Source organism: Pituophis catenifer, unplaced genomic scaffold (assembly GCF_029215685.1).
Source record: "Pituophis catenifer annectens isolate HBS135680 unplaced genomic scaffold, rPitCat1.0.hap2 SCAF_6, whole genome shotgun sequence".
In the NCBI taxonomy this organism is placed as follows: domain Eukaryota; kingdom Metazoa; phylum Chordata; class Lepidosauria; order Squamata; family Colubridae; genus Pituophis; species Pituophis catenifer.
This window is the reverse complement of record NW_027256886.1, coordinates 78,424,370-78,544,973: the sequence shown is the minus strand read 5'-3', so window position 1 is coordinate 78,544,973 and position 120,604 is coordinate 78,424,370. Positions and strand designations below refer to the sequence as shown.

At 40.5% G+C, this 120,604-nt stretch overlaps 2 protein-coding genes across 4 annotated transcripts; one reads left to right on the top strand and one right to left on the bottom strand.

Moving 5' to 3' along the window:
• The first annotated feature begins 7,251 nt into the window (after positions 1-7,251).
• Positions 7,252-108,497, top strand: MYPN (myopalladin). 3 transcript variants are annotated; one of them, XM_070946342.1, is made up of 22 exons: positions 7,252-7,326; positions 9,531-9,588; positions 42,993-43,856; positions 49,960-50,135; positions 51,931-51,982; positions 55,682-55,832; positions 58,620-58,691; positions 59,368-59,509; positions 61,314-61,337; positions 65,849-65,965; positions 70,192-70,561; positions 71,971-72,582; positions 74,670-74,814; positions 82,215-82,307; positions 86,881-87,102; positions 89,430-89,579; positions 89,879-89,961; positions 90,202-90,328; positions 90,896-91,103; positions 92,205-92,370; positions 92,891-93,024; positions 102,601-108,497. In XM_070946342.1, the coding sequence occupies exons 3-22, from the start codon at positions 42,994-42,996 to the stop codon at positions 102,768-102,770; spliced, it is 4,077 nt and encodes a 1,358-aa protein (XP_070802443.1). In that variant the 5' UTR covers positions 7,252-7,326; positions 9,531-9,588; position 42,993; the 3' UTR covers positions 102,771-108,497. The 3 variants fall into 3 exon arrangements, with proteins under 3 accessions (XP_070802443.1, XP_070802442.1, XP_070802444.1); XM_070946341.1 differs by lacking the exons at positions 7,252-7,326; positions 9,531-9,588 and adding an exon at positions 25,603-25,703; XM_070946343.1 differs by lacking the exons at positions 7,252-7,326; positions 9,531-9,588; positions 82,215-82,307 and adding an exon at positions 25,603-25,703.
• Positions 108,498-113,547: 5,050 nt separating this feature from the next.
• On the bottom strand, positions 113,548-113,979 carry ATOH7 (atonal bHLH transcription factor 7). Its single transcript, XM_070946106.1, has one exon. It carries the CDS (start codon positions 113,977-113,979, stop codon positions 113,548-113,550), a length of 432 nt encoding a protein of 143 aa, XP_070802207.1.
• Positions 113,980-120,604: the final 6,625 nt, after the last annotated feature.

Below are 120,604 nucleotides of genomic sequence, written 5' to 3'. Positions count from 1 at the left end.
CAAATCCCTAGATATTTTACCTTCTTAGTAAATTTAAGTCCCATGACTTCCTGCACCTTATTTTTTTGATCCTCTGTTAAGTTTTTGGATATCATTTTAATTTTACCTTCGATAATTTTTAATCCTGCTATTTCTCCATATTCTTCAATTCTCCTTAGCAATATCGGACCTGAGGTTAGGAGGTCTTCCAAGATAAATACAAGATCATCAGCGAAAGCTTGAAGCTTGTATTCTTCTCCCCTAATCCTCAGGCCTCTAATATCCTTGTCTTGCCTGATTATGCTGAGAAGTGGTTCCAAAGTTAAAACGAATAATAACGGTGAGAGAGGGCAATCCTGTCTTAATATCTTTGGATATTTATCTTTGGATATTTTAATCTCATCAGAGATTGTACCATTGAGTAGCAACCTGGCCGACTGTTTAGTATATGTAGCCTGAATTGCATTTATAAATTTAGAGCCAAATTCCATAAATTTTAATTGCTGTATAATGAAATTCCAATTGACCCTATCGAAGGCTTTTGGGGCGTCTACGAATACCGTTGCCATACCTTTGTCTGAATACCTTTCATAGTACTCCATTACATTTAAAATTACTCTTACATTATCTCGAAGTTGTCTATGCGGTAGACAGCCATTTTGATCCTGGTGGATGAAGTGGGAAAGAAATATTTTAAGTCTTTCTGCTAGGACTGTCGTAAAGATCTTGTAATCGACATTTAAGAGTGAAATTGGCCTGTAGTTCTGAATTAGTGATCGGTCAGAGTCGGGCTTTGGAATCAACGAAATATAAACTTCCCTCCAAGATTGGGTATCTTGGCATCTGTTAAGGCCTCGTTAAATACATCCTTTAGTTGCGAACTCAGCAGGTCAATCATACCTTTGTATAATTCACTTGGGAGCCCATCAGGCCCAGGGGTCTTTCCCCCCCCCCCCGCTTGCTTCTTAATAGCTCTTTCAATTTCACCCATGGTAATCTCTTTATTTAAAATGTGGTTAAATGAGTCGGGGATCAGTTCCAATTGAAGTCTCTGGAGATATTCCCCAAGTTATTTTCTTGATATCTTTCTTCTCCGTATAAGGAGCCGTAAAATTCCTGGGCTATTTTTACTTTTTGATCCCTATTAACTGCCAAATTTCCATTTTTATCCTGTAAGTATTCTATTTTTCTTGCTTCTGCCTCTTTCTTTAATCTATAATTTAACTAGCTTTATTCGCATGTTCAAACTGTCTTTGTCTGCTTTTCCTAATTTTGTCTGCCAACTCCTTTTGGTCTATTAATGAAATCTTGTGCCTAATTAAATCTATTTTCTCTTTGGATTTAAGATTCCGTGGATCTAATCGCAACATCCCTTCCATTTTTCCTAACTCTGATAGGAGCTCTACCCTCTTTGATCTTTCTTCTTTCCACTTGCGGGCTAAGTATTTTATTGCCAATCCTCGCACTACGGCCTTAGCAGTGTCCCAAGTATTTTGTAAAGAAGTGTCCTCTCTTTTATTTTCCATAAAAAAGAATTGTAATTCCATTTTTATCATGTTAGCAAAGTCCTCGTCCTTCATTAATTCAGCTCTCATGGACCATCTCGCTCATTTTTTTTTTTTACCTCTGCCCATTTGATTATTATAGGATGGTGGTCCGCCCATACATTCGTACTTATCTCCAATTCTTTAATCATTTCTTTAATCTCTGATGTTGACCAAAACATGTCAATCCGTGACTACGACCGATGCATGGGGGAGAAGTAAGAGTATTGTTTTTCTTTAGGATGTAAATCTCGCCATACATCTGACAGTCCTACTTCAGTTGTCAATTTGTCCCAAGTTTTTGGTAGTGTTTTTCTCTGTCCTTTTGCATATTTTTGGGATCCCTTCTCTGGTTCATAATCCTTACCTACGTCGGAGATTGCATTAAAATCTCCCAAAATGCATACATTTTCATAATCGAGATTAGCTATCTGCTTATACAATTTTTTTTTAAAAAAAATTGATCAGTATTGGCGTAGATAATTACTAGTAGAGCCAGTTTTAGACCTATTTTAATCTCCAAACACAATATTCTTCCCTCTTCATCTGCGTATAATTGTTGAGTCACTAATACTTTACGGTCATACACCGCAATACCTCGTTTTTTCTGGTCGGCCAGGGATACATACAATTTCCCAAGTTTGGGACAAAAGAGCAGGAGTGCAAAAATAATTTTTTAAAAAATTTTCTTTCAACCTATAAAAGACAAAAAAGAATCAATTCACTAATGGGAAAAGATGGCAAAGAGGTGACAGGCAGCAGGGAGAAAGCAGAGCTGCTTAATTCTTTCTTTGCATCTGTCTTCACACATACATACGCACACACAAAAATAGCTCAACCTACCAAAAACAGAACTATAGAAGACTAGGAATTCAAATTAAAATAGGCAAGAATATGGTAACAACACCTGTCCACTCTAGACTTCAGATCACCAGGAGTTGATGGATTACATCAGTGTTGAAATTCAATTTTTTTTACTACCGGTTCTTTGGGTGTGGCTTGGTGGGCATGGCAGAGGAAGGATGCTGCAAAATCTCCATTCCTACCCCACTCCAGGGGAAGGATACTGGAAAATCCCCATTCCCTTCCCACTCCTGGGGGGAGGATATTGCAAAATCTCCATTCCCACCCCACTCTGAGGCCAGCCAGAGGTGGCATTTGCCTGTTCTCCGAACTCAAAATTTCTGCTATCAGTTTTCCAGAACCTGTCAGAACCTGCTGAATTTCACACCTGGATTACATCCCAGGGTTCTGAAGGAGGCAGCAGACATGATCGCAGAACTATTGACTCATCTTTCAAAAATCCTGGAGCACTGGGGAACTACCGTACCAGAGGACTTGAAAAGAGCTGACATGGTTCCCATCTTCAAAAAAAAGGGGGGCGGGGGAGGAAACTGATCCAGGCAACTACTTACCAATCAGTCTGACATCAATACCTAAGAAGATCCTGGAAAAGAATTAAGCAACAGATCTGCAAATACCTAGAAGCAAGCAAAGTTATAACCAGAAGCTAAATAGATAAAAAAAAATAGATGATGCCAGACAAATCTTATTTTATTCTTTGACAATGTGACTAAATTAGTGGACCAGCAAAATGCAGGAAACATAGTATACTTGGATTTCAGTAAAGCATTTGACAAAGTAGATCACAACCTACTTCTTATTAAGCTAGAAAAATGTGGGATAGACAGCATCACAACTAGACGGATTTGTAACTGGCTGACAAATCAGCATTCAACGTGTAGTCCTTAATGTACTATCTACATGGAGGGAAGTAAACAGTGAGGTACCCCAAGGTTCTGTTTTAGGCCCAGTACTCTTCAATATCTTCCTAAACAATTTAGATGAGGGAATAGAATGAGAACTCATCAAATTTGCAGATAACACTAAGTTGGCAGAATTAGTCAATACCCCAGAATATAGGCTCAAGATTCAGATGGATTTTGCCACACTTGAACACTGGGCCCTATCTAATGAGAAAAAAACCCTAAAGTTTTACACATATGCAAGAAAATATACAGGTACAGATTAGGTGAAACTTGACTCAATAGTAGTAACTGCGGGAGGGATCTTGGAGTCCTAGTGGACAACCACTTAAATATGAGCCAGCAATATGCTGCAGCTGTCAAAAAAGCCAATGCAATCCTAGGCTGCATTAACAGAGGGATAGAATCAAAATTACGTGAAGTGTTAATATTGCTTTATGAGGCATTAGTAAGACCACACTTGGAATACAGCATCCAATTTTGGTCACCACAATATAAAAAAGATATTGAGAGTCTGGAAACTGCAGAGAAGAGTACCAAAAAAAAAAAAAATGATTAGGGAAGTAGAAGCTAAAAACATATAAAGAACAGTTGCAGGAATTGGATATGGCTACTCTAGTGAAAAGAAGGATTAGGGATGACAGGAGAGCAGTGTTTCAATATTTGAGAGGCTATCACAAAGACAAGGGTGTCAACTTATTTTCCAAAGCACCAGAAGACAAGACAAGAAGCAATGGATGGAAACTAATCAAGGAGAGAAGCAGCCTAGAACTAAGGAGAAATTTCTTGATCATGGGAACAATAAACCAGTGGAACAGCTTATCTTCAGAAGTTGTGGGTGCTTCATTACTGGAGACTTATAAGAAGAGATGGCAGCCACTTGTCCAGAATTGTAAAGGATCTCCTGCTTGAGCAGGGATTGGACTAGATCTCCAAGGTCCCTTCCAACTCTGTTTTTCTGATAGCAGATTCCTCTCCTTTTTATATTGTGGTTCTAATATGAGCAATAGATACATGCAGCAAGTGTTCTGTTAGAAGAATGTTGTAACCTACTTTCCACCTATGTTTTTGTAAGTTTGTTTTAATACTCACTTGCTATTGTTTTTAATTCTGTAACTGATGAAACATATTTAAGGGTTGATTTTATTGCAGCAGTAGCCTAATCTGTAAACAGATAGATAGTTAACTTCCGCTATCACCTCAAGAACCTTTTTCGTAGCCATGCCATACCTTTTTTTGGCAATTTCTGTGACCCTTGCTGAAAATATTCCTTAATAAAGGGTTGCAGTCTATTCACAGAAGGAAGTATCTACAGTATTATTCTTTTATCATAGTTTCTCATACTATGAAGCCAAAGTTTTAGCCCCAGCCTTATTTTTTAGGCATTATAATGTGACATACTGTATTTCAATTATTTAATTACTTAATATAAGTCAAAATATAATACGTGTACATTTCTGTCCACAGATTCATGGCAGTGAACATAGCTTTCCTTCCTCTATTTTTAGCAATAGCAACACTGTGAAATAGGTAGGGCTGCAAAGAAGCAACTTACTACGCAGTAAGTCACCCAGTGAGATTCCTAAGGGTAGATGTGAATACAATTTATTTTTCATTTTTAAGGACCAATACATTGTGATAACATTCTTTGTAACCGACAAAATTGCTTACCATTTCCTTTCATTTTCAGATTTAATGCTCAAAATCATATTTCAGAAATATTATAAACTTGAGTTAGAGATATAGATATAGTGGTAATCCTCGACTTACAATAATTCATTTAGTGATTGTTTGAAGTTATAACCGTACTGAAAAAAGTAACTTATGACTGTTTTTCACACTTACGACCATTGAACTTTTTCTGACACATTTTCTGACATGGAGGAAGTAGATAAATGTTTATGAATAAATGTTTATGACTGAGAATCTCCATAGACATTTATTTATTTCCTCCATGTCAGAAAATGTGCCAGAAAAAACTCAACTTGAGTTTGGTTCCTGGGAACTACAGGGACACAAGCAGCAATACACAAAAGCGATTTATTCCTGATTTCTTCAGAAATATTTTTCACCTTCCCAATATGGTCCACAGTCATGGAATTCCCTAGAGCAGGGCTGTCAAACTCGTGGCCCGCGAGCCAGATACATCATGCACTGGCCACGCTCACATCCAGTTTAGCGAAGGGGGGAGTCGCAATATGTCACATGATGACGCTGAGTTTGACACCCCTGCCCTAGAGCAGTGTCCATCAACCTTGTCAACTATAAGATATGTGAACTTCAACTCCCAGAATTCCATGGCTGACTGGGGAAATCTGGGAGTTGAAGTTAAAAGTTGCTAATGTTGACAAACACTGCCCTAGAGGTCTGTCATCCAAATACTAATCAAGCCCAATTCTGCTTAACTTTGAAAGCCAGGTGAGGTTGCCTAGTGCTGCTACCTGCTGAAAAAACTATAATTATAAAAATAATTATATTTTTGAATGCAAGATGCTAAACATGATTTTATAAGCAAATGTATATGCAATGCATGTATTTCTAAATAAATCATTTGAAGTTGTAAAGATTTTATATGGATTTTCCCCCATGCCTGATGTATATGCATATTTTGCTGTTGTTTGCTTATTTTGGTCATAGAGGTGCTACTTTTAGTGCACTGGTCCCTGGATCCAGATTCTTCCTCTGCCCTCTTGCCTACCTTCAAAACTTGGTTCTCTCTCCAAGATTTAGCTGAGGTTGTTTGGGCATGTCCCTTTTAGATGGAGTGATGCAATGATAGCTTCTGTGTTGTTTTTTTTTTGTTGTTGTTGTTGTTGTTCCCTTCCTATCCTTGTACTTTTATATAATATTTGTTTTATTCATAATGTTGTCTTTTAATCTTGTGAAACCACCCAAATTGATTTGGACAGTTTGGAAATTTGATGAATAAGTACACTTTCTTAAACACACATAAATATAAACACAGAGATATACAGAGTGCAGGCATGGCTTATACAGGTGGTCCTCGATTTACCACCACAATTGAGCCCAAAATTTATGTTGCTAAACAAGGCGGTTGATAAGTGAGTTTTGCCCCATTTTATGGACTTGCCACGGTCATTAAGTGAATCACAGTAGTTGTTAAGTTAGTAACACGGTTGTTAAGTGAATCTGGCTTCCCTATTCACATTGCTTATCAGAAGGTCACAAAAGGAGACCTTGGGATACTGCAACTGTCATAAATTGACGCAGTTGTCAAATGTCCAAATTTTGATCAAGTGACCACAGGGATGCTGCAAGTGTGAAAAACAACAAAATCACTTTTTTCAATGCTGTTGTAATTTTGAACGGTCAGTAAACAAATAGTTGTAAGTTGAGGACTTCCTGTAATGCATAAGATCATATCAGGACCATCTGGGAGTTTGATCAAATGTTCAACAATACAGTGGCCACAATCCCAACATTGTGGTCCCCATCTTGAATTTTTGACCATACTGTGAGGACACCCCTGAAGGAGGATCAAACTACCCTGTTTCTCCCAAAATAAGACATCCCCTGATAATAAACCTAATCAGGCTTTTAAGCGCATGGCAATAAGGCCAAGCACTTATTTCAGGGTTCAAAAAAATATAAGTCAGGGTCTTATTTTCAGGGGAACACAGTATGGCTGTCTAGTTAGTATGAAAGTAAAAATATTGAAACTGGGCATGAAGTCTCTACAAAGACCAAAGAAGTCCCCTTATTTCCTGACCTCTAGGGCAGATGACAAGTATTGTATGCTTAGGTGTATTTCTACAAACTATCAAGCGCCGCCCAATGGCAGAGCAAGGTGGGGCCCCAGGTCTTCTGAAAAACAGCAGTGACAAAGCTACCGGTTTGGAAAGGACACCTTATCTTTTCACGGCCCTGTGATGAAGTAACCTAAAATTAGCCTCCTTACTAGTTTGTCAAGACTGCATGCCGGGAAGCATGCTGTTTGCCGAGAGGAATTGCAAAGAGGTAGCGTGGAGGAAAGATCTGGAACAGGCTCACGCGCAGGCAGATCCCGCCACTTCATGGTGAGCTCAGATGACTTCTGTTCAGATTTCCAGAATTTATCATTTAGGTGTAAGGTGGTGTGATCTGGGACGGAGGAAAGGGAAGCTCTTCTAGTGAAAGCAGAAACTGAGGAGAGGGTCTTTTGAGGTGGGAAAGGCAACTAGGCATCCCAGAAAAAGGGGAAATGGAAGTATCAGATTTGCTGTAATGGGCAGACAAGCAAGAGAATGGTCCAAACCCAATGGTGTTGTGCCCATAGTGGGCAAGAACAGGTGATATAAAAAGAAGGAAATAATTTCATCTAAAAACAAAGGCAGAAAAATTAAGTTGGTTTAGATCAATTAAGGCTACACTTATTTGATAGACAACTTAATTATTAATTGAGTATCCTCAACTCTAACCTCACATTTCTTTTCTTAGTTTTAATCTTACTTCCCTCAACCTGGTTCCCTTCAAATGAATTGGGTTGGGCAGCAATATGAGTCAATTATTCCCAGGCAATGCTGTCCTTGTTTGGAGATGATCCACATAGTAATTCTGCATATCTAGTGGGCATCAGGTTGGGAATCTAAATCTGTGATCTTTTAACAGCGGCGATAGAAAGATGAAATGGATCTTTGTTCTAATGGGCACTGCTTTCATTTGATAGATTTAGATGTAGGTCATGCTTGTTCCCTCTCTCGAGTAGGGCGTCTATGCAGAATTTCAGATAATTTAGAAAACTCTTTGTATGTAATTAGTTTCTTTAAAGACCAGCAACTTCTCAAATGTCACTGTTTGAACAGATGCTCAGTTATGTAAAACCTAGAACTTGCCCTTTCTTTCTACAGATAATTTTTTATATGCCTCACCCCCAATCTTCTTTTTTGAAAATTTCTTGAGAGTCAAAGTAGGATGGGGGGACTGTTTGGATGACAGTGAAGGTAGATTGTAGAATAATAGGGTTGGAAGCAGGGGTGGGTTCTAATTTTTTTTACTACCGGTTCTGTGGGCGTGGCTTATTTTGTGGGTGTGGCTTGGAGGTCATGTGACTAGGTGGGCATGGCTAGCTGGTCAGTGTCATTTCTGGAAGGTCCTCGCACTTACGACCAAGTCCTTGCACTTACGACCCGACTCATTTGTTTGCTTTTAACACTGAGCAGCTGTAGGACGGCCCTTTGAAGCCCCGCGGCAAGAGTTTAAACAGTTTTTTTCCCTCTAGTCATCAGCTGGGACTCAGGAGGCAGCAATAGATTGGGGGCGGGACCAAATAAAAGGTAAGAATAACGTGGATGGGTGGGGGGGGAGAACCGGTTCAGTGACGTCATATCGTCACCGCTACCGGCTCGGCCGAACCGGACTGAACCGGGAGGAACCCACCACTGGTTGGAAGAGACCTTGGAAATCTTGCAGTCCAACCCCGTACTCAAGCAGGAGACTCTATATTATTCTGGACAAATGGCTTTCTAGTAGATGGTTAGGTTAGGAAATCCCTGATGGAAGGAAGAAATGCTTTTATATGGAGGTGGAGGGAAAAATCAGATGATTTATTAAAAGATGAGAGGATAGTGTAGGGCTACCATACCTAATTTTACACCTCCAGGCAGGGGTGAAATCCAGCAGATTCAAACAGGTTCTGGAGAACCGGTAGCAGAAATTTTGAATAGTTCAGAGAACCGGCAAATACCACCTCTGGCTGGCCCCAGAATGGGGTGGGAATGGAGATTTTGCAATATCCTTCCCCTGCCACGCCCACCGAACCGGTAGGAAAAAATTTTGAATTTCACCCCTGCCTCCAGGGTTATTAGACTACAATTCCCATCATCAGTGTGCTGTTGTAGGAGACACCAGTGTCAGGAAAGTTGGACAACAGTTGAACAGCTAGATAATGAAGCAAAGAGTCTAGCCACCTAAATTATTTACTTTTTAAAGCTTTAAAGCTATAATGGAAGAAAGGATATCCTTTAACTCAGTCATCAACCAAAGTAATACATCGTGAGTTCTTCCTACATACATTATATTATTTGAGTTCTGTATCATACTATTCTGATGTTCACCGAGAAACCAGCATGTTCCTGTGCAGTTTCTAAATGCTGATTGTATAGAAAATTGTGTTTTTTCATCATGTGACTATAACTAACAGTCTGGGAAGCTCACTTATATATTTGAAGTAATAAAGTTATAATCATTATCAAAATAAAGAGGATTCACTTTTTTTGTATGTATTTTGTGTCCTCAAATCCAGGACGGAGTGTTAACCAACCCAACATCTTATTTCTCGGTTGACCAACAGTGGAAAACCGGTGAGTGCTTATAAATTATTTTACCTCTATGGAAGGAAATAGCAGAATAGCAAGCGTCCTTTGAATGTGCAAAAGTACAAAATACCACATTTTCTCAGGGGTTGGGTTAATGTTATCTGAATTGCACAAGATATTAATTTTCTTTGAATATACCTTGCCTAAAAACAAAATCTCAGATCTTTGACTGGCAGTTGTTTTGAAACAAATGAACAGAAGACAAGAAAGCACATGTACAGTAGGTCCATTCTCTGCTTCTATGTTTTCAGAATTCCATTTGCCCAAATCTTCCAATTATATTGGAAGCATCATTGTTTTGGTGGGCTTTTGAGAGCCCAATTATGTTGGGGAACAGATTGTTATGCATCCTTTGTTGACTCAACCACACTTCAAATAGCCTATCAAATAAAGATGTGGTAGCCCGTCAAGTTGTTGTTAGTCGCAAAGTCATATCCAACCCATCGCGACCCTATGGACAATGTTCCTCCAGGTTTTCCTGTCTTCTACATACCCCAGAGTCCATTTAAGCCTATCAAGAGTGTGAGTCTATTAGTGAAGAAAGATGCAGGATCGGGACAATTTGGAAGGGGAGGGTAATAGCATTATAAGAAAAAAGATGCGTTACAATTCACTTGTATTGGACCTCATGAGTAGTCCACACCATTAGTTTCTCACCAATATCCATAACCTGAAATCTTGAAATCTCCAGGACACTGAATCACCCATTAGAAAAACATTCATGCATTTTTGATCTGCATACTTTGGAAAACATGGAAGGGATATCTAATCTGAATTTGTTTCCTGAAATGAGTTTGGATCTTTTCTCATATTTTAAAGCACAGGTCTGTCTTCATGTAATACAAAAATGTGTCAGATGATCTGGCCTAGACACTTCATAGGTATTTATATTCTATGCACAAAGAAATATGTCTTTTGACATTATCAATAAAAAGGTATCATATATGCTCAAACGTGGCAGGCATCCAAATAGAAGATGTTCCTAAACTAGAGTGTATCCTATAATGTTCTGAATAACATAAACATTTCTGTATCACAAACAGCACTATCAAATGGAGAGCCCGAATTGATCATGAAAAAAAAGATACTTTTGGCAACTATCAAAACACTATCAGTTATAGCATCTACATCTTAAAATGCATTGACATTTCAGAACAGAACAGAATAACAGAGTTGGAAGGGACCATGTAGGTCATCTAGTCCAACCCCCAGCCCAAGCAGGAGACGTACACCATTTCTGACAGATGGCAGTCCAATCTCTTCTTAAAACCCTCCAGTGATGAAGCTCCCACAACTTCTGAAGGCAAACTGTTCCATTGGTTGATTATTCTCACTGTCAGTAAATTTCTCCTTATTTCTAGGTTGAATCTCTCCTTGGTCAGTTTCCATCCATTATTCTTTGTCTGGCCTTTAGGTGCTTTGGAAAATAGCTTGACCCCTTCCTCTCTGTGACAGCCCCTCAAGTATTGGAACACTGCTATCATGTCTCCCCTGGTCCTTCTCTTCACTAGACTTAGTCATGCACAGTTCCTGTAACCATTCTTCATATGTTTTAGCCTCCAGTCCCCTAATCATCCTGGTTGCTCTTCTCTGCACTTTTTCTAGAGTCTCAACATCTTTTTTATAGTGTGGTGACCAAAACTGGATGCAGTATTCTAGGTGTGGTCTTACTAAGACTTTTTAGAGTGGTATTAGTGTCTCACGTGATCTTGATTGAATCCTTCTGTTAATGCAATTTAGGATTGCATTGGCTTTTTTGGCTGCCATTGCACACTGTTGGCTCATATTTAACTGGTTGTCCACTAAGACTCCAAGATCCCTCTCACACCTATTAAGCCTGGTTTCACCCAAACTATATGTGTATTTTTGGTTTTTCTTGACTAAGTGTAAGACTTTACTTTTCTCTACATTTAATTTCATTTTGTTAGTTAAGGCCCAGTGTTCAAGTCTGTCAAGATCCATCTGGATCTTGAGCTTAACATCTGGGGTGTTGGCTATTCCTGCCAGCTTAGTATCATCTGCAAATTTGATATGTTCCCCTTCTAATCCCTCATCTAAATCATTTATGAAGATATTGAACAGTACTGGGCCTAAGACGAAACCTTGTGGTACCCCACTGCTTCCTTCCTTCCATGTAGATGTAGTATCGTTAAGGACTACTCATTGAGTATGGTTTCTCAGCCGTACTGTCACTGCTTACTTCCCTCCATATCAATGTAGTACTGTAAGGGACTACTTATTGAGTACAGTTTGTCAGCTGTATATTAATAAGGAAGACTATTTCACAATAGCCTTCCTTATTAATATATGTGGTGGCAGGGCAATTTCATGCTTTCTTCTCGAAAGCATATTATTTCACAAGAAATTAAACTAGGAGTGGAATGGGGTCCTAAGGCAAAGATCCATGCACAAGAAGAATATGTTTAATTGGGTATCAGTGTTGGAAAAGATGCTAGGCTGTTTCTTAGGCCATAATGTTCAGCAGAAAGCTCACACTGAAAGAATTACGAAAGGGCATATGGCAAAATTATTGACCAACGCTGTGAGTCTTGCAGAAGCAAACGACAGAGATTTAAGAGTACTCCTAAAAATTCTAAATGAATTATAAACAATTTCACAACTTTTCCTAGAATTGAGTCTTTATTTTGGTGGTCTTTTAGGAAAATATGGATTAGAGATGGGGAAGTGGAAATGGAATCTTTTCCCACGATCCTTTGGATTCCTTCAATAACTAACCACACAGGTTCAGTGCTTTTATTTCCATTATAGTTTTAGATGCAAATTGACCTTTTTTTGTATTCTTGTGGGCATCAATATCTATCCCATTAAGCTTAGATGATCATCTGCTGGTGGTCTATTCTTGAAATGAATAAAAAGCTCCTCTTTAAGGTAACTATTTAGCACCATATATTCCAATTGGTCCCAAATTATTATTCTCCAGTATCCTGGGATTTATAGTCCCCATGACTGGAGAGCCCAAGATTGGAGAAGGCATATCCTTTGTAAGGATGCATCCCTGTTGAGATAGCTAACAATAATCTCAGGTTCTAGTAATGCACAATAACAGAAGACAATAGCAATGAAGAAAAATTGGAGATTATTAAGTTCATTACTGCGGCATTTGTACCAACAAAGCATACAAACGGAAACTTCTGCTGTATCTTTCACATGCAGTGCTTTTTCTCTGTAAACTCCTCCCAACAGATTTTAGTGTAAGAAGAAGTAATCTGAACAAAAGAACTATTGGCCACCACCTGGTGCTTTTATAAAAAGAAATCAAAAGAAGTATTCAGCCACATGAAAGATGTGAATGCATGCAACTGTCACCATGGGTAGCTAACAATAGAAAGACATCGTATGAGCTCAAAACCAGCAGTCTAACAAACTAAAATGCTTCCTATTTTTTTTCTTGTAATACAAATACTACAATTGAAATAGTTGAACGTCTTCCACTTTAAAATAACAAACTCAACAATTCCCCCCCTAAAGAGGAGTGTATAAATGGTACGCTAAATATTTAAAAATAATTTCTCCGAATAGCTTACATTCATAGAATAATGCCCATAATCAACATAGAATAATGATGAATCGGAACCTAATAGTGAGAGGTTTACTGCATATACATTTGTTCAACTAAAAATGATAATAAAAGTTATCTATCTATCTATCTATCTATCTATCTATCTATCTATCTATCTATCTATCGTCTGTCTATCTATCTTATTCTTCCAACCCCTTTCACTTTCCTTCACACAATCTTAGTAGCTTCTGTTCTCTTTTGCAGTATTCCCAAATTATTACTACTTTTCATACACACAAAAGAACCCTTGATCAAACAGTGGAATTACATTTTCAAAGCAATATTGTTTCTATTAATGGGAAGTGGTAAATAATATTAAATATGGTAATCTGTATTTACAAAAAAAAAAAAGAATTCTGACAGCATCATAAAAATTGCAAAGACTTACCCAAACATCTATTTGTTTGTTTTCTTGATTCATTCTAAGATTCTGGAGTCCAGTTTGCTCTAATGTTCTTCCTTGTTGGACAAAAGAAATTAGGCACGCCTTAGTGGGAGGAAAGGAACTTTCATAGCTTTACACTTACTCTTTTTTTCCTGCTAACTACCAGTAGTCTTAAAATGTTTGCATTAACACACACTTTATCACAGGAGACTATATTTTAAATGCTGTGACTTACCTTGTTTTGCCCAATGACTGTGAGTCAGCCGATACTTTAGACATTAGGAAATCAATTTGACTCATGAAGCTAATTAAAAGGCACAAACAGGAGTCTTTCTTAACTTTACAAGCTTGTACATATACTTTCCAGTCTTAGTCCATGAAAGAAGTATGCATCTTTTAAAGGGTTAATATAGCGATGGAGCAAGATTCTGTCGCAACATGATCATTTCTTCAAAGAACTTCGGGGAAGAGAAGAGGAAGAAAGGAAAAACAAGGAAATGAAAGATACATGAAGGTCTGATTTGGGAGACCACTTTCAGGCTGAGGAACCTTGGACCACCATTGGTGGTCAACCCTAGCAGAATCATCAGTTCAAGCTTGAAGATACTGCTGTGCTGAAAGAGCTTTTCTTCCTTCTGAATTAGTTTTGCTTGCCCTCAGTAACACCAACCAGGAGGTTCTATGGTGTGTGTGTGTGTCAAAAAAGCTGAGTCCACAACCATGCCTCTTTTTAACATGCATGCTGCACATAATTAATAAATTATTACTTTAGTAATTTGAGCACACAATTATAGATCCAATCTGGACATGTAGACTCAACCAAGGAATATATCTAGCAATCTTAGTACAGTATGAAGAAAGAGTAGAAGCAACAGCAACAACCAGAACCAGAACAATAGATTCCGGGGGAGGAGGATGGCGTCAACACAAGAATTGATATAGGTTGTGGTATTCATTACAAAGCAAAATGTTGGTAGACTTTTGGGAAATATATTAGGATTCTCAAGAATACAACTTGCAGGCAATGATTTTGCCCTGGATACTCTATAGAAATAAAAATTGGACTTTGAAGAAGCAAGATAAAAAGAATACTGGTGGGTTTGAATGTTGATGTTGGAGAAGATCAGTAAGCGTACCACGGATAGCCAAGGAAACAAAGAAATGGATCGACAAACAAATCAATCCAAAGTTTCCATGTGAGGCACAAATGACAGAAATTACGTTTTGCTTACTTAGATCTAAGCTCTCATCTAAGATGAAAGGAAAACAAAGAAGAAAACCAATAGTAAGATGGATGGACTTGATTACAGCAGCAATGGGTGAACTATTCAGGAAGAGCTGAAGGGTCAGGTTGTGGACATATCTCTTGAAGAAAGTCTATTCATGTGGTTACTAACAGTCAGCACCAATTTGATGGCACGTAATCACTTACTCAGTCCTAGAAACCCTACTTTTAAGTCACCAATATTTCAATTCTCAGTCTTTTTCTAATATATATCATATCATATTAATATGTTATGTTCTATATACTCTGTGTGTGTGTGTAATTTCCCTTTGGCATCCCTTTTTGAAACTTGTCTTTTTTATTTTCATTTCAACACACTCTTTATTTTAGCCTTGTTTTATTATAACAATACTATGAAATGCAAGTCTGAGAAGCTGATGCTTTTCAAGGACAGCTTTGGTAAGTCTAGGCATTGAAAAGAAATGTATGCATAAGGTAACAATTCTGCTTAACAATTTTAATATATGAACTATATTAACCCATGTTGAGGTCTAAAGAACAAAATAGGATTTGAGACATGTTCATAGAACCCATTGGAAACATCTTCTTCTAGGTTTGTCTGGCCTTGCAGCCCCTTTAAGATGTTCTCGTTAGATGCTATACACCTGCCTGCATTTCCCTGAATTTCATTTTGCCCTTCAAATCTCTGCACAGGTCTAATTTTAACTGGCTTTAGGTTGTTTCAAGCATTTCATAGATCTGCCTTGAATTTCCTGGGACTGCTATCTGATTTTTATCATGACACTGTTATGTACATATCAGTGATGAGAAAGGTGTAATTTAGATATCAGTGCAGGAAAAAACAAGGCAGGCATTTGGAGCAGTACCTCCCTCTAGCAATAACTTTGTCTGGTCTCTGTCTGAGTTGGTACTGATGGCCATAAACCACATTTATTATTCATTTACCAAGCGTGATGAAACCAACAATTCATGTAGACTTGAGGAAAGTAGAATTCAAAAACTATTTCTGCACAGAAGGGCTCCTCAGCTAACAGTTACAGTAAACTTCAGCAAAAAAGGCATAGGCACACTAAATCGGGTTTACCTCAAGCTTTTTATACTTTTTTTACAAAGAAGCCCCACATTACAATCTCACTCATTGGTTATTTACCACTTCCTCAGTGTGGGATACACACACACACTCACATATTCTCCAGAACATTCTTAGCACGATCAGCATGAACTGTGAATTGCTTATTTTAATATTAGGGTTTGAGTTTTTAGTATGCTAATGACCTCCAGACCTGCCTGGATTTATGCCCATAGCTGTAAACTATATGTCACCTTAGTCTTAGTAATGGGCCCCTTGCAACACTTAAAAAATTGTTTTCAGACCACATCTTTCCATTAAAGCAATGCCTCCTCTATGTGGTTTCTGCCTTCACTAGTTTCTAGCAAGCATCAAAGGTGATTCTTAACTGTGGTTTAGCTTCTGCTGGCAAGCTTCCATTTATCTAATCTAAGTTATTGCCTTACTGAATCTTTACAAAAAGCTTCTGTTTAAGCCAGGATTGCCCAAGCTTGGCAACTTTAAGACTTGCAGACATCAACTCCCAGAATTCCCCATCCATCCAGCCATTGTCCACAAGTCTTAAAGCTGCCGAAGTTGAATACTCCAGTTTAAGCTTTTATGAAGCATTTTAAAGCATAGTTCAACCTGAGAGTCTTTATTAAATAAATAAATATTAAATATTAAAATAACTGGCCCTCACTAACCAGGCCTTCACCGGACCAAGGTTAACGCACCTGGCCTTCAGTACTAGTTTAACCAGGAAGTCAATAGCATAACTAATAAGCTCTCCTACCTCCAAAACTGGTTAAATTGCTTCTAACCCAACATGAGCTTATGTATGCATATATTGCATGCATGTACTGTATATTGGAAAAATGGCTTAATTTAGCTGCTGAGATTACAGAGGTTAGTCAGTCAGAAATCTCCAACATTTGCAATAAACCTGCACCAGGAATGTGTCCAACCGTACCTGGCTGCATTTGGCTGCTGCCGGCTGTTCTCAAAATATTAATCAAAGTAGTTGGGAAACCTCAAGAAATCTGAGGCATGTTGATAAAATGGCAGACACAGTAGGTAGGTAGACCAGACCAGGAAATCAACTCCACAAGGATGTTTAAACTACTTTTATTAAAATAGGCTATAATAACAAAAATTTTGCAAGTCTGATGAGTTATATTTCCTCCGCCTCCTTATAATTATGGCGTTAGGGAGTCATCTTCAGGTGCTTCCTAAAGTTATCTTATTATTCTGGGCATAAATAATGCTTTAGCCCCCTCTTCTTAATGTATTTCTGTCAAGGTCACCTATCTTACTCTTGACAATGGCAATCCTCTTCTATTTTACTGCCAAGAAAACCTCATGGTCAAATCCATGACGTCACCAGGAGTCAGGGGAGACCTCACTGCTTTTCCTTATCAACAGAAGGAAAGATGCAGCTCACACTCTTGGCAAGGGACCAGTAAAGCAGGAGAATGTAACATTTTCCAGTATGACAACTATGCTTGGCTTTGGGGTAATATGCCAGGGGACATTCTTTAGAAAGTAGAGAAGGCCAGGACAAAGTGGGAGCTGAACAAAAGGAAATGCTCTGCTTGTATTCAACAATTGTATTCTTATATCACATTAGAAGTTACAATTTGGTTGTGACTTCTGGAGGGAGTTGAGAGAGGGAATTAAGATTTTTCAGTGGCCCTGAGACTCAGATTGTGCAGATCAGTTACAGAGTGCTAGATCAGGAGGGATCACCTTGGATTCAAGGTTTTAGCAGGCTATGGTGCTAAGTGACCTGGGCCAGCACTAGGTTTTAGCCTATTCTTCACAAGTCAATCTTAACTAGGGGTGTCAACCTCAACTTCATTGAGGGCCGCATCAGGGTTGTGTTTGACCTGAGGGGGGCTGGGGGTGTGGCCAGGGCTAGGTCAATGTCACTCATCGAGGTTCCATTTTCAGCAACAACGGCCTCCTGCAGCCCTCTGCCAGTGAAAAAGGAGCTCGGGGAGCCCATGTGTGGCCCGACTAGGTTCTGTTTTTGGCCACAACGGCCTCCTGCAGCCCTCTGCCAGCAAAAACAGAGCTCATGGCCTCCCCGGGCTCCGTTTTCGCTGGCAGAAGACTACAGGAGGCTGTTGCAGCTGAAAACGGAACCCGGACTGGCCCCGCGCAGCTCTCCCAAGTTCTGTTTTCGCTGGCAGAGGTGCCGTAGGCATTAGCTGTTTCCAGGGCGGGCCCATGGGCCATATCTAAGCAATCTGCGGGCCAGATCTGGTTCCCGGGCCTTGAGTTTGACACCCCTGCTCTAAAGGAAAAAAGAGAATGGATAAATATTTATCTCTATCCAAGTATCCATTTTCTTTTTTCCTGCCTTCTGGTACTCTGGATTACAACAACTTTATAAATTGGGTGTTTTAATCTGTGTTTCGGCCAAAATATTTAATAATTTTAAGGGATTTTTAATATTTGTATTATCTGTATTTTATCTTGGCTGTTCACCGCCCTGAGTCCTTCGGGAGTAGGGCGGTATAGAAATTTGATTATAAATAAATAAATAAATATAAACAATAACATGATACCTACAAATACCGGTGCCTGCCTTGATAAGACTACGAATTGGATACAAATGAGAAGCAACATGTCTCAGGAGATAGATGAAATTTTGTTTGACTCCTTATTAGCTGATCTTGGGCAGCTCCTCGAAGAACAACCTGCAACCACCAACTAGCAAAGGAGCTTTTGTTTAGTAAGCGGATTAAATATTTCTATAGCATGCTTTTTCAAAGAGGTCACTTTGCATATAAATGACTGCAATGTAAGCTCAGAGCAAAGAAATGATTCACTAACTTGGCAGAAGAATATGAGAATTCCAGATGGATGAGAGGAGAAAGTTGAACTGCTGAGATCATAGAACTTTGAATCAATGAGTTTGAGAAATTCTTAGCAAGATTTCTGGAAGCAGCACCTAAGATGGTCAAAGTTATTTAAATGAAAATACTGTATATGTAATATATCACAGGCTATATTAACTACACATATTATGGATGTTTTGAATTAGGTTATATATTATACAAATATTTCTATATTTTCCTACCTTTTTTCTTAAACACCCCCCCCCCCCCCCAATATCTGCTAAGGAAGAAGACAGAAAAAAACTGCCCCATACAGGCACATCAGTAAGGAGAGAGGCTAAAAAAGTCATGATGGTGACTATTGCCAATGTCCCAGCATGGTGACCTTTTAAGTAATAGCTCTATGAGTATTGTATCTAGAAGCATCTTGAAGAATGAATTATATGAGATTTGTGATAGGTAGAGGAGAAAGCTAAATTTTATCATGTCTCCTCTGGTCCTTCTCTTCACTAGACTAGCCATGCCCAGTTCCTGTAATCATTCTTCATATGTTTTAGTCTCTTTTAAATCTTTTAAACTTTTCTGTCATATACAATACATAATTGAGAAAGCTCTACACTGAAACGGGGAAACAAATTTTAGTGAGCATTAAAATCACAAAAGGCAAAATAGCAATGCTTTTTCTATGAGCTTTGCATTATGGAACTTAAAAGAACTAGGCTTCATCTGTTTGGGATTTTAAATGTCTATGTTCATTGCTTATTAATAAAATTTAATATTTTTTCTATTAAGATGTGAAAGAGTAATGTTTGTGATATTTACAAGTATGCCTAAAATTGTTTCAATGATTTCATCATCGATTCAAGTTTTGAATAGACCAGCAGAAAGGTAACATTTAAAGCATCAGACAAGTAATTATCAGTGGTTCAGCTGTCTACAAGGCCTGACAATGATTTACTAACATATGGGTAGATGAAATATATATTCCAAAAAAGGGTTGTAGACATGGTCATTTTGTAAGTTTCTTTGTCCTGTTGAGATGATGAGTTTATAAATTGGAGGTAAAATTTATCTTTGCAACCCTTCTTCTATCTATCAAACTGAAATAAATATCTGGAAAGTAAAAAGAATTAGTCTGAAGTTATTTTCTGTGGTAAGATAATTATAATAGGATTTTTTTTTTGCATGTTGCAATACATGATTGGGAACAATAGAGGGAGCATAACAAGCAATCAGAATTTTTTTCAAATGTGTTACACTAACAAAAGAGCCATTGCATTTTAATTTCAAAGAAAATAGCAGTAATTAATTACGTAACTACTAGTTTCTTCATCCAAAAGTTATCAGTCTCATAAAGCCAGAAGGATTTCATTCAAAGCAACAGCAAAGAAATATAAATAATGTATAATAAGGCAACTATCTGTGTGGCTATTCCTCCCACCCTTCTCTCTTTTTATCCTAAAGCTAACATCCTGTTGGCTGGGGAATTCTGGGAGTTGAAATCCACATATCTCAAAGCAACTAAGGCTGAGAAACGATCTAGAGCAGGAGTGTCAAACTCATGTGGTGACGGCGTCGTCACATGACGTATCGGGACTTTTTTCCCCTTCGCTAAACGGCATGGGCGTGGCCAGCGTGTGACGCATCCGGCCCATGGGCTGAGAATTTGACAGCCCTGATCTAGAGCATTACATGTTGCCAGAGAAATGAATCAGAATGTTTCTGGGAGAAAAATGGGACATTCAGGGAACCTAAAATATTTCGTGGGGAATTTTCAACGTTCTTAATAAATATGCTAGAGCTTTTTCTCCAAAATATGGGAATCCAGACTTTTACTTTTAGAGACCATTTGGCTCATTTGGCTGAGTAGTGTCCCAAATTCCTGCCATTATGGCCCCACTAAATACATGTTCTTTTTCATGCATATGGAGACACCAAATAAAATTCACAGGTACTGTCTAAAGATGTTGAAAATAGAAGTGACTTCATTTAACATTACTGGAAAGAATGTTCCACCTAGTTCCAGGAATGGCATATGAGTCAAATGGTATAATTAATAAAATAGAAATTGAAGGTCTCTCCTCTTCCTAAGAAGAGTGCAAGCATGAAGCCTATTTTTTTCCTTTTCAGAGAAATGCAAATCATAGGTTATCGTGTTAGCCAGTTACATAAAATACAATGCATTTCACAGCATCATAATTTTATTATGCCATCAGCTTTCATGTAACATGTGACTGCTTCATTAGATAAGGAGGTGTCAGTTACATTTCTCAAGAGCCTAAAGACAGATCTGTATTTGCATACAGCTCAAAATATTCATCAGCTTTGTTTTAGCAACCTAGAATCTCAGCCTTTAATATAAAGATAAGTATAAATATTGTTGATGAAGGGAAACAAGCTTAAAAGAGACCATGTTACCCAAAACAAAAAACTTGCATGGACTTAAGATACATTTGTATGATCAGATCCTCTAAAAATACCTAGCTGCTGAAAATTGCGTTTGGATTTCAGGCAAAGTTTGATTAGTGGGCATGTTGACAATCAGAATGTTAAGATATTTAATTTAGAAGCCGGAGCAGTAAAGTGTACAATGGGCCAGAACACACAGTTGTAGTTGATTGGTTGGAGAGTGCTGGCTCATGCATGAGGCAATCTATGCTATGATTGGTTGCTATGGGTATAAAGGGGGAGTTTCTCCCTTTCCCCCTTTTTTCTTCTGTGTGCCGTTAGATTTACTTCATGATGTTCTTGTGTTCCTAACTATCTTGTATGCTGTAAATCTAAATGTTAGTCGTGAATGCGACTGCTTGAGGGCTTCTGGATTGGAGCTGAAAGGCGAACGGGAGCAGAATGCCCCCTCCCACATGTTGGGGTAATAGATGAGAGCACAGCCATGCTTTTCCAACTAAATTGTAGACATAGGCTTGGCAGGGTCATTTGAAAGAGGGTAGGGGTTTTTCAGAAGTCAAAATGGTAAGCGTACCACACAACAGAATGCTCCAAGAAGAAAGAAGGTTAAAAACTGGCAAATGTCATATGTGTTGTTTTGAATCCATTTTTGTCTCCTGGGGACTACCTGGACTAGTCCCTGCAGTTTTCTGGGCAAGCTTTTTTTGGAAATGGTTTGCCATTGCCTCCATCCTAGGGCTGAGAGAGAGTGACTGGCCAACCACTCAGCTAACTTTGTGCCTAAACAGTCTCCCATCTGATGCCTTAACCTGTTTGTTTGTTTGTTTGTTTGTTTGTTTGTTTGTTTGTTTGTTTGTTTGTTTGTTTGTTTGTTGTTTGATTGATTGGATTTGTATGCCGCCCTTCTCCCGAAGGACTCAGGGTGGCTCACAACAATAAGAAACAGAAAATACAAAAGTTAAAAGACAAATTAAAGCAGAATATCCAATAAATAAGGTTAAACGTGGGAATACAAATTCAAATTTAAGATTTAAGAATTTTAAAAGCTACAAAATCAGTTTAGAGTCAACCCAGGCCCGCCCGTTGGAAAGCCAGGTCTTCAAGGCCCGGCGGAAGGTTTGGAGGTCGGGGATTATCCAGAGCTCCAGAGGTAACGTATTCCAGGGGTTAGGGGCTCCCACAGAGAAGGCTCTCCCCCTAGGGGTCACCAGTCGACATTGTCTAGCCGAAGGCATTCTGAGGAGGCCAACTCTGTGGGAGCTAACCGGGTGATGGAAGGCTACCGGTGGCAGGAGGTGGTCTCGCAAGTACTCTGGTCCTAGGCCATGTAGGGCTTTAAATGATCACCAGCACCTTGAATTGCACTCAGAAGACAACCGGGAGCCAATGCAGACTGCAAAGGAGTGGTGTGACATGGGAGTACCGAGGAACCACTATACCAAATTGGCTGTCCACATCACAATAACTTTGAATTCAATGTCAATCCCTCTCTAACAAAACATTCACTCCAAGTGTTCTAAGAAGCAACAAGTAAAAAGATCTGCTGTGGATTTTTGATAAAAGGTATTTTTGGATTGTGTCAGTAGAAAATTATCTTCCTGCAATATATGAAGGTGAGGTGCTTCTGTCTGTTCACCAAGACACGTCTGGCAATGCAGTGCTATGTTAAATCCATAATCCCCCAAATGGTAGGACATAGCCCAAGCATATGTCCTGACTTGTCTTCCTCTCTTGACATTGTTTTGATCTGGCCAAATTGATCCAGAAGAGATGTGGTGCCTATCCTATTAAATGATGTAGCTTTATTACATTTCTTACATACAGGATAAACAAAATCACTCTCTGAGCCTTTGAAGTAAATGGTTCAGTATCAAATGTACATTCATAAAGGATAAGTGCTAAACAGTCCATGGTGTTTATAGGGCCATTGATTAATAGGGCAATCAGAAACTTCCTCTTTAAGGTCAGCATGGTTAACATGCAAATTGAGAAGAAGCAAGGAATGAGATTGAAAAATGGCTGCTCAATGTTGAATCACACCCTGAGATGTCCTGAATAGGAAAGAAAAATAATAAAGGCTGTAATGAGAGCAGTGGTGAAATCTGAACCGGTTTGCTATCGGTTCGCTGGCCGCGCATGAGCGTTGTGTGCCAACGCGCGCTGCGTCCATGCTCATGAGTGCTGCGTGCCAAACGCACGCTGTGCATGCATCAAACATGTGCTGCGTGCGCGTGCATGCACAGTACACGCCAAAAGGAGGCTTGGGAAGGCAAGAACAGCAGTGAGAGCGGATCAGCTGTACCACGCGATTTAGATTCACTAGAAAGCAAGATTTCCTGTTTCAGCACAGCTGATCGTCAGAAATATTGGTTCGAAGGAACCAGTAGCTTTTTATTACTACCAGATCGCCCGAACCGGTAGTTTTATCACTACTGGTTTGCTCGAACCGGTGCAAACCGGTAGCAATTCACCACTGAATGAGAGGTATAACTTTGAGGTCAAAGTAGGTATTGTTTTTCTGCCTTGGAAACAGAAGACAAGCAGATTGTCAGATGAATTTTCAAAGGATATATAAGCAACCAAGCCTTCTTCTGAAGATGTGCATCCTTTGGAACACACAAGAAAGAAACTTGGAAGCTTTTCTTACTTGTATATAACCAATACGCCATGGATTTATGTTGGTGTATTTTCCCCTCCTCTTGAGACAAGTTGTGCCACATATTCAATTTGTCACAATTCACTAATCATTCTGGGGCTAGAACCAGCCAGCACCTACTGGCCATGTTAGTTTGGTGTTGACATACCTTTTTTCTAGTACAGTCTGCTTTGACCAGTGAGAGGGTCCGGGCCTTTCAGATCAGGGTCTCCCTCTTGTAGCAATAGCAATAGCATTTATATACCACTTCATAGTGCTTTATGGCACTCTCTAAGCGGTTTTACAGAGTCACCATATTGCCCCCAACGATCTGGGTCCTCATTTTATCAACCTCAGAAGGATGAAAGGCTGAGTCAACCTTGAGCTGGTGAGGATCAAACTCCTGGCAGTGAGCTGAATTAGCCTGCCATACTGCATTCTAATCACTGCGCCACCACAGCTCCTATATTTCTGAGTTGCTCTCCAGCTTAGAGACTAAATGGGCCTAAAGTGCCAAAGGCATCAGGGATAGGAACAGTACACTGAAACAGGAGAAAAAATGCCAGTTCTTTATATACTACTTCCAGTTCTTTATGTACCCAGTGCAACCCACACCATGCTTGCTGGCTGTTGCTTGGGCTGATTATGGACACAGCTTTAACGTTCTTGGAGGTTAGTGCTTAATCAGCTTTTAAAACCTTTTCAGTATGAACTCATACCTAAGTGCATAGTTGACCCATCCTCCATTCCATGTTGGGGAGAGCGATTGGTGGATGTTTTCCTAATGACTTGTGATATTCAGTAGGAAGTGAGAAAGGGAAGGCTAAGGGAATCCACAAATCCCAGCCCTACATGTTGTAAAGAAGGACAGTATCTATGGTCAATATTATTCTGGTGGCAGGTTTGGGATATTTGTTGAGGGCAGTATATATTATGGCAATAGAGTTTTCCGCCACTGGTCAATGTGGATGAAGCGTTAATATTTCAAAATGTTGTGAGCAGCCCAATGCTGTGTAATTTAGGGTTATGAAGCTTAAAAGTCCTAAATTCCTCCAAACTCCACTGGTTGTCTTCCAGATGTTTCAGCATACAAAATGCCAGGATTCCAACCAATATGGTGTTTGTGCTAAAGAGAAGCACTGGGTTGGAAAAGGCTAATTGAAACCATCTGAGCTTTGAAAATACTCTTAGAAAGTAATCTGATAGTAAAGTTAGGTTTCACATATAATTTGAGTGCACTAGAGAGGAGGAGGAGGAGGAGAAAAGAAAGAAGAAGAAGAAGGAGGAAGAGGAAGAGGAGGAGGAGGAGGAGGAAGAAGAAGAAGAGGAGGAGGAGGAAGAAGAAGAAGAAGAAGAAGAAGAAGAAGAAGAAGAAGAAGAAGAAGAAGAAGAAGAAGAAGAAGAAGAAGAAGAGCTAAATAAAGGTATTGTCTACTTTTCAAATAAAACCACTTGATTTGACATGACTCTTCATTAAACCATACCAAACTCAGTTTGCATTTTCTCATGAATGAGTCTTGCTAAGAATGCTGAAGCATCAAGGGAAAATATTCCAGGTTGGGGGGCAGGGAGGGGAAGAGAGAGAAAATGTTCAAATCTCCCACCGCCACAGCAGTGAAATCCTTTTGCTCGATATTACCCTGTCCAATGAAGAGAAATGTTTCACAGGCACATGGTTTGTACGTCTCAAAATAACTTGGGACCTGCAAAGTGACAAATGCTATTGCTTCAGTCGTGACAGGTTGTCCAGCTTCTTACAGCTATCTTCCCTCAAAACATAAAGTTAACTTTTATTTTCTGACTGATGGAGTTAATTATTTGAAGTTATTTCAGTGCCAAAGAACCTGAAGAAGCACCATCACTTTGGTTACTTTAATCTCTTACTTAGGAATCATTGTCACTGTGCCAGAGTGCCAGAGTTGGATTTCAACATCTGGAGGAATTAGAAAAGGTAACCTATTTGATTTTCAAAAGTGGACGGTGTTTTGATGAAATGGCGCATGTGCCCAGAGGGTTGGTGGGATCCATAATATGTCATGTTGCTAATAATTGTAGATATATTACCCAGAGTCAAACTAGATTAAAATAGAAACAAGAATCTTCAGAATATGAAAAACTTGTTTCTTCATATGTGTTGAAAGGAGTTGTTCCAAATTCTCCCCCTCAAATTCCCATGTATGCTTGTTTAGTTATTTTGAGCAGAATGCTGACTTGTAGAAATGGCACAGATGTTAAAATCCGTTTCTCCGCCTGTGATTTTTAACATAGTTGAAATTGTTGTTTCATCATCCCTAATTAAGAAACCTCACAGATCATTTATCTTATTTCCACTAAATCCTGATTAATATGACTTCTTATTTAAAATCTAATGTGTGTGAGTTTACATGAGAGTGAAATGGGGGGCGGGAGAGGGAGAGAGAAAGAATGTGTCATGTAAAATGATATGGCTGGCTATATTTAGTGTCTGGAGATCTGCTCTGTGGATTAATGTACACAACAGCTGAAGGAATAGTCTTGCTTGAAGAACATTACTCTTTCAACCCTCACCGTCCCCTCTCTCTTTTTCTCTCTGGAAAAAAAAAATGTTTTTGACTGTCAGTGGCAAATGTTTGGCATGCAGTTTTAAACAGCGAGCAAAGCAGCGTCATGAATTGAGAGATCATATAGGAACTTTATTAGATTAGGTTTCCAGATCTCTTATTGGACACTTAACATAGAAAAATCTTCTTTGTGAAGTTCTTCTTATGTTTAGATAAAATCAATTTTAAAAAATTTAAAATCCCTAGATTTATAAAGCAAAACTGAGGAAACAAACTATGTAGAATTATGTAAAAGCCTTATACAAACTGAAGAGTATAGATTAGGAATGGCCAACCTTGGCAACTTGTGGATTTCAACTTTCAGAATTCCCCAGCCAGATATGGTGTAGATTATGAATGTAACCCTCAACAAAAATATTCATATCTGAAAAGTTCTAAACTGTGATTGTTAAATTGTTGAAGATGCATTTCTGAAACCATATTCTGGTATGTCTTCTTGAAAGATGATGCTGGAATAATTGCAGCAAAATTTGAATTGCAGTTCAATTTTTTGAGACATCAATTTTCTATAATAAGTAATATGCCTTTGAAATATTATTTACAGCTTATTTCATCTGAAATATTATACTTAGGCTTCAAACCAATAATGGAAATTAGTAGCAATGACTCAGCTTAAATTGTAGCATTTCACTACAGGTATATTTGTCACTGTGATGATGATGATGATGATTTTAATCTTCAATTTGATTCACAGTCTGGGACTCATAAAAACTTAACAAAACTTAACAAAAACTTAACAAAGACCCAAGAGCTATTAAGACAATAGGGTGGTTTTTTGCAAAGTCAGGTCTAATAAGTTCCAAATTTCCATGTCTCTAGGCAGCCCTTTGGGTATTGCTCCAAGGGCTCCTATTACTATTGGTACAACCATTGATTTCTTCCTCCGTAGTCACTCAACTTCAATTTGCAACAGTTTCACAGAATCTTGACATGCTATTTTTTAAGAACTTTTGTCAATTTGGCGTTCCTGGTAATTTTTGCTGGATTCGAACCCAAACTTTTGGCAAAGCTTCCCATGTATGATGATGATGACAGCAACGACAATGTAGAATAGAATAGAATAGAATAGAATAGAATAGAATAGAATAGAATAGAATAGAATAGAATAGAATAGAATAGAATAACAGAATTGTAAGGGACCTTGGAGGTCTTCTAGTCCAACCCCCTGCTTAGGCAGGAAACCCTATACCATTTCAGACAAATGGTTATCTAATCTCTTCTTTAAAACTTCCAGTGTTGGAGCATTGAGCCTGTTTCATTGGATGACGTGGACAGGATTATGGGTAGGTTGGGGTCTTCCACATGTTTACTGGACCCTTGTCCCTCCTGGCTTGTTTCGGCAGCCAGGGAGGTGACTGGAGACTGGATCCAGGCTATTGTCAACGCTTCACTAAAGGAAGGGGTCTTTCCCGCTGCGCTTAAAGAGGCGGTGGTTCGACCCCTCCTTAAGAAGCCTAACCTGGATCCTGACGTACTTAACAACTACCGTCCAGTCTCCAACCTTCGCTTTTTAACGAAGGTTGTTGAGTCCGTGGTGGCACAGCAATTCCCTCAATTCCTGGAGGAAACTGACTACCTGGATCCTTACCAATCTGGTTTCAGGCGTGGCCACAGCACGGAAACGGCATTGGTCGCCCTAGTAAATGATCTCTGGCGGGCCAGGGATGGGGGTTGCTCCTCCATCCTGGTCCTTCTTGACCTCTCAGCGGCATTCGATACCATCGACCATGGTATCCTGCTGCAGCGGCTCAGGGGGATAGGGTTAGGAGGCACTGTTTTACAGTGGTTCTCCTCCTATCTCTCGGGCCGTCTGCAGTCTGTTTGGGCGGGGGGTCAGGGATCCTCCCAGAGGCCTCTCACTTGTGGGGTGCCTCAGGGATCGGTTCTCTCCCCTCTGCTCTTTAATATCTATATGAAACCGCTGGGTGAGATCATCCGTGGTTTTGGGGTGAGGTATCATCAATATGCTGATGATACCCAGCTTTACATCTCCACCCCTGACCACCCTAGGGATGCCCTTTCCGTGATGTCCCACTGCCTGGAAGCGGTGCGGGTTTGGATGGGGAGGAACAGGCTTAGACTCAACCCTTCCAAGACTGAGTGGCTGTGGATGCCGGCATCCCGGGATCTGGAGGTTCCATCCTTAATGATCGGAGGTGAAATCCTTGCTCCCTCCGACAGGGTCCGCAACTTGGGTGTCCTCCTGGATTCTCGGCTGTCTTTAGATGACCATCTGATGGCCGTAACCAGGGGGGCCTTCGCACAGGTCCGTCTTGTGCGCCAGTTGCGCCCGTTCCTAGACCGGGATGCCCTCGCCACGGTCACTCACGCCCTTGTTACCTCTAGGTTGGACTACTGTAACACCCTCTACATGGGGCTGCCCTTGGGATGTGTCCGGAGGCTTCAGCTAGTCTAAAACGCAGCCGCGCGGGTAGTTACGGGGGCGTCTAGATACTCCCGTGTAACACCTCTCCTGCGTGAGCTGCACTGGCTGCCGGTGGCACTCCGGATACGTTTCAAGGTGCTGGTGCTCACCTATAAAGCCCTCCATGGCTTAGGCCCGGGGTACTTGCAGGACCATCTCCAGCCGTTCTCCCATCGTCCTGTGCGCTCTCACAGATTCGGCCTCCTCAGGGTGCCGTCGGCTAAACAATGTCGGCTGACGACCCCCAGGGGGAGGGCGTTCTCTGTGGGAGCCCCGACCCTCTGGAATGGATTGCCCACTGAGCTCAGGACAGCTCCCGACCTTCTTTCCTTCCGTCACGAGCTGAAGACGTGGCTCTTCCGCCAATTAAACTGATCCGTTTGGGGGTACACTGGTATAATTTTAAATCGTTTTTAATTGGGTTACTGATTTTAATTTGGTATTGTATTGTGATTTGTATTGAAGCTGTCATTTTGTAAGCCGCCTTGAGTCCCTAGGGAGAAAGGCGGCATATAAATCGCAATAAATAAATAAATAAATAAATAAATAAATAAATAAATAAATAAATAAATAAATAAATAAATAAATAAATTGACAACTTCTGGAAGCAAGTTGTTCCACTGATTAATTGTTCTATCTGTCAGGCAATTTCTCCTTAGTTCTAAATTGCTTCTCTCCTTGATTAGTTTCCACCTATTGCTTCTTGTTCTATGCTCAGGTGCTTTGGAGAATAGGTTGACCCCCTCTTCTTTCTGGCATCCCCTGAGGTATCAGAACACTGCTATCATGTCACTCCTCCTTCTTTTCATAAGACTAGACATATACAGTTCCAGCAACCATTTTTTATATGTTTTATCCTCGAGTCCCCTAATCATCTTTGTTGCTCTTCTCTGTACTCTTTCTAGAGTGTAGAATACTACTACTACTACTACTATTTACTACTACTATCTTTATTCATTAAATATGAAACTCAGTCAACTGAACATTCAAAAATGCATCACAAATATCATTGACTGGTGCTAATGGTTGATACGGGTTGCTGCCAGCATCCTAGGTACCAACCAAGTACTTTCTTAATATATACGATATTATTATTATTATTATTATTATTATTATTATTATTATTATTGAATATCCAAACAGAAGAGATTATTTCTTAATGCCCCCCACCAACTAGGCTATCAATATTTTGTGACATTTAAGCCAGAGATAATATATTCTAAACTATCTATGGATTTGTGATTATATTATGAAGCACTGTACTTCAAGTAATTATTCAACATATTAAAGTGGTTAATGATTCAATACCAGTAATCCGAGAATTAGTACAAACAGAAGTCACCTTTTGCTTCAGTTTGGAGAACAACTGAAATTCTAGAAATCATCTCTTCCCAAATAATTATATTAAATCAGTAAATTATTTCTTTTATTGTAAAAAAACTCAAACAGAAATTTTCTATGCTTAGAATATATTCAAAACTGCAGCTGAGCTATGAAGGAAAGTCCAATATTTCTTTCAATTACTCTAGCATTTTTGATATCGTCTCATTTCTAGCCAAGGCTTCTTTTTGATTTAAGAATGTCCTTATCAACACGTAAGACAGGAAGGCCTACCAGACTTATATTAAATATTGCTTAATATTGCTAGATTCTCTTTTCCACTACCCAGACATTGGAATAAATTGTGCCCTTATATCTGTTCCACTATTAATCCTATCTGATATGTGCTGCTACGTGCATGGGTACAACAGAACAGCATGTAGCAGACAGTTTAATAATGCAAAATATGAGACAGAAATTGCCCTGCACTGGATGTAGCAGATCCAACTGTACAGAACTTCCTGAAGCTTCTAAGAAATGCAGCTGCAATGGAATACCCCATGGCTAACATCTGAGGTCAGTGAGAAACTGACTTCAAACCCAGAAGCTGCAAGGTTTTTTTTAGAATTGGTGGCATTATTTGATCTGGATAATTTGGGCTTAGTTCCATACCTGACTTCCAGGGAAGATCTTTATAGGAATATCCATAGGGTATGGTTAGAAATGGTCAAGATAACAGCACTGCCCCCTTTAAAAACTGGCAGAACTTCAATTGCACCATTGCAGCCACCATCTTGAGTTTGTTTTTACTAAAATCCTGTGGACATTCTTGTACATTCAGCAGGACATTAACTCATTTTCTTTAATTTCTTGAAAATAAAAACATTTATCTACTGTATCACGTCAAAGTCACTTTTTCCACACTTGTGATTTTAATATATGTCAGCCTCTTCTAATGGCAAACCCAGAACCCAATTTATTTGTTTTAAACCACAGTCAGCTTTACATATATTTCAATATACAGATCCATAACATATCGTAGTCATGGATAGAGCTTCATTTTTAATGTTAAGTAGGAATGTTCATGCCCAATCTCCAAATTTGTTCTAGAAACCAGTGAAGTCTGAAACTTAACTCTTGACATGCATGCCAGCTGGAAAAAAATAGCAACATTCACCATGTGCAGAATGCTATTCTGTTCCATTCCTATAGTTAGCCATCATGCCTTTGGAGAATTGGATGTAGAACTTGATTCTTTCTCTTATTCTGCCTTCCAAAACTTAGGGCACTTCCTCCCACCTCCCCCACGTTCTCCTCATCTCTTTCCTATGCCAGAACAAAGTGCCTTAAAAACATCTTTAGTTGTTTCAGTCGTGATATTTTCTATTTCCTTCTGATACAATTTCTGTCATAGCATCCTTTACTAATGGTGTAGTTGCTGAACAGGTCAGAGCTGGGATCCGTCTGGCTTTGCTTTAGGATAAAGTCTACTTGCTCAGTAAGCATTTAGGCTTCAGATGAAGGAGAGACAAGACACCTGCATTCCTTTATCCACATAATGCAAGATCAGTCTAATCCAAACTGTTTTCTCAAGTTTTACACAGGTTCTAGATACTTCTTTGAAGAACTGCTGGACTTTTGTTTTAAAAAACATGACTAATCTTCTCTTGAGAAAGTGCTAGTCCCAGGCTATGGAAGTGGTCAATTTAAAATGGGAAAGAGAGACAACTTCTGTCAGCTATGTCAGCCAATGAGTATATTAGAGTCTTTCTAATTCTTCTGCCCACAAGTAGTTTTACCTACAGTAGCTACAGTTTTATTCTTTTGTTGGGACAGGCAGCATTTTGCCTGCTCCAAGAAGTACTTCCAGGTGCTATCAGCCGCAGCCGCATTCATTGCCAGCTCCCTTGTAGCACTAGCTGAGGATGGAGTTTGCTCATTATCTCATTATTCTCTCCTATTTTGCCCTGTTCCTCTTCTGTTCTTCTCATTCCACATCACAGGCTTAGAGAAGGGTGCAGGATGAAATAGAAGGGGGCTCTGTATCACTTTTCTTCCTGCTTTCCTCTTCATCCTTCTGTGCCACTGAACTTTCAGCTCACCTTTTTATCAGCACCGAGTTTTCCAAAAGACCATTGGGCCAGGATTCAGAAACAGTACAACTAACAGATCGCAGGCAGGAAGCACCCCTATACCTTTGGCCTGTTAGTTAGACAAGTTGATGGGTGTCTAAACCCATCATCCCAAGGACCCACCTGCACTCACGCATCCCTGCCACACCCTACATTAGAATGATGGGTGTTTTCTTGACAGCAGGCGAGGGATGGTATGAGATAAAATGAAACTTAAGAATCCACTGACGACTCCTAGCGTGAGCCATCTTAAAACTGAAAGGATGGCATCACTTACCAGCCTCACTGTTGGGGGCAGAATAGATCTTGGCCAACAAGATAGTAAATGTCATGCCAACATTCATTTTGTTTATTTATTAAATTTACATGCTGCCCATAACACTATCAAGAGTGACTACGCTCAACATACTTTTCTGCTGGGACAAGAACTGGGAAATTGTGCTTCAACATGTCTTTCTTTCTGTGCTTATTCACCTCTGATCCTGTCCCAATTGAGAACTTATTTATTTATTTTATTTTTATTTTATTTATTTTTTCAAACATGTACGAGATAACAGGTATAAGTATAAACATGAATATGAGCACAGGAAATGGATACGAATAAATGGGACAGTAGGACAGGGACAGTAGGCATGTTGATGCGCTTATGCACGCCCCTTACAGACCTCTTAGGAATGGGGTGAGGTCAACAGTAGACAGTCTAAGGTTAAAGTTTTGGGGGTTTGGGGAAGAAACCACAGAGTCTGGTAGCGCATTCCAAGCATTGACCACTCTGTTGCTGAAGTTGTATTTTCTGCAATCAAGTTTAGAGCAGTTTACCTTGAGTTTGTATCTATTGTCTGCTTGTGTATTATTGCGGTTGAAGCTGAAGTAGTCATTGACAGGTAGGACGTTGTAGCAGACAATTTTGTGTACTACACTTAGGTCAGACCGTAGGCGGCATAGTTCTAAGCAATGGTGGGATTCAGCCAGTTCCCACCACTTCGGGAGAACCGGTTGTTAACTTTCTGAGCAGTTTGATGAACTGGTTGTTAGAAGAAATCATTAGGGCAGAGAACCGGTTGTTAAATTAAATCCCACCACTGGTTCTAAATTGTCCAAGCCCAAAATTTCAAGCCTGGTGGCATAATGTATTCTGTTGTGAGCAGAGGAGTGGAGTACTCTTCTCATGAAATACCTCTATATTCAATACTTTCATATTGTCTCAACTATAGCTCAAAACAGGGCATACATTAACTGTGAATTATAATATAATGAGTCATTGAGGGACATCGGCATCTCATACCTAAATTGTTTGCAGCCATTTTTAAAGAGAGGAACCATAAGGTTCATTATGCAGACTAAAAAATACATGTGCCTTCTTATATTGTATGTTTTTATTGTTGCTGTGCAGTATCTTAGTGCAATGCCAGTAAGTTTTGTAAGTTTTTTTTAGAGATAGACACATTTCCAAATCTGTATAGCACATAGATATTTTTTAAAATAAGAGCAATAAGGGATCTTTTATAATTACATCAGTATTCTGAAAAATATTGAAATCTTCTTTTGTACTTAATCGAAGAGGAAAAATATCTGATAATTTTAGAGCATCACCTAACAATGCTTTCAAAATCATAGAAAGACTCAATTAGTATATTTTGCTCAGTTGATCAATATACATAATAATGAAAGTATGTAGATAGAAAGGATTTAAACCATTAGTATGCAATATTTTGATAAGGTCTGTTGAAACTACAACTAAAATTTCAATTACTTCTCCTGTTCCATTAAAGGGAGTATTAAGCCTGTCCTTAATACTATGTCAGTTAATTTTTTAAAATCACAAGTAGTTTGGAAATAAATAGGGAGTCAGTAAGAATTAAGAATAAATCATACCAAGCCAATGCATTGTAATTTAATATACTATTTAGTGATTATATCTAAGAAAGAGATTGACAGCAAACATCTAGGCAACTAAAATGGATTCCATGTCAAATTATTTTCAACATGCCAAAATCCATATTACAATAGTTTTATTGGTAAAGCAATGCAATGCAATGCAATTAAGCAATGCAACTGTCAAGTGAGATATCACGTGACCATGACGGACATGCTGCCTCTTGTCTACTGCAGTCATTAAGCAGGATATCACATGACCACAACTTATGACTTTACTGCTGGCTTCTGTATTGAATCTGCTTCTTGGAAGCTGGGTATGAAGCTTGCAAATGGTGGTCATGGGACTGTAGGGTGCTTACAGGGTCACTGTAAAAGCCTTCCAGGTGCAAAACACTTGAACGATCACTAAACAAGGCAGTTGTTAAGCAAGGACTACTTGTAATGGATCAACCACAGAATCTGCAGTTACATATAGTGCACTAATTAATAATGTGTGATCTAAAACTGTTACTGTGGAGAAACAAATTTTGCTTTACCATCCATTTTACAAAATTGTGCTTCTATTGGTAAGCAAAAAGAACAAGATTGTGGTTATGGGGAAAAGAAGAGAGAGAAAACTAGACACTGTATGTTTATATTAACAAGTAGAAATACTTTGAGATAATGTTCGAAATTAAATAAAATCTAAGAGTTGGGAAATCATGTGGCTTTACTTAAGAGCTGGAGATGTGCCCTTAAACAGTGAGACCCCATTTTAAGTCAATATATGCCAAACATGCTTCATTTTGTATTCTCCAAAGCAAGTAACAAAGGATAGGTAGCCATATCTAGAAATTCAAAATATGGCTACCTAGATTTATCCACCTACAGTATCCAGATTTATGTATCGATTTGAATGGAGTATAGATTTGAATGGAGAAATTACCTGTTATCTGTTATTTTTGTCAGGCATGGAAGATCAGGTCCACATATGAAGGTACAATTAAATTGATTTACTGCTATTCATGCCTATGCACAGGAATAATATCAACTAATGATTAGCACCTGCTAAGAGTTAGATAAGGATCCACAGATTTCAAGAGGGGTGGGACTCAGGGGTGGGTTCTACTTACCTTTACTACCGGTTCGCAACGGGGTCGCGCACACACCCTCGCTTTGCTTGCGTGCTCAGAATCTTCCTGATGACATTGGGGTCGGTGGGTGGAGCCTCCCACTGGTTTTACTACCAGTTCTATAGAACCGGTTCAAACTGGGGGCAACCCACCACTGGTGGGACTTAGTCCACTTGTGGCTATCTAGAAATGCTATGCAGATCCCTCCTTTATCTCCTACCCCAGGTTCTGCCACTCCTTCTCCTGCAATTATAGGATATTCTTTAACCAGCCTTTTATAAATTGGGATTATAACTCCAAAAATTCCTAGCTAAAATGGGCAGCATATCTTGAAGACCTTGTACTGAGAAAAATGCTTTACTTCAAGGATGAATACGCCTTTAATACAAATAAAGCATTTGTAATCTTTGAAGTTCAGTTTGGGCTCTTGTTTCTCTTTTTGTTATCCACTCAAATTGAGCACCCATAATAATTAAGTAGTCTTAAAAGCACAGTTGGCTGGAGAATTCTGGGAATTGAAGTCCACCATTCTTAAAGCTGCCAAGTTTGGGGACTCCTGGCTAAGAATATTTGATTGATGGAGGAGAGTTAAGAAGAGCTCTTTCTTATATAGTAAACAGGAGGAATTGAATGGCTTAACTTGCATGTTTGTTGCTCATCCTTTATTTATAAAAATGTAATTGGTTAAGAATTGCATAAAATATTAGCATTCAGTTATTAATTGGTCTAGGTCTAGGCAGAGCTTGGGTTATTCTCTGAAAATCAACTGGATGATGTACCTGTATCTTGAAACATCAGAGTGATTATTTAGAGGATCAGAGTGCTATTAAGTAGAATGTTGAGTAAAGAGTCAACAAAATATTGCCTAAAATCAAATATATACTATTAGAAAAGGATTAATGCCTGGAGTGTAATTCTGGGTAAAGAGATTTAGGAGTTCTAATTGTTCACAAATGAGCCAGAAACATTTTGGTCTCAGTGAGAGACTTGGTTTGGGATGATTAGCAAATTCATCACAAGTAGAAGGTGATACCAGCTAATAATGCCTTACTTAGAAAGGACAGTGTTGCTCGTTCTACTGGTAACTTCAGCCAGAGAATTTATATTGAAGCGCATCTCACTAAAATCCTTTAAATAAAAGCATGGCTTCAAACAAAGCCCTGTAACCTTTCCACCTAGCATCTTCCAGATGCCTTTGATTGCAATCTCATTACTCCACCATGGGAGATAAGAACTATAGCCCATCTACGTCTGAAGGTCATTGACTTGGCAAAGGCAGGCAGAAGAATATTCCACAGCAATCCTCAGTATATTCTTCCACTCATGTGAGGTATTGGCAAGTGCTCCTTAGTATTTTGCGTGAATTAAATTTCATGCAAATTTGGGAGAGCACAGTCCCCATGCCTACCTTCCAACTGTTATGGCTGGCCTAGAAGTACAGTAAAAGAAAATATAACACAGGCCAAAAATTATTCTGAGATACTAGCTTGTATCTCCTACTTAAAAATACTTCCAATTAAAATTTTATTTATTTAGTAATTTAATTATTAAAACATATGTGGCCCATCTCCCCTACAAGGTGACTTTTTAAATTATAAATCTATTGTTGCAAATTTTGAAATTTTGACAGATTCTCAATGAGTGTAATCAATTAAGGATATAACATCCTTGTGGGATCATCCCAACAAGAGAATTAGATGAACCTTGCGGATTTTCTAGTTCTAATTTCTCCTTCCATAGTTGCCAAATAGATACTTCTATGAAGCCCACAAGTGAACATAATTAAAATAGCATTCTACCTGTTGGCAATCTCAGACTCCTCCTTTTGACTAGAAATGATTTATTATGCAGTGTCAAATTATTTTCGACTTCAAACTACCACTTTGATAAATTTCCTCCATAACAATCTTTCTTTGATTTCGTCTTCCAATGGAGCACTCACTGCCACTGTAATAGAGTCCATTACCTTTCTCCTGGTCTTATTTCTTTCCTTCCACCTTTACTAGCATTTGGGTCTTTTCCAGAGAACTGTGTCTTCAGATAATAGTTGATATTAGGAATCTTCCTACGATTGCACCATCAACTGCACTGATTCTGGTGTTTCAATACAGCCTCCATGCCACAACCAAAAGAGTCACATTTTATTATCTGACTGCTAACTAATTATTTTTTAACTAAATACACAACAAAACATTACTTTCAGCATCATTTGAAAATAGCAAAGAAATATTTGATAATGTGGTATATGATGCCCCTGAATGGTCCCTATAAGACTGATAGATTCAGCATTAGCATAAACAAAATTCTTTTCAATATACAAAAATAACATAATTTTCTATTAAAGGAATGTATCACGTGAAACCACCCCAGTTTCTGGATATGCTTTAAGTGAAAAGAATAGCTAAAACATCACCCTTTATAGCCGTACTTCTCAAATGCAGGCATTGACTTTGATTCAGATTGATGGTATGATCCACGATCCCAGACAGATCATGGTAGAATAGCTCAGCTGATTTACAATCTGGCTCACTGCCAGCTCTGATGCATAGAGCTTGGGGGGGGGGGTTCCAGCTCCTAGGAATTCCCCTCCCTATGTTCCCTGGCTCCTGGGCTTTTCCTCCCTGCAGGTGCTAAGCCACGATGACTGCAGAATGTTTGCCCACCAGGCATCCTAAATAGAGGAGAGAACTGGCTTTTATGTTCATGGTGTCCTACTCTTCTGTTTTCGATCACAAATGCTCATGCACCAAAGGGAGGATGGAGACATAAGCTCAGTGTTTGTCAACTTTAGCACACGTTAAGATGTGTGGACTTCAACTCCAAGAATTCCCCAGCCAGCCATGCTTGCTGGTCAACTTGAAGGAGAGTTTTTCTAAATCTACATCCATAGTTCGCAGGTGGGGTCAAGTCAAATAAGGGCTGTAGAGAAACGGATGAAAAGGATTAGTAATAATGGGCTGGGTCTATAGAAAAGTCCTTGGAAGGTTCGCAGTTATGGAAGCCCTTATGATTGAATGATTTAAAAGTTCTTGAGATATTTACATTTATCTGCCCAGTCAAACTTTCATTTTAATAACCCAAGCTTTGATTAGTGAGAATGGTTGATTTTTATTTATTACTCAAAGGTCATTGTAATTATTATTATTCTCTTTTCTACTGTATGTAATCAAATTTTACTCGGTATTGGATACATCTATTTAATGTGAAGGATCAATTTCATTCTAGGGATTAAGCCCTGATTAAAGTTATATCAAATGCGAATCATCACTTTGTAAATTCATTTATAATTTTTACATTTTCCAAAGTGTTACTGTTTAAATTCTAGAAGGCCCAAATGTATTCATAATTACTGGTTTCATCATTAGAATGGATGATGGTTAATTAACTAGTTTTTTAAAATGGTGAACAATCCTAGTATTATTTGTCCTAGATTGGTGTTGAATTTTTTGTTTGTTTTTTTAAAGTCTTTGGATGTGTTTGGGCCAATTATTTCATTGTCCAATCACCCTCACAAAATTTTAAGAAGGATTAGACTGGAGGAGAGTGCAACCTGGGGGAAGTGATGAGTATACATGCATAGAGTTATCAAGGTTTATTGCATAAGGTCTATTAGCTTTTACAAATATATATATATATATATATAGATGAATAATATCAGTAGCTTAGAAGAAAAACAGATTTAGTTCATGTACTTACTTTTAAAAAATTTTCTGTGTGAAATTAACATTCAGGATGTCTGTAGAAGGTGCTTTTTCAAGAGGCAACTGGACTTTCTGGTTTTTCTTTGAAGAGGTTTCACTTCTCATCCAAGAAGCTTATTCAGCTCTGACTGGATGATGGGGAATGAAAGGATGTCTACTCCTTTCAGACAGCTTGTCATTTGCATTCTTTTTGAATGCAATTCTTTGGATGCTTCTCACCCAAGAAGCTTCTTTTGAGAAGCAAAACATCTTCAAAGAAAAATCAGAAAGTCCAGTTGCCTCTTCAAAAACCACCTTTGGGACAACCATGACTTGGATGACTGAGAATCTCCATAAACATCTGTAGAGGGTCATAAAAAGTCAAGCTGGCACCCAGGACCACCTGATCAAAGCCCTGCCCATGTAAAATGCCACTTTGACTTGTTTGGCCATCTCCAGTGATCATTCCTGCATTCATTCTTAACTTTCACTGCACTGTGGGTTTAAATACTGGTCAAAGATTCATTTCCAATCTCAAGAGCTGGCACAGCTAATAATATGTCTTAGAAACTCCAAATTTATAGAGAGAGAGAGACTGTTTTTTTTCAAAGCCCATGGGACAACATCAGGAAATGGTGGCGCTTGCAGAATACAATAAACGCTCATCAAGGGTACAATTGGACAATAGGAGTGCACAGATCTAAATCAACTTACAATAATAAATGTTGACAGCCACATTATTTTTTTTTAAATTGTGGAAAATTCCTTGTGCATTAAGGCTCTGCTCTTGTAAAGTTACAGGTAATCCTTAATTTACAACCATTTGTTTAGCGACTGTTCAAAGCTACTGAAGCACTGAAAAATATGCCCTACAACCAGTCCTCACTCTTAAAACCATCACAGTATATCCCAATGGTCAGGTGATCAAAATTTGGTCACTTGCCAACCAGTCTTCACACAGACATTGAAGCAACCATTGCAGCATTCCTATAGTCATGTGATCAAAATTTGATCACTTGGCAATCCGCATATATTTACAACGGTTACAGCATCCCAGGGTCATGTGATTACCTTTTGGAACCTTCCCAATCAGTTTCCAAAAAGCAAAGTCACTGGTGAAAGCCTTCATTTAATGACTATACGATTCACTTAATAACTGCAGTGATTTGTTTAACTGTGGCAAAAAAAGGTTGTAAAATTGGGTACAAATCACTTAACAATCACCTTGGCCAGCAACAGAAATTCTGGTCTCAATTGTATTTATAAGTCAAGACTACCTGTTGTAATGTTGAAAAACAAACTATATTCTGCAGCACTGTAACCTCTATCAAGATATACTGTATGTAAAGAGCTACTAATGCCTCGTCTAACCTCACTTTCATTTTTATGTTCAGTTTTTATTAATGCATAATGACCACAAGGTGACTCTTGCAAACTTTATTTTCGTAGCTTGAATATTGCTGATAACAAGATAGGGCAAGCATGATTGTACAATATATTTTTCATCCTGTATGCCTCATTTTATTTTTTATGTTCTATTTTATAACTCTATTCTGTAAGTTTATTCAATAAGCCTTATTTACCCTGGATCATGGATCTGTAATGAATTATTTAATTTGGTTTGAACTTCCATCATTAAAACAGAGCAGATCTTCACCTCTTTTAGGTGAATCCTAACTTTTATTGTTTGCTTTTTTAATAAATATCAGGTCAGCTGTGCTTGCTGTTACCTATGAAAATTTTGCCCATCACACTTGTGACGTTTTTTCCCCCGTTTTCCAAGTTTGGCTGATGTGGCACCTGGCTAACTAGGTTTGCAAGCTAAGCAAGGAGAGACAAGTTACAGATATGACCACGAGAGAGTTGCAGGGCTGGAGCATAGACTGAGAAATTGAAAAACATGCTTCTGAAAAAGAGGCCATCACCATCAGAAGTGGGATTCACATAATTTACATACTGGTTTGCCCAGCACCGAAAATATGAGCATGCGTGCCTCCTCCCGGCCTTCTGCGCGTGTGCTTTGCCTTCCGCACGTGTGCTTTGCCTTCCGCACATGCGCCCAGCCTCAAAAACGTGCCTAAATAGGACAGCATAGAGCTGGGGCGAGGGAGCGGGCCCACCTCCAATTCCCACTACCGACCGGTCCAAACCAGCTGAATACCACCTCTGATCACCATGCATGATGGTATCCTGGCATTCATTTCTAGTTTCACCTGAGGGAAACTTCTTGTTTTTTTATATCCCATGTGTCCAAACTATTTCTTGCTTTCCATAAAAATAACTGGCCTCATCATCCCAGGCCAAAAATATCTAGTAAATGAGGTCAGGTTCTGATAATTGTGGACATGATTTTGCTTGAAGAAATGGCAGAATGCTTTAGGAAGATTTCCAGATTTTGACAGGAAATTGGCAGTGGTATTTTAATGGTGAGTTTTTTGGAAAACGTCAAGGAGTAGCATCAGAGAAAGGGTCAAAAAAGGCAAGATGGTGGCTACCATCGTGTGATCATAGTCCTGTCCTTTTTTACATGTGTTTCTAATCATATGAGTTAGGTCCACCATCTTGCCTTTTTTTCACTCCTCCCCATAGACACCCTTGAAAGCATCGTAGTCTCTGTTCTGTATACATTTGGGCCTCTGTGCACATATTTTGGCTATGCTACATCAGTTTCACCAAAGAATATGGTCATGAGAGCGACAAAGTAAATATTTTTTAAAATGCAGAAAATTAACTATTTAAGGCAATTTAACTATTTAAGTTACATATAATAGTTATATCTCCAGCTGCAAATTATGGCAAAAACTCAAGTGACACCTGGTCTCAACTCTGTTTTAAACAGAGGTATATTTGTTTGCCCAAAATCAGTAACTACGGTAATTTAACTGACTTTGTGACTAAGTTAAGCAGCGTCCTTAAATGTCAGTGTGGAGTGTGGAATCATCCACTGTTCACCCTAAGATTAGATATGGTGAAGAGGTCACCAGGAACAGCCTGTGTTGATGAGTAGGAGTGAACTCAGCTGTGTGTGCTTCACAGTGTCTCTAGGATCCATTAAGTAGCATAAGATATTATCTCATTTCAATTCTGGAAATAAGACTCTGCTAAAATGGATTCATCCAGTCTTGAATGGTCCATATTTATTCTAAATCAGATCTTCCTGACATTTTCTATCCCAACTTCTATCTCAAATATATACAATTTTGAGATTCAGTGAGAGCCAAAATATACTGTAAAGTGAACTACTCACATAGAAAGCAATGAAAGAGATGATAGGGCACAATTCCAAAGAGAAAATTTCTTCAGACATTCTAATGTTCAGGGATTTCCGATCTTCTTATAAAAGCAGGGATAATCAACCAATCAATTCCTGGGTAATTTTGCTAGAATTTATCATCCCCCTCAAACTGTCATTAGGTCATGGCAAAATACTGAATTCAAGCTACATATTTTTTATTATGAGCATCTGTTTATAAAAAGATATTTGTATGACATATATGCATTCAAGTATGACCACTTGCTGCTAGGAATAGTCATATGGTTACTGCAGAATCTTAATTTGGGAGGGCATAATAGTATTATTATACATATAGTAAATCAAGCCCAGCTCTCAGTTTAAAAGAATATCAGATGTAGGGCAAATAAATGCCTCTTTCTGAGGTATAGTAACTCCAAGCAAACAATACAGGACTAGATGGATGAAGGATGGATAAGGTAAATGAATGAGTAAATGGGACAAATTCTAATAGAGAATGGTTGAGAATACCACTTTGTGCAGCAAAATTTACTTTAAGCCTTTAAGAAAGTGAGAGTACTTCCAAATAATAGAGATGCTAGCCTTATCAGATCACAATTAAATCTGGAGCAAAAGAGGAATTATATACAATATCTGTTGATCAATTTCAGTAGAACAGTTTCCTTAGCCTGATAGCTCCAGTTTGTTGGATATAACTTAATTCTCAAGGGGGGGGGGTTGATAAAAGTTGTTGGTTGGGGAAAGCTATAGTAAAAACATCTCTGTCCATTTCTTTAACTCAGTATTAGAAAAATATGTATTTTATGAGGTTATAGTCCTATTTGTACTCTTTGTTAACAGCATGCAAGACAATACTTCTGAATCTTCAACGTCAATAACTCAACTTCTGAGAGAGAGCTATTTAGCTGAAAACAGCCATCAAGGTAATAGTGAAAGGAGTAGATCAGAATCTTCTCTGCATTCTGTCCATTCTGGGAGTACTTCCAGGGCTTCTGATGAGGTAACTGGCCAGGATGAACTTCCAGATCTTTCTGCCTTTTTGAGCCAAGAAGAGCTAGATGAGAGCGTGAATTTGGCCAGACAAGCTATCAATCAAGAACCACCTGAGAACAGCCAAGAAGAAGAGCAGCAGATCCACGTGTTCTTACCCTCCGAGTTGAAAAACTCTGAAAATATTATTTCAAAGAAGAAGCAGTTCCCATCTACGGCTTCACCAACTTCAGGCAACCATCCAAAGAAGCAGCAGCCATTTGGATCAGAGACAGAATCGAAGAAAGAGTTGCTCAACAAGGCTGCCGATTTTATTGAGGAGCTTTCTTCTCTTTTCAAAGCACACAGTTCAAAAAAAATCAGGCCCAGGACATGCAAAAACTACAGGAGCAAACTTGACTCTAAACACAAGGCTAACCAAGACAATTTATCTGAAAACAGGGAAAGGCCTTGTGTTCCAATATCTCAAGAATCAGATCAAATCCAGCCTTCACTGGAAAATCCATCTTATCCTCAACAGGCAGATGTGGAAGTGGTCCATACATTAGAAAATCCAGAATTAAGCACAGAGACATCAGTTGCACCTTTTTATTCTGAGGAGCCAATAGGTCAACCGCCACATTTTACTCAGAAACTGAAAAGCAGAGAAGTCTCTGAAGGAACCAAAGTGCAGTTGGACTGCATTGTAGTAGGAATACCAACACCTGAAATCAGGTAAACATGTCCCTATTTTATTTATGTACTGAAAATAAATCTTCGTGGAATGGGCGACTGTAGTTAAGTACCTTCACTATTTGGTCAGTTCTCTACTAGGACCCACCATTGCTCATAGACAATTTTGTTTCAGTACTTACTCCTTTTGGGATTATTAGAAACGAAGAATCACTTATGAACTACATCTCCCTTAGTGCTGTCTCCACGTTCTGCAAACTTTCAGGCAAAACACTTTTATGCACGTTTGTTTTTAAGGTGGTGGTGAGCAGACCACAGAGTTACATGATTTATATTTCCCCAACATGCTGAAAACATTCTGTGAAAATTCAGTGGCAAAATGGCTATTTTTCAACTTTGTGATGTTCTTTTTCAACCAAAACAGTGCAAAGAAAAGAGAGTGGAAGGCAAATATTAAGCCCTCTCCAAATCCCCTGAATCTGAAATTATACAGCAGAAATTCGCCCATTTTGCATCTAAATTTTCTTGGCATATGTAACCCACTTTGAAATCATTTGGGTTGTTTACATTGGAAGTGGAAGCAGTTTGCCTTTGCAACAACTTCCCTCTCTCCATTCCCATTTTAAAAACCTTCCAGTAAAAGGGGAAATGCTTGCAAGTGTTCTTCCATCCTTCCAGGGGCACCCAAAAGACAAAATTTGATTTTTAAAAAATCAAGATGTTTATTGTGACTACTGTACTTGATCATCAACCCCTTTGTTGGTCATTGCAGATGCAATACATGTAAAAAGGAAATGGGGCTTTAATTGTGTGGCTGCTATCCTGACTTTTAATACACATACACAAAAGTATACACACACAAAAATACACACACACACCAACTCTTACACACACAAATTGTAGGAACCCATGAAATCTCTGCATTGTCCATGTCACTGCTGGTCACATCTTTGCTTTCATCTTTGGGACTCAATCTGCAAAAGGCTCAGATCAGCTTAATGATGTATCCCAAGCACAAATTGTTGTATATTATTTACAATTTTCCCATTTTTTGCCATTGCTCCTTCTACTCTTTTTTTAAGAGGGAAACACTGGATTTATGGTTTTTAGTAAAGCACCAGGAACACTGCAATTCTTGGAAAGGGATCCTGTGACATTATTATTGAATTTTCACAAATTAAAATTCTCAAAAAAAAAAATCAATTACATCATAAATCCTCAAAGGTCATGGTTTTCCTTATGCATATCTGCAATATATACTCAGTTACTAACATTTAGTAGAAAATATATACCCTGTTAATTATGTTCATTTTTAGTAATTTAGTAAAAAATTAATCCTCTTTTGATGCCTCCTGAAACAAGTTGATGGAGTGACATTCAAGAAAAAAATGACTGTGGTGTTTGATAACAGATACTGTATATTCAGTGGAGTAAAACAATGGATGAGAGAACTGTTTCAAAAATGGACAATATAGGTCTTTAGCTAAATCAAACGACTTTCTAAAAACTATGCTGTTTTTCTGTGGTAAGACTGCATTCTTGCAATGTGTAATGTAACTAGAAACCAAAAAATGATTTCTAACTAAACATTAAAGATCATATATTTCAGACATTAGCACTCTTAGTCATTGCATCATCTTATTGATCTGGCATACTGGGGAAGGTGTATACTCAGTGGCGGAGAGAGTTTGAAATCTTTGCATTGTATATACTGTATATGGCATTCCAGTTGTAACCCTTGTGATACAATGTCATGTTTGATAACAACTTCTTGACATGTTGGACAGTTGCCATAGTCTTTCCCAACATGGCATTTTCCAGATGTTTTGATTCCCAATAGCAATATTGGTTGAGAATTCTGGTAAAATTAGCATTCCATCTGGAAGATACCAGATTGTGGACAGTGCTAAAATAAAGTACCATATGTGGACCAAAATTTTGATTATGCATAAGGTAAATTTATCCATTGATGGAACCTATTATTAGCAGAGTTGTTAGATGCCACAAGCATTTTCTCTGTTAACCACAAATTACCCCAGGTACCTAATCACATTGACTTAATTATTTTCCAAGTCCGACATATGACATCAGTAAAATAAAAGACTAACCAAAACTTTAGCTGCATTTACACAAGGGAGGATACACAGATTAATGCACCCTGTCAAAGTGGCATATTATCATCTCTGATTCATTACGACTATGCGGTTTTTGTTTCATGTGAGAAATGTTTATGTATAGATCAAAAACAAGCACAGCATTCTGATCATAGCAAGTTTCCCACTTCTTGTGAATGGTGCTAATTATGACTGAGCAAAAACATTGTCCATTGTAGATAAGAATATTGGGTAGAGATCCAGGATCCTCTCGCCAAGAAAGTCCCCAAAAGAAAATGGGGGAAAGGAGTTAACAAATGAATAAAACTTTTTACAGAAATGTTACAGGTGGAGATCCCAAAGAAGTCCGTTGAAAAGAAGGTTAAGGGTAAAACAACAGCTTCATGCTACAGTAGAGAGATACACACCAAAATGGTTGCTGTGATTTTATGATCAAAACTCTACATCTTTTTGTGTTGTTACAGTTGCCGCGCTTTGATCATGGAGTTTTCTTTCTTTGTTTGTTTGAATTTGTAAGCTACCCATTTCCAGTGGATTTGGGATACCCTCTTGATTTTTTTACTCCCCTTGAAGACCTTTCCAATCTGCGGGTTTTTTTTCAAAGCATGGCTCCATGGTTGCCAGCTAATAACAGAAGAAGAAATGAGGTGGGAGAGAGAACAGAAAGAAGGAAGGGAACAAGACCATGTCCATTAATTTATTTAAACAAATAACTATCTCCTCCGATCAGTATGCCAGAGGGAGAGAGGGAGGGAAGGAAGGAAGGAAGGAAGGAAGGAAGGAAGGAAGGAAGGAAGGGCAATTCATTTCTAAATGGATGAAGATGGGAAAGCTTAAAAGAGTATTTTTACTGGTCTTTCCTAACCCTAACAACATACCCTATGCTACTCTGCCAAACTGCAAGATTTATTTTTAAATATATTAAGTAGTTGGATAAATAGATTTTGTTGTGCAGGGTTATAGACTGAAATCTATTCTGATATAAAGAAGTTCCATTTTGCTCATTAAAATCTATAGTTTATGGATTTATTCTCAAATATGCATACGGCTTTCCCACAGCATTTATCTATCTATATTATAGAGAGGGAAGTAAAATTGCTACTGTCTTTAACTCTATTAAATTTATTTTATCTGAAATTATCTTAAGACAATATCTAAGTTGAACAGAGGGGATAAAGAGGGAAATCAACTAATGCTTAAAAAGTAGGCAATATATGGGTATTTGTTTTATCAGCTATGTATTTGAAAACGGCTGTATGTTATGCATTCTTGAATAGATGCTTGAGATTTCCTTGCATGAGTGCATCCAAGTGAATACAGTTTTCCCTTGTTTCATTATCCATGAATAAAAGCTTGAAAATGGGGAGCCATGTGAATTTCCCCTTAATTTTACATGGAGCTACTAGCATTCTCCAGTTCACTTACAATAGAAATTGTTGCACAGTCCAGAAAGCACAAAAGAATATAGAAATTGTCTTACCTGTTCAAGTACTCCTCTTATAAAGTATCTTGGTTCCAAAAGGGATTAACCAGATACTTCCAATATGCCCACAAACAGCGCAGGGAGTGAAAAGTACCTTTATTGCATTTTCAACAACTTGTATTTTCCGTCATACAGTACTGCTTCTAAATTCAAAAGTCCCACTGAAGTTGAATAACTGTTGTTAAATCATCCACCATTGCTTTAACCTTAAAGTAGGAACTTAGAGCCTTTCTTATGTTCCAGGCTGCACTTCTCTCGATTAGCTAAAATGGCTGATAGCAATAGGAATTGTAGTTAAAAGTATCTAGATGATATTGTAATGTTTGCATATGGTCCAAGAGTTTTTTTTTTTTTAATTTGATTTATATGCTGCCCTTCTCCGGAGACTCAGGGCGGCTTACAATGTGCTAAGCAATAGCCTTCATCCTTTTGTATATTTATACAAAATCAGCTTATTGCCCCCACAATCTGAGTCCTCAATTTACCTACCTTAGAAAGGATGGAAGGCTGAGTCAACCTTGAGCCTGGTGAGATTCGAACCTGCAGTAATTGCAGGCAGCTGGTCTTAATAACAGGGTGCTTTAGACCACTGTACTACCAAAGCTCTTTTTTATTATTAACCTCAATAATAAGTTATTGATATTATTAACTTTAATATTAAGTATTAAGTTATTAATATTAATATTAATATTAAGTTATTAACTTCTCTGAGCTTACTTTCTGGTTTGGAGCCTTCTTAGGGGGGAAGGGAGGGAATTTCTAAATTATTCAGAGCAATAAACAATAATATATCAACAAGACATGAGCACCATAGGCAAAAGAAAAGAAAAAAAACCCCTAAGATCAAAAGATCACATCCTCTCATAAAGCTTAGGTAAATTCCCCAGAAATCAGGGGTTTATGTTTCTTTGTTTTATTTAGAAGTGCTTTTAATCTCCTAAGGGTATACTAAATGCCTAAATTCATTCATTGCATTAGGTCATAACCTTTTGGTGTCGTTCATAAAAATCATTAAGCTAAAAACCATGGTTAACATGCCATAAAAGTGAGATTCACAGATCACCATCATCTAAAAGCAAATATGTTTTTGTATGTTTTCACACCTGAGGGTAAAGCCATTCTTGACCCACACATGTATGACCATTTAGATTTAATAGATACTAGATTCAAATATTTCCACTCCCATAGAGCCAGTGATGGAACAGGGATATCACTATTTGTTCAACTTCCTAAACATGCAAATAAATCTCAGTTTAAGGTAACTGGAAATAATGCTTGCACATTATATCATCTGCTTTTAGCATTTATTGGTTGTTTTATCTTGAAGTGGACAGTTAATGGATCAATGCACAATTAAACTAAAAATAAACCTTAATAATTTAGTTTCATCTAGATGTGCAGCAGGGGAATCAAAATCAGTGTCAAATTGGAAAAAATGTTTCCTCCAGTTTTTAAACTTCAGTGTAGAATTTTTAAAAACTGCATGGATGAATCATTCAACCAGATTTCATGCAGAAGGTATCTCAGATGTTATATTATTTTGACCATAGTTTTCATAAGCAGAAAAATTCGGTAGACAATGCTGAAATACTTATATTCTACATAGATCTCAGTGTTACATGCTATTCCAGCATGTGAAATATAATTGAATTACTCTAATATATTTTACATGTAGGTAATCATAATGAACACGTGCAAAATACAGCCATAGAATATGGCTATGTGTATGTGTATGTTCTATGACCATATATATACATATTCTATGGGTATATATGGTCAATGTATATGTATGTATGTATGTATGTATGTATGTATGTATGTATGTATGTTTGTTTGTTTGTTTATTTATTGGTTCAATTTATATGCTGCCCTTCTCCGGAGACTCAGGGTGGCTTACAATGCGTTAAGCAATAGCCTTCATACGTTTGTATATACCTGCTTAGTAGGGCTTTTGCCCCCTCCCCCTAAGCGGTGTTCTTTTTTATACAAAGTCACCTTATTGCCCCACAATCCGGGTCCTCATTTTACCCACCTCGAAAGGATGGAAGGCTGAGTCAACCTTGAGCCTGGTGAGATTTGAACTTGCAATAATTGCAGGCAGCTGGTGCTACTTAATAGCACTTTAGTCTGCTGTGCCACCAAGGCTTCTTAAGCATAAAGTTTGAATCCATCTTTCTTGGAAGGCTACATAAATGTTTCCCACTCGATCCGCTAATACTAGAACTGTTTCTGAGAAATAGTAATAGATCTACAGTATGATTATTCTCTTGAATTTCATGCCATTTTTGCATCTGTAAACTTGAATCACTAGTTCCAACAAACTAACTACTGGTTCCACCTTGCATTGTTCAACAAATACGTCTGTAATTTGGAACATAGTGCAGCTCAGTTTTTAACTACAGCTAAATCAACCGGTTATTTACCCTTTTGTTTTAGTTTCATTTAAGTGGAAAGTCTGCTTAGGATGATTAGTAAATTGTTGTTATTGTTGTCATATGTCTTCCCATTCATCTGTCAAGGGATGACAAATGATTGCCTTGTTTTGCAGGTGGTATTGTGAAGGGAAAGAGCTTGAAAATTCACCATATATTCAGATCATCCAATCTGGAGAGCTGCATTCACTAATTATTGTTGAAGCTTTTGAAGAAGACACTGGGCGCTACTCCTGCTTTGCATCCAACATCTATGGGACAGACTCAACATCTGCAGAGATTTATGTAGAAGGTAATAGTAGAAGCTTGAAACTGAACTAGGGAAAGCAGCGTATAGAACTTGTGTTATATATATTTTTGCTGCTTTCTTAATTCAAATGAAGTCCTGAGATATGAAAACAGGTTTTCCAAGATTTAAAAAGTAATGTTTACTCTTATTTATAATGCGCATGAAACCGCTAATTTTAAAGGATAATGATAGTTGTCATCTGCTCTTGAAGAAATCAGAATGTCTTCCTATTGTCTCTCCAATTGCCAATGGCCATATCTCAGTATACAAATTTAATTTAATTTAATTTAATTTCCAATTTATATACCGCCCTTCTCCCTGAGGACTCAGGGCGGTGTACAGCCAAAATAAGAACATAGAATACAAATATTAAAAAACAGTTAAAAATATATATAAATTTGGCCCAGAATTTAAGAAATCACAAACCGATTAAAAGAATTTAAAAAATTTCTTCTTAAGCAACAACTGTATTTTTATTTTTTTATTATTTACATTTTTATACCGCCCTTCTCCCGAGGGACTCAGGGTGGTGTACAGCCATACTAAAACATGTATATCTATAAAATTTAAAAAACAATTTAAAACAGATTAAATGATTTGGCCCTATATTAAAAACTAAAACACACATTAAAATCCGTTCTTAAGCCAGCCCAGCCTGTTGAAACAGTAGAGTCTTAAGGGCACGGCGAAAGGTACGTAGGTATTACAGACCTCAACAGATCTGAAACTGGTCCCTCGATCCTTAAGATCTTTCTGTCAGGGACTGTAATAAGACTAATATTATGAATTTTGCAACAACAACAAAAAGGAACCAGAATTCAGTCTTGGCTTATTAATGGGCAGAATTTGGATGAGGTAACATGTTTCAGTATCTGGGGACTATATGCATATGTATATATACATACTGTCAGCCAGCTTTGCAGAGTTCTTTGCAGTGTTTTGGGTGGAATTTGGAAGAAATTAAAACTAGTAGCCATTACTTCTGTGATACAACAATCTCTTTATGGAATTGTGCTTTTCATTCATGCCAGAAGCAAACATAAATATTCTATAGGTGTATGTGTATACACACACACAAACATACATATTTATCTGTAAAGCATATACCTATTACCTAATTTACCTAATTAATCATGGAATATCCAGTTTTGAGGATATTGCCTGATCTTTTTTACGCTCTGTTTTAAGCAACAAACTTCATATCCGAATCTGTTCCCAAATAGTTTTAAAATATTTCTCTTAGGAGTCTGAATATCAGGGAAGATGTGATGTCTTTGCATTATGATATATTCATAAAATTATATAATTTATGCAAGTTGCAACATAATCGGTGCAGTTGTATGATGACAACATGATGAACATGATGTTATGTGGCTTCTACTTAACAACTACACCGAGGAGTGAAATTTTCTATTACAACTGATGGTTAGTTTTAATCCAGTTTCCCGGTAGATTTTCCCAGCAGTGACTGAAAAAAGTAGTTATATTTTTCAGTGGAATGAAAAGGGTAAGGGTGCCAATTGTCATCCATCCAAAAATACTATAGCAAAACCAGCATCACAGGGCTTTGTATATCCTTATAAGAAATCTGTCTCCCAAAGGGGACACAATTCTTATAGGGACATAATTGCTAAGGAAAGATTCCAAAGATATTAGGATCCAGTCCCATAAATCAAATTTGTTGCACTAAATCATTGTGATATCAACAACAAACATCAAACAGGCAGTCTACATTGCACTCAGATAAGTAAATTAAAAAATATGGTGCCCCATGGAAGTAATCTTTGCTTTCCCACAGGGGCCTCGTCTTCAGAATCTGAAAGTGACAACAGCAAAGAAGAAATGGATCGGTAAGTATGGTGTGAATTTGGGACACTCGTGGACACTTCTATTCTTGGATTAGATTTCCCAACTTGTTACATTTCTATTAAAAACAATTGCAGGGAATTGGGGTGACCGGGAATTGAATCAGAAGAGTGGGAATAAACTTCTCTCCCATCTCATTTTCCCAATCTATGTCATCTGTTTCAAAATGCTAGTTACATGAATCGGTATGTGTTATTGATCAGCCAAAAAGCAACTAGCGGATCAATTTTATTTGGAAAATGATGCAGCAGGTTCTTTGGAAATCTCTCTGATGACTTAATATATGTTTTTATGTAGGTAGTACAGGAAACAATACCAAAGAGGTTAGCCATTGTCTTCTTCTGAGATCTCTTTTTAACTTTCCCACCTAATCAGAAGCCCTGTAATTTACTACTTAGCTTCCAAATAGATAAAAGTTGACTAGATGTCATCACCAGTGAAACAACAAAATAAAAGCCTGTATAGTAACAATTCCCATCTCCCTCACCTCCCTTTGAAACTAACTTGGAAAACTAAGGCTATAGAGTTGTTCAGAGGTAGATGGTATACAAGTTTAATAGATGCTGCTGCTGTTGATGATGATGATTAACAGAAAATTCTGTACCCAAGGCTCTGTCTTAGGCCCAGTACACTTCAATATCTTTATCAATGATTTAGACAAGGAGATAGAAGGGGAACTCATCAGATTTGCAGAAGATACCAAGCTGGCAGGAATAGCCAATACTCTAGAACAGTGATGGCTAACCTTTTCCAGACCGAGTGCCCAAAGTGCATGCATGTGTGCGTGCCCGAACCCCCCAAATGCAATGTGTGTGTGGCACCGTGCATGCGCTCCACCCCCATGCATGTGCACACTACCCGCACACACCCCACCCTCTGCGTATGCACACGGCCCCCCACATGCCCCGCCCCCATGTGTACACATCCCCCACACACACGACCCACCCCCCGCACACAACCTGCCCCCTGCACTTGCGCAGCAGAGACCCGAAGACCACCTGGCTGGCGGGAGGCATGCGCGCATGCGCGATGGAGCTGAACTGGGGGGGGGCTTGTATGTCCACAGAGAGGGTGCTGCGTGCCACCTCTGGCACCCGTGCCATAGGTTTGCCATCATGGCTCTAGAAGATACTCAAGGTACAGAAGGATCTTGACAGACTTGAACATTGAGCCCTGTCTAACAAAATGAAATTCAATGTGGAGAAAAGCAAGGTTTTACATGTAGGCAAGAAAAACCAAATGCACAGGTATAGCATAGGTGGTACCTGCCTCAACAGTAGTGACTGCAAGAGAATCTTGAAGTTCTAGTGGACAACCACTTAAATATGAGCCAGCAATGTGCTGCAGCTGCCAAAAAGGCCAATGCAATCCTAGGCTGCATTAATAGAGTGATAGAGTCAAGATCATGTGAAATGTTAAATACCATTTTATAATGCTTTGGTAAGACCACACTTGAAATATTGCATCCAGTTTTGGTTGTCACGATATAGAGACTCTAGAAAGAGTGCAGAGAAGAGCAACAAAAATGGTTAGGGAGGTGAGGATAAACATACAAAGAATGGTTGCAGGAATTGGGTAAGTCTAGTCTAACGAAGTGAACGACTGGGGTAATATGACAGCAGTATTCCAATATTTAAAGTTACAAATGCTTTAGGATGCCACAAAAGAAGAGGGGGTCAATCTATTCTCCAAAGCACCTATAGGCAGGACAAGAAGCAATGGATGGAAACTAATCAAGGAGAGAAGCAACCTAGAACTAAGGAGAAATTTCCTGACAATGAGAACAATTAATCAGTGGAATGGCTTGCAGGTGTATTGGAGGTTTTTAAGAAGAGATTAGACAACCATTTGTCTGAAGTGGTATAGGGTTTCCTGTCTGAGCAGGGGGTTGGACTAGAAGACTTCCAAGGACCCTTCAAACTTTGTTATTGTGTTATTTATACAAACTGCAAACTATAATTTCACAGGAAATTCAGTTCAGATTGGTATGTAATTGATATTTGTCTTGTATAGACTCTAATTATGACTTCTCCAATTGCGGTAACTTGAAAATATAAGCAATCATTACATTATTATTTTCAGGTTTATGGAGACAAGGTTTTCCTGGCCCTTCTGTCCAACATTTGAAACAGTTTTTTTTTTCCATTCCAGCAAATTCATAAGATACAAGCCTTCAAAAGGCTGGCCAAGTAGAAATGTGTCTTTCTCAAACTTCACTGAAGTCACAAGAAGAAACTGAGGTCTCTTGCTTTCCACTAAAGGGAATGTTAATAGACTACTTTTGAGAACTTTTGTTCTCAAACTTTTGTTCTCAAAAGGATAGGATTAGAAAGGATTAGGTCTCAATTAACTAGAGTTTCCCTTTCTTGCTGCTAAAGATCCACCTGTCACTAGATAAACTTCAATATTCTTCATATAACGAAAACAAGTATTATGTTTGCCAAAAATGTGACAAGTTTTGCCAATGAGAAAATCTGATCTCTGCAGCTGTCTGTTCAGTCACTGCTATGTGGTATTTCCCCATTCCTATTTCCAGACTGTAAGAATGACTTAGCCAGCGAAGGTCCATTCTCATCTCTTGAGCTCCCTCTTTTAATGGGTCTCCTTTTTAATTCTCAATGCCTGAACATAGCCATCTCTAAAGGTAAAGGTTCCCCTCGCACATATGTGCTAATCGTTCCCAACTCTAAGGGGCGGTGCTCATCTCCGTTTCAAAGCCAAACAGCCAGCGCTGTCTGAAGATGCCTCCATGGTCATGTGGCCAGAATTACTAAACACCAAAGGCGCATGGAACGCTGATATCTTCCCACCAAAGGTGGTCCCTATTTTTCTACTTGCATTTTTTACGTACTTTCAAACTCCTAGGTTGGCAGAAGCTGGGACAAGTCACGGGAGCTCACCCCGTTAAGCGGCACTAGAGATTCGAACCACTGAACTCCTGACCTTTCGATCGACAAGCTCAGTGTCTTAACCACTGAGCCACCACGTCCCTTTAGCCATCTCTATATTCACATATATTCTGATCATTGCAAAGAACCACTCATGCAGATTAACAATAATGGAAAATATGGAGGACTTTTATTAGTTTGTGGACCACTAGGAGGCCTAGCACTAGCACCTGCTAGTAATTTCTGAGCATTTGAAGCAACACTCAAAATATTTGGTCTTTCTAAAATTATTGACGTTCTAGTGTTTAGATTAGTACATTGAGGGGAGTTCCTTAAAATCCCTGGGCCCGACTGGGAAGTTGAGGAAAAAATCCCAGGAAAAAGCAACAGCAAACCATTGCCATAATGCTTCTGAGGAGACCTGAATGTCATGACTGGAGCTGAATCCAGTTCAAGGGCATCTTTACATTTAACTCCCTCAGGAGCAGATGGAATATCCCATTTTTTACCTCTCAACTAGAGGAAAAAATTGTTCACCATTCCTGTTTCCCACACAGAGCAAGGAATTAAACCACAGAACATCCTTAGAATATTTAGTAAAGACAAAAGGGAGGAGACACACTTTGGGACAAGGATGCTTTGAGAAGCTTTAAAGTTTGTATGACAGAACTTCCCAATCAATCAAGGTAGTTTTTTTAAATCACTCAAAATCAATGGATAAAGGTAGTTTCGGCCTTCGCAAACTCATTGTTGTTTTCTTTTTTTGTCAATTAGCCTTTTTAAAATTTTTCCCAGGTACCAAAACCAGACTAAGACCTCACCCGCTGCACCTCCTCCTGCTCCCCTTCCTCCCGCACCTCTTCTTGCTAATTCTTCTGCAACCCATCAAGAAGCCATTCAACCACCACCTTTGATGAAACATCCTGTCTCAGTTCCTGTGTATCAGGTAAAAAAAAAAATTAATATGATGCTTCCTCCAAGGGGACAAATTGCTGCTAGCTTTGTATAGCTGTGGTGCTGTCATCCAGTCTGCTCCAAGGTGCTATTTTCTGAATGACATTCAGTCATTTTAAATGTGGAAATTTTAAATTTTTAAATTTTAAATTCGTCTTTTTATAGGGGTATGGGTAAGGCATTTTAAATTGGGGAGCCATTTTAGATTTAATTCTGTTTTAAACGTATTTTAATTGTTTATATTGTATGTTTTTAACTTTGGCTGTGCACCGCCCCGAGTCCTTCGGGAGAGGGGGCGGTATAAAAATCTAATAAATAATAAAAATAATAAATAATAATAATTTGAGAATGGATTGCAAGATTCAGAATTCCAAACCAGCACATTCCATTGATGGTTTTGACCAAGAATTCTGGGATGGGCAGTCACTGGTACTTGGGGAGTATCCCATGGAGGAAACCAATTGTAGGTTAACATACATAAAAGACACCATGTTACAGAAGCAGCTGTTCTATAGACTGGGATTAATTTGCATTTTATCCTTAACCTTTGGTTTTCAGTTGAAGCAGTAACGCAATTTTATTTTCATCCTGGTATGAAAAATGGGAGAATGTAAATCAAAATAAAGTAACCAGACCAAAATAAATTATTTGGGGGAATAAGAATATAATTTATTATGAAAAGAAAGCTGGTTATTACAAATACAATTCTACTTTATTCAGAAGGGTTAGAGAAGCAATTCTAGACCCTTTGCATTTTTATCTTACTAAAAAACTACGAACTCACAGCTGATGCAGCTTTATGTCGCCCTTAACTGTTCCAGTTACGAAGTAGCATTCTATCTCTTCTCCAATTGAGTCTTTGCTAAATGGTCCAGTATATTTCACTGACATCCTTCTGGGAGCTTTTAATGACCAAGATTGTCTAAACCAGGGGTGTCAAACTCTAGGTCCTAGGGCTGGATCTGGCCCGCAGGATGCTTAGATCTGGCCTGAGGGGCCACCCTGGAAACAGCAAAGGACTGGCCCACAGTGCCTCTGCCAGAGAAAATGGAGCTCGGGGGGGCATGTGCTCTGTTTTCATTGGCAGAAGACTGCAGGAGGCCATCATGGCCAAAAATGGAGCCCGGTGGGGGCATGCATTCTCCTCCTGAGCTCCGTTTTGCTGGCAGAGGGCTAGCAAAACAAACTACTAGCAAAAGTGGCATTTGATCACAAGGCAAAGAAGCATTGAGAAATTCTTCCTCTGGAGACAATGGATCACCCGAGCCCTGCCCAGGCCACCACAGATGCCCCCAACACAAATGACGTCAAGCTGGCCATGCCCGCCCTGGCCACACCCACCCACCGACCCTGCCTCCCCCCCCCGAGGTCAAACACAACCCTAATGCATCCCTCAATGAAATCGAGTTTGACACTCCTGTTCTAAAGGATCTTTGGAGAATGAACATGTTTTTTTTAATTAAAAGCTGCTATGAGTTCTGTTATTGCTTTGGGTTTTAATGTTTCTTTATTCTGTGAATGTCCTCACTTATTTTAGTATATTGTAAATAACCTGAGTCATGGACATTGAGCACCATGCAAGGATGATAAGGAGTCTTTTCATGTATTGGTGCTGCTTTGACAATTTAGTTCTCTCTCTTCACTGCCCATATTTTAGAATTCTTGAAATGGTTTACATTTGAAAACTTATTTAAAAAAATAATAATAGCAGTAACAGTATTTTAAAACTATTTTAGGGAACAGTGTTCCAGATTGGGATTGTTTTAATAATGAAAGAATGGGATGGAAATAACAATATAAAACAAATATTTTTGTGAATAATAAATGGTTCACACTTCAGCTTTTTTAAAGGTTCCATGTTAAATTGTGGGGCAATGTGTGGCCAAGGGTTTGAGCCAGATGTTGTCAATATTTATCTAAGGAGAGCCAGTTTGGTTAAGGCACCAGAATAGAAACAGGAGGCTATGAGTTCAAGTCCCTCCTTAGCCATGAAAGCCAGCTGGGTGACTTTGGCTAATCACTCTCTCTTAGCCCAACCTACCTCATGAGGTTGTTGTGGGGAAAATAGGAAGAGGAATGTGTGTTGGATCTGTTCATTGCCTTGAGTTATTTGTAAAAATAATAAAAGCAGCAAACAAACAAATGAACAAACAAATACATGTTTCCTTCTAACATGTTTGCACATTATAATGGGTTAGGGTCCATATCTGCTAGACTTTAATCTCATGCTTACAGATGTTCTCTTTCAAAGTTATCACCCGTGATGGCGAACCTATGGCACGGGTGCCACAGGTGGCACGCGGAGCCATATCTGTGGGCACGCGAGTATTGCCCTAGCTCAGCTGCAGTGCGCATGTGCACACCGGCCAGCTGATTTTCGGGCCTTCCGAGCCCAGCGGAGGGGCCTCTAGAGCGGTGTGTGGAAGGCTGTTTTCACCCTCCCCAGGCTCCAAGAAAGCCTCCAGAGCCTGGGGAGGGTGAAAAACAGGCCTACCAGGCCCACCAGTAACCTTTTTGCCGCCGCATGCCAAAAGCGGGGGGAGTGGGGGGGCGGGGCACGGAGGCATTGAATTATGGGTGTGGGCACATGCACGTGTGACCCCCCCCATGCTCCCCACAATTTTGGCACGCGACAGGAAAAAGGTTAGCCATCACTGGTCTACACAGTTTTGAAAATATTTTTTTCCTATAGTTCTCTCCATTCACCAGCTTTTCAAGAAGCAAAAATGCTACACCTATATTATATGCCTTAACATTTGTTTCTTTGTTTCACTACTAGAATCAGAGCCCTACTAATTATTTACAAGGACTGGACGGAAGACCCCTAATAGCAGCTCCTGTGTTCACCAAGGTGATTTGCTTGAATGAGCTCTTCTCATAATGGGAAACAAGTACTGTAGATGTGATGAATCCAATCCTCAGGCAATCATTATCCAAACCTAAAATACCTTTCAAAGTTCAGCGATTACAACATCAGCATGAGTGTCCTAAAATTGCTTCTTTTACATCAGTACATTTTAAGCACACCTATCTGAAAATATTAGATACTTTTGCTGTACAAATTAAGGAAGTTCTCCAGATGACAATCTCCAATCTTTTAATAGCAACATTAATGAAGATAAAATTGATAGTAGATTCCAATTCATTTAGAAAGCACCAGATTAGGAAAAGATGTTGTAGCATATATTGTAGTTTAAAACTTCTGTCCTGCTACTTTCCATTGACAGCTTTAACAGGTAAGTAACACACTGCCAATCTGGGTTACTATAGAAAGATAGGCAGGGATTCCTCTGGTCAGTACTTGGGTGGGACTATGTTTGAAATCTTGGGCTGTAAATTAAAGTAGGAAAGTGAGCAATGGGTCCCTATTCCTGCCAAAACCAATGGCAAATCATGACAAGAAAATTGCATAGATGTATCCATTCAGTGACCAGAACCAAGTTCACCCAAAGCTGACTTCCCTTTATTCACACCTGTGTAATAATCTTAAAAATCTTAAAATACCATAATGTCTGTTTTTGTTTTAGATGCTACAAAATATATCCGCCTCTGAGGGTCAGCTGGTCGTGTTTGAATGTCGGGTAAAAGGAGCTCCTTCTCCAAAAGTGGAGTGGTACAGAGAAGGCACATTGATAGAAGATTCTCCAGACTTTAGAATATTACAGAAAAGTACGCTTTTTAGTTTTTATGGACTACAGGTAGTCCTCAAGTCCTCACAATTGAGCCCAAAATTTCTGTTGTTAAGTGAGACATTTGTTAAGTAAATCTTGCCCCATTTTACAACCTTTCTGGCCTCAGTTGTTAAGTGAATCATTTCAGTTGTTAAACTAGTAACATGGTCATTAAGTGAATCTGGCTTCCCCATTGACTTTGCTCGTCAGAAGGTCACAAAAGTTGATCGCATGACCTCAGGACACAGCAACGGTCATAAATATGAACCAGTTGCCAAGCATCTGAATTTTAATCACATGATCATGGGGATGCTGGAAAGGTCGTAACTGTGAAAAATGGTCATGTCACTTTTTTCAGTGCTGCTGTAACTTTGAACAGTTGCTAAATGAACAGTTGTAAGTCAAGGACTACCTGTACTGTAGCATTAAAGAGGTTTTTTCTCCTGCATGTGACTGACAAGCAAATATTTGTAAATAAATTCTGTGAAAACAGCATTTTTAAAGTACCATTAACTCGTGCACTATAGAAATAGTTGTAATAATTGGGACTGCTATTGTTCTCAAAGCACATCAGACACACTCATGTTAATACTGACTCCATGTTACAGATCAAAGTGATAAAGCAGGGAGAAAAATGATTTGAAGAAGCCTCAAACCTTCATATCTGATTGTACCATATGAACAATACAATTGCTTGGATTGTATACAGAAACTGATACAACTGAGAGAATTTAGTTTTTGAAACTTAGTTCACTTTTCCAAAGCTATACCCAGTCCAGCATAGACTTTCATGGACAATATTCTGTACAGAAGGAGCAAATAACTTTTTGGTGAAATGGTAATTTTCTGGATTGTTACCCTTTTGCCCACCTAGGATAAAACATTTAAACTCTGCCCCTAAATCTTGAAGCAAGTTCAGGTTTGGGTTTCACCAATAGAGAAAAAAAATGAAATTAAAATATTGTGGCTATAACTAACGTATGTATATTCTGGCATATCATAGTAAAGATAGTGAAATAGGAGCTCATAATTAACGATCAGCAATTAACAGCAGTGTATTGTAGAATATAGTGCCTTGTTGTGGAGAATACCACACTACAGTATACAACAAGGCATAATCCTAAACCACTACAAATTCATACAAGCCAATGTTATTAGTAATAACCAACTTCTTCAAAGACCAAAGCATTCTTATGGGGTGGATGGCTTGGAATCTAGGTTGTGACTTGTGAGCGAGGTCTTTGGACAGAGTGAGGAGGAATAGAATAGAATAGAATAGAATAGAATAGAATAGAATAGAATAGAATAGAATAGAATAGAATAGAATAGAACAGAACAGAACAGAACAGAACAGAACAGAACAGAACAGAACAGAACAGAAAACAAATTCCTTGGTCACACTTGGCCAATAAAGAATTCTGTTTATTCTGTTCTATTCTGTTCTGTTCTGTTCTGTTCTGTTCTGTTCTGTTCTGTTCTATTCAGGGCCGGATTTTCCTATAGGCTAACTAGGCTTTAGCCTAGGGCCTCAAGATCAAGAGGGGCCTACATTCAAATTGTTAGCAAAATTAAAATTACACTTTCACTATAGGTGAAAGGGCCTCATAAGTGGAATAGCCTAGGGCATCTTTTCATCTAAATCCGGCCCTGGTTCTATTCTATCCATCTATCTGGATTTAAAGAAGCTTCAGCGATACAAATTACTCCCAAAAAATATAGTTTTTCGTGAAAAACTTTGAAAGAACACGATGTGTGTTAAAATAAATACAGAATTAAGTAATGTTGTATTTCTTTTTTATTAGAACCTCGCTCCATGGCTGAGCCAGGTAAGTATATTTATCCCAGTGCACCTGCTTACTAAATTACTTCACTCTTACAGAAATGTTGCTGTGATTAAAAATAAGCAAGCAATGTTTTTTTTTAAAAAATGTATTATTGTAGTTCCTGCTTCACACACACTGAGCTATCCTAGTCAATATGTCCCATACACATAAAGCAAAGAGATTATATTGTTCAAGGAGGATATATTAGAAAAGTTGTGTGATTCTGTTCCAAACATATAAAAAGGGACAGGACTTCAGCCACACAGTTGCAGTGGTCACCTTGATTGCTTTGATGATACCTGCAGATATCCATGGACATGAGCATCTTCCATAACATGAGACTAAATTATTTATAAGTATATTGAAATCTGGAAGAAGTCTGCTTCTTAAGTTTGCCATTAGATATAGGAGACAAGGCCACTGCTCTTTTCTCTGACTTAAAATTCTTGACTACAACAAGTAAGTGTTATGAATTGTGAAATATTCCATTCAACTTCATCTGAATACAAAATACAGAATAACAAGGTTGGAAGGGAACTTGGAGGTCTTCTAGTCCAATCCACAGTTACCCTGAGTCTATTCTGCCCAGAGTTACCCTGTGGTAAGATGGGTGGCCAATAAATGGGTTAAGATGGGTGATAAATAAATAAGGCTCCTGCCCAAGCAGGAGATCCTATATGACCTTTTTTTCCTCAGGTACCAAAAGCCTGTGTGTGCGAAGGCGTGCCAACACCCATAATGCAATGCCCCCTCCAGGCCCTGCCCCCTCATGCATGCATGTGTGACCCCCGTTTTTGTGCTAGCATGCCTCCCTGAAGCCACCTGGAACCAAAAATGGGGCACAGTGTGGCGCTGCACACACACCCTGTGCATGTGTGCATGACCCCTGCACCCCTCATGCATGCATGCACGTCTCTCGGCAGAGACCTGAAAATCAGCTGGCCAGCGGGAGGCGCATGGGCATGCGCGGTAGAGCTAACCTGGACATCGGCTCGCGTGCCTGCAGAGATGGCTCTGTGTGCTACCTGTGGCCTGCATGCCATAGGTTCGCCATCACGGCCCTATATCATTCCAGAAAAATGGTTATCCAATCACTTCTTAAAAACCTCCAGTGATGAAGCACTCGCTGTCAACTTGCAAAGCTTTCAAGTTTTCATGAGCAGGAGGGAGGGAGAACTGAAGTGAATTCCATACATTCTTTCTGACCACAATCATAAGGAGGGTGTTAGGTTTCACAGCCAGCCAGAGTGGTTAATTGGAGAATGTGATTTATGACATAGCCAGAGAGGAGGGGAGAGACGGTCATAGGGGAACGTAAATCTACGTAGGATCAGTCCTGACTGTCTGTCAAGTTTCCGAAAGATGCCCTAATTAATTCATGAGCCACGATCCAAACTTCAAAAGAAATATAGTCATTTATTAGGAGCACCATTCCAGTAATACTGGGATGCAGTCAGGACTGATCCTGCGTAGATTTACGTTCCCCTATGACCCTGTCTCTCCCCTCCTCTCTGGCCATGTCATAAATCACATTCTCCAATTAACCACTTTGGCTGGCTGTGAAACCTAACACCCTCCTTCTGATTGCAGTCAGAAAGAATTCACTTCAGTTCTCCCTCCCTCCTGCTCATGGCAACTTGAAAGCTTTGCAAGTTGACACTCGCAACTTCAGGATGCAAGTCATTCCACTGGTTAATTGTTCTCACTGTCAGAAAACGTCTCCTTAATTCTAGGTTAGATCTCCTTTTGATAAGTTTCCATTCATTTGTTCTGGTCCTGGTTTGGAGAATATGTTCACACACACACACACATACACACACATGTACACACTGTGAAAAAAGCAAGAAGTGCCACAAATAACAACAGAATCATCTACATACCTACTCTGAAAAAGTCCCACTGATTTTAATAGGACTTATTTCCAGGTCACTCTAAATAAAATTCTAAGTCAAGAATATAGCATTATGCTTTCATTTGCTAATGAGGCCCACTTAATTAAAAGGAGCCTATTCTCTGTTAGGTCGGAATATCATTAGCACTGAAAGCTTGGAAAGATGACTAACACTGACCCTGAAGATATTCAAGGGATGGAATTATGCTTCCATTCTCCATCTTTACTAGATGGTCCTTATTTCAAAACTGGGACTTCTGCTCTTTTCCAGCCTTGATGTGAATGAAACAGACCTTATCATGTCCCTTACTTTCTTGGAAGTCAAATGTACACCAGATGATGTTGGATTGTACTATATTTATCCAACTTGCCAGTGGAAGTGTATTGTCACACCTCAACCTGTGCCAATTTTTTTTTCTCTTAACCCTCAGTGCTCCACATTGCTCTCACTCGTGAAATATGAGAGAATCGCTTCAGGCATCCCAGCTCCGAAATTGGAGAAGGCCACGTCAGGCATTCTCCCTCCAAAGGGGAACCCTGACTGCGACTATTTTTTTCAGTGACTTCAGGACCAAAACAGTGGATCTGAGTCAGTGATGGATGAAAGGGCACAAGAACCTCATCCAGGGACTGTGGAGTAGCGACACTGTGATTAAGGCACACTAAGTGTGTCCTATAAATGGCTTTGGAGGAACAAAAGCATATTTGTCTGTACCTTTCATGAGAGAGCTTTTTGTGGCCTGGCATGAACAGCCAGTTCCTCACAAGCTGGTGGTCTGCCCACTTGCCAGAACGTTGAGGGGACTCATCCTTAGGGTTACAATTTCCCTTTCCTTCTAAAGTGCATGGGTTGCCCTTTCTCTGAGCAGTTGAGCAGATTTGGTTCTTGTGGAACTCAAAACCCTTAGTGGTGGTGGTGGAGTCTATAGGGCCGTGACGGCGAACCTATGGCGCGGGTGCCATAGGTGGCATGCGGAGCCATATCTGTGGCCACACAAGCGTTGCCCTAACTCAACTCCAGCGTGCGTGCGCGTGCCAGCCAGCTGATTTTTGGCCTTCTGGGCCCACCGGAAGTCAGGAAATGGGCTGTTTCCGGCTTCCAGAGGGCCTTGGGAGGGGTGGGGGAGGCCGTTTTCACCCTCTCCAGGCTCCAAGAAAGCCTCTGGAGCCTGGGGAGGGTGAAAAACGGGCCTTCTGGGCTTACTGGAAGTCGGGAAACGGGCCATTTCCAGCCTCCGGAGGGCCACAGGGTGGTGGTGGGGCAGCAGTTTTCACCCTCTCCAGGCTCCAAGAAAGCCTCTGGAGCCTGGGAAGGGCAAAAAAACGGGCCTACCGGGCCCACCAGCAACCATTTTGCCGTTGTGTGCCAAAAGCAGGGGGAGCGTGGGTGGGATGTGGGGGGGCATTGAGTTATGGGTATGGGCACGCATGCGTGTGACCCCCCCCGTGCTCCCCCGCTTTTGGCACGCGATGGCAAAAAGGTTAGCCATCACTGCTATATGGTCAAAAAAGTCCAGATGATGGCCACAATGGTCCAATTAAAACTCCTCCCGTTTTTATGTGCGTCATCATCAGGGCCACCATCTGAATTGTTTGGCCTCACCCCATGAGTGCCCCTATTTAGTGAGACACAATGTAGTGGTCATCCTCTTTGGCAACTGTGTAAAACTTAGAGCGGTTCTTTTCTCTACAAAATTCTCACCAAGTTAGTCAAATCTACCAAAGGGATAGGGTTACAAAAATTCTAGCAACTAAATTACATTCAGTTTGGAGCCAATATCTCCCAATAAACAGGAGAAGAACATAGGTAGGAGAATTTTTTTTTTTTTTTTACTTTGTTTCTCACAGCTTCTCTATGAACTGGAGAAAAGTTGATAGTGAAGAATATCCCCTGTTGATATGGTGATATCCAGAATCATAATCACTTGGGGAAATAACTCATACAATAATTTTAAATATTTCTACTTGTGGTCACTGCTTGATGATAACAAGGAAAATCCTTAACCTTTGTTCATACTTAAGAGTCACCCAGATATTGCTTTATTTAAACATATTTGTATATCAGTGATTGCATGACATCTATATGTCATCTGCAGATGCTATATACTAAATAAATAAAAAACCTAGGTACGTGCTCCTCAGAGCCGATAGCTTTCATAGTATCATACTAAGAAAGAGGCGAGATTTGTTGTGCAGGTCTTTAATCCCGTATGTTGTTTTAACTTCAAATCCTAGTTTATCTTCAAATCAGTTAGAGAAGTTATTCAAGGGAAAAAAATTGGCTATTCTGCCAGTCTGTCAATCTTTTTCAAAACTGTAACCCAGTGAAAGATAGAAATCTCCTGTCTGTTTTCTGTATAATCACAAATGAGTTGCACTGAGCAGGAGTGACTGTCCTAAAGTCATCCAGCTGATTTCATGCCTAAAACAGGACTTGAATTCAGAGTTTCTGATTTCTAATCCAGCACTAAACTGCATCTTTTTGTCTCAGTTGTTAAATAATGTTACCAGTTTTGGGTTCTATGCATTTTAGAGAATCATGCAATGTTTTGATGAGATCATGCTATGATATGGTCATTTCATACTTTATGAAAAGCGCTAACTTTCTTACCATGGTTTCCAGAGGAGATCTGCACTTTGGTCATCGCTGAAGTCTTTTCAGAAGATTCGGGAAGTTTTACATGCACGGCGAGCAATAAATATGGGACCGTCTCCAGCTCAGCTCATCTAATTGTTAAAGGTAAGGCTTTAATTTAAGCAACTTAATCAGAGAGACATTCAGTTTTATTATGGTTTTTTTATTGTTGCATTATTTTATTTTAATGGTTTTAAAAGCAGCCTTAGTCTATTATGGCACAGATCCTAGTTACCCGAGAGACAACCTTTCTTTGTTTTCACACATCCTGACATCCCGGGGTCATTTAAGGACCCATCTCTTCAGCAATGCTATCTGATGGGCCCAGGAACAACAACATGGGCAGGTTTTCTTTCTCATATCATCTGGCCCCTGGAACAACATCCCCACAGATGTTCAACCATCCCCAATACCCTTTAAACAGGCCTTGAACAGCTGGCTTTTCCATCAGATCCTGAGTTGAGATGCATCTCATCCTTATGGGATGCATAAGAGTGTCATGGCGCTCCTATGTAACACCTCTCCTGCGTGAGCTGCACTGGCTCTCGGTGGTCCTCCGGGTGCGATTCAAGGTGTTGATGACCACCTTTAGAATGCTCCATGGCTTAGGGCCGGGATATTTACGGGACCGCCTTCTGCCACCAAGAGCCTCCCACTGGCCAGTACGCTCCCACAGAGAGGGGTTCCTCCAGGTGCCGTCGGCCAAACAATGCCGATTGGCGGCCCCCAGGGGGAGAGCTTTCTCTGTGGGAGAACCTGCCCTCTGGAACAAGCTCCCCCCAGAGATACAGACGATTCCAGACTTACATACTTTCCGTCGGGCCCTCAAAACCTTTTTATTTCATCAAGTCAGACTGGCCTAATCTCTCCAATTGTGTATTTTAATTTGGATTTTTAATGGGGGATTTTAACTGTCGGGCCAAATTGTTTAATTCATTTTTAAATTGTTTTTATATTTTGTATTCAATGTTTTTTACTTCTGGCTGTTCACCGCCCTGAGTCCTTCGGGAGAAGGGCGGTATATAAATTTAAATATTAAATTAAATTAAATTAAATTAAATTAAATTAAATTAAATTAAATCCTAGGCTCAGCTATTTTGGGTTAGTTTATGGTATATATGTCTGTTCCCCCTGTTATGATTTTTAAAACGTATTATGGGTTTCTTTTTAAATTTGTGCAGTAGCCAGGATCACCGCTGATTTGGGCAGCTTCTGAAATATAAATAAATATTTAACATCTTTGTTTCATTGTTTTATTATATTTTTTATCATTTTAAATGTAGTTTAAAGGAAGGGAAGGAGGGAGGAAGTTTTAGATTTCAAAAGAACTTTAGTCAACCATATATGACTTTCTGATTATTTATTTTTGTCATTTTGATTCATTCTGATTAGAAGTTATTTAGTGGAACTTTTATTACAAATTACCAATTATATTCCAACAAGAGTTAATTGATTGCAGTAGGCTAAAATAAAGGAAACAGACAGACAAGAATATTTGTTTCAGTGAAAGTTCAGATTTTAGGCCAGGTGAAATTTACAATTTAGACTCTGTCTAAAAATAAAGACTACAAACTGACTCTTGAGTTCTCCCTTCACACTAAGTCATTGTTTATTAAATCATGTTTACATGCTGTGCTAAACTACCAAACCATTTTTTAAAATAAACCAAAAAGTCTGGAACTAAAATCAACCAAATCAACACCAAACATACCATCCTGTGACTTAGTGTGAATCAAATTATTAAGTCATTAGTATGTGTTGCCAATGTCAAATCATCCCTGACATTCTGGGATATAGAAACAGGCCTCTCTCACTGTCTGCCTTCCCGTTTCAGAAAAGGGTGATCATAACTCAGATTTCAGTAAACCTTTCCAGAACTGTGGAAACTGTTTTGCAGAAAGAGGTTTGTGCAAATAGGGAAGAAATTGCAGCCGTACGAAACAGCAGTACGAAACAAAAGAAAATAGGTCAACACTAAACCAATTGATTAAAACATTTGTCATTATCCATATTTCCATGGAGTTCCTTTGTCTTTTTTGTCTTTTGGAGAGAGAATAAGGATGCACCTATTTTTCTGTCAATTAGGATAAACCACTTTGATTTATGTTTCACTCTTTTTCCCAGATAGTGTCAACAGGATTACAGAGAGAGCTACAGAGAGATTAACTAACTATAGATGCTCTCCGTCTATTGTTTCCAACAACGATGCCACTTTCTAAGGAGTCAGAGTATTTCAGTTCTCACTGATTATTCAATTTGTATCCATCTTCTGATCTAATTTATATATTTGGGTCACAGATGGCACTGGAGAGAAAAAAAACAAGTGGAGGGGAAAAATGCTCCCCAACCACAATCTGTCAAAACAGTCTCTCCATCAGCAGCAATTAGAGGTTTTCTCCAATTAAAAAATTGCAGAAGAAATCATGTATTTGTGAAAGAGCCATTTGGAAAGGGAAAAAAAATGTGCGTGGAAAATGCAAATAAACCATAGTTACTTTTAGGAAAAAAACTTTTAGAAAATTGCATACAAATGCTTTAAATTTAGGAAAAGTTGCAATCAATCAATGGGTATGCATGATATAAGGATAATTTTTTAAAAAAATATTTATTTATTTATTTATTTATTTATTTATTTATTTATTTATTTATTTATTTATTTATTTCAACTTGTATACCGCCCTTCTCCCCTAGGGGACTCAGGGTGGTGAACATCCAAACTTAAAACACACTAAAAATAAATTAAATCATCGGCATTTCCAATTTTAAATCCCAGATCTGCAAAATCGAAAAGTTCCCAATTTAAAACCCAGAATTAATAAAATCGAAAGTTTAAAAACCCCCATTAAAACCATTTTAAGCTAGGCCAGCTTGCTGGAATAAGTAAGTCTTCAGGGCCTTTCGGAAAGCGTGGAGGTCCGGGATCAGTCATATTCCAGGAGGTAGCTCATTCCACAGATTGGGTGCCCCCACAGAGAAGGCTCTCCCGCTGGGGGCCGCCAGCCGACATTGCTTGGCCGACGGCACCCTGAGGAGACCCTCTCTGTGTGAGCGTACTTGGCCGGTGGGAGGTAGTCGGTAGAGCAGGCGGTCTCGCAGGTATCCCAGCCCTATGCCATGGAGCGCTTTAAAGGTGAGAACCAACACCTATAAAACGGCCAAATAAAAATTGACAAGATCAATACAGGTTTCCTCTATATTGATCTAGGGGCAACAACACATGTTAAAAAAAAAATGGGACTTCAGTCACGCCATCACAGATGTCATCTTGACTTTTTTTCTCCTCTGTGGATTCCCTTGGATCAATTCAATATTCCTAATCTGTGCCCAAAATGTACATTTCTATCACCCAACAATATTTATTTTCTTCTATTGCTATTGATATATTTAAGCATGATAATCTAGGCATAATCAGGCAATTCTTGGGGCCCCCATGTTACATGCTGTTCTGCAAACTGCACCGGCTGCCAATCTGCTTCTGAGTCCAATTCAAAGTGTTGGCTATCACCTTTAAAGCCCTTCAGGACATAGGTCCAGGCTATCTGAGAAACCGGCTCACCCCAATGGAATTAGACTGCCCCACCTGTGCTGGCAGAAGGGGCATGCTTGCAGACCCTTTCAGCCAAGGAATTTTGGCTGGGGAAGTCCAGAAGAGCCTTTCCTAGCATGGATCAAAAGGCCTTGAAGACGTGACTGCCAACTAACCTGGGTCCCTAATGGGGATGTGGCATGTTGGAAGTGGCTAATGGAGTAGATAACACCCCACCTCCTCCGTGTGTGCACTTTGCTCCTTCCTTCTCCAACCTGCTGTCAAGTTTCAAGGTCGTCTCAAATAAATTGCATTTCAAACAAAGTCTTTGAAGAAAAACTCCTATTTATTAAGCACGACATTTCTACACCCGACTCCATTGAAGCCAACACTGACTTCCAGACCCAAAACCCTCCCTTTCCGTTCCCCACTCCCCTGCATTCATTGGCCATCTTCCAAGTCATTCTACCCCTAATCTACTCCAGCTCAAAGGAATTTCCCCCCTCCCATCCCATCTCGTAGGGGATATTATCTCCAGGGAAAATAAGTAGGTGAAAAGTCAAACGTCCTTTTCCAGATGCCTCCGCTTCTCCTTCTTATGTCAGCACTAGAGTAAATGCTGCTTGAATTGCTGACACCTGCTTAGTTTTATCTTAATTGAATTTTTTTCATTTAAGATATTTATTTATTGTTTTAATGTTCTATACTGCATGTTATTCAATGTCTGTAAGCTGCCTAGAATCGCCTTTGGCAAGATGGGCAGCATACAATTTTGATAAATAAATAAGCAATGCTTCTGTTGTAGGGCCTGTGGACCAGACAAGTAATGCTGCTCTTCATACCATAAGTTCTCTCAATTTAGTGGCTTCTGAACACCAGCCTTCAGCGTCTACCCCTTCACTTTCATTGGTGGATAACCCTCCAAAACCTAAATTGGAAAGTGTTCTGGTAAATCACAATGAGCCCCGGTCAAGTTCCAAAATTGGCCTTCGTGTGCACTTTAAACTCCCTGAAGATGAGAAGGGAAGTGAAACATCATCAGAAGATGGAAGCGGACTTAAAAATCAAGCCAGACCAAACAGTTTTCCAAATAAAATCAATGGACAGGCTTTTAAGCTTCAGGAGCCCTCTTCACCCTCCAAAGAGCCACCACCTCTCCTGGCTAAACCTAAACTGTAAGTAAGAAAATACTGGTTGGAACATATTTAGTGCTGGAGGGACATCCCATTATAAGTTCAATTTATCTCTTCTTGCTTCATACAATTAATACAGCATTGGACACCTGGGGTGAGGAGGGGTAGATTATTGCTCTTCGTTTCCTAACTTCTTCAATATCTTTGTACATTTGAAGCCAATCAGAACACAAAGTAATAGAGAAGTTACTTGTGAATAAATACTTAAGCATCAAGCTTGCAGAAAGTGAAATATGTTGTCAATCTGGAAATATTATTTTGCTATAGAACAACGATGTCCAACCTTGGCAACTTTAAAACCCGTGGACTTCAACTCTCAGAATTTCTCAGAGTTGAAGCCCATGGGTCTTAAAGTTCTCAGGGTTGCACATCCCTGGTATAGAACAATATTAGGTCTCCACATTCTTTGGTAATACCTGAAGAATAAAGGATATCTACAAAGGATGCTAGCTAGGATGCTTCTGGTGAAGTTTTCTTGTGACTGCCTCTAAGGGGTTTAATGAGGTGGGTAAAGGGAAGACAAAAAAAATCCGTTGAGTGGTTGTGGCTGTGTGATCATCCTTTTATTGATGTATCATTTGCAACACACATAAAGAAGGACAGGCTTTGATAACCTGTCCTTCTTTATGTGTGGGCCTGGTGGCTCAGCAGACTAAAAGCATTGTGATTAACACCAGCTGTCTGCAATTACTGTAAGTTCAAATCTCACCAGGCTCAAGGTTGACTCAGCCTTCCATCCTTTCTAAGGTAGGTAAAATGAGGACCCAGTTTGTGGGAGCAATAAGATGACTTTGTATAAATATACAAAAGTATGAAGGCTATTGCTTAACGCATTGTAAGCCACCCTGAGTCTCCGGAGAAGGGCGGCATATAAATCAATTTTTTTCAAAAAAAAAAAAAAAAAACACAGTCATGGCTGCCATCTTGATTCTTTTGACACCTCCACCCCCCAGTAGATGTCCCTGCTTATCTCACTCACAAAAAATTATTGTGAGATTCAGATTACGATGTTCCCTATGTTCTTCCATTGCCTTTCCCACATTTTTACATTCTTACTATTGAAATTCTATGAAGGGGCAGAAGAAAAGACAAAATAGGTATTCCGTGTCTTTTGATTAATAGACTTTCTGGCTGGAAAAAAAAAATGAAAAGTATTTAATTAGAAGGAATTGATAAGATCCCTGTAGGTAGAGAAATAATCTGTTTGTAATACATGGGATTTGGATTTTGGATCGTTTGCTGTGCCTTTTTCCAGTTCTTACTTGCTCTAAAAAAGGCTTTGAAATGCAAGGCAAAATGTATAATTTTGATTTGGTTTAAAAAGTAGAGCTTAAAGCCTGTTCAAGCACCCTGTAATATAAATTGCATCTATTTTTATTTTTTGGATACAGGGATGCCACCCAGTTAAAACAACTACACAATCAGGTGTTGTTTGAGCAACAGCAAATCCATCAACCATCTCACCCAGTTCCACCAGAGTCATTATTCAATACTGGCCCAGGAAAATCTGCTACTTTGCCCATTCAGCATCAGCACCAGAAGCAACCTGCATCAGCTACACACAAGCAGAACAAGGTTCCTTCTACACAGACGTTCACATATACCCGACCTAAACAGTTCCTGGCATCTCAAAACACCTCAGCAGCTAGTAGCCCTTCTAGCTCCTCTGTGTCTTCTTTCAGCAACGTACCTCAAGGAACCCAGAAAACAACGAAGAAGGAAAACCTCTTAGTATCTCCTCCACCGGCCCAATCAAGATCTCCAGGAAGGTTGACAAACCAAATGGAGCAGCTTCTTCCAAGTCCCAGAGAACATGTGTTGCCACCACTTCTGCTCTCTGTGTCTAACATGAACCAGTTCCAGCCCCAAAATGTGCTTCCTACACCTCTGTCTCCTACTGGTCGGATTCAGAATCCCGTAGCTTTCCTGAGTGCTGTTCTACCTGCGCTTCCTTCTACACCCCCAACAAATGCCATGGGTCTGCCTAAATGTGCACCTGCTATGTAAGTAATGCAAACTTTGAATGATCAGTCAGTAAAAATATGCTGATCTGGCTATCTGTTCACTCAGCAAGTTAAAGCAGCCCTCCTCTCCTCCTCCTTCTCTGTCTTCTCCTTCTCCCTTCCATTCCTCTCCTTCTTCTCTCAGATTACTGTTTTACTTATTTTTCTTTTTTTTTAATTGAAAAGTTTTACAAAAAAAAATACAAAAATTTTCTTCCCCCCCATGTTCCCCCCACCCTTTCCCCCCCTCATCCCCCCCTCCCCCAGACTTCCCAGAGCAAAATACAAGGTATTTCATTTAATCAATCATAAACTAGATTAAACTACTTATCCTCAAAGTACTAACTCCCCCCCTGAAACCTTAACTCCACTATAGATAGCCTAATACTTCTAATACTAACATTCATTCATAAGCTATTTGATATTTTCTTGTCTGATACTTATTTTGAATATAATCAATCCATCTTCTCCATTCCGATACATATCTTTCTTGCGTGTGATCCTTCAAGTACGCTGAGATTTTCGCCATTTCTGCTAGGTTTGTTACTTTCAATATCCACTCTTCAATAGTAGGCAAAGAGTCCTTCTTCCAATATTGAGCTACCAACAGCCTAGCTGCTGATATTAAGTTCAAAATCAATTTAGTCTCTAATACTGTGCAGTCCGTAATTATACCCAATAGAAACAATTGAGGAGTAAATTTCAACCTTCTTTTCAGAATGTTCTGCATCCCCCACCAAATTTTATTTTTCTTAATATCTTAGGATCATCTTTGTTCCCTGAAATTGGCTTGACAAGACAGGATATTATATTTTAAAATGTGTAGTTGCAATAGTGTGATTTCATTATTTATAATTAAAGTCATAGGAGTTCTAGTCCCACAATATTTAGAGCAGGGGTCTCCAACCTTGGCAACTTTAAGACTGGTGGACTTCAACTCCCAGAGCAAAGCTGGCCGAGGAATTCCAGGAGTTGAAGTCCACCAGTCTTAAAGTTGCCAAGATTGGAGACCCCTGATTTAGAGGGTTTAGTCTAGTTTAATGTATTGAAAGATGGCTTTTAAAAACTGGTCGCCATGATACGAAACAAATGCTGAGACTTCAGAAAGTGTGTATAGAAGAGAAACAAAGATGACAAGGGGTGTAGAAGCTAAATCATATGATGAACTGTTGAGGGAGTTCAGTATACCTAGCCTAGTGAAGAGAAGGATTGGAGGGACAAGTCTTCTAGTACTTGAGGTGCCGTTAGAGAAAAGGGGGGATTGACTGATTCTCCAAAGCACCAGAGAGGGCAAGCCAAGATTTAATGGGTGGAAGCTTGTTAAAGAGAGATCAACCCTGGAAGTAAGGAGAAATTTACTGACAGTGAGAACAATTAATCAGTGGGAAAGCTGGCATTCTGGAGCTGTGGGTACTCCATTGCTGGAGGTTTTCAAAAGTAGCCTGGACAACCATTTGACTGAGATGGTATAAGGTCTTCTGCCTTGAGCAGGAGGTTGAACTAAGTGACCTCTGAGGTTCCTTCCAATGCTATGATTCTGTGTTCTATGTTTTAAAAGTCCATGCTTCAAATCCATGAGGAGGATTCCATGATACATCAACACAACCTCTCTAATAAAGCCATATGGCCTTTTATATAGCCATAAAAAGCAACAAAAAATCAAGTCTGTGTAGCAATAATGATAGCAGACATTTGTTTTAGTATAATATTGTATTGCCTTTGTTTCTAGTATAATATTGTATTGTTCTAGGCATTTGTTCTAGAATAATATTGTATTGATAGGTTTTTCTAGTACACCTAGATTTTATTTCTATTCTATATTTGTATTGCTGGTGTAAATTTCTTCAGCATTTGTAAACTAGATTGTATATGAATTCCAAGCACCAAATAGTGGAAGCCACTTTTTTAACAAAAAGCAATATGGAAAAGAAGATCTCTAAAGACTCAGATATCACAGGATTCAGAGACCGTCCGAGATAGTGAGTCAGCTTCCAGCACTTTCAAGTCTTCTTGTTTTTGTCCCTCGGAATAGCTGATGGATTAATTCAGTGCTTAAGCAGGTGTTAAACCGAGTCTCAATTTCACAGGGGAAGCCATGGAATGCTGAAGAAAAATCTCAACCCTTTGCAGTCATCAACAGAGGATGCCATGAAAGATCACAAAGCCGCCGTTATGAAAGGTTTAGAGAAACGGCTGCATTTATGGAATGACGAATCTTTCCACAGTCAACAGGTCAGTTTGCCGGCTAAACTGTTAAAATGTGTGTGTCCCTGAAATGTCAAAAACCTGGGGCTGTTACACCTGGAAAAAGGAAACCTCTCTGGTAGTGTGGCATTCAATGGGCAAAAGGTGTTGATTGCATCAAATGGACCCACTGGGCAGAAAAAAGAGGTAAAATTCCATCCAAGACATACACTCCCACACCCTGTTCCAAAGTCCCAAACTTGGGGACTGATCCAAGATCAGTCATGTGATCATACAAAGTGTATGTGAATGTTTCTTGCTTACAATCACTATAGGATATCACAATTTGTCTAAGACAGGGATGTCCTATGGACTAATGGACTTCAACTTCCAGAATTCCCCAGCCAGCATGGTAGGCTGGGGAATTCTTGGAGTTGAAGTCCACTGGTCTTAAAATTGCCAAGGTTGGACACCCCTGGTCTAAAGCATACATATTTGTCAATGATTAATAGTTGTTTATACCAGAGCTGTAAATAGCATGGTTTCAATTATATTGGAATCAGCCATTTCTCCCTCCCGATGAGGGGACTTAGGTTGACTTGGAGGTGAATCTTTAATTCCAAATGATGCATACTCAATCACTAAGTACTCCAATGACTTCCAGTCGAGAAAATTCTCTCACATTGCAAAGGTGAAGGTCCTGTCTCAGTGCCTGGAGGTTCTTACATTCTGGATGGTGAGCACTGTAGGATCAGGCTTAATCCCGGCAAGATAGAATGATTATGGGGTCCATTTTGGTTATCTTCTATCTTTGATTGTAGATTAGATTGCATCATCCTGCATGGATTTAGTTTGTAACTTGCGGGCCCTCATGAGTTCATGGTTCCTTAGCTTTGGCTAAGAGGGCCTTTGCACAATTGCATCTGGTGCGACAGTTATGATTTGCCTTTGTTTGGGAGGCCCTGCTCACAGTCACTCCTGTCTTAATCACCTCTTGTCTGGGCATTTGCAATGCACAACTCCAACTGATCCAAAATGCAGCAGCACAAGTAGAGATGGGAACTCCAGCTTCTCCTATATAAGCTTTGAGAGTTGCATAAGTTACCAGTTTCCTTCCGAGTGCCATTCAAGAGGTTGGTTGTCACCTTTAAAATCCTACATAGTTTACAATCTGGCTATCTGTGTGTCTACCTTCTCTTGATGACTTCTTCTTACCCTGTAAAATGAGGAATGGTGGGATCTCTCCAAGTTCCTCCTCTTCAGGAGTGTCATCTTCAGGTACCTTTCTCAGTAGAGCTACCACTTTCTCAGTAGAGTATCACCTGATCAATTTTGCAGAAAGCCATTAAAACTCACAAATTCCAAGAAATATTGGGAAACAGATTTGTTGTGGCTTGTTGTGATTCGTATTAAAAGGAATCCTCCTGATACGGATTTCTGTGTCCTATTGCTGTTCCACTGGGGCAAGGGCTGCTGCTGATCCTTGTGGCATTGATTACTACTTCAATTTTCTAATGGAAGAATATAAATATCTCAGAATCCTGTTTGAGTGACATAAATTGCATTAAACAAAAAACCATGCTTAATATGGAATGCGTCAACAATATACATCAACAAGAGATCATACTGTACATTATTAAGACAAGATTATATTGATATTTAACTGCTGTTACCAGCACAATCCATTGTACTAAGTTATATATTCAGGCTGTGGCCTATCTTGCAAGGTTATTGAAGACATCACTGTTTCTCCCATTAGTTTTCTTTTTATTAACAACAAGCAATAGTGCTAAGCTTATTCTTTGGGAGGAAATAAACCACCAGTTTTTCCCAGAATATCTCTAGATCAGGACCCAGAGGCATTCTGGCAAAATGAAAGCAGCAGCTGGGACACCTGTCCTTAGTAAGGGTCTTCTCTGGACGGAGGGCTGCCAGCTGTCCCTGCTGCAACTGCCAAAGAAGCACCAGAGGAAGATTGAAAAGGGTATCAGAAGGTAGAACAGTGCACCTGCTCCAGTCCATCACTGATCTTGTATACAAGATCTTGTTTATTTATTTCTGTAATTAATATATTTTGTTAGACAAGGAATACAAAACTAGAAGTGGCTTGGGAGCACATTCCTCAGCTCCAAACGGTACTACCAGGTATTTTCTTGGAAACTCTAGTAGAAGGTATCACCAAGGAAAGGAGAATATGGAACCTCAGGGTATCAGCCTCACAAGAGAGACCAGAGCAGGAAATCAAATCCCCAGAAAGACTAAAACTATTTTTGTTGAGATGGGCTATAATAATAGAATCTTGCAAGTCTGAGCATCCTATACCTCTTCTTCCTTTTTATAGTCCGGTAAATTATGGCAATACCAGTCTGAGGCACTTATGAATGTTATCTGGACATTCTGGTTTAACTCCTTTCCACCTAGCTTCTACGTATCTTCATCAAAGATGGTATTCAGCCAGTTCGGACTGGTTCACCCGAACCGGTAGCGGAAATCGTGGGTGGGCCCGGTCACCCGCCCTGGCTCTATGCTATCCTATTTAGGGACATTTTTGAGGCCGGGCGCATGCACCAGCCAAGGGTGTAGACGGGCGCATGCACATTTGCGAACCGGTAGGGAAAGTAAGTGAATACCATCCCTGATCTCCATCAAGGTCATCTTACTTATTCTCTACATTGAAGCCCCCACAGCCATTTCAAGAGCCACTTTGCCCACGCTTGCTTAAATCTGAAGGCAAATTGCCGCCTCCTTAAGGTGCAAAATATAAGCTACTGTACATTTATAGCTAAAGTAGACACATTACTGTATTTAAAAAAAAAAAAACCTACTCGATTCAGCCTTGTGATTGTCTGCATCCTCTTGGTGACCTCCTCATCCAAATTTAAAGAGTGACATTGGGCTACCCAAAGTTTGCCTATTTCTGGGCCAACAACGCCAAAGACTAGTATATTTCTTCGAACAGGCCAGTGTCGTCATGTTCATTTAATATCTCAACAATCCTATTGTTTTCTTTTATTTATTTGACCTTATGTCTTTCATAAAATTCAGAAATGGAAAAGAAAGAACTAGGCTTCCAATGTGCAGAGGGATACTCTTCATTTTGGCAGGCTTGCACAGTGGGCAATTTTGTCTTTCCTAATCGAACTCTAAATTCGGCATGGCAGCCACTTCCTTTACCAAATAATCTACCGGTAGCAAACAGAGGCCAGATCCATAGATGGGTCCAAGGACAGGGTCAAAAATGTCAAGATGACAACACGTATTTTAAAATGGGGCTGCCCTATTTATACAGCCACCATTTTGATTCTTTTAATACACACATGAATACACCAGAGAGCTGGCTGGCAGATTGAGAAATAAATATATAAAAATCCAGACTGGAATCACCCCAAACAGTATAGGTCTTTTCCCCTTCACACCCCCTTTGTGACTTCAATTCAGCTGTGAAAAAGCCAAAAGGAAAAAAAAGAAATGCTGAGGCTACAGTAGCCTCACTCTCCCATCTCTGTCTGGAAGTAAAACATCTCTGTCTGTCTGGAAGTAAAACTGAAAGTTTTATTCAGGACTTCTCAGCATGTACAGGTAACAATAAAAGACCTGGCATGGCAAGGCAAAAACTTGTTAATTAGAATAGAATTGAATAGCATCCCAATGGTATAATTCTACTTTAGCATGCTGGGTCAACCTAGGTGGAGACTTAACTTTTTAATGTAATTATAGCTAAGTCACTTTGCAACTGACCAGTATTTTGGCAGAGATGAGATCTCAGACTCTTAGACTTACTATTTTATTGAATCTGGAACTGAGCTGTCTTCCTGCAAATAGATCCCAGGGCCAAGTGGGGTAAAACAAGCCAAATTAAACTGAGTAAATACAACCACATGACAGATTGTGAAATAGTTCCATGAATACCTTTGGTATGATTAAAGAGATGTTTTTCACTTAACTTTATATGCGGAGTCCCACATACCAGTGTTGTCAACATTGTGATACTTGTAGATGGTCTTCAACTCTCCATATCTACCTACTTACCAGAATGAAAGGAACCCTATAGAAATGAACATTAGCAACACCACAACTAATAAGTGTTTGAGTCTCTTCCTTTGGATTGAGCTACTTAATCATTTCTAGTTAATCAGAGGCACATGGCATATTTGAACAGATGGCAGAAACAAGGGTGCTAAAGTTCGTACTTGCTGAAGGAAATAGTAAGATAAATTGCTGAAAAGATGATAAAATATCACCCGGTTTTTGCATTAGTGATATGGCTCCTTTAGAAGCCTCCCTCATTCTGCATTCACCAAACGAGCAGATGAGAGCACAAGTTATTTACATACAGTATGGCTGGTTGTATAAATTCACTTCCTGTTGGAAGAATTGTCCATCTGGGTTCAGTTCCAAGTGGGGAAAAAGACACTGGATTCATGGAAGTTGCTTGGAAAGAAGGTTAATTGATGAACAGGATCACATGCCTTGGAGATCTTGGGTGAAAAAAAGGGAGGAGATGCTGAGAGTGCCTGGGCTATGTACCCTCTCTTGGGCTTTGAATTTGAGCTTGTGTTCTGATTGGTTGTCAGACTCCCATGGGGCCACGCAAGGGAAACTTTATAGGTTGTCTTTTGAGTCCCAGGCTTGGTTGACTCTTGCTGGGTGATGATGTAATGAAAGGGCTTTGGGCAATTCCTACTATGGCTCTGCTTCTGCCTGAAGGAGATAGATCTTTATTGTTATGCAGAATAGACTGGCCCAGGCCTTAATGGCCCATTGACAAAGGTGGGGGGGGGGCTGAGTTTCTGCCTCCCTTTTAGGGAAAATATTCTGCCCTTTTAATATTTCCTAAAATATCTCATTTTCCTAGGTGAGGGGTGGATGCTAACTTCCTGCATGCCTATGCACGCTTACTTGGATTCAGCTCAAGTAATTAAATCCAATAGGATTGTCTTTAGAGAGCAGAAGCACCAGGTTACAACTTTATCACCATTCTGATGGACTGATTATTATTCTCATCATAGTTTCAAGCAAACGTTCAAAGGCAATTCCACACTAGTAACCTACTCTGCCATATACTAGGTAGTTCTCATCTTATGACCGCAATGTGGGCCAGAATTTCCACTGCTAATCAAGGTGATTATTAAATGAGTCATGCCCAATTTTATGACTTTTTTTTTGCCACAGTTGTTAAATTACTGCAGCTAAGTGAATGATACGATTGGTAAGCAAATCTAGATTTTCCCCATTGAACTTTGTTTGTTGAGCTGGGAAGGTCGCAAATGGCAATCACATTATCCCAGGATGCTGTAACCATCATACATTCATGCCAGTTGCTGCACGCCTGAATTTTTATCATGTGTCCGTGGGGATGCTGCAGCAATCATAAGTGTGAGCATCAGTCATATTTACAATGCTAGTTTAACTTTGAACAGTCACTAAATAAACGGTTGCAAGTTGAAGAGTCATCCAGTCATTGTTGTGCAATATATCAAAAATAAAACAGGTTGGTTTGTTCTTTAATTTCCCTAGCAGTGACTGAGTGATGCTATAATATAAGATGTTATAAACCACTAATTTGAAAATAGTCTATGTATCCTTCTCACTTCCTCTTTTATTAAAAGAAGCCCACCTAGGCTTGCATCAGAAAGTTAACCAGTTTCAGACCTGGGAAATGGGAAAAATTAGAAAATTCCAAGATTGTAGGAAAGACTGGGAAACTTAAAATAATACCAGAAAAGACATCCAGTCTTTCCCTGTTGCTGTCAAGGAAACTACATGGACATTCCCAAGCCATTATAAGGAGAGAGCCTGATTTGAGGGAAACTTAGTTTTACTTTTTCTTTGCGTTGTTGAGTAAGGTAATGACCACTGAAGCAAATGCGATTCTACCAGGGAAAATAATTCCTTTATAATAGTAAATGCCAAGAGGAAGATGAACGCCTCAGCATGTTGCACATCATAATAGGAATCGTTGACAAAGACATTAAATGATCAGAAGACATTAAATGATCTGGCACATCTGGATATGGAATCCTTGCTAGTCCAAAATTGTTCAGTTAAGAAAATTGAGTGATGATATTTTTGCCCCTATCTGAAGCATTGGTCTATTGAAGGGAATGGATAGATAATAATGAAATTCTGCAATGGTTTTAATATGCTTACTATAAGGGACCTGTTTTTAAAATACTAGTGGGAAAGAAGATTCTATCCAGACGCTATCTGAGATATTATCTGGGAAACACACAGGTTATGAAAAACCAAACTTTGCAAATCTCAAGCAAGGTGGAACAATGATGGTGGAGAATCTTACTTTTGGCAAAAAGAGAAGGACAATTTGTGAAGGAGGAAGGATACAAAGGTTGGGAAAAAGGCAGTGGTGAACAGTTAGGTATAAACTGAAAAAAACATGCAAAATATGCTTTGTCACTCCCATTATTAATCTACTTTAAAAACACAGATAGCTGGATATTGTTTATATTAGACTGCAATTTTTCTAATATTTTGCAATCTTGATATATTTCCAAATTTTGATTGTGATCCTATAGTTTCCCCCAGAAGAAGTCATTGAACTGGAAAGATCTGGGATCTATTTTCAGTTTTTGGAAAATGTGCAGTCCCATTTTTTAAAGTGTGTGTCTGTATAAAAGCGTATATACAAATACAGGGATTTTACAATTACAAATTGTAATGTGTAATTATAATTGGAAGACCTGTAGGACCACATTAGATATAGATCTTCAGGGAGAAAATTAGTCTGCTAAGAGTCAGCAACAACTTGATGGTACATAAAAAAAAATTTAAAAAGCAAAATTATATCATATCTTTTATGGGAGCATATGGGAGCAAACAGATCATGTTTATTTATAGTGCATGTATTATTTATTTACAGTTACAGCTCTTATTTTTAAATCTTTGATAATATCTCATGTTTAATAATACAAATAGCCAAAAAAATAGCAATAGCATTTGGACTTATATACCGCTTCATAGTGCTTTACAACCCTCTCTAAGCAGTTTATTGAATCACCATATTGCCCCCAACAATCTGGGTCCGTATTTTACCAATCATGGAAGGATGGAAGTCTGAGTCAACCTTGAGCCAATGAGAATTGAACTGCTGGCAATCAGCAGAATTAGCCTGCAATACTGCATTCTAACCACTGCGCCACCACGGCTCTCTTATAGCAGCCCACAGTTGCCTACCAAGGATGTGTATCCATGTGTTTGTATGCACATACACGAACATTTGCACATATATAATATGCAACCTGTAAAATATTCTATGCTACCTCAGTTAAAACTTAAATAAATTATACTATCTAGTAGCAATTAAATCCTAAATTTGCTTTTACCTCTGAAGCTACCTTCTGTTCTTCATTCTTTCAATAAAATAATGCCCATAAATGTCATCATAACTTTTTCCTCACGCAATTTTCCTCATTCCTCGTTCCCTCCGCCAGAAAACAGCCTATGATGAAAATCTGGCTCACGGGCTACAGGGACCCAGCCCTCATTCCCCAACTTTCAACTTTACCGCTGAGGAAGTATCCCAGGTACAGCCTTCCTTTCCAACACATGTGTGCCTCATATGTACAGTACATATGTTCAGTAGAATGCAAAGCCTGAAATTTAACTTCTGCCATTGAAACGAGGTTGGGTATTTCTTACATTAAAATGAGCTGTGATCATGCTTGATTATTCATGGTAAGTATTTTAACAGCAGCCAAAGGTGTTAATTACAAGAAATCTGGGTTCAAAGCAAAGGTATTCCATAAACTACAAAAAAGGTCCAAATTCTAAAACCCTGTTGGAACATGGTTTAGTGTGTTTGCATTCTGACCAGAGGGCATTCAAGCAGCTGATGAGTTAACTGTTGTTTAACTGTTAATGTTGTTAACTCAAGATTTACAATCCATTACATTCTAAAGTTAAGTAACATTTCCATATTTTATTTTGATGCATTTTCAATTTACATATTTTCAGTTTGCAGCCTTCACTGCAATTAAGAATCCCCACCCTGTATCAGTTCTATAGACTATTCTTTTGACATTTTCTACAGAGCAAAAATGTTCTAATTCCTTGACATAAAGTCTATATATTACAGAAATCATTGTATGAGCATTATAACTGCCTGGGTTTCTTGCATTTTGCAAGGTAGCCTTCTGATCTGCTGCCATGTATATCATCTGTTTATATTATTCTCAAGTCCTTACGGTGACGGTACTGAAGCTAAAATATGTCAGGGTCTCTGAAACTAAAAATCAGAGCTGTCTAGCTAGAGGATATGATAAAAAGTAAGGATAGTAGCCACAATGGTGTGATCAAAGTCTACCTGTTTTTATGTGTATTTTATGTATGATATACATAAAAAAGCAGGTAAAGCTTTGATCACACTGCTGTCCCTGCCATGTTGACATTTTTGACCGTGCTCTACAGGCAGCCTTGTGTAAAATTATTAGCACCAAAAGGTTGTGGAGACTAGATTTCTGAGAGATGAAAGACAACCCTGGTTTAGGCTGGCATTAAATTTAAGGATAATGGAGGTTTACCTCAGAAGGCAATAATAATGTTTTCAATAGCCGTATTTACTATTTACTGGTTTTGCTCAAAATTGTTACTATGGATAAATGTATTTGATTGCCCGAGACCAGCAGTTTTGCTTTCCTAGTTTTAAAGACCTTTCATAACAACAAAGAGAAGTGACTAACTGAGATAAGAATTGGTCCATTTTGTAAAGCAATCTGCTGAGGTATCCTTTGTGAAAGACAAAATTAAACAAGGTGAAATCTTATAAGCCTGGAGTTTGTCTGCCAATTGGGGAGCAACCATGGAGCAGAGCTAACCCAATAATCTTGAAAGTAATAGGACTCCCACCTAGCAGCTGGACTTCTGGCTGCATTTTTACGGTTGTGTCATCTTATGGTTACAGTTCCTTTTAAAGGGCAATTTAACAGTCAGAACAGGTCAGGGGTGGGCTGCTGGGGGTTTGCAGGGGTTCGGGAGAACCTCTAGCTAAGATTCTGTGCAGTTCGGAGAACCCCCAAATCCCACTCCTGGCTGACCCTGCCCGCCCTGCCCCTCCCCTCCCAGGAGTCCCCACATGGCCTGTTGTGGATGCAGGTAAGTGTAGGACATGTGCGGAGGCTCAGGGAGGGTGAAAAATGGGCCTACCGGAAGTTCAGGAAGGCCAGAAACGGGCCTATTTCCGGCCTCCAGAGGGCCTCCGGAACCTGGGGAGGCTGTTTTTGCCCTCCCGGAGGCTCAAAGAAAACCTCCAGAGCCCAGGGAGGGCAAAAATGCCCTCCCACCGTGGTGCAGGAGGCCGACTAGGTTACGTCCACCATGGCCACGCCTACCCAGCAACCGGGCAGAGAACCCCTTGCTAAAATATTTGAAGCCCACCCCTGGAATAGGTGCAATAAGAAAGATCTGGAAATAGGCTTTTCCTCAGTGATAGAATGTGATTCTTTTTTTCTCCAGGACTTTTTTCCCATCAGTTCTGCCTCACCTCCCATCGTAAAGGGTCCTTTTAGATTGGTGAAGTGTACAAAGATGGTCTGACTAAATTTACTAATATCCCTTCTCTGTTCTATTCTAGCCCTTCTCTGGGCTATTCTCTTCCTTGTCTGAAGAGCAACCAAAAGAAGCAAAAAACGGAAGGCTAAGGATGACAAGCTCATCCCACGTTGTGAGGATGAGGAGGATGGGTATATGAGGATAAATATGGGCTCTGCCAAGATGACTTCAGAAAGGAGTGCTTTAGGGATGAAAATTTTGGTGGGGTGGAAGTGCCTTATGATTTCCCCATCAGGCAAACAGCTTTTTGGGAGGGAGGGATTTCAATTAAGAAAACTTTCATGGACATAGTTGAACATGAATCTCCTTGTTCTAGGATCCTGATTAAATTGAGAAGTGGGGATGGACAACTCTCATATATCCAGTGGGGAGATTTCCAATTAGTGGAAGAGCTTTTCTTGGACAGTTGGACACCTACATTCGTTCTTGTTCATTTTTATCTTCTTTTCAAAATTCTTAGTTAAAAAAAAATATAGAAAAAGTAAGAGCTATTAAGACCAGAGATCCATTTAGTACAATCCCTCACTTCCACAAGCTTTAAAAAATTATAATGAATCAGGCATCTTCAGTTCATTTTCTTTTACTGGAACCAAAGGTAGACAGAAATTCAACTCCTTATCTCAACATTCAATAGAGCAAAGTTGAAGTCAATCAAGAGTAAGAAAAGTAAAAACAAGTCGGTAAAAGTATATTTGAAAATATTTAATTTGCCATCTTAAGTGTCTTGAACATGGAAATTCTGGGAAGTGAAGTCTACATATCTTGAAGTTGCTGAGGTTGAAAAACACTGAATTAATCAAACAGGAAATTATAAAATACTTTATGTTCATGGTAAACATTCAGTTTGCCTATTCTATTTTGAGCAGATTATTGCTTTATTTGTATATGTATTGTTCTTGTTATTATGCTTGAGTGAAGTTGCTTGTTGTTGTTATTTTCCACTTATAGGATCTTTGTGACCTTGGACAAAAAGCAACCCTTTTATATGTTTCTAAAAAAATCAGTGTTTGCACTGAAATCTGTGTAAATAGTGATGTAATTATTTCATTGTTGCTCACAATTAAATATTCCTTTAAATATATCATCTATTGCTTTGAAAGAAGGACATTATTTTATAAGTCATTTAAGTTCCTTGAATTCCTCTTTTGCAATATTGATGTCTCTTCAGCCTGATAATTCTACTTTGTTTCTTCCTTTAGTGAAAAAAAACAACAAAAATAATGATATCTATTTTCTTTCAATCAGGATCCTGTTTTGAATTGTTGTTTTCAAGTAAACTGATTAAAGGGCAGAACATAATAAATTCACACTTTTTTATACTTCTGATATGAGTTTGTTCTGAAATAAGGAGAATTGCTTTTTGGTCTCGAGAGATGTTCCAAAATGCTGGAGGCTGCAAAAGCCACCTTACACATTCTGTGAGGGGATCATGGGTTTTAAGAAATAAAACTATAGTATAGCCATTTTAGAATTTACATTCCACATTTCATGAGTTTTCATTTTCAAAATGGTGAGAGACTATATTTCCAGCAAATTTAATCCACGGATGTTTTTTGGATTGCAAAAAGTAGCCACATGTTGCCCGACTGGAGACCTCTTAAATGATGGTGGGTGAGTCCCACAGTCATCTGCAAATCTTTATCTAGGCTACTACTGCAGAAATAGTGTTGCCTATTGGCAAGACCTTTTTTATTGGATGCAGTGGCTCAGTAGGTAAGACACTGAGCTTCTCGATGGAAAGGTTGGCAGTTCAGCGGTTCAAATCCCTAGTGCCATGTAACAGGGTGAGCTCCCGTTACTTGTCCCAGCTCCTGCCAACCTAGCAGTTCAAAAGCACATAAAAAATGTAAGTAGAAAAATAGGGACCACCTTTGGTGGGAAAGTAACAGCGTTCCGTGCACCTTTGGCATTTAGTCATGCTGGCCACATGACTACGGAGACATCTTCAGACAGCGCTGGCTCTTCGGCTTTGAAACGGAGATGAGCACCACTCCCTAGTGTCGGGAACAACTAGCACATATGTGCAAGGGGAACCTTTACCTTTACCTTATTGGCAAGAAAAGAAGGCACAATCTCTTCCTCTCTCTAAAATGAAGTGTCAGTTGATTGTTGGATTATAATCTTGCATCTAGAAGCATCCCTATTTAAAAGCCTAATCTGAAATTATCCCTAGACCAGAGGAAGTAGAGAAGCAGCAGTGTCAGGGAACAGAATTCCTCCTCCTTCCCCCTTCCTAATCCCACCCTTCATACTGTGAGAGATAGAGAGCAGAGCCAAATGTAGTTATGTTTATCCTCTGATGAAATTCTATGACAAACATTTAAGGAGGGGATTCCTCCTATCGTTTGGAGCACAAACAAATAGAGTAAGAGATTTTTCCACTTAGCCCCACACTATTTGTTTTTATGATTGAATCTCTAATCATTTGAATCTTTTTATGATTGTTTTTGGCCATATAGGAGTCATTACTTGGGGAAAAAAGTATATACTAAGAAATATTTATTAGGCTCCAGTGAGATATATAGACTTGATTCAACTATTATTTTGCAGGAATATAAAATTTCCAATTTTGAGCAGAGATTAATGAATGAAATAGAGTTTCGGCTTGAACGTACTCCGGTGGATGAATCAGATGATGAGATCCAACATGACGAGATCCCTACCGGCAAATGCATTGCTCCAATTTTTGACAAGAGACTCAAGCATTTCCGTGTCCCAGAAGGATATCCAGCTACATTCACTTGCAAAATTGTTGGAATCCCCGTACCCAAGGTAGGGCCTCCGAACAGCAGAACACGAATACTTCTCAGCAATTTCTCATGTCAGTTGCTTTGATCTACTCCTATATAAAGAACTTTGACCCCGTGACATTTACGATTAGATTAGATTAGATTATTTTAGATTAGATTAGATTAGATTAGATTAGATTAGATTAGATTAGATTAACAGAGTTGGAAGGGACCTTGTAGGTCATCTAGTCCAAATTTGAATTTGCAGAAAGCAAGGAAAGGTTGCTGTGAATACACCCCCCCCAATTTCCTATTTTGAAGGGTTGGGGGCCATGTAGATAAGCAGGGGAGATTTAAGAAGACTTAAGAAGCAGAAACTCTTGTTCATTGGTGTATCAGTCATTTCTGTGAACAGAAACAGATTTTGTTTGCAGAAAGCCTATGTCTCTAAATATTCAAAAAGGATAGAGTGCTACAGAAGCCATGACAATTTCTAATTCCTATTAAATGAGCCTGGATAGCTCAGCAGACTAATGCATTGTAATTTAACTCCAGCTGTCTGCAATTAGTAAGTTCGAATCTTGCCAGGCTCAAGGTTGACTTAGCCTTCCATCCTTTCTAAGGTAGGTAAATTGAGGACCCAGTTTGTGGGGGCAATAAGCTGACTTTGTAAAAATATACAAAAGTATGAAGGCTATTGCTTAACGCATTGTAAGCCGCCCTGAGTCTCCGGAGAAGGGCAGCATATAAATCAAATTAAAAAAAAAATTAAAAAATGGTAAGATCTTGCCTCTTAGATTGAACCATTGTGTTTTAGGAGAGCTAATACAAATTGGCCTCTGTGTTTTACTTCCACTTCACTTTTGTGCTTCATGGAAGAGCAGGAGGCATGTTACCATGTGTAGATCAGAGGTGGGTTTCAGCAGGTTTTGACCAGTTCTGGAGAACCGGTAACAGAAATTTTGAGTAGTTCGGAGAACCGGTAGTAAAAATTCTGTCTGGCCCCGCCCCCATCTATTCTCTGCCTCCCGAGTCCAAGCTGATTGGGGATTATGCAATAATCTTCCCCTGGATTGGGGAGGGAATGGAGATTTTACAGTATCCTTCCCCTGTTATGCCCACCAAGTCATGCCCACCAAGCCATGCCATGCCCACCAAGCCACACCCACAGAACCGGTAATAAAAAAATTTGAAACCCACCACTGGTGTAGATCCTTCTTAATCGCACACTAGAAGAAATACGATGCTCATCAGCCATTGCCCAGATACGCAGTGGGAAACACTTTCCCAATTCAGTGGCCTTCCAACTCCCATTATCTCTCAACAGGCATGAGTTTTGTCCAGGGGTGGGCTTCAAAAATGTTAGCAAGGGGTTCTCTGCCCGGTTGCTAGGTGAGCATGGCCATGGTGGCCCCCTGCACCACGGCGGTGTGTGTGTGTGTTCTTGCCCTTCCCCAGGCTCTGGAGATTTCCTCTGAGCCTCCAGGAGCGCAAAAACAGCCTCCCCAGGCTCCAGAGGCCCTCTGGAGGCCAGAAACGGGCCTTCCCGAACTTCCTGGAGGCCCGTTTTTCATCCTCCCTGAGCCTCCGCATGTGCCCTACACTTACCTGCATCCAAAATGGGCCGCATGGGGACTCCTGGGAGGGGAGGGGAGAGGTGGGCAGGGCCAGCCAGGAATGGGATTTGGGGGGTTCTCCAAACTGCACAGAATCTTAGCTAGAGGTTCTCCCGAACCCCTGCGAACCCCCAGCAGCAAACCCCTGGTTTTGTCTATAATTTCTGCAAGTCATTGAATCTGAAATCAAACAAACTTGGAGGTCACCATGAAGGTAAGAGGAGCCTTAGGGATTTTTTCAATCAATAATTTCAAGAGGAGGGAGTGCTCATTATTCAGTTGCCCAACCTTCTAGAGAGTTGCAAGATCCCACTCAGTGACTGGTGACATCACCTAGATGGGAAACCTTCTGGAAAACTGTGCTTTTTCTACCAGGATTTAGAGATGGGGATGGGAGAAGGTCTCTGAAAGTCCAACTTGTTCCATTTCCCATCCTTAAAGCTACTTTCAAACATGGGACAAGGAGATCGGAGAGCTCTGTGGGTGGCACAAATAAATGGTCATATATAGCTCTGATTTATGGACTCCATTGCCCCTTGGTTTCAGAGAATGGTGTCTCTTATGCAGCTAGTTTATTCCAAAATTTAAACTTGAATTGAGAATCTATTTGCTGCATTATTTCATGCAGTCTTTTTACTCTCAAATAAATCATCACAATGAATTCAATGAGATTTTCTTCCAAGCCAATATACGTACATAGAATTATAGTCATAAATACAAGACTATAATAGATCTTTCTTTAAAAATCCCCCAGGTATACTGGTTTAAGGATGGCAAACAAATTTCGAAGAAGAATGGACATTTCAAAATGATTCGAGATGGGGATGGCACTTGTTCTTTACATATTGAAGCTACTACAAACGATGATGATGGAAACTATACATTCATGGCTGCAAATCCTCAGGTACAAATTCCTATATACACATATACATTGTTTAAACTTAAGAGGATGAAGACAGACACATACATTTTGAAAGTTCATTTTAATGATTGATTGATTGCTATCAGTTGATTTTGAATCTTGGCAACAATGACAATAACTGCAGTACAAGATTTATAGTTCTAAAAGTATAATAAGATTTTTGTCTTATTTCTTTAAAAAAATCAGCCTTATGTATCACAAATGTGATCTAGCAATGAAGAATGACCAATGCATGGTGAATGAACAAATAACATTTTTTTCTCTCTTGCATGTTCTGGCAGGGAAGAATCAGCTGCTCTGGTCGTTTGATGGTTCAGACTCCTACACTACGGAGTAGATTATCAACACCTATCCAGTCTCACAGGTAAAAAAATAAAATTAAAAAAGGATCTGATGCTAAAATATAGATTATGAGGTAAGCATGAGTTTTACTGATGCTAAAATATAGATTATGAGGTAAGCATGAGTTTTACTTGGCAAATTCCTGTTGTGGGTTTGGAAATCCTTAATTTCTAAACAATGAAATTCAGAAGACTATGTTTTCTTAGCTAAAAGCTCTTCTTTCTGCTCACCTATCCAATATTCTGATGTGTTTGAAATGCAGGGGAAGGTCCCGTGTATCAGAAAGAGATCGGGAACCTCTGCAGGAACGTTTTTTCCGGCCATATTTCCTGCAGGCACCTGGGGACATGGTAGCCCATGAAGGCCGGCTTTGCAGACTCGATTGCAAGGTATTGGGGTCTAGGGGGCTTTCTTTATTCATCAGCATAGGTGGTGCAAGGGGTGCACTATTAATTGTGTGTTATTATTTGCATTACTATTTGCTCATGTTCCCTAAGAACACACACACAACCAGGTAGCTTTCATTTGAGACAAATTAAGGAAAGCGATTGTTGGATTAACAACAAATGTCAGACACTGCTATGAAAAACATCCATTGGTAATTGTCATTAACATGGGTTCCAGCTGTTAGATGGTGCATGTGCTTATTTTGATTTTATTGTTTAACATTTAATGTAGGCTTTGAATTGTGTTTTTCTTTGATATCCAGTTTGCACATCACAGGGAGCATGCTTGTTCGGTACATTTGTATCCGAGCCAACAATTGTTTAATAAACCATGGTTAATTTAGGCTTATACAGCCAATTATGGTTCACCATAATCTTTGATGCAGGCCTGTAACATGTTTTCTTTTCCCTGGTTTTCTTACATCATTTGTTCTACAAGAACAATGAATTTGGGATAGATGTCACTAATATGAAACTTTGCTTGCTTATGACTATTTTCTCCTCCGTTAGGTAAGTGGCTTACCACCACCAGAACTGATGTGGCTTCGGAATGGCAAGCCTGTATTACCAGATGTCACTCACAAAATGCTGGTCAGAGAAAATGGAGTACATTCTTTACTTATTGATCCTCTCAGACAAAATGATGCTGGAATCTACACCTGCGTAGCCACCAACAAAACAGGACAAAATTCCTTCAGCTTGGAACTGTCTGTTGTAGGTAAGTCTTTACTAGATGTTCTTCTTCATCCATCCTGAACATTAGACCATTTGTGTACTTCGTTAACTAAAACCCCTGTGGCTGAAAATTGAATCATATGAAAATGTTCATTATCTTAATGAATTGTGTACCATGAATGGTGAGCTTGATTGAATTCAAGAGCCAGAGCTCCTTCGCAGTGGATTGGATGTCATTGGCCAAACCCTGAATCTTTATGTCATTATGTTTACACTGAGTAAACTGGATGTCCTTTTTTGAAATTGTTGTGGCCCGCCAGGAGTTCTGGCAGCAGATTCAGACAATGAGAAGGTTGGGGAGGAACATGGGCCAGTCCTGGAGTCTGGGGAAGACTCTGACGAGTGCTCTGCATCGGAGGCAGAGATGGGGCCAGGGCCATCTAACAGTTGTCAGCTGCCTTCGGAGTCGGACATCAGTGAGGCAGAAGAACAGCTGGAGCCTGTTCCCAGTGTGTGCATGCGCAGAGCTGCCAGGAGAAGGGAACAGCTAAGGAACAAGGGTCGACTCGGGAGTAAAACCACAGGTGGACAGTGAATGGCCCCTCCCATAAGGAATAAAGAGGAGCGAAAGGGGAGGGGAGTTTGCAGGAGACAATTAGTTCAATTCATTAGAGTGAAGATCTGTTCCTGACTTCTTGCCAAGTATTGTCTGCTACACAGTGGTGTATGGAAGATATCGGCCTGGCAGCTTCCCAAGCCTGATAAAGGTTTGTAGTTGTGAAATCTCTTGAAAGACTGTTGGCCGGGACTTTGCTGGAGAGGAATTCCCTTTAAACTAAATAAAAGGGGTTTTATCAGGATGGGGAGTCTGCTTCGTGCTTTTGGGAAGCCTAGGTCAGAACAGAAATGTTGGGTTTGGTCAATCATGGACAATGTATGAAAAAATGGGTGGGGCCTTTATTATATACTTACAGCCATCCTGGGTTTTTTAACACACACACACACACACACACACACAGATGCACATCCACATAGTGCAGACACGCAGAAGTTTTTAGAGTCATCCAGAAACCGTTTTGAACAATTTCAATATTTTAAGGTCAAAATAAATCAATAAATCCGCCTTTTCTTTCTTCTTCTTCAGAAAAGGAAGTTAAAAAAGCCCCAGTGATACTAGAGAGACTACAGAACTGTGGGGTGCCAGAAGGACATCCTGTCCGATTAGAATGTAGAGTAATTGGAATGCCACCCCCAATATTTTTCTGGAAGAAGGACAATGAAACCATACCTCCCCACAGGGAGAGGATAAGGTGAGCATGGGTTTTTGGGAAACTGCTTTTTGATTGTCTAAAAATGTGAGATTTTATTGCCGCAAAGTTTTAATTTATTTTGCACTGAACATGTAGCACCTTTTAGCATGCATAACTCTTGAAACAGTTCTCAACCAACTTCTGAAACATTTAAATATGGTTCTCTGTAGCCTGTGTCTCTTCCTACAAAGAACAATTAAAATGCTTTCAGGGCATGTACTGCATATAGTAGTAAATATTCCTTTATCTAGGAAAAAATACCTCTGCTGAAATGCAGAATCCCCAAGAGCAGGTAGAACTTTTATGCATTATTACAGATCAACTGTAAAGTCCCACTGGAGACACATTATAGGAGGATAAAAATCAAGTATGCAAGATTTTTTAAACTACGGAGGATTATGAAGTTTTAAATTATATCAATTTTATTTAAAATTACTGTTTCTGTTGTTTCCTTGAATGATTTCACTAAAATCCTCCAGTATGTCACAAATGACACTGAAATCATTTTATTTCTTCTTAGTATGCACCAAGATGCTACAGGATATGTTTGCCTTTTGATTCAGCCTGCCAAAAAAGTAGATGCTGGTTGGTACACTTTGTCTGCGAAAAATGAAGCCGGTATTGTCTCTTGCACTGCTAGACTTGATATATACGGTAAGTGGTCAAAACTTTAGGGATACAGTAAATGAACAAAATATATGTTATATGTGTGATCAGATCACGGGTGAAATCTAAATTTTTTTGCTACTGGTTCTGTGGGTGGGCCTTAATTAATGGGCATGGCTTGGTGGTAAGGTGACTGGGTGGGCGTGGCCAAGTCAATGTCACTTCTTTGCCCTTTTTTAACCTTCAAAACACAACACAACTGGCTCACCCACAATGTAAAAGCAGCTGTGCTAGACCCAAAATGGCCCCTGCAACAAGCAGGAACCTCACACAGCCACAAAAAGCCCAAAAAACCAATTTTCACACTTTACACACACAAAATTCCATATACAGCTTTGTGAGATTTTGTGTCTTTGTGTAGTTAGAGTGAAACACTACAGAAACACACTAAATCTCAGAAAGCTGCACAAATATTATTTTAATTTATTTTTATTTTTATATAAAAGCAGCTAAATTTAAAACTTCCTAAACTGTAAATGGTTAGGTCTAAAAAAAGAACAACTAAAAAAACCCCAATTAACTATTTTTTTAAAGCTCCCAAAGGGGAAAAAAACTTACCCAATAGAACAGAGGTCTCCAATCTTGGCAAATTTAAGACTTGTGGACTTCAACTCCCAGAATTCCTCAGCCAGCTTTGCTGGGAGTTGAAGTCCACAAGTCTTAAAGTTGCAGATAGCTCACCCGGCTGCTCACCGATGAGCTTGATTGCAGGCAGGGAGATTCAGTTGCTTGCTGATGCAATGGATTGCAGGTATTACAGCAAGCAAAGCAAGGTAGGCATTGCGACCAGCAGCTAAGGTAAGCAAGGGGCGGTGGGGGGGAGAAAAAAAAGAAACTTGTTCTTTTACATGGTTCTGGCGATCCAAGCTGAGTTGCCTGATTAGCAGGCAACTCAGCTGGGATCGTCAGAGTTTGGCTCGTCAGAGCCATTTAAAAGGAAAAAAAGGCTCTGATGATCGCGCGGCTCAGCTGGGCATGGGGGGCGGGGGCAGGGATTTTTGCTACCGGTTCTTCGAACTGCCCGCCGCCATCGCTACCTACTCGCCCGAGCCGGTCCGAACTGGGAGCATTTCACCCCTGGATCAGATCAGTCTCAATTCTGTATTTGTCATCTCTTCTGTCTTCCCACCATGACACGTTTTTTTCTTTTGAAGGCTCTCTTTATCGGACTTGACTTTTTTCTTGAATTAGAACATAGAATAACAGAGTTGGAAGGGACCTTGGAGGTGTTCTAGTCCAACCCCCTGCTTGAGCAGGATACTAAATCACTTCACACAAGTGGCTGTCCAGTCTCTTCTTAAAAGCTGATCTGTCCCCGTCCCCACACACACACACACAGCCAGTCGAGGGTTAAGGAAACACTTTGGAACGCACCCAGTTCTTATCTCCGACTTGGCAGCGATAGACACACCGTCTGCCAAGTTACTTTATTTTCACAAACAGACAGATAAGATACGAACGTTCAAGAAAGTCCAAACAGAAATAATATTCCTCCCAGCAGTTCCGGACGAGGCTTTAGTGACTCCAAGGTTTTGCTTTGTTCGTCACAAAAGATCCTTGACCACCACTCTCTATTATATAGTCTCTGGGGTGTGGTCTCTGGGGTGTGGTCCAGTGACTCAGTTCTAATCCCTAGCACGCCTCCCAAGCTGCTGCAAACGTTTATCACGCCTTCGGAGGCGTGCGTCCAGGAATGATGTGTCATTATCACTTTGACTCGAATCAGCTGTCTCCTCTCCCTCGGCCGGCACTTGAGACAATGCCAGAGGGGAGGGGCCTGGAGAGGGAGGCCTGGCTGACTCCTCTTCCTCATGCTCGGAGCTTTCTTCCTCCGATGGGACAGGCTCAGAGGGCGGGGCCACAACACTATCCCCCACCGCAGGGCCCTTCCCCCGGGTCTGACGGTCGGGATGGGGTCGGGACGGGAACTGTTCGTGGAAAGCCCGCACCAGGTCAGGGGCCTGAACGGCAGACGCGTCCACCCAGGTGAAATCCTCGGGCCCGTACCCCTTCCAGGCGATGAGGTATTGGAAGCGCCCCTTCAGCCAACGGGAGTCCCGGATACTGTCCACCTCGTACGTCGAGGCGTCGTCCTCGTCGGCTGCGGCTGGGGGGGCAGGTGTCGGTGGGCGGCGGAGATGGCTCGCGGGGGCCTCAGGGACCAGGAGGGACCGATGAAAAACAGGGTGGAGCCGCATGGAGCGGGGTAGAGTCAACCGGTAGGCCACCGGATTGATGACCGCCTCGATAGGGAAGGGACCGATAAAGCGTTGGGCCAGTTTCCGTACCGGCCGGTCCGTGGGGAGGTGTTTTGTGGACAACCACACCCGATCTCCTACTTCCAGCGGTGGCGTCGCCCGGCGGGCGCGATCGGCGAACCGTTTATAATCCTCTTTCGCCCGGATCAGCTGCCGCCGCACCAGTTGCTGCACCGCCTGCAGCTCTGAGAGGAAGTCCCGGGTCTCGGGAACAGGGGAGTCCATGATGGTCAACGGGAAAAGCCGTGGATGGTATCCGACGTTGGCATGGAACGGGGTCATCTGGGTGGAGGTGTGTTGGGAGTTATTAAAGGCGAACTCCGCCAGGGGAAGGTACTCAGCCCAGTTGTCCTGCTGCTGGTTGACAAAACAGCGGAGGTACTGCTCCAGTATGCCGATGACCTTCTCCGTGCCCCCGTCAGTCTCCGGATGGTGCGACGACGACAGGCACACCTGCACCTCCAGCGCGGCCATCAGGCTTTTCCAGAAGCGGGCCGTGAACTGGGCCCCGCGGTCCGAAACCACCCGGTCCGGCAGGCCGTGGAGGCGGAAGATATGTTGCAGGAACAGGCGAGCCGTGGTGCGGGCCGAGGGCAGGCCGCGGCACGGGATGAAATGTGCCATCTTCGTGAGTGCATCCACCACCACGAGGACGGTCGTGTACGTAGCGGACAGGGGCAGGTCTGTCAGGAAGTCCATGGAGATGGCTCCCCACGGTCTCTCCGGTGTCGGCAGCGGCTGGAGGAGTCCAGGAGGGGGGCCGGACGCGGCTTTGGCCTGTCGGCACGTCACACAGGACGTCACGTAGGCGTGCACGTCGTGCCGTACCCGAGGCCACCAAAAAGTCCGTGTCACCAGGTTCAAAGTCTTAAAGAAGCCGAAGTGCCCCGCCGCGGGGTTGTCATGACACTGGTTCATAACGAGGGCTCGGAGCAGACTCGTGGGCACGTACAGCCGACCCCGATGTCTGAGCAAGCCCTCCTCCACGGTCCATGGGGACGCGGGGCCGACGTCCGCTCTCCGCTGCTGCGACCAGTCGTCCCGTCGCTGCGCTTCCAGCACCTGAGCCCGCAGGTCCACCGGTTCCTGGACCGCGGCCAAGGAGTCCGCTGGCAGCACCGTCCGGGGGGGAAGGGAGTCCTTGGGGCAAAAGTATTCCGGCTTACGGGATAGCGCGTCCGCCCTCTGGTTGAGGTTGCTCGGAATGTAGGTGACGTGGAAGTTGAACCGGGCAAAAAACAACGACCACCGGATCTGCCGCTGGTTCAACTTCCGTGCCGTGGTGAGGTGCTCCAGGTTCCGATGGTCCGTCCGCACCTCCACCTGGTGTCGGGCCCCCTCGAGGTGATGTCGCCAAGCCTCGAACGCGGCCTTGATGGCCAGCAACTCCTTTTCCCAGATGGTGTAGTTGCGCTCGGAAGGGTTGAGTTTCCGGGAGTAGTATGCGCAGGGAAAAAGAGTGCCGCCATCCACCGGAGCCTGTAGCAGCACCGCCCCAATCGCCACGTTGGACGCGTCCGTCTCCACCACGAACGGACGGTGTGGATTGGGGTGCCTCAGGACTGGCTCCGTGAGGAAGGCCTGCTTGAGGACCTCGAAGGCCTGCTGCTGCGGGGGCCCCCACTGGAACGGGACCTTCTTCCGAAGGAGCTGGGTCAACGGCAAGGTCAGGGTGGCGAAGCCCGGGATGAAGGTCCGATAGTAGTTGGCGAATCCCAACAGACGCTGGACGTCCTTCACCCGACGCGGGGGTTCCCAACTGCGCAAGGCCTCCACCTTGTGCGGGTCCATCGCGATGCCCTCGGGGGTGATGATGTGCCCGAGGAACTCTATGGAAGTCTGGAAGAAGTAGCATTTCTCCAACTTCGCATAGAGCTGGTGCTCCCGCAGGTGCTGCAGGACCTGGCGGACATGCTGGAGGTGACTTTCCGGGGTCCGGGAATAGATCAAAATGTCATCCAAGTAGATCACCACGAACCGATCCAGCATGTCCCGGAACACATCGTTCATCAAGTGCTGGAAGACCGCGGGGGCGTTGGTCAACCCGAACGGCATGACGGTATACTCGAAGTGTCCGTACCGCGTGCCGAACGCCGTCTTCCACTCGTCCCCCTCTCTCACGCGCACCAGGTTGTAAGCCCCTCGGAGATCGAGCTTAGTGAAGATCGAGGCCTCCCGCAACCTCTCCATCAGCTCCGGGATCAGCGGCAGGGGGTAGCGATTTCGCACTGTGATGGCGTTCAAGCGCCGGTAGTCGCAACACAGGCGCAAGTCCCCCGTCTTCTTTTTAACGAAGAGGACCGGGGCCGAGAGCGGGGAGGTCGAAGGCCGGATGAACCCACGGGCCAGGTTCTTTTCCAGAAAGTCCCGTAAGGCGGCCAGCTCGGGCTCCGACATGGAGTACAGGCGTCCCGATGGCAGGGGCGCGTTGGGCATTAGGTCCACCGCACAGTCGTAGGGTCGGTGCGGGGGCAAGCGGTCCGCCTCCTTCTCACTGAACACGTCGGCGAAGGGCGTCAGCTCCGGAGGCAAGGAGACGTTTGGGGCAGAGACGTCCTGGCCGGCGCAGGTGTGGCGAAGGTGGTCGACACACTGCAGGCTCGGGAACGAGATGGCGTTTCTCGACCACGCCACCTGAGGGTCGTGCGCCCGAAGCCAGGCCATCCCCAGGACCAAGGGAAAGTGCAGATCCGCCGTTACGTAAAACTGGATCGCCTCCTCGTGGTTTCCAATGGCGAGGCGCAAGGGCTGGGTAGCGGTTTTGATGGGCCCCGCCACGAGTTCCCGCCCATCTATAGTTTCAACCCTCAACGGAGGGTCCACTGGAACCAAGGGGACTTTGTAATGGGCCACAAAGGCCTGGTCCATAAAGTTTGTGGTGGCCCCCGAGTCCACCAGCGCGTGCGCTTGGAGCCCCTCCGACCGGTTAGCCAACAACACCCGGGTGTTCAAAATCAGGTGCCGAGGGGGCTCACAGTCCACAGCCGCCGACTCCGGCGAGGCATGGTCACGTGCCTGACCCAGAGTTTCCCCTAGGCCAGGCCTGGCCCGTTTCCCGGCAGGTCATGCCGAGACTCCGGAACAGGCTTGAGCGGTCCACTCCGCTTCCGGGGACACGAGGCGGCAAAATGTCCCGCCTCGCCGCAATAGAGGCACAACCCCCCTTGACGTCTCCGCATCCGCTCCTGGGCCGTCAGTTGAGGTCTGGCTGCTCCGAGCTCCATAGGCTCCTCAGCCGTCGCCACAAAACGCTGTGCGGTCCTGAGCGCTGTCGGTGCGAAACGCGGGGGTGCCGACGCTGTCGATGGTTCCGGAAGAGCCCGACGGGGCCGTCGCCGTTGCAAGCGGGCGTCGATGCGCAGGCATTGGGTCACCAGCGCGTCGAGGGTCGGTGGCGCCTCCACACGAACCAGCTCGTCCTGCATCTCGTCGGAAAGGCCGTCCTGGAAGGCGTCCATCAGCGCCACCTCATTCCAAGCCGAATCCTGGCCTAGCAGTCGGAACTCTGCAATATAGTCCTGCAGGGGGCGCTTGCCTTGGCGGAGGTCCTTGATGCGCCTCGCTGCCGTCTGCACCCGGAGGGGGTCCTCAAACATGGTGCGCAGGTGTTGTAAAAAGCCCTGAAAGTCCAGGAGCAAGGGGCTATCTTGCAACAACAGGGGCGTGGCCCATCGGGCGGCAGTGCCCGAGAGGGAGCTGATAACAAATGCCACCCGAGCCCGGTCATCCGGAAAATCCTCCGGCCTCATTGCCATAAACAGTTGGCATTGTCCCAAGAAGGCCGGAAACATCTCCTGCTGCCCAGAAAACCTATCTGGCACGTTCACTGGGCATCTCGGACGGGGAGGGGGAGGAGGTGGAGCTGCAGGAGCATTTCCCAAAGCAAGTTGGGCAGTTAGCTGTGCTACTTGCTGTTGCAGAAGCTGATTGGCCTGCAGTATCTGCTGTAACTGCTGCTGCAGCTGTTGGTCCATCGTGGGTTAACGATGGAGTATGGGGTGACGAACAAGATGATCTGTCCCCGTCCCCACACACACACACACAGCCAGTCGAGGGTTAAGGAAACACTTTGGAACGCACCCAGTTCTTATCTCCGACTTGGCAGCGATAGACACACCGTCTGCCAAGTTACTTTATTTTCACAAACAGACAGATAAGATACGAACGTTCAAGAAAGTCCAAACAGAAATAATATTCCTCCCAGCAGTTCCGGACGAGGCTTTAGTGACTCCAAGGTTTTGCTTTGTTCGTCACAAAAGATCCTTGACCACCACTCTCTATTATATAGTCTCTGGGGTGTGGTCTCTGGGGTGTGGTCCAGTGACTCAGTTCTAATCCCTAGCACGCCTCCCAAGCTGCTGCAAACGTTTATCACGCCTTCGGAGGCGTGCGTCCAGGAATGATGTGTCATTATCACTTTGACTCGAATCAGCTGTCTCCTCTCCCTCGGCCGGCACTTGAGACAATGCCAGAGGGGAGGGGCCTGGAGAGGGAGGCCTGGCTGACTCCTCTTCCTCATGCTCGGAGCTTTCTTCCTCCGATGGGACAGGCTCAGAGGGCGGGGCCACAACAAAAGCCTCCAGAAATGGGGTACCCATAACTTCTAAAGGCAAGGTATTCAACTAGATAATTGTTCTCACCATTAGGAAATTTCTCCTTAGTTCTAGGTTGCTTCTCTCCTTGACTAGTTTCCATCCATTGTTTCTTGTCTTGCTTTCTGGTGCTTTGGAAAATAGGTTGAACCCCTCATCTTTGTGATAGCTCCTCATATATTGGAACACTGCTATCGTATCTCCCCTAGTCCTTCTTTTCACTAGATTAGACATACTGAATTCCTACAACCATTTTTCATAGGTTTTAGCCTCCAGCCCCCTAATCATCCTTGTTGCTCTTCATTAGAATTAAATTAGGTATTGTTAGATATTTAATCTAATCCTTTAGAATTAGATTAGATATTTAGATTAAATATTGTATAACTTACTTGGTTGATTTGCTCAGGAGAGATCATGAATCCCCTTCTAGCTGAGTTGAGATCCTGAGATTTGGGCCGGGTCTCTGGAGATTTGTAAGTGATCGTGGATAACAAAGTAAAGATTTTCAGGCAGCAGAGTCTTAAATAGCTCTAATAAAACCTGACACTCAGTTGAATTCTTATATTAACAGTTCCTTATTTGGAACTACATAGAACTTGCCTAATTTTTTAAAAAAATGTTTGCTCAGTTTTATTGTATTTATTTCAATTTAGACAGCTCACTGATACGGTAATAACAAAGAAACCAATGCAATCCTACAGCTGCATTCATAAGATTGATGACATTTTGTAAAAGGTACTAAAGTACAACTTTCAGAGTTTTGTCCCACTAACTGCAAGTATTCTGGGACGCATGTCTTGGATTGCAAACTCTTTCATTGGGGCTACATACAAAATAGTTGCCTCTAAATTTCTTGAAACTGCTGAGGCAGCTGGGGTAGTCCTTAGAGAGAAGAGGAGAAGCTAGTCATAATTCAAGAATAATCAATTTGATTCTATAGGGAGTTATTTAAAAATAGCAGCAACGAAGGAAACTACCAGACCACAAACCAGATGAGATCCATTGCACCTTTGGGTCAGGTCTATCACCAGCCTTCCCTGCCCTTCTTGAACCTTTCCTCTTTCTGGTGGCAGTCAGGCTGGAGAAAGAATTCCATTTGCAAATGGAGGTTCTTCCCCTAAGTACACAAAACATTTATTCCAGAAATTCTCGCTCACTAAAAGTAGCACTTGACCTTTAAAAATGTTCCCCAGTTCCTGAAAAAGGTATATCTTTGACCTATAGTTAATGTTATTCCTTAGCAATAGCAATAGCATTAGGCTTATGTACCACCAGGTGGTTTACAGTGTCAACATATTGCCCCCAATAATCTATATCTTCATTTTACCGATCTCCAAAGGATGGAAAACTGAGTCAGCAAATACTATGGAAGCATCATACAGTGATTCTGTGTTTGCTTGATTACTACTTTTTTGCTTACTGTTCATCATTCATGATAGCATCATAAAATCATAGGGCTGGAAGAGAACTTGGAGGTCTTCTAGTCTAACCCCCTGCCCAAGGCAGAAGTCCTTATGCCATTCTGGACAAATAGCTGTCCAATCTTTTCTTGAAAATCTCTAGTAATGGAGCACCTACAACTTTGAGAAACAAGCTGTCCCATTGATTAATTGTTCTCACTGTCAGGAAATTCCTCCTTGGTTCATGAAACATGAAATACGACAACAAAACCATTAAAAAATGAATACCATACAGTGAAATTCTTTGTAGCAGTCAGGAGCAAAGGTATTAGGAGGAACCAAAATTCTAGAAGAAGTGTTCTTTAAGAGTTTATGAAATTGAACAGAGAAGATGCAATAATTGAAGGCAAGATGTTCCACACTGTTAGGACCATCAATGAGAGAAACCTTGCTTAGATAATAACCCTGAGGACTCAGCCCTCCATAGGCCAGCTAGTGCGTGCCAAGAGAGATGTTGAAATAATTTTTTAGGCTCAAAAGCATTTAGGGCATTGGATGTTGATAGTAAGAGGACTAGATGACCTACCAAGTCCCTCCCAACTCTGTTAATCTAATCTAATATATTAAAATAGTATTGGAAATTTCACATTATTCCAGCTACCTAAAGTTCTTGGAGCAACTTCAAGGGCATTTAGCACATGGTTCTATAATCTGCTTTAGGCTTCTCACATACAAACTAGGGATAAATCTTTTTACAGACTTCATTTTTCTTCTTCTTGTTGTGCCATATCCGTCATCGTACATTGGCGATCAGGTTGGCAATCCTATTTTTGTCAACAGCCACATGAAAAAGTGCTGCTGAGTTTTGTCCAAACCAGTCCCTTAGGTTTTGAAGCCATGATGTTCTTCTTCTGCCTGGATCTCGTTTGCCTTCAATCTTTCCCTGGAGGATTAAGTGAAGGATGCCGTATTTTTCTGGGTGTCGCATCACATGTCCAAAATATTCTAACTTTCGCTTTTGATGATTTCCCTTTGCTTTCCCAGGTGGCTTATCACCTCCTCATTAGTGATTTTGTTAACCCAGCTTATACATAACAGCCGTCTACAAATCCACATTTCAAATGCTTCTAGTTTCTTCAAGTGGTTTTCTGTCAGAGACCAACTCTCTACTCCGTAGAGCAGGATAGAAAAGATGTAACATCTGACAAGCCTGATTTTCAGTCTTATATATAAAAACCTTTATTTAAAACCTAAAAGAGATGCTCAGTAGTCATATCCTACATTCATGCCTTTTTTTTTTTTTTTTTGCTTCAGCTCAGTGGCATCACCAGATATCTCAGCCAATCAAGTTTCGCTCAAGCAGCACACGGTATGCACACCTCACGGGACAAGGACTCGACATTTTCTCTGCTTTCTCCGCTGTTGAGAATCCAGCACGCTTTTCATCTCCTTCCCAGCCTGTGGTAGAAAGTGAAGAACTGTAAGAAGAAAAAGGTTCAAATTCTCCCTGAAAGTAAAGAAATACTAGAACTGTGAAAAGGAACGGAAGGAGACATGCTGAAACATTGAAGGTTTACAGCTAACCTTATAATTGATAAACGGTAAAGATATTGAGAGCCAAGATTTCGATGTGGTATAGAATATACTGCGACAAATTTTGTGCTGTGTTACTTTCGTTCCACGGGTTATGAAGAAAAGTGACCTTGTTTTCAGCTGTTAAAAAAGTAAAAAAAAAGATGTGCCCATTTTCCTGCTAAGATTTTATGGCAGTTAAACAGGCACTTGGTTAAGATTTGGATAGCTGTCTGAAAGGTACCAAGAAGGACATTTACAGTGATGGTAATCATTCTGAGGAAGGAGAAACCAAATACAGGGGCATCTGGAAAGGGAAAGAGGCTCGAAAAAGTCAAGATGGCAGTTTCCACCACTCTTCCATGATACCATCTTACTTTTTGGATCCCCTACATACACCCCTAAATCCCTGGTTTTGAATACTGGTAGTCACAAAACACAGATCCAATACAAAAAAAATAAATAAAACTGTGACTGATCAGTTTGCTAAGAATTCATACAAATGAAATAATTAGCCAACCCAAAACTAGATAAGTGTAACATTTCAGATAGAAACTGCTTCTAAACAATAGAAATTTTTTAAAGTGTGACTCTTATACTCATGAATCTTGCACCCAAAGAGGGCTCTTAATATTAGTGTTAAGGTGCCCTGTTGTTAGGCTGCAGGCATACGCTTACCTTAAAGTAAGTCCACTCAACTATAAGAGCCTTACTTCTGAGGAATATGTATAGGATCATACTGCAATTAGCTATAAAACAGCTTATGTACCACAAAGCCCATATTATAGTCATCCCACAAGCTCCCAATGGTATATACATTTTGAAGCATGCTTATTTTTTTTTCCATATTTAGAAATCAATATTTGAACAAAAACAAAAATGCCTTGCATGTTGTTTTTGTTTCTTTGGCCTTTAGATAGGATTTCTTCCTATCTTCAGAATTCTACATAACTTGCATATATATATACCTATTATCAAAATGGATTAGGATATTCCCTTTAAATTATAGCCTTCTTGCAGATATAGTTGGGTCTGGATAATTGCATTTTTTTCCTTGGAAATAATCCTATTCCTTTACAACAACCTCACCTCTATTTTTCCCCATTTTGAGCATCCAGAGGTCGCTGTACCGAGAATAAAATTCTTCCGTAGATGACACTAATTAAACAAAAAGGAATTATCATTTAGTCCAAACTTAACAATCAAACTTCATTCACCTTGGATATTGATTGACCTCCCATATTTAAAACAAATAATTCAAAGAGGCCATAAAGCAAAGAGATTTTGTTAGCACATGATATAAATCAGTACATGCAATTAACCAGTTTTATTGCATTCTGCTTTTAGTCAATATTCTAAATGAAGACCCATTAAAGTTTGAAATGCATATTAGCATTGTTATGCTTAAACTACAACTCAGATATACGATGCTAATTTCACTGTGAAAGAATACATTTATTTCTATCAGACTTGCCAAAGAACTTTATAATACTGGGTATTATTAGCAGTGAATAGTTATTGGCTATATATTTTAAACAAAGTCTCAATCCTCTGAAAAACTACAACTAAATTGAAATCCAGCTCAGGATTAAAATATTTTGAACTTTGCACTAATACTAGGAATTCACTGGCATTAATTACGGCATTTTATAATCCAATCCTTCCACAATAGCCAAACCTATTTTCTTTTTGGGAGTGTTTCTGGGTGAGACAGAAAAGGAGATTTTCTAGGAAACTATAGTCACCATACATTCAGAAAGGGGAAACCTGGTTTAAATAGTTTTTCTCACTAGTGTCTTCCATGTGTTTGGGCTACAGCATGCTGAAATTTATAATCCTCAAGTAGCTGGAGAATTCCAGATTGGAGAAATCATCATATGAGGTATTATGTGCCTTAAAAAGAAATTTGAATGAAGAGCAGTGACCTCATCAAAATAATACAAGTAGACTTCAACAAATGACCACACATGGGACCAGTACATCTGTTGCTAAGTGATGCTGTCATTAAATAAATCAACCCTGATTTTATGACCTTTTTGCCACAGTTGTTAAGTGAATCACAATTGTCATTAAGCAAGGGCCTGGTGGCTCAGCAGACTAAAAGCATTGTGATTAACACCAGCTGTCTGCAATTACTGTAAGTTTGAATCTCACCAGGCTCAAGGTTGACTCAGCCTTCCATCCTTTCTAAGGTAGGTGAAATGAGGACCCAGATTGTGGGGGCAATAAGCTGACTTTGTATAAATATACAAAAGTATGAAGGCTATTGCTTAACGCATTGTAAGCCGCCCTGAGTCTCCGGAGAAGGGCGGCATATAAATCAAATTAAAAAAAAAATACAGCTTTTCCCATTGACTTTGGTTGTTGGAAGCCCTCTGTGAAGTCACAAATGGCATTTACATGACATCAAGATGCTGCAACTGGCATAAATTCTGGCCGGTTACCAAATGCCCAAACTTTCATTATATGTCCACAGGAACAACTGTGATGATTGTAAATGCAAGGGCTGCCATAAGACAATTTTTTCAGCACTGTCATAATTTTGAATGGTCATGAAGCGCGTGGTCATAGGTCGAGGACTACTTGTATGAGATTTCCAATAATTGTTGACCCTGGAAATAATGTTTCCGTGACTTCTGTCATTTCTTCCTAATTATCAGAGGTTAGTATCTTGTTCCTAGTGCCCAGGAAAGCATCTTCTCTGCTTTGTTATAAATGAAGCCGGAGTCTAAAACTCTATTACTCAACCTTGGCAATTTGAAGAGGTGTGCATGTCAATTTCCAGAATTCGACAACCAGCATGCTGGCTGGGGAATTCTGGGAGTTGACATCCACACCTCTTCAAGATGCCAAGGTTGAGTAATACAGCTCTAAATTAATGTGTGATTGCCATGAGATCAAACTGTTTCATTAAAATCCCAAATACTCTTATAGAGGCAACTGAATCTTCCCAACTGAGCAGAACATGAGAAGGTCCTTCTAAATTTTGATCAAGAGAACAGTACCTTGTTCCAAACAGGGTTGTAAAATCACTTTGGACAGTTCATATTATAAAGAAAAATTGAAGACATCCCTTAAGTATTAAAAGAAATGCTGTTCTTGTATCCAGGTAGCTTAAACAGAAATATGATGGCAGAGGAAATAGAAAGCATTATGTGACAACAATAATGTATCTCAGCTGCATAGGGATTCACTGAAGTCCAACTTCCCAAAATTTTGTAAAAAATAGTCTACTTTCATATGGAAAATGTTCCAGGAGAAAAATTGAGTATGCCTGAAGAATCAGATATAAATGAATGAATATCACTGATTAGGTAAATGTAATTGTCATGTATTGATGTACATTTGTGAAAACATAGATATCAGTGGTGAAATTCAATTTTTTTTACTACCGGTTCTGTGGGCGTGGCTTGGTGGGCGTGGCTTGGTAGGCATGGCAGGAGAAAGATACTGCAAAATTCCCATTCCCTCCCCACTCCTGGGAGACGGATATTGCAAAATCTCCATTTCCACCCCACTCTGGAACCAGCCAGAGGTGGTATTTGCCAGTTCTCCAAACTACTGAAAATTTCCGCTTCCGGTTCTCTGAACTACTGAAAATTTCCACTACCGGTTCTCCAGAACCTGTCAGAACCTGCTGGATTTCACCCCTGATATATATCTCCTGTAGTACAGGGAATATGTGTGTGTGCTTTCAAATTTAATGACTGAAACTATTCAGAAAAACATGGACATTTACCCAATAGCAATTCCTTGCCATTTGATCAGTGCTGGACCCAGTGCAATTTAGCCAAGACAAACTTTAATTCAGTAGCTTATTTGGCATATAGAAAGTAACCCTTCCTTGATATGTGTAACTGATATCAAATCAACTGAGTGGGTAGATTTATGTGAAAAAAAAGGCCATTGTGGCTATTGAATATTGCTGAAAGACAACATCTTTCAGAATTTCCAGACTTTTCTTCTTGCAGAAGACAGTTTCATTTCTCTTTTTTATTTATTTCATAAACTAGAACGTAAACTTTGCACTAGAAACAAGTTCTTTCGTTTTATGCAGCCAAAGTCATTCCTACAAATTTCCACAAGGAAAGAAAGCTCATGGAAGCGAAATAAATCTATTTTCTTTTGAAATCCTTGCTGACTTAATAAAGATGCTGAGTGTGCTTCCAAACCAGGGAAGCTAGAATAAATGGGCATCGACCCCTGGAAGAATATTCACTATCATAATCAAAACATCTCTTTCATAAGCCATTCAGTCTGCTTCAAAGAGCTGGAGCGCTATAGAACAGGATGAAGGAGAAAGAGGAGGCAGAGACAAGAAATGCATGGGTTGAATGAAAGTGCATTCAGGATTGGATGGCGCCCAATAGCTTCTACAAAACGGTGTTTCTCAACCATGGTAACTTTAAGACAGATGGACTTCAACTCCCAGAGTTCCTCAACCAGTCATGCTGGATGGGGAATTCTAGGAGTTGAAGTCTACACATCTTAAAAGTTGTGAAAACCTGCTGAAGAGCATGTCCACATTTATTTTATTTATTTATTTTATTTATTATTCATATTTCTATGCCGCCCACTCTCCGAGGACTCTGAGTGGCTTACACCAAAGACAGTATACTAAATAGCATATTGCCCCCAACAATCTAGGTCCTCATTTTACCCACCTCGGAAGGATGGAAGGCTGAGTCAACCTTGAGCCGGTGAGATTTGATCCGCTGATCTGCTGAACTAGCAGTCAGCTGAAGTAGCTGCAGTACTGCACTCTAACCACTGCGCCACCTCGGCTCATTCTTCTATTAATATATTTATTGGGATTCTGGTTTCTTTTCTGAACCTGCTAAATTCCAATAAAAGATTAGAGAATCCAAAGGACTCTAAAAACACTGTTTTGCATAAGAGGATACTACAAAGCAAAGAAAATGCTTTTGTGTTTTGAGATTATTTCACATGCAGTATACCAGCCCCGAACTTTAGATATCCTTTTTCAGTGAAACCATGCAGTATCGCTGTGAAAGCACAACTTCAGAAATGTAACAAGGAGGATATTCTGTGGAAATATTAGTGAAAATTTGAAAAATGGATTCATCACAAATAATACTGGGCAGTTACTTGGAATCTTCATGTTTCTCATATAAGTCAGCAAAGCACAAATATAAATGATAGCACCATTGTCTTCCTATTTCTGATGTAAAAATATTTTTTTTTAAAAAAATAGATCAATTGATCCACAACTGCTTTGTTGTAAACTCTTGATTTGTGTCATAGAAAGGCACATTATAATATATATAGGGAACTGTTGTAAAATTCACCGCAAGCACTGTTCTGTGGGGAAAAAATGACTTCACCTACCCACTTTAATCAATACCTGAATTAATATAGCAGGAAAATCAAATGAAACTTCCTACCTGTTAAATGAAGTATGTATTGCACAACTCAATGGCCTTACATTCTACCCATATGACGTTGTTATTTTTCCATTAAAATGGGTTTTTAATCCTCGTAATATATAAGGTACATATCTTTGATGGAAAGAGGGATGGGAATGAACGGTATGTTCTAAAGTATATTTTAAATGCATATAAAGAAAAATGCCAAACTGTTCTAATGTGTTTTTCCTCATCCATTGAATAAATGCTTCAGAGTCGCATTATACAAATATTTCTTTGCCTGTGTCCCTGGGGAACTGTTACCCAAAATATTACAGAGCCAAAGGCTTTTTCCAGGTTGTCTTTAGAGTGCAAGTCATGATAACAGATGACATCTATTGAAGCTGGCACGGAACACCTCTGTCCTCCCTTAATGAGGGTGACTCACACCCCAAAAATAGTTTCCATGTGAAGATCTGAAGACAATCCTGCTGTCCTCAAGGCCACATACCTGGATTTGCTACAGAATGTGCATTTGGAGAAATTCTGCGAGGAAGTCTCATCATTGCCGCCTTGAAGAAGAAGAGCTGCACCCAAACACAAAAGCATATACGGTATTTTTCTGTGTATAAGATGACATTTTTCCTTAAAAATATTTACCTAAAAATAGAGGAGCGTCTTATACACGGGGGACCGAGAGGAGAACTGCAGTTGCAAAACTGCCAATAACTTATCTCTGCAAACTAGTCTCAGGAGCGAAACTTCTGATTGCTTAAAATATTGATTCCTGAATTTTGGGTAAGAAAAATGGGGGAGTGGGTTGTCCTATACATGGGGGTGTCTTATAGATGGAAAAATACAGTGCTCTGTCTGTCTTGTCTGCTGCTTTCCTTAGCAAACCAGTAACTCCGCCTTCCTTTTTCCCAACAACATACAGTATGAGGAATTATCTCTTCATTACCTTGGCTCTGTCCAAGGTACTCTTTTATCTTGTACAGAGCAGCCAAAGCTTAAATCAGTTTCCTGATGTAATTTCATAGTAAATTTAAGCATTCCCTTGAGTCTAGCACAACTCCTGGTAACAATATGGATGCACCCCAAACAAGTTTTGGGGCAATAGCACAGAAGTGTTCTGTGATTTCCTACTCCAGAGATGATTTTCTGTTCCTCGCTGTAACCTGTAGCCCTGGAATTTCGTGGTGGCCTTGTAGTTACAGGAGCAACTTTTCTGAGCTTCAGAGTCCAAATATAGTCAGCTTAAGTACATCTGCTTTAAATAAACATTTGCCATTAGGGAAACAAATTTGTCTGTTTTTTTCATCAAAGTGCTAAAAGCACCATATCAGAACTTTTCCTGCTCTTTACTTACAACTCATCTCACTACTGTCGCTGACAAAAATACATGCTATGTTTAAGATGATTAAATGCAGTTGATCTGCTTGCAGTCTGAAATTCTTCCTCTGTTCCTGGCAAATATAAATCACACAAGGAGGTCCATTTCCTGACTTTCATAATCCAGATTCTACAAGCAGCTGAGAGGGCTCAGAAGGGATGAAACTGTTTGCTTTGTGTTTAGTCCTGGCTGGGATGAAGGAGAGGATTAAATATTATTCCTGTAACTTTAAGAACAATTGCATTGTTCTGTCTCTAGCAACAGGAAGCAGTGGATGATCGCTACTTTTGAAGGAGTTTGAGAATTTTCAGGGGGACTGGCATCAATGCAAGTGAGTGAGAAACTCAGGGCAACAGAGCCAAACATCTTCACTGAACTTGGATTTGGGCACAACAGCCAGTTGAAATTAAAGCTGAGTTTTCAGATGAGAAGAAGCATTTGGAAGAACAACTTGCTAACTTGGATTGCTTCAGACCAGATGTCTAGAGTGGTGGAATAAGTTACCCCTCAAACACACATGAGCTACCAATTGCCTTTGCTACCAATTCTATAATATTTCCCATACATACAATCTATGTGAACTGCCTAAAGCAGGAGTCAGCAAACTGCAGCTCTGGAGCCGCATGTGGCTCTTTCACCCCTCTGCTGCGGCTCCTTGTCATTCAAAATATGCATCACAACCGGCAATGTGCAACACCTGCCGGCACGCGATTTATTGAGCTTTTCAACCCCCGGTAGGCCAACCATGAATAAATCCAAGAAAAGAAAAGTTTCAGAAGAAAAACAGAATGTTTAATTCAACTACATATGCTAGTTTTGTGGTGCTCAAGAAATAGTCAGGCACAGGAAGGGTTTTGTGGCTCCCGGTGTTTTCTTTTCTGTGGAAAACGGGTCCAAATGGCTCTTTGAGTGTTTAAGGTTGCAGACCCCTGGCCTAAAGTATCCTAAAGTAATAGCAAGTTGGATTGACCTGCGTGGTGACAAGGTAGAAATCAGATAGGAACGTGTGGCCATGAAATCACACTCTTCTATATTCAGTGACCAGTTCTCAAAGATATAGCAGTATGCTGACCTTGTGGGAAGAGATAAGAGACAAGAAAGTCACACACATGGGTTTATAAACAACATTCTTATATCTTCTGTAATTTACACTGTGCTCGCCTCTCTTCGTCTTGTCTTTGTAATGGGTATATAAACTGTGGTTCTGCTTTTGTTCATGGCGGCTCAGCAAGCTGCTCATGGTTTAATGAGAGACCAATATGCACTGTCGTTATTTGCATGTTTATTCAATCTACGTTGTATCTTTAAACTGATTTGGTTGGTTTAGGTAAGGCCCAAGATGGTGGCACGCGTAGACGCTGCGGTTTTGAGCTCCTGGTGTTACAGTGGAGTGAGTATGGATTGCACCAGTAGAGGCTAAACCAATTTCATTGTATACGTGATGTACAAGGACAATAAAGGCTATTAATATGTAGCTGAGCCTAAATTGAAGTCCTCCTGCATGACAGACTATTCTATAAAGCAGGGGTGGGGAACTATGGCAATTTTACGACCTGTGGACTTCGATTCCCAGAATTCCTGAGCCAGAATGGCTCAGCATGGCTGTCTCAAGAATTCTGGGTGTCGAAGTCCACGGGTCTTAAAGGTGCCACAGTTGCCCACCCCTGCTATAAAGTGACGTGTTGGTCATAACCTGTTGTGGCCCGCCAGCGGCCTGCGAGGATTGTGGCTGATCCCGATGACGAGGAGGCTGGTGTGGTGTCACGCCAGCAGCCTGCACAGCTGGCGCTCACGTTGGACAGCGAGGAGGCTGAAGAGGATGTGGTGCCAGAGGCAGAGACTCAGCCAGGGCCTTCAGAACCTCCAGAGGCTCCTTCAAGTGGAGAGAGCGGAGGAGCCTCTCCTCAATGCTCGAGCATGCAGGGCTGCCAAAAGGCAGGAGTGGCTACTCAGGAGGAGGAGATCTCCTCGAGAGTAATGCTTGAGGATAATTGGCCACTCCCTTAGCCTATTTAAGTCACACGCCGTTAGTAAGTTTCTTGCTGGAAACAACTTGTAATTATCATCAGAGCATTTTTGGAAAAGTCTTATCATATCTTGTTTTCTGGGCTGGTTGCCAACCTTTGCCGGACTTTGGTTTATTCTTGCTACTTAATAAATTTGATAAGGACCGTTGGTGTGTGTCAATATCCTCGGGAATCCGGAGCTGGGGCAGAACATAACCAGGGCTATGATGCCAAATACGATTGGGCTTCAAGTGAAATGGATTCTCACTGTGGTTTTGAAATGTGTGTGCTCTACCACTTCGCTAGCTTCTTCTCTTAAAATGTTTAAATATTTTTTTAGCCTTTTGGTAATGTCCGTGGATGGCAAGAGAGAAGTGTCTTTTTTTTCCCCCATATTCCTTCAGGCAGAAATATACCCAACACACTGCACAAGCTAAAATCCATGAAATCAATTTCTTGCTGGCTCAGATGGCCATGGAAATCCGCCAGGCATGTGGTTATTTGGCTTTAAAGGGACATGGGAAAAGAATCCCCAAGCTGAGCTTGTCTACTAGAAAAAATGCTTATTTTAATCAGCAACAAGACAGAAGTGACTTGTCTGGAAATCCTCAATGGCCACTCCCAATGCTTGTGATTCAATTGACCTGATCATAGAGCTACAGGCAGCCAATCAATAAAGCAAAGGAATGATCCACTCTGCAGATATCCCTGACAAGGATTAAATTCAGATTTAAGTCTCTTTTCCTCTGAGAATGCAGCAATTTCTACTCCAACATCCATCCACAACATCAGTTGGGTTAAGAGTGACTATTTAAAAATCACCTGGCTAATTTCCATGAATGAGGATGGATTTCAGTTTGTGTCACCCAAGTCTTCGTCCACAGCTTTAATAATTTACAACCATAATGCCTCCAAAATAATTAGTGCATTCCTTTTTTATGTATGTTATCCATCTAAAGGAATGGACAGAACCTTTCCTCTGGTAGAGCATATCTACCGCCCAAGATCGGATGCCCACCACTTTTAATAACAGACATTTTATATGTCAAAAAATGTGTTTATTTATATTTTACAAAACTTTTTACACTGTAAAAGAAATGAAACAATATAAAAAAAAATCAGCCTTATTATGAATTACAAATTGTAAAATTTTATTTTCACGCAAGCATCTTATATCATCCTGTAACATTGTTTAAACTTCATAGCAGCATAAAGAATATTTAAACACGCTAAAGACTATAACTGAAATTAGTTTCATTCTAGGTTTACACTCTGAGAAATTGCAAGTTGTAAGGTAAGTGAAACTTGCAGTTTGGTTTAGAAGAACCTATAAGGACAAACTTACAAAGTTTAAGGAAGTTACTTCTTTGAGGACTAAAGAATATCATTTCTATTTTCCGTTATATAATATACCATTAATGAGGAAACAAAATAAAATACACTGTCAATTTAAGAATTAATGGAGATTTGAATATCTAATCATTCTGATTAAATAGTCAATTACATTCTCCAAAAGCCAAATTTGTCCATGCATGCCATATATAAAACTGGATTAATTTTGTTGTTGCTGTTATTGTTACTATTAATCCTCTTTGTTTTCTTCAACATATCATTGTGAAAACAAAAGGCATGGTAGGTCAGACACATATAACTACCCCCCCAAAAATTGCATAACGTCAAAAGGATGCAACCTGAAGATATTGTACATATTTCACAGGTAACCAATAGGAAGGGGGAAAATTATCTCCTCCAACAGGCAGCCGATGAATTAGATCGATTTGTTCCAAAGATGAAATCAAATGAGATCAAGAGTATCACAACTGGTGATTTACCTGATGCAGCTGTTCAAATTCTCGTTGCCAAGTTTTACAAGAGTGAGAAAACGAGCCTGTCCCAGATCCACGGTTGATCCAGTTGATAAAACTTAGAAGTGATCAGGCTGGAAGTGGAAAAGTCTGGGAGCGTAGGGCTCGGTCTCCACAGCTGTCTTCTGACCCGTGCAAGCATGGAAATGCTCCTCCTGAAAGTTAATCCAGCCTTTCTGTGCGCTGAACCTCTCGGCTTCAGACAGGATCCTTGTCAGGGCCATGATGTAACTGAGCGCCATCTGAAGAGTCTCGTACTTGGAGAGCTTTTTGTCTTGCCCCCACTGGGGGACCACTTTGCGGAGGTGGTCAAAGGCCATGTTGAGCCCCTGCATTCTTCTCCTTTCCCTGGCGTTGGCAGCCAGCCTGCGCTTGGCGGTGTTCTCCAGTCGTTCAGAGCTGCCTTTCGCTGCGCAGCCTGCCTCACTGCTGCAGGGGAAGCCAGCATCTGCACTGGGAGTCTCCTTGGGGTTTGGTTTACAGGGTTTCATGGGGGAAGCTTTTGCTGAAGCAATTTTTTTTTAAAAAAAAGCTGCTTGCAATAGATCTTCAAGAGAAAATACTTTCCTCAACTTCAAGAGGATGGACTTATTGTGAAAAGCACCATCTTCCCCAAATTACATATCATTCAATAGGTATGAAGTGGCCCCTGTTTTGGACAAACCAAGAGCGAAACGTGGCGTTCCCCCCACATTTGCTTGGATTTTGAGTCTCCTTCTTCATTTTCTCTCACTTTGAAAAGAAGCAAGCGGCATCTCCACCTTCAAAGGTTCCAACTTAAAATGGGAAGAAAATTTACAGCGCATGCCAAGAGCTCACTGTATGTCAAAGAGTTTTGGTGCACCTCTGTCCCAAAGGGTTACTGCTTATGAAGGCAAGGCCAGGTAGGAGAAAGTTCTACCAGAAATCTTCCAGAGCAATCATCTCAGATCCGTTGTGGTGACCTAAAGCAAAGCTCTGTTGCTTCCTCCTGGGCTCTGAGCCCAAGTCACAAGTCAGGGAAGTCTTTATAGCAGCAGGAGAAGGAGCTGAACAGGTTGTAGCAGATGGGTAGGTGGCCCTCTGCTTCTCTCCCAGCACCTTGCTACCCTGGGAACGGGATGCACATGCGCATGTCCAGGAAAATCCTGACATTGCAATCTGGGTCTCCCAAAGCCTGGCCTGTCTGACTTGACAACTTGCCATCTGGAGCAACGTCTGGCCTGACCCCACAAGAATCGCCACAACTAAGCAAAGGTCTATTTTTTTTCTCCCCCCAACGAATCAGCTTCTGCAGCTCAGCAAAAAGCTTTCCTGACACATTGCTGGGTTGCTCACTTGCCATAAGGTGCTGGGGGAAGGGGGTGGGTGGGTCGGAGAAGGGGCTATTATGTGTGAAGCCAAGAGGACATAAGAGAGGCAGAAAACAAAACAAACATTAGAATCTGGAGATTCTCACAACTCGCTTGGTACAGCAGAGAGAGAAGATAAGTTGAGTTTTTACTTACAAAGAATAGCTGAACAGTAGTTTTAAGGAATATACACTGCTCAAAAACATAAAGGGAAGAAGACATCCGAGATCTGAATTAATGAAATAGCCTTTTTAAATACTTTGTTCGTTACATACAGTAGTTTGGTGTTCCCTTTAGTTGTTTGAGCAGTGTATAAACTACTGTATGTAAAGAACAAAGTATTTAATAAGGCTATTTCATTCATTCAGATCTCGGATGTCTTCTGCTTGTGTTCCCTTTATTTTTTTGAGCAGTATATTTTTGTGGTATTGCGAAAGCATGTAAAAGAGATTTGTCAGCCTGCTTTCCAAATAGTAGACAAATACTATCACAGATAGGTATTGACTGCAAAAAGCAGGTGATTTTCTAAATAAGAAACAGAAAATATTACTTTCTTCTTTCACAGCTTATATTGGTCTTCTTAATAAGGCATTTTTTTTCATCTTTTTTTTCTTTCCCACTTGAAAATGTGATGTAAGTTTAAGGTGAAAGAATATAATTTCCAGACTAATTAAATTATTACTGAGTATTTGTTCGCAAGTCATGTTTTCATTCAGTTTTGTAACATGGCATTTTGATCTAAAACTGTGGGTCAATTGTTCCAGTTATGACTCCAAAACATCACGTGATTGCAAACAGTTGATTAAACCTTCACAATGACAATGAATGGAGTCGAATAACCTGAAAACAATAGGATTCAATTGAACATTAGTGATCTGCAGCATGACAGATGTTGAGCCCAGCCTGTTAGCCGCAGTTATTCCACTCTTTATATTCTGCTTCCTAAATGGGCTTGTTAATGGGAAGAGAAGGCTGAGCATCTCCAAATTTCAGCAGCATTTTTCCCACTTATGAATGGCACTGCCCTTGTTCCCACAAGATAATTCACATGTTCCTTTTTTATCTTTATTTGCCTTCCATCCGGTCAAAAAAACTGCTTCTAGGTTCCATATTATCTTCTCAGTGAGATCTGTAGCTGTGGCTGGGCACGTTGGTTATGTGTAAAAGGAAAGACATAAAGCTGTTGATTTTTGTGACGCTTCAAACTGGTGTTTCAATGCCAGTCAATCTTCCGTGTTTCCATTTGAATTAATATTGTGAACTAATCAAACTGTACTTAACTCTTTCCTTTGTTTGAATCAGTTTTCAAGCCATGCTATTTCTGAAGAAATGCAGAACGCCAGAGTTAGAAGGGACCTTGGAGGTCTTCTAATCCAACCCCTGATCAAACAGGAGACCTTGGCTGTCCAATAACTTCTTAAAAACCTCCAGTGATGGAGCACTCACAATTTCTCGAGGCAAGCCATTCCATTGATTAATTGTTCTATCAGGAAATTTCTCCTTATTTTTAGGTTGGATTTCTCTTTGATAAGCTTCCCTCTATTATTTCTTATCCTGCCTTCAGGTGCTTTTGAGAATAGGTTAACCCCCTCTTCTTTGTGGCACTCCTTAGATATTGGAAGACTGCTATCATGGCATCCTTAGCCCTTCTCTTCATTACACTAAACATACCAATTCCTGCAACCGTTCATCATATGTTTTCACCTCCGGTCCTGTAATCATCTTTGTTGCTCTTCTCTGAACTCTTTCTAGAGTCTCAACATATTTTTATATTGCGGCAACCAAAACTGGATGCAATATCCTTATAATATTTTCATGGAAACTCTGCACAGGCTGAATTACTGGATCAAATCCTAGCTTTTTTGGCAATTGGAAATGTTGAGAAGATAGGCTATGAAGTTATCATTGTGATTATTAACCACAAATAAATGGAACAATCTATTAGTTAACATAGATTTTAATTATCATAGAAAGAGACTTAAGGAAGCCAAGGGAGAAGAGGAGAATTTGTGCTTCAAGGACTGATCAGAATATTGAAATTGAAACACTACTCCAATTCACACTAGCTATAAATGCTGGAATTTGAACTTCAATACGTTTGGCAAGCATCAGGTTGAAAAACATGGTGCCATGGGGGAGTCCACTTGTCCATGTACCTGGATAACAATCCCACAAAATGCCTGTATTTAGTGTCAAGGAAAGTGTTAAGGTACAGGAAGGTTGTAGATCAGAACTCAGTGGGTACTTTGGACTAGTTACTTCGCACATATCTTGTTATTGTTGTAAAAACAAAATGAAGGGAAATCTACCTTGATTTTACTGTAATCCTAACAGTGGGGGAGGGGGGAGGATAGAATAAGATAGAAGAAGCTACAGAAATTAATTAAATAAATAAGTAAGTAAATAAATAAAATTGCAATTCCCAAGTATTCTGCTAATATACTATAATACACGTTTTAAAGGAGAGAGCTACTCACGTGGGAAAATGAAGATCCTAATCACAATAGCTGGTGAGAAATACAGAATTAAAACATGGTAAATTTAGAATTGATATGCAAGCAAATATGTGAGAAAGCTTGGCTATTTTAAGTTCCTAAACAATAACTCCAAGGCACACTTAAGGGCTGGGAAATGATGGCATTCTACTATAATTAGAACCAAGTCTTTGCCAAGCATTCAAGGATTCTACAGAATAACCCTCCAGCTGAGCCTGTAACGTTATTCATGTTCACTCCAACTCATTACAGGAGTTAACAAAATTTTATTTATTGCAAGATTTATGCCCTACAACAGCACTCCCCAACCTTTCTGGCTCTGTGGACTGGCAGCGGTGACGGCAACAGTGCAGAGGGAGAGAGGGGATGGTATTGTGGCCCGCCAGATTTGGATGATGAAGAAATTGGGGAAGAACTTGGGCCAGTTTTGGAGCCTGGAGAAGTCTCTGATGGATGCTCACTGTTGGACACAGAGATAGAGCCAGGACCGTCCAGCATTTCGCAGCCACCAGAGAGGGAATCAGAGAGGAGTGAGGAGGAAGAACAGCTGGGGCCTGTTCCAGATGCACGTATGCGCAGAGTAGATAGGAGAGGTGAACAACAGAGGACAAGTAGTCAACTCGGGAAGCAAAACAAACGTGGACGCTGAATGGCTCCTCCCTGGCTGGGGAATAAATAGGAGGAAAGGGGAGTGGTGGTCGTAGCAGACAACCGTTTGCATTTCTGGAGATTTTGCTCATTGTGTTTCATGCGACAAAGTCTGCCTTGCCAGAACTGAGGTTTGTCTATTTGAACTGACTTCATTTGCAGCCTTTCTGCTGGGAGCTCACAGCCTTGCAATTATCGTAACAAGCTGATAAAGGCCTGTTGCTTCAGTTAAGTCCTCGCAAGGACTCTTGCCTGGACTTTGTGGGTGAATGCAGTTAATTCACAAGGTGTAAATAAAGAGGGGGTTTTCTTTGCGGGGAGTCTGTTTCTTTCTTCTGCAAAGGCTGGGTCAGAACAGATGGTTTTATGTGCGTAAACCAGTGGTAGGATTCAGCCGATTCTGTCCAGATCGCGCAAACCGGTAGCGGCAACTGTGAGAGACTCCGCCCACCCACCCAGACGTAATGCGTGACTATTGCGCGCTCACATTTGTGAACTGGTAGGGAAGGTAAATTAATCCCACTTCTGGCGTACACCCACCATTTGTGCAAATGGAACTTCTCGCATTGGTGCGCTCACCCACAACTTGTGCGATCCTGTTTCAATGGACTGCAGACCAATACCGAGCCAGAGACTGGAGGTTGGAGACCCCTGCCCTACAGTACATACAGTACAGTGAGAAGTGCCTACAATGGTAAGCCCATTAAGCAACACCCCTTCCACTTTAATAAAGATGGCAAGCACCTGCGAGAAAGGCTAAAACAAAGAAAGCAAGATACAATAAATGCAGATGTGAAACATGCCCAGTTAGACTCGAATGCTGTGTTTGATCGCACAAATGTGCTTATTGATCCCAAAAACAGGCTCTGCACCTGTGGGAAAAAAATGCATGATGACGACGACGATTATGATGATTATATTTATGTCCCATCTTTATTTTGTACAGTTCTAGGCAATACATCCAATGCTCCATCCTCTACTTTCTGCGTAACATCCCTATAAGGTAAGTTGAGATGAGAGAAAGTAATTGATTTCATTATCATTTCTGTAAATTGCATCCAGGGAATCTCTTACAGTGCAGTATATATTGACTTACTTTGTTCCAAATGTTTCAAATGAGAAGATGGTGCTTTATCAGATTTTTACTTCCAGTTCTCAGTACATCTTAAAGCGGGTCTCCAACCTTGGCAACTCTAAGCCTGGCGGACTTCAACTCCCAGAATTCCCCAGCCTGAGAGTTGAAGTCCGCCAGGCTTAAAGTTTCCAAGGTTGGAGACCCCTGCTATAAAGAATATTTGGTGGTCAACAAAATATACAATTGCTCTTCCCTCCCTCCATTTCCTTATTTCATCACCTCCCGCCTGGACTATTGCAATGCTCTCTACATGGGGCTCCCCTTGAGGAGCACTCGGAGGCTCCAACTGGCGCAGAGTGCGGCCGCGCGAGTGGTTATGGGAGCGACGTGGCGTTCCCATGTAACACCTCTCCTGCGTGAGCTGCACTGGCTCCTGGTGGTCTTCCGGGTGCGCTTCTGTCATAATAAATGCCTAACTACTATATCTCCCTGATCACCCGGACCTTCAAGGGTTAACTAACCACATATCCCATAATCCCTGTAACCACTCCTTACCTCTTAGCCCCTCCTCCTGGGTACAAAAGGTCCGACCACATGGTCCACAGATGATTCCAGATGTATACCTGAAAGAGAAAGGTACAAGGTCAGTGACCTCCAGTACCAACAGATCAATAATAAAGCTACAGAAAAGAATTGGAGTCTGTCTTTGAGTTATTGGGCTAGATCCAGCTTTTAACAAAATGGTAGCAGAGGTCGGTTGCCCATAACTCCAGACAATGACTGAACCCAACACCTATCCTGAAGAAGCAAACAGAGCACAGACCAGAGCTCTTACCAAGAAGATGGCTGAGAAGCTTGCGACCGAAGCCACAGCCATGGAGGAGACAGAAGCTGGAAGCGAGCAGGACTCCAGCCTGGACTCACAATCAGATGAAGAGGGGCCATCCAAGGAAATCACCGCCCCGGAAGAAGAAACAGCACAGAAAATGAATAAATTCAAACTCTCCATCCTGAAACTGATGGAGGGAAGCAGCGACAAAGAAAACCTCATCGCGGACCTTCAAAGCCTCTTCGAGCAACAAGAAGCAGCGATTGAGGCCCCAAAGACCACCGAGAAAGAAAAGCCAGCAAAAAAGGGTAAGCCACCCCAACCCGATGATCCTGAGCCGGCAGAATCCATTTCCGCGCCCCCTTCCCGGCGGCCATCTTGGGACGAGCACCAGCCAATGGGAAGCCAGGATTTGAATCCCTTGGCGCGAAAATGCCCGAACCCCAAAACAGACGAGGGGGACTCAGAAAGCGACTACGAAGAGCCCGACTCTGAAAGCGACCACGAAGAGATCACAATAACAAAAAGAAAAACGCCTACCGATCTCGAATTGCAAAAGGCAATCGAGACCATCACCGCTGCCCTAGGCTCTGCTTTCGAGCCTCCTGCGGCACTCAATAAATCAAAGAAAAATCCTGGAAAGCACAAGAAGGCCAGGACAACCAACAAAGACCAGGCAACCGAGTCACAGCCAACTAAAAACACCGCACACACCAACAACCGGCACAAAAGACCGCC

Bases quoted from the DNA above. Each gene is read 5' to 3' on its own strand.
- MYPN (XM_070946342.1), top strand. From the start codon at position 42,994: ATGCAAGACAATACTTCTGAATCTTCAACGTCAATAACTCAACTTCTG. The intron at 50,136-51,930 runs GTAATAGTAGAA...GCTTTCCCACAG, and splicing joins TGCAGAGATTTATGTAGAAG to GGGCCTCGTCTTCAGAATCT. The intron at 90,329-90,895 runs GTATTGGGGTCT...CTCCTCCGTTAG, and splicing joins TTTGCAGACTCGATTGCAAG to GTAAGTGGCTTACCACCACC.
- ATOH7 (XM_070946106.1), bottom strand. From the start codon at position 113,979: ATGAAACCCTGTAAACCAAACCCCAAGGAGACTCCCAGTGCAGATGCT.